A 144,179-nucleotide genomic window follows, 5' to 3' on the forward strand; every position below is an offset into this window, starting at 1 on the left:
ACTAATGCATGCAGAGCCGCACACAATACAGTGTAAAGCCCTCATATTTTCGAGTATATATATTTACTCAAAAATTATCTATAAGACTACAAATGTATGTTATTGCTACTTTTTATAACTGATCTTTCAAATGGTCTTTATTTCTATTCACAAAAAGTTTGCGTGGCTGAGCATATAGGGAATAGTGATCATAACATGGTCTCTTTTGAGATTAGGTTGCAGAGACAACTCTGTAAGGGAGTAACTTAAACACTAAATTTTACACATGCAAACTTTGTCAGTATAAGGGCAAATCTGCTCATATTAACTGGGAAAGGCTTTTCACAGGGTTAAACGGAATGAAAATGTCTTTAAAATGTCTTTTATCAGACCTCTGAGGTTGTAAAAGTGGACCTATCACCCAGACATAAAAAAAGTATAATAAAAGTCCTTTTTAAATTAAAAATGGAATCCAAATGTAATTTTTATTAAAGCATTCATATCTGTTGTAAACTCATTTAAAAATCTAAGCTGTCAATCCAATATTGCCTTCCTATCCTCTATACCTTAGGCATAAAGGGTGGGGCAGGCAATTACTTTTACTTTCCATTCAGCACTTTGTAGATATCACTGCTCTTCCCACATTCCCTACCATTCTCTTCCCTACCATTTAATTGTGTAGCCAGGGCAATAGGATGTACATCAGGTCCCCCATTCTGATGCACAAACAAGATTCTGAGATGATGCAAGGCTTGCCTTAATAACAGTGTCCACAAAATGGCTCCTGCCTGCTTGCTATAATAAGGACATCCCAGACTGAAGGAAACAAAATTCAAATAATGTATACAGTGTAATTAAAGTTAATTTTTCTTGACTAATGTGATAAAATAGGATTTGAAATTTTTTTTTGGGTGACTGGCCGCTTTAAGATGAAGAAAATGTGATTTTAAAGTATTTAAGTTAGCTGGGACAGCTGAAATGTTTATCAGGTACAAGGAGGCCAATAAAGAATGCAAAAAAGCAAGCTATCAAAGGTGAGCAGGATTCTTGACTTTGGGATGTCAGTGGATGTGATATACTTAGACTAAAACATTTGATACAGTACCACACAACAGGTCAATGATTAAGGTAAGGAATATTGGTCTTGATTTTTCAACAAACCTCAACTATGTTAGATATTATATTATATTTTACCTAATGTATAATGTAGAGTTTATGAGATCCCATAAGTAGGACATCTGTCAGGGCTGTTGTCTTGAACACATAACATTCTATGGACTATATTACAAAGCTCATTGTTTAGTGTATAAGGAACAGTTCTGTGTAAAAATAAAACCTGGGTAAATGGGCTGTGCAAAATAAAAACATGCTAGCCAAAAATGTAATGTATAAAGGCTGGAGTGATTGGATGTCTAACATAACAGAACAATACAATACTTCCTCTCTAACTCTGAGTTAGTCAGTGACTTGAAGGGGAGCCACATGGGACATAACTGTTCAGTGAGTTTGCAATTGATAGTCAGCATTCAGCTCAGATTCAAACACAACAGTTATGACCCGTGACCCCCCTCAAGTCACTGATTGGTTACTGCCTGATAACCAGTCAGTGGAAACCAAGAGAGCTGTAAAGTGTTCTGGCTATTATGTTAGAAATCCAGTCACTCCAGCCTTTATACATTAAATTTTTGGCTAACTAACTATATTAGAAACATTTTTTATTTTGCCCAGTATTTATTTACCCAGTTTTATTTTTTATACTGAAAATTTCCTTTAAATTAATTTACATTAAAATAGCCCTTTAATCTCTTTTACAATAAAGTTTTTAATGCAAAAATTACATTAAACCCATTTCTTGTGTATTTATACACCCTCCCAATAGACACACACACATATATATTTTATATTTGTTATTTAGTAGCATGTGAAAAATAACCTATAGTCCTGTATCCATAGCAACCAATCAGCACATAGCTTTGAACAGTCAACTAAAGTTAAAATTGAAGCATTTGTTGGGCTGGTTGCAATTACTATCATGACATATGCAGAATGTGCCCCACTCACCACAATATCTTCTAATAAAAAAAATAGTACCTTTTTCGGCAGCAATCCTTTTTTGTGTGTTTCAGGTGTTTCTAGTTTATTCACTTGCTCTTTAGCAGCAAATAGTAGCAAGCACATTGCCATTTCTCTGTTGAGGATGTTCTACATCCATGAAACGACAATTGCACAGATCTGTAAAGTAAACAGAGCCAGATAAACATTGTTAAATAGAATAATACTTTGTTTCTAATAGGGATGTATATACATGTGAGTGGGAACAGCTACATCCCATGCATTTGCAAAGGCAATCTCCATAGAAATTAACAGTGTCAGGTATTTTTTCCTCTGCTGCTTAGTATAATGAGTAGTTCAGTTGGGGCAAACAACAATCTACTGTTGTCATTGTTGTGTGTTATAGGCTATTGAGGTGGTTCACCTTTAAGTTAACTTTTAGTATGTCATAGAATGACTAATTCTGAGCAACTCTTCAATTGGTCTTCATTAATTATTTTTTATCGTGTTTGAATTATTTGCTTTCTTTTTCTGACTCAGCTTTCTAATGCCCCTGTCTAAAAAACAAATGGTCTGTAGGGCTACAAATTTATTTTTTTATTTTTTAGATGTTTATTTCTGTTTTTTTAAACACACAAACAATAACAGACATATACAAGGTTGTGCACCGAATCATTAATACACGTATAAGTTATCATGTATTTATCAAATTTTGCAGGTGAACCTCTGGCAATGTAGGTCAATTTAATAAGTGGTAATGTCTTATTTATTAATTCTCGCCACATGGGCTCATCCACTTCATCACCACCAGCTTTTTTGCATAAAATAGTTTCCTGGTTTGGTTCAGAGGCACCAACTCATCTACCACCCCTAATAGACACACCAATGGGAATTTTACTCCCGGGAGATCAAGATTCTGGCTTAAATATCTAACAACTGCTGACCAAAAGCAGGAGATAACCTCACATTCCATCACCATTTGAAAGAATCCTGCGTTAAGGGTTTGACATCGATGACATTGTCCATCTACTGACCTACCCATTTGTTTCAGTCTGACAGGAGTAATGTATAACTGGTGTATTGCCTTAAATTGTATCATTTTGTCCCGAGTAGACCCATAGGTACTCTCGGTAGCCTCCTCCCATTTCTCAAGATCAAGCTCTAGAATATATTGAGACCATTTAGAATAAGACTTAGTAAATGGATCTACACTTGAGCCCAGGAGTAGCTTATATATATCAGAGAGCAGTTTCTTGGTTTGTGGATCCCTTAGTCTAGATTCAAGTTTTGAGTTTACCCACGTTACAGTTAGAGAACCAAATTGAGCCTTAAAGGCATGTTGCAGTTGCAGATATCGATAAAGTTGAATGGTAGGGTTGTGCAACTTCCCACAAATGTATTTTTTATTACTCATTTTTCTATTCAGTCCCTATTCATATTACGGTCTCATAATCAAATCAAAGTATAGTTTCTAGGGTATTTTAGCCCCTAGCAACCAGATTGCTGAAATTGTAAACTGGAAAGCTGCTGAATAAAAAGCTAAATAACCACAAATAATAAAAAATGAAAACGAATTGCAAACTCTACATCACACTAAAACACTAAAAACTGACTCTTTAATATACATTTCCTTGTATACAGTGCTGTATAACAGATCCATGTGCCTGTTAGGATACACCATGCTTATAAAATTTGCACATAGTTACTAGGAGTTGACCCCTTAAAGGGGTGGTTCACCTTCAAGTAAATTTTTAGTATGTGATAGAATGGCCAATTCTAAACAACTTTTTGATTGGGCTACATTAGTTATTTTTTTTATCGTTTTTGAATTAATTGCCTTCTTCTTCTGACTTTCAAATGGGGGTCACTGACCCCATTTAAACAACAAATGCTCTGAAAGGCTACAAATATATTGTTACTGCTACTTTTTATTGCTCCTCTTTCATATTCCAGTCTCTCATTTAAATCAATGCATGGGTGCTGTGGTAATTTGGACCCTGGCAACCAAACTGCTGAAATTGCAAACTGAAGAGCTGCTGAATAGAGATGTCGCGAACTGTTCGCCGGCGAACTTGTTCGCGCGAACATCGGGTGTTCGCGCTCGCCGGAAGTTCGCGAACGTCGCGCGACGTTCGCCATTTTGGGTTCGCCATTGTTGGCGCTTTTTTTTGCCCTCTCACCCCAGACCAGCAGGTACATGGCAGCCAATCAGGAAGCTCTCCCCTGGACCACTCCCCTTCCCTATAAAAACCGAAGCCCTGCAGCGTTTTTTCACTCTGCCTGTGTGTGCTGAAGAGATAGTGTAGGGAGAGAGCTGCTGCCTGTTAGTGATTTCAGGGACAGTTGAAAGTTTGCTGGCTAGTAATCGTTTTGATACTGCTCTGTTATTGGAGGGACAGAAGTCTGCAGGGGTTTGAGGGACATTTAAGCTTAGGTAGCTTTGCTGGCTAGTAATCTACCTTCTACTGCAGTGCTCTGTATGTAGCTGCAGTGGGCAGCTGTCCTGCTTCTGATCTCATCTGCTGACTGCTGCAATAACAGTAGTCCTTGTAAGGACTGCTTTTATTTATTTTTTTGTTGTTTTACTACTACTACTACTACTACTACTATAAGAGCCCAGTGCTATTAGTCTAGCAGTGTTGGGGAGTGGGACTGGTGTGCTAATCTGCTGCTCCTAGTAGTTCAGCAGCACCAACTTTAATTTTTTTTTTTAATATTCATTTTTTTTTTATTTTACTTTTTTTTATTTTACTACCGCTGTAGTAGTGTATAAGTTGACCTTTTAGGCATTATTTGCCCTGTAGGCATTATTTGCACACTGTTTTCTTCAACCCGCCATCTAGCTGTGTGACCTTGTTCACATTCTGTCTAAATATCCATAATATTACCGTCTCCAGAAAAAACACCGGAGTGACTTTTTTCAAGCAGCCATAATATATTTTACGTAATCCGTATCCACCGCTGTAGTAGTGTATACGTTGACCTTGTAGGCATTGTTTGCCCAGTTTTTTTGGCCGCAGCCACTGAAGCACAGAGGCCAGAAAAAATATGCCATATAAATGCTGAAAATAGTAATTTTTTGCCATACGTTGACTCAACGTATATGGCAAAAAATGACTATTTTCAGCATTTATATGGCATATTTTTTCTGGCAACTGTGCTTCAGTGGCTGCGACCAAAAAAATGCATATTTTCTGCATTTATATGGCATAATTTTTCTGGCAACTGTGCTTCAGTGGCTGCGACCAAAAAAATGCATATTTTCTGCATTTATATGGCATAATTTTTCTGGCCTCTGTGCTTCAGTGGCTGCAACCAAAAAAATTTATATTTTCAGCATTTATATGGCATAATTTTTCTGGCAACTGTGCTTCAGTGGCTGCGTCCAAAAAAACTGGGCAAACAATGTCTACAAGGTCAACGTATGGCGAAAAATTACTATTTTCAGCATTTATATGGCATATTTTTTCTGGCAACTGTGCTTCAGTGGCTGCGTCCAAAAAAACTGGGCAAACAATGCCTACAAGGTCAACGTATGGCAGTTGTTTAAAGAGAACAGTAGATTACTAGCCAGCAAAGCTACCTAAGCTAAAATGTCCCTCAAATCCCTGCAGACTTCTGTCCCTCCAATACAGAGCAGTATCAAGCAGATTACTAGCCAGCAAGCTTACTATCATCTGTCCCTGAAATCACTAACAGCTCTCCCCCTACACTATCTCTTCCAAGCACACACAGGCAGATTTTTCAGATACATTTTTGCCCTTGATCCCCCTCTGGCATGCCACTGTCCAGGTCGTTGCACCCTTTAAACAACTTTAAAATCATTTTTCTGGCCAGAAATGTCTTTTCTAGATGTTAAAGTTCGCCTTCCCATTGAAGTCTATGGGGTTCGCGAACCGTTCGCGAACCGCTCGCATTTTTGCGCAAGTTCGCGAATATGTTCGCAAACTTTTTTTCCGACGTTCGCTACATCCCTACTGCTGAATAAAAAGCTAAAAAACACAAAAAATATAAAATGAAAACCAATTGTAAATTGTCTCAGAATATCACTCTCTACATCATACTACAAGTTCATTTAAAGGTGAGCAACCCCTTTAACTGAATCCCAACTGCCGGTGCATTGCTATACATGGCATAACCGAAACGGAATAGTATTTGTACACAATAAGCTCTTTCTAGATAAACTACAATCCAAGTTAGACAAAAGCTTTTCTGAATTCAGCATAGTATAATATCTGGATTTTTACTATTCATAAACCGATCTAATGGAAACAATATAGGTAGTCTTCTGTTTACCATGCTAGAACATGCATTGCCCACATATTTTCTATCCAAATCCGTCCCCATGTGTGCGGCTAATATTTAGCATGTGATTACGCTGAGGGGGTTAAGCTTACAAACCATTATTAGCACCAGCTAGTGTTTTCTCCTTTGTCTTTTTCTTACAGCACAATTACTCTATAAACACAAATAAGGCGTATGTATGTAACATAGCTGCAGCTGCGTCTGCTTTAAATGAGTGCAACTTGTTGCCCTCATTGGTGCCATCCATTGAAGGTACTTTCTATTTCCTTCCTTCTATTTCTCTATGGTTGCACTGGGCACTAGTCATGAAACAAAGTTGCAAAAAAGCTAAATAGCAGAAACATTTTTTGCAGATATTTCACTGAATGCATGTCAATGGCCATTTTTCACTTCCTTTTTTATTCTGACTAATAAATGCATTTTATGCATAATTCTTACAAATGCATTAAACTCAAAGTTTTTTCTACTGCCATGCGAGTTGCATTGCATTGCAAATAAGTGAAATGTGTCGCTGTTCACAAAAAAAGAGTAAATTTTGCTGCAAATCTGTATCGGGAGAAAACAATCTCTTATCCCTACTGAGCACCATTGTGTCTCTTCTGCTCCAAAGCTCCGTTGCACCCAAGTGCACCTATTGAAGCAAGGGAACCCTGGAGCCACTGATGCTGTATGCTTCATCAATAGGAAAAGCAGACTTGTACTTCGTGAATCCCGCTCAGATATCATAATAATCGAGAGCCCCACTGTGACAAACTGTTTGATGCATCAAAACAAACACAATTGCAGGCGTCTGATTCATCAAACGGACACCTCAGGTATATCAAACACAAATAAAGTGAAAGCAACAAGATAATTTCTACATAATTCTGGAAGGGTGTTATGAAATTCTGGATGCTTGAATGAAAATTATTCTGAGACCTGGGCCAAACACTAAGGGGCAGATTTATCAAAGGTCGAATATTGAAGTCAAATATACTTCGAAATTCGACCATCGAATGGTTGGTTATTCACAAGTGGTAGGGAAGAAATGTTAGATCTCAAAGGTGAAAAAAATACTGTCAAATGTGTACAATTAACCATTACCAGAACAAATCATAAAATTCACTGCATGTTGAACTGACTGTTTATACTTTTTACCTTGATGGTTTAGTAAATAAGCACAAATATTGGCCAAAAATATATATATATTATCTTTCTTAGAGATTTATTTTGCCTTAGCATGTCAAAGACAATGATACTGCCACTGTGTTCAGAAGACAACAATGTGCATCAACCGCGATGTCTGCATTCACATTATCTCAGCTTACAGAAAAGCCTTTTTTATCATAAGTGACGATAGTCGAAGAGAAGAAGAGCACAATATGTTGGCGCTCTAAAAATAAATGTTAATAATAATGTGTTACACATTTTTTGGGCTTCTTCTGTACCAGCCCAAGGTCACCACAACACTTTAGCAGTAAAGATCTGAGGCTCCAAAGATGCCCCCAGCAGCCCCATTGTTTTCAGCTGATTCACAACACATGGCATGGGCTGCTGTCAGTTATCTGACTTATAATAATATAAACAAGTGCCAAAGAATAATTGTATCTCCCCCAGACACTTCACTACATGATCCTTTTGTAGCGGCAAATAAAGGAGCAATTAAATGTTAATTACCAGTTTAATTAATCAAATGTCCCCAGTGGATTTCAAACCCCTGCCATATCAGAAATATTACAATTTCAGCAAGAAGGCCTAGACCGAAGTTTTAGTTTAAGTGCTCTAAAGAGACAAGTAATTGCTTTGTTTGTGTACGGAATACCAAGGCAGCAAATGATCCACTAATTATAAGGTTTACACTGGTGGTTTGCCATATAAAACCACAGATAAAAACAAAACTTTTTTCTGGGACTTGCCACTCAAGTCAAAAGCATTAATATAGCAAACATCCAGAGACACTCCTCTTACAACTTTAACCTGGAAACTTACAATTCTTCTGCCAATAAGGTCATAGCTACATGCATTTGCTATAACTCAGAGTTTCTACCCAAATGAATATATTAATACCATATGCCCTAGAATACTGCATAATAGCCATGTGTGGGTAGACAAAAAGTTGCCGTAACCCATCCGCTCCCAACCCGGACCCAACCAACCTGGCTAGGCTCCTCTATTTATAGACGTGTGTCGACCCAACCATCTTTGATGTCACAAAAGGGGATGGGGCAGGTGCAAGCCTATAAATAGAGAGGGAGAGTGGAAGGAAGAGCTCAGCCCAAACCCGTGGGTCAAGTGGGTTTCAAACCAGCCCGCACATAACCAATCTTTCGACTCAAAAATGGATGATACTCTATTATATAAACAAAAGGGCAATAATAGTAACTTTGTCTTCCTGAGATGTTTTAAGAGAAAAACAAAGGAATCAAATACAGGTCTAGGACCTGTTATCCAGAATGCTCTGGACCTGGGGGTTTCTGGATAATGAATCTTTCCGTAATTTGGATCTTCTATAAAATCATTTAGACATCAATAAATCCCAATAGGATTGTTTTGCCTCCAATAAGGATTAATTATATCTCATTTTGGATCAAGTACAAGTTACTGTTTTATTATTACAGAGAAAAAGGAAATCATTTTTAAACATTTGGGTTATATGGATAAAGTGTCTATGGGAGATGGCCTATCCGTAATTTGGGGCTTTCTGGATAATGGGTTTCCGGATTGCGGATCCCATACCTGTAGTTTGAAATGTTGGATTCATTCATCCTATAGCAGTCTCTGAAATATTCATCAAACATTCAAACAGACCTTCAAAAGAAATGAATAATATGTAAGTACAACTGTTATCCGGAAACCTGTTATCCAGAAAGTTACGAATTACAGAAAGGCTGTCCCCCAGAGACTCCATTTTAACCAAATAATCCAAATCTTTAAAAATGATTTTCTTTTTCTCTGTAATATTAAAACAGTATTGTGTAATTGATCCAAACTAAGATATAAATAATCCTTATTGGAAGCAAAACCAGTCTATTCATCTGATGAAAGAGGTTACATTCCTGCCTATCTTATAGCAATGTGATATGACATCTGTAAATATTGTTCTCTGAGACAAGGGTCTTAAATAAAATAACTGCCCATTAACTATATGGTTCCCAGACGGGTGGATTTACTAAATGCAGCTCATTAACTTTATATTGGTGGACAGAAGTAAAAGTGCAACATACAAATTATACACATTTATAACCTTGATGGCAATGATTGATGCAAGCAAGTCTCCAGAGCAGTTGTCTACTTGTTGCACATTTCACATATACAGTACAATAGCTCTCTGTTAAGTGATGGTCAGGGATGCTTCAACTGCTGTTGTTTTCTTTAGGAACAAAGAGGTGGCCAAGACGTACTGTAGGCCTAAATTACATTTCACCTTCATAACGCTCAGGAGTTGCTGTTATGCCATTTTACCTTTGATTACATTGAAAGTTGAGTTTTATTTTCTGTGGTGGGAATTAGCAACTATGGAATGGGTAGGTGCAATCTCAAGGGTCGTTCTTTTTCCAATGGTTATCTATATTTGTACACTCAACTGGGACAATGGAAAGGTGGCCATAAAGTTTGTGATGCCTCATACACTGTCCCTCTGTATGATAGCGAGTATATCAGATAAGTCTCTTATGGCAGCCTTAAAGTTCAGAAATGAGTTTACTTTTAATAATATGCCATAGAATGGCTAATTCTAAGCAACTTTTCAATCAGCCTTCATATTTTCTTAAAATTAAATTATTTGCCTTTTTCTTCTAACTTCACACTTCAGCTTTCAAGTGGAGGTCACTGACCCCCCATCTAAAAAGCAAATGCTCTAAGGCTACACATGTATTGGTATTGCTACTTTTTATTACTCTTCTTTCTATTCAGGCAATCAATGCATGTTTGCTAGGGTAATTTCGACCCTAGCAACCAGATTGCAAACTGGGGAGCTGCTGAATAAAAAGCTAAATATCTGAAAACCTACAAATAATAAAAATGAAAAACAATTGCAATTTGTCTCATAATGTCACTCTCTACATCATACTAAAAGTTAAGGTGAACAACCCCTTTGAAGATTTATATTATAAGTTAGCATTCCAACGTGAATATAAGTCAATGCCACTCTGCAGATCTTGGTTTTTGAACAATACAGAACATAGTGGTGATTTCTTGCATTTTGTTCCCCTCCCAGGGAACACAAAATCTCTCACTGTGCAATTACCCTAAGAGCTTGGGAAGAAAGGGAGACTGAAAAGGAGCGGCATAAGAAAGCACATGACTAGAGGAGCTGCAGTTCCACTTGGCAAAGGACATCATAATAGTTCACCACCATAGGGACAAAGAATTTTCTTTCAATTTTTCTTTTGGAGTTGTACTTGCGTTGGTGGTAATAGTAAATGTGCAGTTATGCTAGCTTTGATCTCTTCTCTTTGCACTGTAACAATATTATTGTAAAAAGGAATAGCTCAACACAAAAAAAAACAAAAAAAAACAAATGATAAAACTAAAGGTACTTTCTGGAAAGAAAGAGGGAATGGAAAGGAGAGGACTGAGGTCAGTAACATAGTAGATGAGAGTGAAAAAAGACACACATACACATAGTAAAATCCGCTATTCAACATTAGGCCAACCAGTCTGGCCAATGAGATTGCGACGTTTCAGCAACGTATTGTATCAAGGGAAAAAACATGTATCTATGTATTTTCAAAGGCATTAAACGTTAATGTACCATCTGTGTGCCCCACAAAAAGGGTCGGACTGGACCGACATTGGGAAATATCCTGGTGGGTCCCCGGCCCAGATCTGCACCCTGCGCGTTTTATTCCTGCTTTGGCCTCCCTTTTTCGGGCCGGTCTGTTTGGTAACAACTAATCTGAAAAAAAAGTAATTGAAGGTGAACAACCCTTTTTAGCAAAAGAACCATCATTCACTACTTAAGGGAGGCCCACAGAACAATAATCCTGCCATTAATGCCCTTCAGACTCTTATATCATATCTAGTGTTTCCTTCAACGCCATATCTACCCATAAATTACTGTGCATTGACAGGAAGTGCCATAACTAGATGTTACTGAGCCCCACACCAAATTCCATTTAGGGACTTAAAGCATTGGTAAATTGACTTATTCAATCAAGATATTTTAAAATTACTCATTAATTACAGCTTTACTGAGCCCTCTACACTGCTGCCTCCCCCCTGCAACTTTAGGGTCTGCTTCCTCTGTAGTTATGCCCCTCAATCCAGTGTCGGACTGGGACACCAGGGGCCCACCCAAAAACCATAGACCAGGGGCACTATTATTCTTCCTCTCGTCACTCCACCTAGTCTCTTGTCTATTTAGCTTCTTTGTTCTCATATAAATAGGGAATGGCCATGAAATATGCCAAATGTTTAGCAGCATGAGGGCCCACTGACACCTAGGCCCACAGGGAGTTTTCCTGGTATCCCAGTGGGCCAGTTCGACATTGCCTCAATCTGACATATACAGCAAGGATACTCTAGATCAGTACTGTCCAATTTCTGTTTTACCGAGGTTCAGAATTTTTCTAGTCTACATGTTGGAGGGCCAATAATGGAAGCCAGTGTTGACTACCCTGCTTTAAACCACACCCACTTTAAACAACACCCTTGTTACCACAAGAACTTTTAAGACCATATCCACATTAATGGTGGTTGCTCGCCATAAAACCAACTGCTTGGTGCTCACTGCAGGGAAATCACACATCACTCATATCAATAAAAAGTTAATTAAGACATGTTAGGAAACCCCACTAGGCTCAGTTCCCAAAGGCAGTGTCAGACAGGCAGAGTATGGCACACACAGGCATAGCTGGACAAACATAGTGTGGCACACACAGGCAGAAAAGGGCAGGCATAATATGGCACACACAGGGAGCATAAAATAGAGTTTGGCACACAGGCAGCAAAGGGCAGACAGAGTATGGCTCACAGAGGCAGCAAAAGGCAGGCGGAGTATGACACACACTGGGAGCATAGGGCAAGCAGAGTATGGAACATACAGGGAGCATAGGGCAAACAGATTATGGAACATACAGGGATCATAGGGCAAGCAGATTATGGCACACACAGGCAGAGTAGGACAGGCAGAGGCAGCCTGAGGTGTGAACAATGGAGGGTTTTACAGATGTAAACCATACAAAGTCTTACAATGCAGGGATCTGGGGTGTGAACAATTCAGGGGCCAGTTATTCTCAGTACTGATATGTATTAAAGTTTACACAAGGTTAGCAGTCACAAAAGCCTGACTTTAATGGGGGGCTGCACAAGGGGAGCCCTGGGCTGCTAGTTGGACAGCACTACTCTAAATCATTCTATGGAGATTTTGGTTTTGTCTTTAAAAAGAGTATGGGTGTAGTACTACTAAGAAGTAAAACCAAGAGGTCATAACACTGGATGTGAAGAAAACTGCCAGCTCCTGAGGATCCTTGTGGCTCCAGTCATTGTGTCGCTGAGACTGAATCGCAGGATTATGTAATGACAGACTTTTGGTGCATTTTTTTTTTACTGAGGAAGATCCTGAAGGCTTTGAATCATATTTTTGCCCCCTGGCTTTTGTTTTCTGACTGTAGAGAAACAGTTGAGGTGTGAGATGAGATGGTGCCCTTAGTACTGCCAACACTAAACTGCATTGCTGCTCCCCCTGCAGAATTAGGATTTGGCCACAGACAGGAGAGGCATTTTTGGGAACACCATTTGGGAATGAAAAGCTTGTCAGTGAGACACCGGGCTGTTTGCTGTGCGACTGGCTATGAGGAGAAATAATTATTTGACACTATTGTATTCATTCACATCACGTCACCGCGTGAGCTAAAAATATTCTTTCTCTCCTATTATTGCCGACACCTCGGAGGGGGCTGGGAGACAAAAGACTGTAACGGCTACAAAACCCTAATCCCCCCTAAATAAGCTTGTATCGTGTAATAGGTCTGATTAGCAGCAAAGCCAGCGCTGCAGCACTCAGACATTCGGGCTTTTCCACTGTGCCACAGAGTAGGGGGGGATACTTGCAGCTGGTGGTCCGCTTTCTGCGGAGAGACGCCCCTTCATCTGTTCTCACTGCAGCCTCTTCCCGATCTCCGACAGCAGCAGAGCAAATCTGTGTGTGTTGTACAAGCAGAGCTGATCCAGACACAAGTGAGCTAAACCTGTCCCTCCTCAGCCCCCCATACCCGCTGCTCCCCGCACTGCTGCACAATGGCAACCCCGGAGAACAGAGACTGATCATCATTTGAATGAAATTGCACTTGACAGGCTGTTTCCTAGCGAGAGAGTCAGAGTCAGTGTTCAGCCCACAAGTCTTTGAGCGCTACTGTCGCTGCTGCTGGATCGCTGGGTCGCACGTTTCATTAAGCCGCTTGTTATTAGTCGTGCATAGCGGCTCCTGCACCCACAGTTGGCCATGGAAGAAAACATGGAAGAGGGACAGACCCAAAAAGGTAATTGAATCATTATCATTGTAAACCCCCCTTCACTGCCTTACAATGTGTCCTGCTGCTGCTGTTGGGATTAAGAGATACATTACCCCCTCCCTCTAGGGGCTTTGTAGTTCAATGTGCTGTTTTTAGCAACCTTAGGATTGTGGCAATCAATGGCCACCATTGCTCCTCTGTAACATCCTAGGGGGGTTGGTTTTCAGGAGCAGTCTGAGGGTTTTCCCATTGAGTATGTGTCCCTGGATCATATGAAGGCACACACACATGCTCTACATCAGACATGTCCAACCTGTAACGGCTTGCCACCTTTTCTGGAAAAAAATACCGGCCTCCCTATATATTTATCTTTTTTCCCTATTAATAACATTGGGATCAACCATCATTTTTACCAGCCAGGCCAGTAAAATACCAGCCAGGTGGCAACCCTACCTGTAGCCCATCCAGGTGTTACTTGAACTGCAACACTCAGCAACCACATCAACCAAAGGGCATCTGAGATCATGGGAGTCACAGTTCTCTACTACTACTCCATACTGTACATTTATTCTGAACCCATTTTTCATATTTGCCCTATTGCACAATTGACTCTAGCAAACAGATGATGAGCTGATGGCTTACGATGGTAAACATTGTTTCTATGGGGGGCGGGAGTAAATTCTAGGCACCTGTAACCTGCTAAAATACCCACCAGTGGTTTTGGCTTTGATTCTTGTCTATGTGGGGAATATTAAAGCTGCAGAATGTGAGTGACCCTAACAATATGTTTTGGTTGCATGTTTATAAAGGGACCACTGCAGTTATCCATTCATTGAAACACAGCACAGAAACCATAACGTGAAGACAAAATAACATAATAATGTGTGTGTGTGTATATATATATATTTTATTTTTTATTTTTTTTTTTTCTTCTTCAAAATGGACCAGCACGCCAAGTATTTCAAATTGAATAGTTTATTGTTACATCACTTGTGTATGATACATGAGTGATGTAACAATAAACGATTCAATTGGAAATACTTGGAGTGCTGGCAATGGTGCTGTTCTACAAGTGATCCATTGTATATGAATGCTTAGTCACAAAGGATGCAAAAAATATGTAACAAATCATCTCTTTGCATATATGTTGAGGTGTGAAGCATTAAACGATTGGACTGTACCATTATTCCTATCCGTGTGGAGCTGTTCAATATTAATTCTCGCCCTCACATTTATTATTGCTGTCCGCTGCCAGAGCATGCTAGCTTGTTTACTTAACCATCCAGGAGCTGGACCAATGGTGGGAGCATTCCATTGCATACAAAGAACCTTCTCTGTTTTATCCATAATTGTAGCTCAATTCCGCATGCAAATCCCTTAAACTCAGTCATTTCTTTCTTGGTGGGAGACATTTTTTCTTATTTTTCTTGATCAGACACCCTGTTTCTGCATTATGCAAAGCAATGGCTTCATTTGGTGATACCTCTTTCATGTCTGCTCTTGCGCTCTCTCTCATTAGAGCTGACCTACTTACACTATATGAATCCTGTTTTTTTTTCCTGACTTGTTTGTCTTTTCTTTGTGCATGGAAAAACAGCAGTGGTGGAGTTAAATCCCATTGCCAGTTCCCACCACCACGGGTGTGTGTGTGTGTGTGTGTGTGTGTGTGTGTGTGTGTGTGTGTGTGTGTGTGTGTGTGTGTGTGTGTGTGTGTGTGTGTGTGTGTGTGTGTGTGTGTGTGTGTGTGTGTGTGTGTGTGTGTGTGTGTGTGTGTGTGTGTGTGTGTGTGTGTGTGTGTGTGTATATATATATATTCGGTTTTCATGGAAGATTGGACCATGACAGATGCATTTTAATTAAAACTTGCTGCCGTGAGCATTTCTTTCTCTCTCTGTGAATGTTTCATCCTATTGCATAACCCAGCCTTGCAAAATTACCAAATTAAAAGCACGGAGACTTTTGGCACAACGTTGTATTTTCTGATTATATGAAACAGGTTTCAGCATAAATGTAAATGTTCTGAAATAAGGTTGATTCTAAAGGATGCAGAAATGTCTGCACTGTAGAAAATATATCATTAGGATTGAATCTATATACAGTGTACTGCAACTACAGTGACTGGGGATATTTTTCTTTGCCTATAACTGTAATGTCTGTTTTTGAGCATGCCTGCTGCAATTGTAAAGTGGACCATACATGGGAAGCAGTTGCCAGCAGAGCAGACCATCCCCTGCTTGTATTGGGTCAAACGGTGCTCATCCACAGGTCCCCAGGCTAACAATCAGATTACATGGGGACTACTGCAGACCCATCAGCATCCTTCCTCAGGATTTTTCATTCATCATAATCAATATCTCAGCAAGCCCAGATCAGTTGTTAATTGAACAGACATTGGCCCTCATTGAGTCAAAAGGGGCTGAGTAGTCCGACTTCTGGTGCTTGAGATCACAGAATGATTGTTTTCAAAATGGCAAGGGAGTTCTGGTTATTTAGCAATGTCAGGATGTCAGGGAACACCCTACAGTGTGATGGGAAGTCATGAAAAACAGGAGTCATGGACATTAGAGGCATAAAGAGAATGTAGAGAATGTAAACTGGACAAGAACATGTAGCAGACTTGGAGTTTAGGATGAATGTAGCAATGCTTAGGCAAGGGCAGGAGATAAGTTGCACCTCAGTAGTCAATCAGGCTTCTGGAATTTATTAAAAAAATATTACAGGGAAGGAAAGTGGACCTCTGAAGAGCCTACCCAGCCCAGTGGGTAGAAAAAGGCAACTGGAACAGGAGACATCTTGGTTAAATTCTCAGTTGATGTCTACAGTATAATAGTTGACACGGCAGTAGAATAACCTGCATCAGACTCATTGGTCTGGCAGGGATTGACCAGGAGCATTTCTGTGCACACGAAGAGGCAAAAGGAGGATGAAACATAATGAACCTTCATATGAACCTTCTGGGAATGCAAAACTGAAAATCTTCCACGCAAAGTCAAACACGGAGAGTATTGGGTCAAAACTCAACAGAAATGTTTATTAGTATAAATGTTCAGCCCCAGAATGAGTTTCCAACAGAAAGAACTTGATCTAAAACAATGGGACATATAATTCTGTCTTAAACTGTTTTATTTTGGCGGGGAAGACTGAATATTTGTTGGGGTGGCAATCAAACTCAATTGTTATATTAAGTTTTTTCTTGTGGACACAGTCATCTTTATACAGTCTGATGAAGAATTATAAAACACTGGACTCAGGTTTGCCTGAGGCCCATCGACAGGGTCAGCAGAGCCCCAAAAATAGGTAGTATTAGACAATGCAAGTTGAATAAGGCAGGATTGGAACAAGAAACTGTACACAGAAACTAGGAACACAGATCATGAGGAACAAATGTCACAATGCTTAGGCAAGGAAGTGAAAAGAATGGGGAACCTAAAGATGAATGGATGCACTTGACTAATTAGGCTGCTGGAATTTATTAAAAACTAGGGATCTCTGTATTTTGCTGGTGTTTCTCTCTATAAAGGGTTGCACTGAATTCATAATTTTGAATTACGCTAAATACTGAATTGTCCGCTAAAATTTACCCTTCACCAAAATTGCATCAACAAAATAAACACCATTCTCTCATTTAGTTGTGAAATGCTTTAAAGTCCCATTACTTTGATGCACCAAATCCAAATTCTGCAAAAAGTGCTGAATCTGGATTTGGTGCATCATTATAGCAAAGTTCCTTAGGCATATCACAAGTTATATTTGGTGCTAAGTGACATTATCAGTCAAAATCAGTGCTTAGTGATGTCATCAGTTATAATAGGTGCTAAGTGACATCAACAGTCATAATCAGTGCTTAGGCTTGTCATCAGTTATAATAAGTGCTTAGTGATGTAATCCGTTATAATCGGTGCTTAGGCTTGTCATCAGTTATAATCAGCGCTTAGTGATGTCATCAGTTATAATCAGTACTTAGGCATGTCATCAGTTATACTCAGTGCTTAGTCAGGGCCGCTTCTGCCATGAGACAAGGTGAGATGGCAAAAAGCCGCCTCTTGTAACTTTAAGAGCCAAACTTACGGGTTTTAAACCGGAAATTCGGCTCCGCTAGTGCAGAGAGCGCCATTGCGCGTAATGCACTAGTGATACTGCCCCCTTAGACCCGCTCCGATGCTAATTATTAAGCGTGGTGCGGGAGAGGAGGGGGGCGGCATCTGAGGCAGAATCGGCGATGTGCTTAGTGATGTCATCACTTATAATCAGTGCTTCAGCATGTCCAATTTTAATCAGTGCTTAGTGATGTCATCAGTTATAATTGATGCTAAGCGATGTCATCAGTCATAATTAGATAAATTATATCCTTATAAAGGTTAGTACTGATGTCATCAGTTATAAACGGTGAATAGTGATGTCATTTCTGTCACATGACTCACTAAAACTTGTGTATTATAATAAATAAAGTACCCCCTGTTCCAAAATATGAGGATATTATAAGTTACCTTGGAGTTCCATGACCTGTATATATAGTCATGAAACTCCTCTGTAACTTATAATATCCATATAATTTACAAGAGGGGGTACTTTATTCACTATATATTAGTCACCTCAGAGTTCCATGACTTGTTTAACAGCTCTTGGGCTTTGTCCTTGTAGGGGGGTAAATAATTCCCTATATATTTATGGATATAAGTAGTTTTTCTCTCAAACCTGTAAACAAACAAAATGGTTTTAGGATTATTTCTATAATACTGACTTGCTTTTTTTAGAGGGTTTTAGAGATGTTTTTTTTTCCGTTTCTATGTTATATTCGGATATTTTAATAACTTTCATGGCATTTGTGGTTTTATAAAATTAGTTTAATAATAGTTTCAAAAAGCTCTAATACCACTTAAATTCGAAATTTAAAAAAATGGGCTTGTAAGGGGCAGATTTATCAAGGTTCGAAGTGAAAATTCGAATTTCGAATTTTGAATTTATAAATTTGAATTCTCGAGTTTATTTTAGTCTAATTCGACTAGGGAGTAGTTAAAATTCGATTCAAGTTTTTTAAAAAAAAATTGAATTTCAAAATTTATCATTTACTGGCACTTTAAGAATTTGAATTCGACTATTTGCCACCTTAAACCTGCCAAATTGCTGTTTTATGCCTATGGGGGACTTACTGGATATGTTTGGAGACATCCTGAAAATCAAGTTTTTTTTTGGTGAATTCAATTCAAATACGATTCAAGTTTGCGGGTCAATCCCATTCACCCGAATTTGAAAAATTAGATTTTTTTTTAAAAATTTAGATTGCTTGTTTCCCCGAATTTTGAGTTCATGGCAGTTCATGGGAGTTAATGGGAGTTTTTACAAACTCCCACGAACTTGAAATTTGACCCTTGATAAATCTGCCCCTAAGTGTTCTACACTGTGAAATGTAAAATCTGTCTGGCATGTTGGGCTGAGATTGGACACACTGGCCACATTTCAGGCTGAAATTCCACATTTGAGCAGTTTTGGACCAAAATTTGCCCTATGTGCACAGTGACCTTCCATTCCTATTACTGCTAAGGAATATGGGGCAGCATTGGATAGTGTTCACATCTTCTTCCCTGCCAGGGAAAATGCTTGGTCTGACATTAACGTTAGTATAAATATAAAGAGTAGTTCAGCCTCAAAGAGGATTATATTGCTCACATAACATCGTATACAGTTCAGTAGACTTTAAAGTGTCCAAATAACTTGGCCAAACAGGCTTTTGTGAGCTACAGATGAGAAATTCTCTTCTCCAAACATTGAAGCATTAGTTCAGTGGGAAATGTGTTATACATAGTATACATAACTTTAAGAACCATAACAATTTAATCTAACTGTAAATGCATGTTGTAGAGATGATCTGAAAATATATACACTGACCCATTATATTTTAACCAAGTTCTGCACTTTTTGTGTAGGAGACCAAATTATGATGTGTACGCTAGCAGTCTCCTCCCCTTGTGCCCATCGGATTCCGTGAGAGGTATTAATAGGGAGGAGTGACCATCTAGGGTTTGCTACCTTGGGTCACAAAAAGCCTAGAAGAACTAACTGCAGAAATGCTTTATTAAAAAAGAAGCTTGTAGATAAGGGATCCCCAGCCAATTTTACTTGTGAACCACACACAAATGTAAAAGTAGTTGGGGTGCAACACAAGCATGAAAAAGTTCCTTGGTTGCCAAATAAGGACTGTGATGGGCTTTGTAGCCAGGAATTAAAAAATAAGCACCTGCTTCAAGGTCATTGAGATCAACATCCATAGTGTTGTTGGGCAACATGTTGCTCTCAAGCCACCGTTTGGGGACCACTTTTGTAGATGGCTCCTTAAAGGAGAAGGAAAGCTACCAAGGCAGTTTATTATCAATAGATGAGCCACAACAGTGCAAGCTAGAATGCCATTTTTATTATTTAGAATGCTTTTCCTGAGTAATCAGCTCTGGACCCTGTCTCTTTTTGTTTAGCTCCCATATTAGCTTGTTGTGATATCACTTCCTGCCTACCTGCTCACTCATAGCTCTGAGCTCAGATTACAGCAGGGAGGGGAGGAGGGAGGGGAGAGGAGCAAACTGAGCATGCTCAAGCCCAAGCCCTGGAGGTTCAATCTAAGGCGAGATGAGGCTGTCGCCTCAGGCGAAAAATGCTGCTCCTGGTACATTAAGAGCGAATTTCCAGGGGAGGGGTTGGGCAGCAGCAACAGCTGCTGCCTTAGGCGGCGGAGGGGCCAGGATCACCCCTGTGTGAGTTGGGTGCTCATTTATAGGTATATGTTTGTCTGCATTCACTATAGGAATTGCTTTGAAGCATCAGATATACTTGTGGAACGACATTAGTCTCACTGACTTGCAATTGCCTCTGGCTTGTGAGCAGAAAAAAAAGGAAAGCTGAGAAAAATAACTGTTTTCTTTATAACAGAGAGAAAGAGAGACAGTTTGAGAGATCTGGATTTAGGGAAAATGACTAATGCAAAAAGAATAAAAATGGCAATATCAGAAAGGAGAGGGCGAAACACTGTGGGTGAAACAGCAATTCTCTATTTATTCCTTTTCTTTTTATCAAATAGGAGTTATTCTGCTTTTTCCACGCACTCAGGTCTCATTTCTATGGGAACTGGCAGAGATGGAAAGGTGTTTAAATGGGCTGCATTGTCTTGTATCAAAAAATATCTCTTTCTAGCAGTGGGTTTGTTGTACAACACATAAAGCTGGCTCTGGCATTTTGGGAGCTATTCCATTCAGACTTTATTGCAAGGATAATTTACTGAAAAATGGGTTTAAAGATTATTAGCTATTATTCTACTTCTTACCAGCTTCTGCCAACAGCCTCTTGTTTTATAGGGCTGCCAGAGAACCAGAGCTAGAGCCTGATTTGTGCTGCACATTATATATTGTTTGAAATGAAACTTCACTGTTCGAAGAAGCATCTTCCAGAAATGGTAAACCTATTATTTTATGCGGATGGACAGATTTATTTGTTTAATGAAATGTGATGACGCCTTGTTAAGCAAGGTATGGATAAATGTAGCCACTGAAGGAGATTTGCTGAGCTGTTTTTCTTAGTATAGTTTGTACGTGTGATACGGTTTTAAGGCCACTTACTGTATTGTGTAGAATACTTAGAATTGGGCCTTGCAGATGTTGGTAGAATGTTTCAGGCTATTTTGTATAATTTAGATATATGGGCACAAGGGATTATTTTAAACTTTATTAATAACTGACAGGCTTAATGCAATAACATAGACAGATCAATAATAGAGTTGGTATTATCAGTAGTAATTCAATCAACAGACGCACACAAAACTAAATATTTTTTACTCTTGGACATGAACCAAAATCTTCAAAAAAAAACTACCTCTTTCACTTGTGTCCCTGCAGTGATGGCCATTCTACCAGGCTAATAAACTCAACAGGATTGTTTTTGGAGCTAAGGTTACCTGCCCATACATACCCATAACTGACCATGGTTTCTAAAGTATAGGAGGCCATACACGGGCAGCTTATTGGCCAATGTATGAGGCTCTCTGGCCACCTTCCCCAACCAATATTGATTGGGCAGGTTTGAAAGTCCATTCGGATCAAGGATCGCATTGGTTTATTGTTGTGGTCCTTGCTCTGACCGGCTGAATTCCTGGGGTTCTGATCGTTGGATCCACAATTGGATCACGCTGATATTGCCCACTCAAGGTGGGCATATCGGGGCAAGATCCACTCATTTTCCAACCTCTTCAAACAAGTGGATCTAAAAAACTGGGTAAATAGATAGGATTTGCAAAAGAAATGTTAAAATAATGTTTCTGATATAGTAAGTTAGCCAAAAATGTGATCTATATAGGCTGGAGGGACTGGATGTGTAACATAATAACCAGAACACTACTTCCTGCTTTGCAGCTCTCTTAGTTTCCACTGATTGGTTACCAAACATTAACCAATCAGTGATCAGCTGCGCAAGCATTTCATAGCGAAGATACACTAGCATTTGTGCTTAGCGAAAATTCGCTAGTAATCTTGTGCTTAGGTCAATTTGCATAGGGCAGGCTTTATTTTAAATGTTGCTGGAGGAATGTATGGAGGTCCTTATTATAAATGAATATATATATATATATATATGAATATATATATGAATTACCATGCAAATGGTTTAAGTTACCGGTTTATATTACACATGTCCAGGGAACCATAATAAAGAAAAGAGAGTTAATATAATTCTCTACACATGAGCCAAAAAAGTAAGACTTTTGCAGCCAGTTCCGCTTAAAAAAATGAAAAGTCGCCAGCATTCTTTTTAAATTTTGATGCATTTTCAGCACACAGGATATGATGGAAGTGACAGAAGATTGAGGAAGATCTAGCTGTTTTATAGCAGCTTGGTCTGAGGTGGTGAAGGCAACTCTGGCGAAAGAGCTACCATTCAGTCAAATCCGCATTTTAGTGAATTTGTGGAGTAACATCCATTATAAATCCGATAGAGTGCGAATGGCCATTAGCGATGGTCCTGTTCACTAGAAAATTGGCGCCTGTGCCTGTTAGTGAATTGGTGATGTCCCTGCAGGTGGCAACGCTGGCGAAAAGTCGATATCATTAGCCATTTCGCTCTTTAGTAAATCTGCCCCTATGGGAAATAGCCGTCCCATAATTTGTAACTTTCTGAATAACTGAGCCCATGCCTGTATTCCTAACCAAAAGATCTAAACACAGTTTTATGCAGTTTCATTTTTTAAATGTTGTTGTTGTTTTTCTTTTTACAGCCAGCATCTTCTTGATACATGTGTGTCATGTGTATGTAGATTTAGAGTTGTTTGGGTATTATCCATTCCTCTCGCAGCTGTTAAACATTTAATGCCATATACTGTACATATTTGTATATCCAGTTTATAAGAATCACCAATATCCTGCATTGCTTGAAGCGGCAATTAGGAGCTCATTTACTTATACTAGTCAAATCTACTGCAATGATGCACATTTACACAGTGTTGATAAATGAGCTCAACTGTTGTAAAATAAATGAAGGACCCAGGAACGTGTTTTGCTTTATTAGATTGTATTGAGTTTAGCCTACTGTCTCCCACAAAGGTCAAGATGATTGACCTTTGGAAACATTTTTGAAAAAGCAAAGTTTGCCTCAAAACATCATCATATTAATTGAAATGCATTATTTGTTATTCATATTAACCAAAAAGATACAGTATCTAGTAAAATTAAGTCCAAGGGAACTGGGCATTTAGATTTTTTCTTGAAAGCATTTCACTATCCAAATGGCTTCTTCAGTTCAACTGAAGTGGTAGGGAATTCCCTGGCATTTAAACACTTGAGGGTAGTAAGGTGAAATACTGTAATAAAATCACCTGGTGGTCTAGTGGTGCGGCGGCGTGGACGGCCGCCACGCCGCCACGCTCCGGTTCCGGCCTCCAGCGCCGGCGCCATCTTAGTTCTCTAGGGCGCGCGCGGCGCGCCTGCGCGCCCCTTAAAGGTACAGGCGCACTGCCGCGATTACGCCAGCGCGCATTGGCGCACGTTTTGGCGCGAAATTTGGAGGTATTTAAGGCCCATTCTTACTCCCAGCCAGTGCCCGTGATAGAACTTGTTTCTTGTGGTTCCTGAGCCTTGTGCGTTTGATCTGTTCTGAATCTTGTCTTTGATTACCAGTGTTTGACCCAGCCTGTTCCTGACTATTCTGCATTCTGTATCCTGACCCTTGCCTGCCTACGACAACTCTTCCTGCTTAACCCTTTGATTGACAACCCGGTTTGACCCTTGCCTGCCTGACGATTCTTGATATCTGCCTGCCTCGACCCAGCCTGTCTCTCTAGCCTGCTCCATTTGTACCGTGACCTTTGGCCCAAAAGACTCTGCTAACAGCCGTGCCCCTTCGCCAGCCAGAACATCTTGCCTTGCACCCCTCGTTAAGTCCAGGTGGCACCCAAGTAAGCTGAGGGCTCCTCCCGAAGCCCAACGGTGGTCACACTACTGGTGAAGCCGAGCCGAGACCAGGGTGCTTGGCATTTGTTCTGGTATCGGGTGCCGATACCGGTCGTGACATTATCACGGGCCATGGAGGACGAAAGTCACGATGAAGCTGCTGCTGCTCCTCCAACTTCCACCGAAGCGCTTCTTACCACCCTGTTACAGCGCTTGGAGGACCATGAACAGAAGCAAAATTATCTCCTGCAGGGTTTCCACAACCTAACCCGACAGCTGGAGACCACGGAAGCTTCCCAGCAGCAATCTGTTCCTGTTTCTGCTCCTCTTCCTCCTCCTGTGGGTTCAACCAAACTCAATGAGCCTAAAATTGTGTTCCCTGAAAAGTTCAGTGGGGATCGCACCAAGTTTTTCGTCTTTAAAGAGGCATGCAAGTTGTACCTAAATTTCTTTCCTCACTCTTTCCAATCTGGTGAGGAGAAAGTAAGATTCGTTATGACCCTGCTTTCGGGTGACCCCCAAATTTGGGCCCTAAGGCTGCCTTCCTCTGACCCTGCTCGTTATTCCCTTGATACTTTCTTTAACAACATGGCAATTCTTTACGATGACCCGGATAGTGCATCTTCTGCCGATTCTGCGATTCGTAAATTGCGCCAAGGGAAAGGGGATGCGGAGGTGTACTGCACCGAATTCCGCCGGTGGGCAGTAGAAACTGGGTGGAACGATTTAGCTCTACGGAGTCAATTCCGTTTGGGGTTATCTGATTCTGTAAAAGATAGTTTGGTTAATTGTCCCCTACCTTCTAACCTGGATGACCTCATGTCCTTCGCCATCCAGGTAGATAGAAGACAAAGGGAGAGAAGGGGTGAGAGGAGTACAAGCTTCTCGGGGGTTACTAATTTCAGATCTAATATGGTAACCAATGTAAAATCTTCTAACCCCTCTGTGCCTCTACCTCAGGAGGAGCCTATGCAATTAGGCATATCCCACCTTACTCCTGAGGAAAAGGCACGCAGGCGTTCCCTGGGTCTTTGCATATACTGTGGTGAAAAGGGACATTTTCTGAACCAATGTTCTAAGAGGCCGGGAAACTCCGAAGCCTAAATGGAGAAGGGGAGCTCCATTTGGGTGCAGGAGTTTCCTCTCCCCAATCTGCCTCCAAGGTTTTGATTCCGGTTAAACTAACCTGGCCTACGGGCTCTGTCAAGGTGTCCGCATTTGTGGATTCTGGGGCGGAGGGAAACTTTCTAGATGCTGCTTTTGCAGCCAAATACAAAATTCCCTTGGTTTCTCTAACTACCCCCATGAGAATATGGGCAGTGGACAAAAGACCTTTAGGGTCAGGTGTGGTTTCAAAACAAACTGTTTTTCTTTCTATGTGTACTGACAATCTGCACTGTGAGGAGATAGCTTTATACCTCATTGAGGGTGCTTCCTCTCCCCTAATTTTAGGTTTACCCTGGCTCCAGAGGCATAACCCTCTAATTGATTGGGTCTCAAAGGGAGTTGTACAATGGGGTCCCAAGTGTGGTGGGGTTTGCTTTCCTTCAGTGGTGGCAACTACTTCTCTTGAAGGGTTACCTGCCGCATACGCTGAGTATGCTGATGTTTTTTCAAAAAAAGCTGCTGAAACTCTACCCCCACACCGGCAGTATGACTGCCCAATTGACCTTACTCCTGGTTCCACTCCTCCTCGTGGTAGAACCTACCCTCTTTCTTTGCCCGAAGCCCAGGCAATGAAGGAGTATATAAGGGAAAACCTAGAAAGGGGTTTCATCAGACCTTCTAGTTCCCCTGCGGGGGCGGGCTTCTTTTTCGTTGGGAAAAAAGATGGTGGTCTTCGCCCCTGTATTGATTATAGGGGGCTCAATAAGATTACCATTAAAAATTGCTATCCTCTCCCTCTAATTTCTGAACTTTTCGATCAAGTTAAAAATGCAAAAGTCTTTTCCAAACTTGATCTTAGGGGGGCTTATAACTTGATTCTAATCAGGGAGGGTGATGAGTGGAAGACTGCATTTAACACTAGGGATGGCCACTATGAGTATCTTGTTATGCCTTTTGGTCTCTGTAACGCCCCCGCAGTGTTCCAGGAGTTTGTCAATGACATCTTCCGGGACCTGCTGGGGATCTTCATAGTAGTCTACCTAGATGATATTCTTATTTTTTCCTCCAACATGAAGGAACATCAAAATCATGTTTGTGAAGTCTTACAAAGGTTAAGGGGGAATAATCTTTATGCGAAACTAGAGAAATGTACTTTTGGGGTTTCTTCTGTTCAGTTTTTGGGTTTTAACATTTCCAGCAAGGGTCTAGAAATGGATCCAGGCAAAGTGAGAGCAGTCCTGGATTGGACCCAACCCCTTTCGTTACGTGCAACCCAAAGATTTCTTGGTTTTGCTAATTATTATCGGCAGTTTATCAAAAATTTTCCCTCATTGTGGCCCCCATCACTAATCTGACTAAAAAGGGTGCTGACCCCAGCATGTGGCCCCCTGAGGCCGTTCAAGCATTTGAATTCCTCAAAAAGGAGTTCAGTTCAGCCCCCATTCTCAGACACCCCGATACTGCACTACCTTTTGTTGTTGAGGTTGATGCCTCTGAGGTAGGAGCTGGGGCAGTCCTTTCTCAAAGGCACCCGACTACCAACAAATTACATCCCTGTGCCTTTTTCTCCAGAAAATTCTCACCTGCTGAGGTGAATTACGATATAGGTAACAGGGAGTTGTTGGCAGTTAAGTGGACCTTTGAGGAATGGTGGCACCTCCTTGAGGGCGCTAAACATCTAGTGACGGTCTATACTGACCACAAAAATCTTCTATATATAGAGTCTGCTAAACGTCTTAATCCGAGGCAGGCTAGGTGGGCTCTATTTTTCACAAGGTTTAATTTTTCTTTGACTTTCAGGCCTGGGACTAAAAACACCAAAGCGGATGCACTCTCTAGGAGTTTTGAATCCATTTCTTCTGACTCTAGTGAGTGTACTCCCATTATTCCCAGAGAAATGATCATAGCAACCCTTGAATCTGACCTTTCTTCTTTGTTGCTCCCTCTTCAATCATCTGCTCCTACAGATACCCCTTCGGGGAGATGGTTTGTACCACAGGAGTTAAGGGAGCAAGTATTAAGGGAGGTTCATGGTTCTAAAATGGCAGGACATCCAGGTATTGCTAAAACGGTATCCCTGTTATCCCGTCATGTTTGGTGGCCATCATTCAAACAGGATGCTAAGGCCTTTGTTAATTCCTGTCCAGTCTGCCAGAGATCCAAGACTTCTCGAAATTCTCCCCAGGGTCTGTTAATTTCTTTACCTATTCCAAAAAAGCCATGGACCCATCTTTCGATGGATTTTATTGTTGATTTACCTCCTTCACAGGGGAAAACTGTGATTTGGGTGGTGGTGGATAGGTTTAGCAAGATGAGCCATTTTGTACCCCTTCCACACCTCCCTTCAGCTAAAACCTTGGCTGATCTGTTTGTCACTTACATTTTTAAGTTACATGGTTTTCCTGAAAATATTGTTTCTGACAGGGGGGTTCAGTTTGTATCTAAGTTTTGGCATGCTTTTTGTTCTTTGGTTGGGGTTGAATTATCCTTTTCTTCCGCTTATCACCCCCAAACCAACGGTCAAACCGAAAGGGTAAACCAGTCCCTTGAGCAATACCTCAGGTGTTATGTTTCAGATAACCAGTCCACATGGGCAGAACTTTTACCCTGGGCAGAATTCGCATACAATAATGCTACCCATTCCTCCTCAGGGGAGTCCCCTTTTTTTGTGGTTAATGGGTTGCACCCCAGGGCATTTTCATTTTCTGGGTCTGGTTCCCCTGTTCCCTCTGCTAATTCTTGTATTGACCGTTTTTCTAGGGTTTGGTCGCAGGTTCACGACTCTCTGTCAGCAGCTTCCTCAGCTCAGAAAAAAGCTGCTGACAGAACCCGTAGAGAAGCACCCCAATATAAAGTGGGAGACTCTGTGTGGCTCTCTACTAGGAATATTAAACTGAAGGTTCCCTCTCTCAAATTGGGGCCTAGATTCATTGGTCCATACCCCATTTCTGAAATTATCAACCCTTCTTGTGTTCGTCTTAAGTTACCTGCTAATTTTAAGATTTCAGACTCTTTTCATGTTTCCTTGTTAAAACCTGCTAACCATGTTCGTTTTGTGTCTGTTCCTCTCCCTGTGCTTGTTGAAGGTCAGCCTGAATTTGAGATCCAGGAGTTCCTTGATTCCCGCCTTGTGCGTGGTAAAGTACAATATCTTACCAGATGGAAGGGCTTTGGCCCTGAAGAGAACTCCTGGGTCTCAGTTGATGACATCAGAGCTGACCGTCTTAGGAAGCAATTTCACCAAAGGTTTCCTGGGAAGCCTGGGGGTCCAGCGGCCCCCCCTAGAGAGGGGGGTAATGTAATAAAATCACCTGGTGGTCTAGTGGTGCGGCGGCGTGGACGGCCGCCACGCCGCCGCGCTCCGGTTCCGGCCTCCAGCCCGGGCGCCATCTTAGTTCTCTAGGGCGCGCGGCGCGCCTGCGCGCCTCTTAAAGGTACAGGCGCGCTGGCGCTATTACGCCAGCACGCATTGGCGCACGTTTTGGCGCGAAATTTGGAGGTATTTAAGGCCCATTCTTACTCCCAGTCAGTGCCCGTGATAGAACTTGTTTCTTGTGGTTCCTGAGCCTTGTGCGTTTGATCTGTTCTGAATCTAGTCTTTGATTACCCGTGTTTGACCCAGCCTGTTCCTGACTATTCTGCATTCTGTATCCTGACCCTTGCCTGCCTACGACAACTCTTCCTGCTTAACCCCTTGATTGGTAACCCGGTTTGACCCTTGCCTGCCTGACGATTCTTGATATCTGCCTGCCTCGACCCAGCCTGTCTGACGATTCTCTAGCCTGCTCCATTTGTACCGTGACCTTCGGCCCAAAAGACTCTGCTAACAGCCGTGCCCCTTCGCCAGCCAGAACATCTTGCCTTGCACCCCACGTTAAGTCCAGGTGGCACCCAAGTAAGCTGAGGGCTCCTCCCGAAGCCCAACGGTGGTCACACTACTGGTGAAGCCGAGCCGAGACCAGGGTGCTTGGCATTTGTTCTGGTATCGGGTGCCGGTCGTGACAAATACATCCAATCACAATGGTTCCAAGGTGTTGGCTAAAACTTACAGATGTGTGACAGTGTGATCCAGTCACAATGGTACCTTGATTTTCATTGAGGTAGGTATTCATCTTTCAATGTACATGACTGAAAGTGTTTAAACAACTTCAGGGACATCTGCCATTGACTTCTGCATGACCTCGACAGGTTTGAGATGGAGTATTTTTGGATTTGAGTTTTTAGCAGCTTTGGGGTATGATAAATCTCTAAAAATTACAGTTTTTTTTTTCCACAGACAATTCGAGTTTTTCCACTAAAAACATCGAACAGAAAAAAATTGAGGTTTTATAAATGGGCCCCTAAATGTCCAGTTGCCTTCGACTTAATTCTACTAGATACTGTATATAATGACCTAGATAAAATGAGAACCTTCATAGATATAACCAAAAAGATGTTATCACCAATAAAATATTCAATGAACAGATTTGTATAGTCTGCAGTGTACATGAGTGCTGGTACAAAAGGGTGTTCTTTCTCTTTTAGCACTTTCTGAGCATATTCTTTAAGACCATCAAGAAGTTGCCATTTGGAAACTGTAAGATTAATCTTACATCTAATCATGCTGCCCTAGGCATCGGACCTAAATACCTCCCCTACATCATGCGCGTGATGTCACATCCGCAAACCAGTGCGGCCCCGCTACTCCTCACCCTCCCCGCCAGCTCTATCACCGGATTTCCCATAGAAATCAGTGGAAGAGGCTGAGCGTTTTTTTTTTTTTTTTATTTCAAAAAAATTATTTATAGGCACCCAAGGGCCACCCCACAAAACCTGCCATCCTAGGCACAGGCCCTCGGGTGCCTTAATATACATATGGCCCTGCATATAATATCATTATGTATTATAAGAAAATAGGTACCAAGTACTGTAAAATACACTGTATAACTATCCATTTCAAACAAAGCTAATTATATATATTTTTTAAATAACCCTTAAATATTATGGAGTGTAAATCAGGCAATTATACAAATAGTCTATTCTCTACTTACTACTTCTCTACTTGTGTAATACCTCCATGGTGAAGAAGACAATTGGTTTTTTTTTTTGCATTGGTCCATCATTTTAACATTATGTTATTGCAACTATTCCTAATTAAAAATATATTGCATTGTGGCAAAAATTAAGCTCCTCTAAACAAGGCCTCCTGATTTCATGAAATTATTGTAAGACCCCTGTGTTATGCCATGCTGCTGAAAATAAACCTAACAGCATGTCATTATAAGAATTGAGCTCATTAACTTTTGGCAGTTGCAAATAATCTAATTTGTGCTGTTTTTCTTAAAAATTGTCTTAAAGCTTTTGCTGGATCAATTATAGTTTTAAAATACAGGTATGGAATCTGTTATCCAGAAACCCATTATCCAGCTCTGAATTATGGGAAGGCCATCTCCCATAGACTTTGTTTTATTCAAATAATTGGAAAAAAACATTCTCTGTAATAATAAAACAGTATGTTGTACTTGATACCACCTAATATATAATTAATCCTTATTGGAGACAAAACAATTCTATTGTGTTTAGTAAATGTTTAAATTATTTTTTAGTAGACTTAAGGGATGGAGACCCCAAGTATTCTGGATAACAGGTATTACTTTATAGACAGGGTCGAACCAGAGGGCCGACCAGACGGTCTCCTATTGTTAGCAAGCTAAGGACTATTATTGTTACTAATCCTTTTTTATTTTCACTATAGTCCTACTGCATTTAGCACTGTCTTTATTCTAAGTGCTATGAGAGTGAGCCCTCAATTTCAGTTTCTCTGGTGAGCCCTAAGTGGCTCAGTCCGACAATGTGTATAAAAAACATTTACAATCCAACAGCAACTTGTGTAATAAAAGCATTTTTCTTTGTTTTGGATGTGCTGTAGCTTTAGAGCAGCGGGATGTTTTACATTACAATAATCAAATTGCAATTACAATATATTTCACAGCTTGAGAAAAAAGGCAATATTGTTGCATGATCTGAAGCCTGGAAATTGATTTTTGGAATGAAGAAGAGTTTATGCTTTCTTCCGTCTATGATTTCAAATATAATTTTTAGAAAAGAGATTTCAGACAATAAAGTTGCATCTATTTTAGTTTAGCCTGCTGCTGTTGCAAAGGAAAACAAACAGTAAAACAAACCAACAACAGCTTTTTCATTACTGGAAGAGAAAAGAAAAAATCTTGCTTGGAGGAAGGTGCAGTACCCTCTAAGTTCACGTACTTGTACACAATAAATGGTTTACGGCTCTTTTTGTAGTATTTGTGGTTATGAAGATTGTTTTGATTATTCAGTCTTTCCATTGAAATAAATATATATTCAGCTATTAACATTTCCATATGACAATTAAATATGCAAAATTAATAAATCATTAAAAAGTATATTACTGCAAAAAGCACTTCATAAATGATTCCCTTATCATGGAAATTCACATTACAAGAAACTGATGGGTTTGGCCAACCAGGTAAACATTTTATTGTATATTTTTCTGTTAAAAGAGGCACCAGCATTTCTAAATTTCCCTTTTAAAACATTTTTGCTCATATAAAGTTTTTCCTGTATGTGCCATGTGAAACAGTGGAATATACTATGTGTTCCAATGGCCACCCCCTTTAAAGGAGAACTAAACATAAAAATGAATATGGCTAGAAATTCCATATTCTATATAGTGAACTAGCCTACAGGTTCAGCATCACTATAGTAGTAATAAAGTGGGCCTTCAAAGAGGTATTTCCCATGTTGGATTTTTCTAGGAGTGTCTGTGACACGCCCATGCTCAGTGTGCTTTGAGCAGCTGTTGAAAAGCTAAGCTTAGGGGTCATCACAAATTATCAAGCAGTAAATGAGTTTTGTCTGTCATATAAGATGATGCTACAGGGCTGATTATTAAATTCTGGTGCTAATTGTACTGGTTTCTGAGCTACCAATCAACCTCAGCCTTACAGTCATATGAATAAGTTTGGGAACTCCTCTCAGCCTGCATAATAATTTACTCCACTTTCAACAAAAAAGATAACAGTGGTATGTCTTTCCTTTCCTTAGAAAATCTGAGTGCTGGTGTGTTTTCTGAACAAATATTTTTAAGGCAGTAGCAGTATTCAGTTGTATGAAATTAAATCAAATGTGAAAAATTGGCTGTGCAAAAATGTGTGTACCCTTAATAATTTGAATGCATGTAACTGCTCAATACTGGTTACTGGCAACACTAAATTGGTTGGATTAGCTCCTTAAGCCTTGAACTTCTTAGGCAGGTGTGTCTAATCATGAGAAAAGGTATTTTAAGTGGCCAATTGTAAGTTTTGCTTCTGTTTGACTCTCCTCTAAAGAGTGACAGCATGGGATCCTCAAAGCAACTGAAAACAAAGATTCATATCATGGTTTAGGGGAAGGCTACAAAAAGGTATCTCAGGGGTTTAAACTGTCAGTTTCAACTGTAAGGAATGTAATCATGAAATTGAAGGCCACAGGCACAGTTGCTGTAAAACCCAGGTCTGGCAGGCCAAGAAAAATGCAGGAGTTAGATTATGAGAATGGTTACAGACAACCCAAAGATCACCTCCAAAGACCTGCAAGAACATTGTGGTGCTGATGGTGTATCTGTACATTGTTCTACAATTCAGCACAATTTGCACAAATCTGTATGGCAGGGTGATGAGAAAGAAGCCCTTTCTGCACTCACGCCACAAACAGTCGCTTGGTGTATGCAAAAGCTCACTTAGACAAGCCACAGTCATTTTGGAACAAAGTGCTTCAGACTGATGAGACAAAAATTTAGTTATTTGCATGGAGGAACACCGAAAACACCTGCTACCTACTGTAGGTGGAGGTTCCATCATGCTGTGGGGCTGTGTGGCTAGTTCAGGGACTGGGGCCCTTGTTAAAGTCGAGGGTTGGATGAATTCAACCCAATATGAACAAATTCTTTAGCATATTGTTCAAGCATCCGTCACAAAGTTGAAGTTAGTGTTAGATATTACAACAAGACAATGACCCTAAACACACTTGGAAATCTACAAAGGCATTTATGCAGAGGGAGAAGTACAATACTCTGGAATGGCCGTCTCAGCCCCCCAACTTGAATATCATCGAAAATCTATGGGATAATTTGAAGCAGGCTGTCCATGCTCAGCAGCCATCAAATTTAACTGAACCGGAGAGATTTTGTATGGAAGAATGGTCAAAAACACCGCCATCCAGAATCCAGACAATCAAAGGCTATTGAACATGCCTACAACTCTGAAGATGTTTTTTTTTTTATTGTGAAGCAAACAACAAACAGGACAAAATAACAGAAATCTTCAGCGTGTATAACTGTTCACCCCCCCCCCCCTAAAGTCAGTACTTTGTAGAGCCACCTTTTGCGGCAATAACAGCTGCAAGTCGCTTCGGAGAATTCTCTATAAGCTTACCACATCTTGCCACTGGGATTTTTGCCCATTCCTCAAGGCAAAACTGCTCCATGTTTCACTGTGGTGATGGTGTTCTTGGGGTTATGAGATGTGTTGGGTTTGTGCCAGACATAGCATTTTCCTTGGTGGCCGAAAAGTAAAATTTTAGTCTCATCTGACCAGAGCACCTTCCTCCATACATTTGGGGAGTCACCCACATGCCTTTTGGCAAACTCAAAACAAAACAGCTTTTTTCTGGCCACTATTCCATAAAGCCCAGCTCGATGGAGTGTACGGCTTATTGTGGTCCTATGGACAGATACTCCAGTCTTTGCTGTGGAACTCTGCAACTACTTCAGGGTTACCTTTGGTCTCTGTGCTGCCTCTCTGTTTAATGCCCTCCTGGCCCAGTCTGTGAGTTTTGGCAGGCGGCCCTCTCTTGATAGGTTTGTTGTGGTACCATGTCAGAAATGGTGTGTTTATACTGACAGATGTGCATTTAGATTGCACACAGGTGGACTTTATTTCACTCATTATGTGACTTTTTAAGCTAGTTGGTTGCACCAGGATTTTTAGGGGCTTCATGGCAAAGGGGGTGAATACATATTCACATGCCAATTTTCAGTTTGTTTTTTTTTTAATTATTTTTTATATATATTTTACTCATTTCACTTCACCAACTTAGACTATTTTGTGCAGATCCATCACATAAAATAAGATTAAGAAACATTTAAATTACAGGTTGGAATGGAACAAAATAGGTAAAAAGCCAAGGGGGTGAATACTTTTGCAAGGCAGTGTATATATTCAGTATATTTTGTGTTGGTTCCTGAGCTCAGACACAAAGAGCATGTGCAGTGAATCAGCAGATGAGTGGAGAGCTACTGGGGTTTCTTTGGAGACACAAATCTTTACTGCTAAAGGGCTCTGGTTGCCTCGGGCTAGTATAAACACCCAAAATATAATGTACAACATTTCTGCCCTACTTGTTTTTAATTCAGCTTTAGTTCTTCTTTAAAGTACTCTGACTGCCCTGTAGGCACACATGAATATGAGGCATAGCTGTAACATAGACAAGCAACCTTTATTACCGAGTGAATATTGTACATCTTTCTCAGCGAGGTTCAGTTAGGATCCTTTATAAATAGAGTTTACTCCACTGGCAAAGAAAACACAGACACCAGCCTAGTTTTTTTCCACTTGTGGAGAAAACTCCTAAGAACAGATTTGTTCTTTCTCGTACCTGGGATTCATGCAAGCTATTTCTTGACTACCCCCCTCCCATATACACACTACTCAATAGTATAGCAGCTGGCAATATTGGACTAAGGTACCTACAAGGTTAACGACCACAATAAATACCAGTCCCCAAAAATGCAGCTATTCACCCATTGACGCTCCGAAAACACAATTTTATCGTAGTGTTGCATCGAAAACATAACTTTCTCAGATTATCAGACGAAAAACTTTTCCAGATCACCAGATAAAAACCCAGACTATCCAGTGCAGATCACAATGTCAAGAAACAACTTCAGGGAAATCTGCCATTGCCTTCTACATGACCTCGACAGGTTTGAGATGGAATATTTTTGGATTTGGATTTTTAGCAGCTTTGGGGTATGATAAATCTCTAAAGATTCAAGTTTTTATTTTTCCACTAAAAAGAGTTTTCCCCCTAAACCTCGACCAGAAAAAAATCGAAGTTTAATAAATGGGCCCCTAAGTCTATTAAACTATCATTTAAACATTAAATAAACCCAATAGGTATATTTTACCTCTAATAAGGATTCATTATACCTTAGTTTGGATGAAATACAAGGCACTGTTTTATTATGACAGCAAAAAAGGAAATCATTTTTAGAGATTTTAATTATTTGATAAAAAGTTCCGGGAATTGTTGTCTCAGATGTAGAAAAGCTTCCTTACACAGTGAAGTTGTTATGCTGATGAGTAAGTGGATAGTTGTTGATATGCATAAGGCGGTTGCCATGATCAAGCTTTCGTTAGTTTACTTCCTGTGTACAGTATGCCATGTTATAGTGAAGTCATAAAAGACATTTTGCCCAGTCAGGGGGTTACTTTTGCTGGTCATCTTATTTGACTTTTATTACATTTAGTTCTCCATATGCTTTGGTTTCATTTGTTTACAGCTTCAATGCCAGCCATGTTTAGTATTCGTAACTGGCTGTGACTCTCTTGCATCAGCACGTAATAGACGGAACACGTATAATGTTAAATAATGTATTATTATTTTTTTATAAAGCTTTATTTGTGTTTTAAAAATGTGTGTTAAAATTCTAATGGAAAACCACAGTGTTTTCAATTCAACAATTTGGATACTTAAATTTTAATGCAAGAATCTCAGTGCTTATTTCTGTTCAATCTCGGTAATGTTTTAGTCTCTATTGTCCCTCTGAATTTGTTGACGGACAGTAATTGGGTCACTGCATTAAAATGCCTACTATAAGCTGAGACTTCTCGTCTCTTGTTGGCATGACAACCATGGTGGTCGATTAAACATGCGCAGAGCCGGATTCAAAGCCTTTGCTCACCAAATGCTTCTGACAAAAGCAGACAAGATTAAAGTGTGCCATCATTGGCAACATCTAAGTGACTTTATTGTTATTATTATTATTGGTAGAATTAGATAGAACCTTTTGGGTATAGTTTTGGATTATATGTTTTTTTTTTCATTTACATATATTTTAAATTAAATGATGCTTTGCAAACCTTAATTATATAAAATGCTTTGCCAATTACACTGGGAAAGAGGTAACGGGTGGATCCAGACAAAATAAAACTTTGTTCATTATTCTCCTAGGAGGACAATACAATGGCAATTAAATTGTGTTTCTTTCTATGCCATTATCAGCATAGAAGCTGTTTTTTTCTTTGCGGTGTCATCACCTCTTTGTTATAGGCAATTAAATTAAATGACACCCTTTTGCCTAGGATGTAATCTTTAGGCAATTAAGAAGAATTCTCTCCCGAGGATTAGGAACCGTTGTTACACATGAAGCCCAACAGATGGGTGAACACAAGTGTTTACTGTGCAAAAAAAGCTTCATTATGGGCAGAGTTTTTCTTATATAGAGAATCCATTTTTGGTTTGCCACCTTAGTTCTAGAGTTTAGATATTTCTTCTGGTTTATTTTCCCTTTATTAAGTTTGTTTAAGCGGATGTCTGGAGGGAAAGAATTCATATTTTCTGCCCCAGTGGTTAAGAATATCATATTGTTTTACATAGGGCTAGTTGCAATATATTTACAATACACACACACCTTATTTTGTAAAGTGTTGAGGTATTGCCAGGATTTTCTTTTTAAATTGCATTCCTTCTGTTCCTCTGTCACTTTGTGGCACTACAGTGTTGGGGATTAAGAGTATTAGGTCTCTCCTATACAGATTGCCTAACAATAAAGCCTTCTAAGAAAGCCCCTAACTGCTAACCCTAAACTGTAATCCCTCAGGTCAAAATACATATGCTATTTTTTCTATAAAATTGTGCCATTACTTTGAGTCTATGCGCAGTGTAGTATACATTTTGTCTTAAAATGTGTTGTCAGATTGCAAAAACATGGTAATTTCTTTTACAGCTGAACTTGTAACTCTCCTTGTATGGCTACACCAGCTCTGAGATGTGATATAGTCTGGTGTTTCGATAAAAGAAAATTCACTAAATGATAAGTGCTACATTTTTGGAGTTTGTAATGCATTCTGATAATGTCATCAATGGCAATGGATGACCTAGACTCACACGTAAACATTAATATGCAGCTTTTGCGCTGCATTGTATGCTTGATATGTTCATTAGGTTTCACAGCAGGCATGAAGAATGTAAAGCTAACACCTGCATTGATATTCCTTTAAAGAAAATTTTTTTCACATATTGGAAAGCCAACATTAAACCCATATTTCAATCATATTTTCATGTCATATTTCAAATACATACATTTCTGACAAATATATACTGGTTAAAACTGATTAATATCTAATGCCAGCCACCCAACAGAAGGGGTAAGTGAGCCAAGTGAAAACAGGCATAAGCATATTTTCTACCAGTCGGCTAGATCACCATAAATTCACTTGGGCCTAAGCCCCCAACTGTCTGGGACAGATCAGCAATGCCCGAACCATAAACGGCAACGTTCTGCAACACCAAACTACTATACGACAGGTGGGGGGACTCAGTTGTGGCTGGAAGACAATATCGCCGGAGGACTTCATTCTTGTGAGAAGTTGCTTCTCCCAACGCAACCTAACTCCACTGCCCCCTCTTCTCATTCCTGCACCACGCTATACCACCCTTTAGGAACTCTATTCTGTGAAAACTGGGACAGAAATCTACACAGCAATAGATTAATAACAGAAATGATGGGAAGCGTTAGCAGTTATGACCACATTTTGTTGGTGTTTATCTGATGTTCTTTTTAAAGCTTAAAGGAAAACTATACCCCCCAAACAATGTAGGTCTCTATAAAAAGATATTGCATAAAACAGCTCATATGTAAAACCCTGCTTCATGTAAATAAACCATTTACCATTTTAATAATATACTTTTCTAGTAGTATGTGCCATTGGGTAATCATAAATAGAAAATTGCCATTTTAAAAAATAAGGGCCGCCCCCGGGGATCGTAGGATTCACTGTACTCACAAACATACCAACAAACCATACATGTTAGGTCACATGAGCCAATTAACAGACAGAGTTGTGGCTTTTGCTTCCACACTTCTTCCTGTTACAGTTAGAGTTGAAGTATTTCTGGTCAGGTGATCTCTGAGGCAGCACACAGACCATCACAAAATGGTGGCTCAAGGCAAGAGATGTAAAAGGACAATATTTACTTAAATATATATTCCAGTTTGGTAAGATTCTTTAATATGCCACTTAATATGATATGAACTATCTGTTGCTTAAGTGTTCATTTTGGGGGTATAGTTTTCCTTTAAGATGGCCATAGACGTAACAATTACAATCTTTCTTGGAACAGATCTTTCCAAGAAAGTTTGTTCGTTTCAATACACATGTGTAGAGCTGAATTGTCAGATATACAGGTAGAAACAATAGAATTCTACCTCTATCTGACGATTCAGCACTAACAATGGCTGACGTTTGGGTGCCTTCAAAGGCACCCGATCAAAATTTCCGTCCAGCCTGATCCAAGTCTTTTGCCGATATCGGTCGACTCTTTTTCCACCATACATGCACCGAATATCTTACGAAAATGTTTTTGTGCGATATTATCTGTGCGTCTATGGCCACCTTTAATCCTGGCTTCATTAATTTTCTGTATTCAGTTCAATATGTGTGCATTTTAAAGGGATTCTATCATTCTACATGTTTTTTTTTCAAAATGCATAATTTAATTTTGAAATCTGCCATGGGGCCAGACATGTTGCTAATTTCCCAGATGCCTTTAGTCATGTGACTTGTGCTCTGATACACTTCAGTCACTCTTTACTTCTGCACTGCAAGTTGGCGTGATGTCACATACCTTCTTCCCCCCCCAGCAGCCTATCAAGAACACAATGGGAATGTAACAAAATAACAGATCCCTAACACAAGATAATAACTCCCTGGTAGATATGAGAATAACACTCAATAGTAAAAATCCAAGTCCCACTGCAACTCATTCAGTTACATCATGTAGGAGAAACAGTGGTTTATCTGAAAGCAGCTCTGTTGTAAAGTGTCAGATCAGACACAATGACTAGTAATGAACAAAATTATTCACTGCGAAACTGACATCCAAAGACTCCAATAAGTCCAAAAAAATTGCATGTCAAAATAATTTTCACACCCATAGACTTTAATGCATATTTCCAAATTTTTGGCGTTTCACGACTTTTTCGCGACAAAGCGAAACAGGTCAAATTCACCCATCACTAATAATGACCTGAGATGGCCACCTACACCCCAATATTACAGCTAAAAATAAATTTCTTCATTCATGCATAACATTTTATATGGTAGAGTTAATTATTTGTAATGTAAACAGTGTCATTTAAAAATGAAAACTCCACCATAAAAATCATGACAGAATCCATGTCAGAATAAACAGTACTGCTGCATGTAAAGCAATTAGTTTCCTCCAGTGAGTGCCTGAACTTGCTGTCTCCGAAGCTGTTAATTAAGTTTCAACTTACAATAGAACAGCTAACTAACCAATCACTAATAATGAAACAGATTCAGTCTAATACTCTTAATTTCTCATAACGGTTAATTATAGCATTATAATATACCATAAGAAGATAAGTAGTACAATAATAATTCTACTCCTCAAAAGGGTTTATTATCTAAGACATCACCAAGGTTTGTTCCTGACTAGTTTCTATTTTTTGGTACTACTCAGCATGTGACATCAGGAAAACATAACCAAGATAAGGCTAAGGCCACACTAGGCGATAGTGCCGCGATTTGACTCGCGGCGACTTTTCGCCGCGACTTTTAAGCCGCAATCGCTGGGGAAACTTTTGCGCTGGCGTCTATGGGGAATCGCGAAAAATCGCCAGCGTAAAAACACACGCGGCGATCTTTTCTCTACTGTCGCTCGAAATTGCCTCGCTAGGCGATTTCGATCGACAATTTTTTCAAATTTTTCTGAATAATGATGACATATTCCTTTATAATCATATCTAGGCTACTAGTTGGGGACTACTGCTACGGCATCTAACCTTTAAATTAACAAAAGTTTAGACACCCAGTTTTCTATTCACTCCTCCTCCTTTGGTTCTCTCTGTTATTGACCCAGCCTTCATATCTGATGATATACTACTGAAGGTTAATGGGTATACCTACCAGCTGCCCCTTAGGGTGGTCTAAAACCACTACCCAATCTTTAACTCTTTATCTGGGGTTAGAGGTGGGGATGTATTGCCCCTTGTAACTTTTTTGTCCTTAAATCCTCGACAGGTTTCTGATTATGTAATTAACTTTATACTACACCCTTTGAAATATGGCTCTTAAAGACCCATTTCATTACTCTCGTAGGGCAAACAGTTCTCTGCTAATTCTGGCATCTAGGTTAGCTGGACAGAATCAGCAGTGACCAATTTACTTTTATAATAAATTAATCTATAGTTATAAATGCATATAGGCTTTTCACTAACCCTGCTGTTACCCTGCTTTCCAATTAATGAAATAATCTGCTTGTGGCCTTTGGCTTCTATAATAAATTCATACAATGTCTTAATCTTTGGTATGGTAATCCCATGTCATGAGTCCACATCAATCAGGTATATCTGGGGGGTTAGTAATCACATTCATTCAGTCCCCCTGTATATCTTCTAAAGTCTTTCACACATCTCTAATACTGCCTTCCATTTTCTCCTTTCATTCTCATTTTTCCTCACTTTCAATTCCCCGGTTTCTATATCTACAGTAGTGTCAGAATGGGCAGACAAATCGGTTAGAGAGTATCAGGTATGGGACCTGTTATCCAGAATGCTTGGGACCTGGGGTTTTCTGGATAACAGATCTTTCCGTAATTTGGATCTTCATACCGTAAGTCTACTAATAAATCATATAAACATTAAATAAACCCATACTCTGGTTTAATTGGGATTAATTAATGATAATACATTTGGATCAAGTATAAGGTACTGTCTTATTATTACAGAGAATAATCAAATAATTTTTTTAAAATATGGATTATTTGATTATAATGGAGTCTATGGGAGACAATCTTTCTGGAATTCAGAGCTTTCTGGATAATGGGTTTCCAGATAACGAATCCCCTACCTGTATATCAAAAGAAAAAACTATATTTGAAAATGTTGATCTGTCTGTTAAAAATTTCAAATATTAGTTATAAAGGCTACTAAAAAGGCAAATAATACTTACTAATACTAATTACTAGTAATAATAATAGCAATAGTAGTTTTTCTATAATTTCACCCTCTCTATTGACTTTACTCCAGCTAACAATATATTTAACCCTGCTAATAGTGGGACTCATCATGATTATATTGACAAGCACAGAGCATTAGCAGTTAATGCAGGGTTTATTCATTGTACTTGTGCATTCTGAGTACCTTAAAGGGCAAATGATATGACAAACCAGGTTGACAAAATACAAAATTTTATATTCCTCCGTATTTCTCTAACTTGACAATAGACAGGAATAAGAGGCAGGTATGTGTGTGTCGCATAATTGCCCAAGGCAATGAGGATTATCAACTGGAGTATATTCTTCATGGAGAAGGATTATGTAGGATTTGAAGCAGAATATTAATGTGACAAGTTTTTAGAAAAAAAAAAGCATTTTACACTGCTGATGTCCAAATTCGAAGGGATACACATTTTAAAGATTTGTGTCGCATACAAACCAAGATGCCATCTGGACATTTTTTCCTGCAAGCTCTTCAGTGAGCATGTGATTATATGCAGTATGTTTTATTATTTCCTTGCAGTAATGAACCCAGAAATTCTGAATTGTGCAAAAGGCCTGGTAGGAGTAAGAGAGATGAAAATAAAGAAGCAAATAAAATTTGAGCATTGGGGGAACAAACAATAGGAGGAGCTGATTTATATATTTGTTTTGCTTGTTTTGTATTCTGGTGCTGTATATGAATATGGAAATGTAGGTGGCTGTGATTTTGTGAAAAGAGGCAGGAGACATAATGCCTTGGAAAGAAGCAATGTCATGGTGAAGGGTTGTAATATTAAATTAAACAAACTGCCCCAGATTCTGCTAGAGCTGCAGAGAAACATTACATAAAATTTCATAACAATGCAAATTAAGGGGGTCATATACTAAAATCCGAATTTATTTCATATTTATTAAAAAAACACAACCAAACTCCCTTGCCTAATTTTAGCTCATTTATTGATAAAAAAAACTTGATTTAATCAGATTGCAGAAAAACTCAATAAAATTGAGTGAAAACCCGAATTACTTGAATTTCCGGGATTTTCCCGAATTGCTAGAATTTTTCAGGCTTTTGTCAAATTTTTAGGCTAAACCCAGGGCAGCTCACACAATCTTGAAATTGAGATACCAGTAGGTGCCTCTCCCATTGACTTATACATGACTTAGACAGGTCTGAGATGGCGGATTTTCGGATTCAGGCTTTTTGCAGCGTCTGAGTATAATAAATCTTGAATTTTTCAAGATTTTAACATTCTGATTTTATTATATAACCCCGAAATTTGGGAGAAGAGTGGGAGACACGGATGGTCCAAAGCAGCTAATTTGGTAACCACTCCAGAGTCCAGATTAATATAACTAAATGGGGAGTTCACTTTAGGTGACCCCATTAGGTTTAGGGTAGGGTAGGATAGGGTGCATTGGCACAACCTGTAATTGCATGGACTCCAGGACTGATTACCTGATAGGTGCAATGCTTACAAGACCCCTCCCCCACAGAAATACAAATTTGTGGTTTTGTAAATCTGAGAAAAGAGTTTTTTGAGGGAATATGTATTATTGCTCAGTAAACAGACCTCCCAGTGTAGTTTAGGCTGCTCTGCCTTTACCCAGAAATGATGAATGCATGAAGCAGAATGTTTACATGACATGGCAGTTGTATTAGGCATCAAGAAGTGTCTTCTTTATCTTGCATTTATGTATAATATTTATTTGCAATATATACATTTATAAGGATCTAAAGATATTAATAGATAGTATGTTGTTATAGTACTGGGGGAATAGATAACATGGGAAGAGAGGAATTGCATTACATAAAATGGAAATCTCAGCTGTTCTAGTATATACGCCTTCACTCTTATAATCTCTCCTTTTGGTTTCCATGGAGACATCTCCCCCAGCATCTTCTTTGTTCCTATGGTTTCATTTTCCTCTTTCACCGAAGGAGTGGATGTATAATACTGCACATGTCACATGAAAACAACAAATATTTTTCATGACCCCCTTCAGCAGCTCGGCGTTGAGGTAACCAAACAACATCGCACCAGGCGCTGATCTGTAGAAAGGAACGTTATTTTCCAAACCAGTTGGTTTACTTGGATCAAGCACTGAATGTGTTAATGTATTAACCAAAAAACAGGTTGTTATGTCTATGACTAAGTAACATCAGAATTTGTGGATAACCCACTAATAAGCCTGACAAGGAAACATCTACAGATGGATATACACTATGTAAGTGGGTACTACATTCAATTACTAATACACCAGGGGGTACATGTTTCAGGACTGATACTGATAAGACTTAACATTGTTCATCTCATCTGCAACTAGGAACAAACACCTATGTACTCCATTGAGCCTGCACTGATGACTTTCTCTCAAGTGCTCACATTTATACAAAGCAGCCCAAGAATAAACAGCATCAAACCTAGCGGTAATTCTAATGTTCCCTTGGTGGGTTGCATCAGGGGGTGTTGATGATTTGCAGCAAGTGAATCAGATGCTAATGTAACACCATTGTAGCAGGAGAAATCATGTGTGATGCTGTATTCTGGGAAAAATGCTGCACCAAACCCAATAATGGTGGTGGCACATGTAGCATTCCAGGGAGATTAGTCACCCAGCGTCAAAACTCCTCTTCTTCTGGCGACTAGTTTCCCCCCGAAATGACTTCCTGCCAGCTAGAATGTGAATTGCGGGCAGGATGGCACTTGGATCCCTACGATTTCCGTAAGGAAAAACAAAAAGATACAAGTGTCATCGCGCCTGTGATTCACAGTCTAGCTGATGGGAAGGGATTTTGGGGAGATAAGTCGCCCGAAGAAGAGGAGATTTGCTGGGCAACTAATTTCCCAGGGACGCCACGCGTGCCACCACCCTAAACCAGTCAAACATATACAGGCATGTGACCTGCTATCCAGAATAATTGGGACCTGGGGTTTTCCAGATAACGGGTCTTTCAACAATTCTGAAAGACCCGTCTACATCTACCAGAAAATCATTTAAACATTAAACAAACCCAGTAGGCTGTTCCTGCCTCCAGTATAGATTAAGTATATCTTAGTCTGGTTCAAGTTTAAGGCACTCTTTTATTAAAACGGAGAAATAGGAAATCAAATTTAAAACATTTATTTGGATAAAATGGAGATGTGATATGGCCTTTCCATAATATGGAACTTTCTAGATAACAGGTTCCGGATAAAAGATCTCCACAATTAGCATTGTGGTAGCGAATTTACACCTGATGAAGTGGCTCAAAGTATGGCAGAACATTCGTTGGCAAAAATTCGCCCTTTCTTGAATCCCCTGCCCCATAACTCTGGTTTTCCTTGAGCCCATTAATGCCAAATCAATTGGGCAGGTTTCAAAATCCTCTTGAATGAGGACTGAATTTCTGTTTTGATGTGGTCCACAGTTGACAGATCCTCATAGGTCCTGTTGTATATTCAATTTTTGGGCTAAACAATTGGATCAGGTTGATGGGTAGGCAAATCAAGCCAAGACCCACTTGTTTAGTGACCTCTCCAAACTAGCCTATAATATAGTAGTCATATTTCTTATATAATACATATTTCAAGTTTCACAAATGGTTTAATCTTTATGATTAAAAGACAGCAAACTACAGGACACTCTTGTGCATGTCATTTATGCCATGGAAATGTTGTTTTGTACATACACTGTTCCCTTCCCAGTACTCCCGCAGCACATTACTGCCTTCCTTCTGATTCTAAAGACCTCTGCCATTTAGAGCAGATCTCCCTGCAGTTTATCTTATAGCTGCAACATTATTTCGCAAACCCCTGTGGGGACTCACAAGGCCCAACTAAGTGCTCCTTTAAAGCATCACACAGCTTCTTAATTCTTAAGCATTGAACATGTTCCATTTGTTATGTTTTTTTTTTAAAAAAACTGAAACAGTGATGTGAAACGGTGGTTTAAATGTCAAAGCTGGATGGGTCTATACGGATTTCTTTATGAAGCATTTACTTAGCCTTTAATCATTAACATGTCTGAAGGCGGTGCAGCTTTTGATTTACCATGAAACGGGTCCCAGTGCATTGTACATTGTAAAAGTAAAATGAAAACATTCAACCTTACAGCACTAAAAAAAATGAGACATTCACATGGTGATCAAACAGGAATTCTTACATATTTGTATTTGTGCATTTCCTTCTTCCCAGTGGGAGTTATTGGTCCAAAACAATGACTTAAGTTAGGAAAAATGCATGTTTGTTATTACAGTCCACCAGGGATTGCCATGTTTTGTCTCTTGCAAGCACATGTTGTTGTACAGAAAAGAACCAAGTCAAATGCTTTTCTAAAACATTTCCAATTAAAGTTTATTTAAAGGGTTTGTAATTAAAAACATATAAGAAATGTATTATTAACATGCATTTTATTTAAACCACCTTTTTTATAAACTGAAATTCGTGTACTACAGCACTGTAGTACAATTCCCTTTTTAACAGCCTGCCATACATTTGATATATTTAGTAATCGATGTTATTCTCTCTGGCTAAAGTTTAAACGTGATGCATTCTTGTAAAAAAAAAAAAACTACTCATCCCCATAATACATCACCATATTTGATGTGTAGTGAATGTTTTCAAATAAGTTGATCAATAATTTAATAGATATTAATGAAGCCACCTAGCATGCCTGTATGCACAGAGTTTCTAAAATGTTGGGAAAAAGAAGATTTTTGTACCTATAGTCTACAACACAGAGTAATTATTGGTACTGATAATTAATTTTATTAAATTCACTCATGTATTCTTGCATTGTTTCCTTTTTTAATTAAAAAAAACACAATCATAGAATAAAAAACTCTGCTTAAGAAAAAAATGGAGCTTTCATTCCCTCCCTTTTTTCACAAATCCTTTATTTCTCTTAAGAAAGTTTTTTAAAAATTTCTCTAAAACTCTAAAAATTCAAGATTTTTTAAGTGTATGTAGCACACCCTTGAGTGCACTTTTACTGTGTGAAGTGGGATGTGATAACAGGGTTATATTACTTGTAAAAGTGCCACTGACTCACTTGTACCTGAGTATATCCGGTACCTCGTGTTGTTCCATGTAGCAAAGGATCCAGTCACAGAGAGGTTTTCTTGCAGCAAAATAACTGTTTTATTGACAGGAACAAGGTAGTAGAAATATTTGCAGCTGCTTCGGCACAGCAAAGTCAAATGTAGAAATCACAATCCCTCTCAGGGGTAAATAACACGCATATAAATTGCCACACTCCTGGGCAATTCCCTCCTAAACTGCTCATAGGGATCCTCAGTCTTGTGTCTTGGTGCCCTACCAGATCCTCAACTCACCCACTGATGTCCCTGAGCTAGTGATTCACATAGCACAGGGTCCCATTATTTCTCCTCGGAGCCTAAGCTGCTCGCTAACTCCCCTCAGCATTCCTTTCGCTCCTAGAGCGACTGTAACAAATCTGTCTATCACTATCCGGCCTAATCTAAACATAAACAACTGGACCCTGGACCAGTAACGTCTCTCAGAGAACCCCTTGAGCACCTGGAGCTAAACCCCTTTATAATTTTAAATGCAGCCACCTAGTGGAGCCACGTGGAAAAAAGTGCCATACTAATACCTTTTTTGATCAGTCATGCCGGTCATTCGAGGGCAGTACACATAAGATTAGCCAGCCATCTCGCACTACTCATTGCCAGGGGCGCTCCGCCAATGAGGCGAGTTGAGGCAAAAATGCCGCTCCTGGTATTTCCGGTTTTCAACCAGGAAATTCTGCTCTTCTAGTGCAGACAGTGCAATTGCGCTCTCTGCACTAGAGACGTGCACCCCCCGACCGCTGAAGGTGAGTGCCATTGGGAGGCGGGGGGGGGGGCGGCAAAAACTACGGCCGCCTCGGGCAGCAAATTGGGCAGGATCGCCCCTGCTCATTGCAACAACAATAGGTTGCATTCTTACCCAGCTGATATAATAAGTTTGTCTCTAATCCCTATGTATGTATCTATGCCCTTTCACATTGGGTCAGCTTTTATTTTGTGCAGTCCTTTGAGGTATAGTGGGTCATTTCCTGACATCCCAGATGCAAGTGTGTAACGTATGGTATCCCAAAACCTAGAGTTAACCCCAAAGTCCCTGTCATGGCTCGCACTTCTGCCTATAGCAGCCGCCCTTGGCTTCAGGAGGAGCTCTCCACTACTCGGCTTAATGAGAGACGACCAAGGGGAAAACTCTGGGCAGGCAAGGGAACTGTAACGTATAACTATAACGGAGAACAAGGAGCGAGGTCAAGGGACAGGCAGGGTCAAAACCAAACAGACTGTACAGTACCAATACAGGAAGCATAGTCGAGTTCACAGGCCAGGGTCATACACAGATTAGAAGCGCAGTACCGATTAAGAATCTGAAGAAAAGTCAAACGCAGCCAGAGGTCAGTTCAAGCAGCAGATTGGCAAAGTCAATAACAGGATCAGATGAGATATCACACCCAGGAACTATGAAACATAGACCTATACTGTGCAATGAGATACAGCAGTGTAAGGGGTTTTCTAGTCAGTCAAATGGCTTTCACAAATCACCTGTGGCCAGATTGGCAACAGGTGAAACAAGCCATACTTACTAGCAATTACCAAGCATAGCCATAGGAGCCTGCCAGTGCCTTAGCTGTCTGTTCACATAGATCATTTGTAATGCAGACAGCCTAGAAACACCAGGTCCCTGGTTCAACTTCAGGCAGGTTATCTTAAAAGTCAAGAGTACTATGTGTGGGACAAATAACCATCAGGGTCTGGCTACTCTCCATACCTAGTGCTGGATGCATTTTTAGATGATATGTAGGCCTCTGTACTTTCTATCACCCACACTTCATGAATACATTGCTGGTGAATGCAGATCATGCTGTATTCTTAGGGCTAAAACAGTTCTTTGTCCTCTGTTTTTGAGCAGTGCAATCGGCCAGATTCCATTTAACTAAATGACAGATTGCATTTGTGCATTTTTTTTTGGCTGAATCCACCTGTCAACACTAGTGGCAGACTCATTTCATTTAACTAAATGACAGACTACTTGGGAGCTATATTTAATATAAATATATTTAAGATGATTGATCAGTGGGATTTCATGACCTTTATCAAGGTAAATAGAGGAGCACATTCACAAGATGCCACAAATCAAATAGAAATGGCAGTGTGGGGGGAGTGAAAGTAAGTAAACCACAAATGAATTAATAATAATACAGTTGGGAAGAAAAGGTCTCAAATGCTACTAGTGTAAAGTAAGTAAAAAATGGAAACCTATAAACAAAAAAAGACTGTCCACAATATATAGTCTTACTCAGTGCATGGTTAGGTAATATTATATATTACAAAATAGCAATATAGAAAGAATAAAAGGCAAGGAAACTGGCACATACTACTGGTATGGAATCCGTTATCTGGAAACCTGTGATTCAGAAAACTATGAATTCCTGGGAAGGGACTCCATTTTAATCTAATAAATCAGATATTTAAAAAGTATTTCCTTTTTACCTGTAATAATAAAATAGTACCTTCTACTTAATCACAAGTAATCACAACCAGTAAATATATACTTTATCCTTATTGGAGGCAAAACAATCATATTGTTTAATGTTTTATTAATTATTATTTTAAGTAGACTTAAAGGAGAACCAAACCCTTTTTATTAAAATCCCCTACCCTACATAGACCCCCTCCCTGCTCCCCCCAGCCTATTTGGTACCATTGCAAAATGCCCCTAACTCTTTACTTACCCCTCGTTGCAGATTCAGGGCATCGGAGTTCATGGGCGCAAGCTTCTTCTTTTCGGTAACCTTCGGGTCTTCTTCCATCGATTCGGCAATTTCCGTGGCTTTCGGCGCACGAGCAGTTGTTCGGGAATGGCGGATTTCGCTAACTGCGCCAACACGCCTCTATCTTACTAAAGATTACCGAAGAGAAGATGGCGCCCATGAACTTTGATGCCCTGAATCTGCAATGAGGGGTAAATAAAGAGTTAGAGGCATTTACCCAGGGTAACACCTGGGCTGGGGTGGAGCAGGGAGGGGGTCTATGTAGGGTAGGGGATTTTAATAAAAAGGGTTTGGTTATCCTTTAAGGTATGAAGATCCAAATTACGGATAGACCCTTATCTAGAAAACCGCAGATCCCGAGCATTCTAGATAACAGGTCCTATACCTGTATCATTCATGTAAATTAAAAGTTCAGTAGCGCTGTGAATGGAATTGTGGATGTGAAGTCATAATGGTGCAATCTGAAATCAGAAAGTATAAATACAGACTAAAGACTGATTTGTTTAGCAGTGGACATCACACTAGGAGGCTCATTACATTCTAATGTTATAAGATGGGATTCACTTTTCAAAGGAGAACTAAACCCCCATTTATCAAAAATCCCCTTCCCTCCATTGGCCCCCTCCCTGCTTTCTCCCTCCATGGTACCTTAGATGAAAAAGTGTCATTAGCCATGGCATATTCATGCAGAGTAGCACAGCGGAGCTCTTCTGTGCCATCTTCTGTATCTTCGGGTTCCTTGCGGAAGTGAGCGCCAACATGGATCTTTTTAGCGCATGCGCAGTTGGGCCAATTTTCATGTTTGTGCCTACTGCACATCTGCCTAACAAGTCATCACAGTGGGCACAATGTTTAGAAGAAATGAGCAACTTGGATGCCTTTTTTTCTATGAAGTACAATTGTTGTGTAGTGGAAAGGTGCTTCTCTAAAAAGGTAGAACAATGTATATGCAATTGCAGAGCTTACAAATACAAACGTATTCATTGTTTCCACAATTTCTTCAGCAAAGTGAAACAGGCCAGTTTCGTTCATCAATATTTAGAATTTTTAATAATTGCAATGGAATATGGAAACTTAGTTTCATTGCTAAAAATAAAGACCGAAATATTCTGCAAGCCGGAGTTTGGAGTGATGGCATGCCAGTAGTGTTAATTAAATGATAATTATGTTAATATATTTTAAAGGTTTAATTTAAAAACAAAATAAAATACATTTGGAGAGACAACTTGTATATACAACTTTCAAGACAGGGAGAAAAGTCTTAAAACCAAACACAATCTGCCATGTTTTTCCATTTTACAACCTGCCAAGCATGGTTAATGAACTGCCTAAATAGAGCAAAGAGAACATCAGGTAATCCCATGTATACAACTCTGTCTGTATCTGGTCTCTCTAGATTTATAAGGGCGATAGGAAAAGGCACACATAGGTATCTACTCTTCCCGTCACCTTACTTGCATGCCATTCTGACATGAATACAACTGTTCCCTTGCTGATAGTTTGGATATTTTTATGATTAGGGTCTTATTGATTCTTTCTGTTGCCATTGTGTACATTTCATCTATAGAGGGAATGTGTAAGAGCATAGATTTTTGGACTGGAACTGTGGGCAAATATCCTTGAATAAATTGCAAATTTGTAAAGTGCACATTCTATGCTACCATAGACACATATTGCGGTATCAGTACAGTAGTGTGGAAGATATTCTCTGTAAAGGGCTGCAGAATTGCACATGGCTATATAAATAAAGAATATTATTAATTAGTGACTGCACAATAAATAACATTTGCAATGTATTGAATTTGATCCACTTAGTTCATCAAATGATGCTGAAATAAATGATGTCTCTGTCATAAACGAGTAGGTAATTATGATTGTAACACCAGCCATCTTTGCCTAATAGACCATGCATGATGATTTAGGTGTTGGGGCTAGAATCTCTTTAGTAATGGCTTCCTTTGGTAAACAGGTGACCTTTACATGATGTAATTCTGTTTAAAACAGAATGTGTAAAAGCTATTTGCTTTCTATAGCCCATTTATATAATGACACACTTAGACAATGAGAGTTTCTGAACTGTGTATGATGTTCAGGAGACTAGAACATTCATGAGAAGCTTATTTAAGAGAATTGCTGTATTGTAGCACTGAAATGTCTTTCCTTTGTTCCATTCAGAGGAAGCAAGGAAATCATTTTTTATATATTTAAATGAAGCTATATATTTTTTAGTACAGGGAGACCTGAACACAATGCAATCAGATGACGTTTGATAATGCCTTATACCCTTTTGCCATTGATTATTTTCATTGTTTCTATATATTGTTTCTTGGGTACATATAACTCAGACAGGCAGACGGCACTTCTGGAATGTGGTTTATTAGGGTTGCTGCTGTTAGACACCTACCGCGTTTCGAGAATGTATCCCTTAGTCATAGGCTGGTCATCAGCCTATGACTAAGCGATACATTCCCGAAACGAATAAATTTGTGAAACCGCTGCAAAAAAAATAGACGCCAGCGCCATTTCGCAAATTTTTCGCAGTTTCTCAAATTTCGCAGGATATTCGCAAATTTTCGGGGAAGCGAAACTCCCCAAATTCGCCCATCACTAGTGGTTGTCTCTAGCTCTGAACATCATCAATTTTTATTCAACTTACATACTGCTAACTATGGAAAGGGATAGTGAGGTTCCCCGGTGATGGGAAATTATTTTGCAGCTTTAGATTATTATTTTATTTTTCTCTAGAAATACGTTTTTTTTTTTTTACAACTGATTGTATTTCCTTTTATTTTATGAATTCTAGAATAAGGAAATTAACCTAGTCAGGCAATATGTGTTTCCAGCCTATTGAGCATTGACATTTTTATTCTAACTCCCTGGGCTATTATATCAGAAGGAAATCAATAACCTTAAAATCACTATCTGCAGAGATCTAGATCACATCTATTTTCATTCATTATTTGAAAATATAAAGTGGCACAAAAGTTGCTTGAGGACAGTCAAGGGAATTAGTAGTTCTGAAAACTGCAATGAGAACATTTACATTGTGCTCAAACAGAACAAATATTTGTAAAACAAATGCGTATTACAAATACATGTCTTGATAATTGAAATGCTTTCTCCCTATGGTTAACTAGAGGGAAAAAAATCACTTTTTGTGACTTGTCAAACGTTGTGATTAGCTGGGAGCAGTCATAATGCTCTCTTTAATGGAACAAAGGGCAAGTGTCTGTTCTAACCTTAAACTATATTGGAAGTTTTAAGCAAATATTTAATACATACAAGGGATCATTCATAAATCCCCCCCATGTATGTATCAAATATTTGCCTGTAACACAACTCACTGAAATTGTGTATTATAATTAATAATACAGAGTACCCCCAGTTGTAAAATATGAAGATATTAGAAATCACCTTGCAGTTCCATGACCTGTATAAATCACTTGTCCTTCAGCCTTCCATATGGTTATAGAGCTCCTTTGTGACTTTATATTTTATAATAGGGGGTACACTATTCACTATATACACAATAATTAAGGGACACAACTTTAAAGGTCACAGGTCTTGTTGTGAGAAAATAATATTGGCTTAGTGATCTGGTATAGGTGTATAATTTGCTATACTAACCACATATTAAGTTGATCAGATACTTGTCTTCTAGTTCTGCTTTGATCCAATGTTAACTGTAATTTACACCCCAAAGACAACCTATATTTTGCAATTTGTCTTTGCAACATGTGTGACTATATTAGATCATCATAACAGTGTTCGTTCACTTCCTTGGCTTCTACTTCTTGTGGGTTGTTTATACTTGGTTTCTTCGGCAACCAGGTTGGGTCACTTCGTGCAAAGTTTATTTGTCACTAAGGAAAGTCATTGCTGTTGACTGCTGTATATTCAGTATGTGTGTCTGTTTCGCTTTAAACTTTTTTATTCTATATACAATGTATTTGTTCATTTTATCTTTGAACTACCCAGCGGCATGGAGCGGAGGCCATCTTATTTTATTAATAGTGCCATGATTGCAATGCCTTCTCTAGTACTGATATTCTATAGGTATTAAAGAGTTCTCACGATTTGTACCAGCATTGAAAATAATGTACAAATCCTTTCTCTCATACTGTATGTTATTTGCATAGGACAGGTGATGGTTGCCAGGCCTGGATTTGTGGCCACAAAGGCAAATTGAGGAATCCAGAAGAATTCCCAGCAGTTAACTCAATTTTAGGGGTTATCAAAACTTGATGTCAGAAATATTTTCCTTATGGTCAGGGAAATTTTTAACATATAGGTACATTTATCAATGACATTGATTAGTATCAAAATTGCATTCATCATTTCTTAATGAGTTGTTATTGTTTTTTAAATGAAACATTTTTATGCAATCATTTAAATGTTGTAACATTTTTTCCTGCAGCAGCTTAAAGCATCACTGTGCAACTAGAGGCCCATAGGGGCAGTTTTATGGCTTTCCATTCTTCCCTCTGAGGTGTGCCCCCCCTTATTGGATAATCTGCTCACCACAGGGAAAAACTTGCCTAGTAATTCTGAAAACACATACATGGGATCCATTATCTGGAAACTCGTTATTAGGAATTATGGGAAGGCCATCTCCCATAGACTCCATTTTATCTAAATGATCAACATTTTTAAAAAATATTTCCTTTTTCTCTGAAATAATAAAACAGTACCTTGTACTTGATCCAAACTAAGATGGAATTAATCCTTATTGGAAGCAAAACCAGTCTATTGGGTTTAAGGTGGCCATACACGGGCTGATAAAAGCTGCCGACAGACCAAGTCGGCAGCTTATCGGCCTGTACGTGGTACCCTCCGACGACTTCCCTGATTGATATCTGGGTGAAAGTCGGGCAAATGTTAATTGGGCAGGGTTAAAAATCCCGTTGGATCGCGGCCGCATCTGTTCGTAGTTGCTGTCTCGCAATCTGACCGCCCGTATTGGCAGCATTATGATCCTATTGTTGGGCCTTAGGGCCCATGATTGGATCAGCCCAATTTGACCCATTTTAATGTGGGCATACGAGGGAGAGATCCGCTTGTTTGGCAACATCACCAACCATGTATAGCCAGCTTTATTTAAAGTTTAAATGATTTTCTAGTCCTAAGTATTCTGGATAACAGGTCCCATCCTGTACTACTGCATTTTAGCAGCCTTTATAAAAAAATTCTGCTGCTTCTCATACATTTACTTAATTCTGTACAGATGTAATGAAGGTTATCCAATCAAGTCTCACACTAATTAACATTTACTTAATTAAACATAGACTGTAATTTTGCAAGTGATTTGCAAAGGACATTTAATTCCTTATTGGTTGTTTAGCAGCACTGCTGATTTGCAAATTTTTACAAAGTGTAGCTATGGCATAACATTCTTTGGAAAGGTGACATATTGGGGCTGTGGGATATGAGCTAATTCTCTTGCTGTATAACATAGTGTGATAGAAAGTGCTGTGAGGTGACCAAAATCAGTGATTGTTTCTGTAAATATGATTCCATTTGTGGCCTGAGAGATTTTTATAGCACTTTTTATTTAAAGGCAGATTCCAATGTAATCTACTATAATTCTCTTTGAGAAACTGTGTTTATGAAAGAATGTGAATTTAGGAAAAAATATTATAGGGATAAAGTAAAGTATAGAAAGTCCTAAAATATGTTCCCCTAGAAAAACTGGTGTTACCCCTGCAGTTCAACTGGAATAAAACTGGAGAGCAACCTCATTGCCTCCAATTTCCATGACTTGTTTTTCATTTTTATTATTTGTGGTTTTGAGTTATTTAACTTTTTATTCAGCATCTCTCCAATATGCAATTTCAGCAATCTTGCGTTTGGGGTCCAAATTAGCCTAGCAACCAGGCATTGATTTAAATAAGAGACTGAAATATGAATAGGAGAGACCTGAATAGAAAGATGAGTAATAACAATTATCAATAATAATACATTTGTAGCCTTACAGAGCATTTGTTTTCAGATGGGGTCCATACGCCCATTTGAAAGCTGAAAAGCATCAGAAGAAGAAGGCAAATCAGTTGAAACTATAAAAATGAAAAAACAAAGACCGATTTGAATAAGTCTTTAGAATTAGCCAAAAGTGAACCAGCACTTTGATAGCAACACCTATTCAATAACATTTCCTTAGACAAATAAACAATTATATCGTTTTCTGTTGACAATTGTAGTAGAACAACGTTACTGGTTGTCTGTGCTTTAATCTTATGGTGCATTTAGTAGCCTTTTGTCTCAGTGACTGACAACATGCTAAGAACTGCCTCTGAAAAATCCAAAGGAAAAGGCTAAATCAAGGTCACATTCACACACTTTTCCCCAAAACCCCAATGCCCATGTTTTAAAGAGATAATCCCATAACCTTATTGACTGTCAGACCTTTCTAAGTTGAGCCATTGAACCTTCATTAAAATGAGGCTCCCCACCCATGAAATCTATGGGGAAATTTGGAATTGAATTTGCGGCAAAATGTCAGTTTATCTTTTTAAATAAACAAATTATATGGGCACAAATTATATGGGCACAATCTTACAGATTTTTCTTCAGTTATATTATCATAAATTCCAAAAACCACCAGTTCTTTTTAAAAACTACAACTATTACATTCAAAAATGAATTTGCTATAGCAGATGGGCGGTTGGATGAAGGACTAAAGGAGATTTCGTAACAGTATTAGAGATAAACTAAGAACTGTGACATTGGATTATGGGTATAACAATAGCATAAAAGAGAAGCGCAACAGAGGCTGACACGCTAATTGCTTTAAAACTTTCAGCCATGAACAGAAAACAGATGTTTTCTTATTCAATGTCCAAATATTGTTATTCCTTAGTCATGTCTTGCTTAGAGCACTTTTTTCTTTGTTAATTTTTATTTTTAAGACAAATTTTCCCAGAGAGAGGTTAAGATAGAATACGAACACACCGATAGAAATGCACAAAGAGCCGTAGTTGAATAGATAGGAGGTCCTGTTTACAAACAGAGGTTCTAGATTGCACACTTTCCAATAGTAATTCGCTCTTTGCTTTCATTTTCCAGTATCTAGTAGTTGTTCAAAGCAAATTGTTGGTTATTTGCTCTTGGCAGCCACTGCACTTAATGAAAGCTGCACCTAAATCTTATTCGGGAGTTACTAAACTGAGACTGGGAAATCCTTTAAGGATTCGCAGCATTTTAAGTATTGATACATGTACTAAACACTTTCCAGATTGTCTTAAAAATTAGCTGTAGCTTACATTTTGCTTCAAAGATGTTGAATCCTAAACTCCAATCCTGCATCTTGGAGCATTAACAAAATATATGATTTAGTCTTTCTCAACTTAATCTCTCATTCAAATGTATATTTATGTGTCTACTAACACTGGTGTTACCCCTGATAATATTTGTCTACATGTAGCCACTACTAGAAAAACATGCAATTAGCTTCTGAAAAAACGATTACATTTAAGGAAACAATTAAACACAGATTACAGTCCCCATCCACAAGTAAGCAAGTAAACAGTATAAATTAAATATACTATGACAATGCAATCATTAGTTCTTAACCTGTTGGATCACATTTGGTCTTTCTGTAGGGGTGCATGTGGCCACAACATAAATTGTATGGATTATATGACATCCCTCTTGTTGAGAACCCTGTTGATTATTATTTCAAGCAGTGACTTAGCTATGGAAGTGATTGGAGCCCACAGCAAGTTCTTTTTAGAGACATCCACCCCCATTATTGGAAAGAAGTCCAATTGTATTAAAGGGATCCTGTCATCGGAAAACGTGTTTTTTTCAAAACACATCAGTTAATAGTGCTACTCCAGCAGAATTTTGCACTGAAATCCATTTCTCAAAAGAGCAAACAGATGTTTTTATTTTCAATTTTGAAATCTGACATGGGGCTAGACATTTTGTCAATTTCCCTGCTGCCCCTGGTCATGTGACTTGTGCCTGCACTTTAGGTGAGAAATGCTTTCTGGCAGGCTGCTGTTTTTCCTTCTCAATGTAACTGAATGTGTCTCAGTGAGACATGGCTTTTTACTATTGAGTGTTGTTCTTAGATCTACCAGGCAGCTGTTATCTTGTGTTAGGGAGCTGTTATCTGGTTACCTTCCCATTGTTCTTTTGTTTGGCTGCTGGGGGAAAAGGGAGGAGGGTGATATCACTCCAACTTGCAGTGCAGCAGTAAAGAGTGATTGAAGTTTATCAGAGCACAAGTCACATGACTTGGGGCAGCTGGGAAATTGACAATATGTCTGGCCCCATGTCAGATTTCAAAATTGAATATAAAAAATATGTTTGTTCCTTTGAGAAATGGATTTCAGTGCAGAATTCTGCTGGAGCAGCACTATTAACTGATTCATTTTGAAAAAACAATGTTTTCCCATGACAGTATCCCTTTAAGTTATGAGCATTTTCTATCTATTACTGAATCTCTTGCACGCTAGACATGCACTGAAATAGAGGGACTAGTTGGTGCTAGTTATGTTCGCTGTGCCAGTCATAAGGACCTATGTGATGCAGAAAAGTGCTATCGAAAATCTCCATAACAGACAATAATTTGGGAGCTGTCCCCTAGTCAGCTATTGTGATATGTATCAGTAGTGATAAGCAAAACTGCTCCATTTGTGCACTGGGGGAGCAGGGGGTGTGAGCGGGCCAGGGCCCGCACCCCTCAGGGCCCCCCCGGCAGCCCGTGCGCCACTAAAAATGCGGCCGTACGGAGGGGGGCGGGGCCCGGCTGCGTGTCACGCACCAGGGCCCGCCCCTGACACTACTGCATTTGTGAAAACCGCAGAAAACTATTTTGTCAAATACATTGGAGTCAATAGGCATTTTTTCTCTATATCTTTCTTGCATGAAATATTTGGAATAAATGGACTTGTTCAGTGTTGGACTGAGGGGATCAGGGCCTAGCGGGGCTGCCACATTAGGGGCACACCCTCCAGGCCCACCACCAGCACCATGGTCCCCAGCCCCAACCCAGTCCCACCCTGGGCTTATTTTTCTACAGCCAAATGCATTGTAGTATGGGTAGGTGGGTATTTTTCACTGGTGTTTTTTCACAGTAAAAGAAGTGCTTGGAGAAGCTTTAATATCAGTGCTGGTGTAAAGTACATGACTTGTGGATCCTCAATACCCGGGCCCTTTCTTCTTCCCCAATAACTGACACCAATCAATCTGGGTGGAAGGCTTAGTTTATTTTACATTTTACTGAAAATAACAACCCCTTAAACATACAAATTAGTAACCACATATAATGATATTCTTAAACCAATACATAAACAATTCCTGGCTGCTAGTAATGGGCGAATTTGTCCTGTTTCGTTTTGCCACAAAATTCTCGAATTGCCAGCGAAATTCGCGAAATGGGAGAAAAAGTGCAAATTTTGATGCCGGCAACAATTCCCGGGCGTCAAAAATTCCGGCGCCGGTGACTTTTTATGCACATAAGTCGCACATTGGCCGTCCGTTTAACTGTTGCGGGCATCCAAATTGAGGCTGGCTTTGTAATTGTCACAGGTGTAAAAAAAAACACTGCTGGCTGCATCCTGACATCCTGACTTAATTTCGAACCAGAGGCTAATTCCCATTTACTGTGGCACCTAATCGGGCCTAGCCCCCCAAAGCCTATCCCTCACGCTTGAACTACCCCCTTCTATTTTCTTTTTCCTTTTTAGCTGCCCATATTGCTGCAACAACACAGCCATCGCTTTCCCATCCATCCCACTTGTTCCCTATTGCCCTTGGGCATGGGGGGGGGAGCTGTCTCTACCTTCCAGGTAAAATGTCTGCCCCTTATTTTAGTCCCACCTTATTATATCCTCTATTTACACTCCTTCTTTTACCCTGACTGTCTACTACAAGCCCTATTCATCCCCCCAGTCATGACCCTGCCACTTAACTCTTTGGGTTCCCTGGGTCCCCTGTACACTAATTTTCTTGGCAGTCGGAAATGCTTGAACTAATATACAGTAAGTTGATTCAATATTGTATCTAAATCAACATCCTAAGTATGTTCTACCTTATTCCAAAATGAGCATTTCAAAATATAATGTTCTGTATTATCATTGTCTTGGCTTCTGTAGAGCACTCATAGGACTCAGAAACCTGATTGGAACCAGAAAACAGCTGTTCTGCATTGGAGGCTTTAGTTCAGCAAATAAAGCAATGTGTAACCATAAGAATGCTGCTTTTGGACATGTATAAAAAGATTTATTTGCAAATATTTTCCATGGCGGTGGCTCTCATTTTCTAAAAATGGTACATTTTCCTCTTGGGTTTTTCTTTGTTTGGAATTTAAGAGCTGGGTAATAAGTAACATTTTAGTGTATAATTATTTAGGATCTTTCCATTCAAAATAACTGGCAATAATGTACTATGTCTATTATGAAACAGATGCCTGGCTCATTGCAAGTCTAAGTCAAAGCTGAGTTTGTTTTTGTAGTAGTGTGGATCATTAAGCAGCTGGGTAATCCTGACAGAGGCACCGTTGTTATTGACTGATGCTCTGTGCTTTTGTATAGTTATCCAAGAACCACTTCTTGAGTTGCATAAAATCAAGCACAGGTATGGGAGCTGTTATTCAGAATGCTCGAGGCCTGGGGTTTTCTGGATAATAGATCTTTCTGTAATGTAGAACGTTATACCTTAAATTTACTAGAAAATCACATGAACCCAATAGGCTGGTTTTGTTTCCAATGAGGAATATTGACATCTTAGTTTGGATCAAGTACAAGGTACTGTTAATAATAATTTTTAAAAATTAGTAATATTTGGATAAAATACAGTCTATGGTAGATGACCTTTCCATAATTCTGAGTTTTCTGAATAGCGGGTTTCCCATACCTGTATTAGAACCTATGACATGGGCTATCTATTCTGAGACAATTAATTTAACCTAATTCAGTAAGGTGATCCAAATATATTTATCACAAAGGGGAACTAACCCTGTATATCTTTACAACTACAGCACAGTCCTTCCCATCTACTCCCCAACCACATACAGAATTCTTCCTTCTATACATGATGGTGTAATGAAGAACTGGGCAGCAGGGTCAATGCAGTTGGAGAGTAGTGATGGGCGAATTTGGGACGTTTCACAGAAAAAATTCTGCGAAACGGCCCTGGCATCTAGTTTTTTGGACGCTGGAATTTATTTCGCGGGATTGTTCTGCAAATTTGCGCCTGGCAAATAAATTCATCCATCACTATTGGAGAGGTCAATATAGTGGACTGTGCATGGAGCTAGAAGTTATTACATGATCATATTAGTCTCTTTATACTGTTATTAACCCTGTACCAGCATTATTTATTCCTTTTAAAGTAATTGTTCACTTTTGGGTTAACTTTTAGTAAGATGTAGAGAGTGTTATTTTGAGACAATTTGCAATTGGTTTTCATTTTTTATTATTTGTGGTTTTTGAGTTATTTAGATTTTTATTCAGCAGTTCTCCAGTTTGTAATTTCAGCAAATCTGGTTGCTAGGGTCCAAATTGCCCTACCAACCATGCATTGATTTGAGTGAGATAAATATAACTAAGAGAGGCCTGAATAGAAAAATGAGTAATAAAAAGTAGTAATAACAATAAATTTGTAGCCTTTAAAAGCATTTTTTTTAGATGGGGTCAGTGACCCCCATTTGAAAGCTGTAAAGAGAGAAGAAGTCAAATAATTCAAAAAGCATACAAAATAAATAATGAAAACCAATTGAAAAGTTGGTTAGAAATGGTCATTCTAGAAGATACTACAAGTTAATGTAATGGTGACCCACTCCTTTAATGCTTTGCTTAAGAAAAGTGGGCATCTACATAGTATTGGTTCTTCCATTGTTTCCTCAGTGTTAGGATCTTAGTTAGTTAGTGCATCTCCATAGAGTATCTTTTATCCATCTGCACTGCAATATACTGGTAGTTAAAGGAATTTCAGCATTCAGCATATACATTGGATTAACTCTTCTACTGCATACAGATAACTGTAGGATGGCTCCCGATACCTTGTGGAAATTGGTGAGTGTAGGTGTGATGCTTCCAGAGCTCCTATTCCATTGAAACTTTGCTGGAAGGATTTTTGGCTTTTTAAACTTACCAGCAATATATATATATATGTAAAGCACTGGATATGTTACAGTTAAGATACTCAAGCTTGTTCATACTAATTTGGAATTCTGGTGAATCAGACATGTTTAACAATAAGTAAACAGGGGTAATACAAGGGTGTAACCACATAGGAAGCAGAACCTGTGACTGCCGGGGGGCGCAGGAGGTATAGGGGGCCCACGAGACCCTAATTAATGAGAATTTTCAGCATATATTGGTAAAACAGAACAACCTCTAGATATGTTGGGGGCCCTAAAATTAATGTGCTGTGGGGCCCACTAACATCCAGTTACCCCACTGCCTCTTAGCACATGAAGAACACAGACTAGAATATTGTATTATTTTATGTAGAAAGTCCTTCTTATATCTTGTAGTACAGGTATCGGACCTGTTATCCAGAATGCTCGGGAACCTGGGGTTTTCCGTTTTTCCGGATCATTCTCTAATTTGGCTTTTCATGCCTTAAGTCTACTATAAAATCATGTAAACATTAAATAAACCCAGCAGGATTGTTTTGCGTCCAATAAGGATTAATTCTATCTTAGTTGGGATAAAGTACAAGCTACTGTTTTATTATTACAGAGAAAAAGCAAATGATTTTTTAAAAATTTGGATTATTAGATTATAATGAAGTCTATGGGAGAAGGCCTTTCTGTAATTCGGAGCTTTCTGGATAATGAGTTTCCGGATAATGGATCCCATACCTGTAGTAACATCTGATATGGATTTTTCTTTGAAATATATTTCCACACACATTTATAAAATATAGCTGCACCATGGCCTGACCTTGAGGCTTGAGTTACTAAGCAGTCTAATGGTTGAATGGTGGGGGCTGATGTGGGATGCCAGTCACTCATGTCTCTGTACAGTAATGTTGGAAGCTGCTGCTGACTTTTTCCATGTTTATAAGGGCACAGGAAGGTTATTTATTGCATCATTTAAAAAAATAAAAAATAAAGCTGAAACTGAAGTTTAAGCTAAGCAATCCTGATTTAAAAAGTATCTTTGCAGTGGTAAATGTGTCTCTTATAACCAAGTATGAGTATTGCTGAATATTAAAGAAATATTATTTCTTTAATATTTAATATATCAAAGGTGGGTAGCTTTAAATGTGGGACACAGAATTGTACAATGATCAGACACCTTAATTTCTACATTAAAGGCAATAAGTATAAAATCAGGGGACACTTCACTTATATTTCTACATTTGTTGTACAGTATATTGGCTAGAATTTGGAATGTGCCATATTCAGTACTTGGGTCACACTCTTTGGGAATAAAGGGATACTCAACACAAACATAACTTAAAAGTAAGTAAACATAATTTCAAGAAACTTTGCTATATACATCTGTTATTAAATATGCAGACTTTTCATGATTTTTAATGGTTTGGAACAGTTCCTTAAGCCTAGCCTCCTGCTCTCCTGCTGATCTGTCTGACTACTTTGCTGAGCTGGCTGACTACTGTTACTTTGTATAAGCAGCATGCATCCTCCAAACCCCACAATTCCCAGCACACATGATTTCAATAAGGAAAGGAACATGACAGTGCAATGCATTGTGGGTTATGTAGTCCCTGCATGCGGTCTGTAAACTGTGGAGAAGTTGTTACAATTTGTAACATCAGTGTTTAGTCCCTCCTTCCCTGCCAGGATTTCAAATAATGCAGAAAGAGAGAACTGTTAAACAGCTGGATTTCAGCATAGAAAATGGCATTTATTCATACTTTTTGAAGAAACAGGTAACTGTGATGGGTATATTAGGGGTTTTTCGTGTTATGTGGGCCTCTGTATAAAATTTTGGTTTGTAAGCCAGAGTTCTCCTTTTATATTACCCATACAAGAACACGTTGCAAAAGAGAAAAGACAAAAAGAGACATCTGTGTCTGCTCTAATGGTGACAGTCTGCTTAGGGTTCAGGTGGTAGATATAATTACCTATAAGAGGGGTTGATCTTACCAAATTTCTAGACTGTCGCAAGGTGTTTTGGCTGTTTAAACATCAGAATAAAGTCCTAAGAGGAGTAAATAAAAGTTGGGATGTTGCCTGTTTTGTAAGATTTGTTGACCGAAAGATTTTATCCAGCTGCCTATTTTTAAGGAACATTTGAATCTAGAAATTGTCTTGAACTATCCCTTTAATCTGTTATTGAATAAAGGTTTTATTTTACAATTAAACCACAGAGGTGTGGAAGCTACACCACAGCACAAGTACATTCAGCCTGGCTAGCGTAGCACTGAATAAGTTACATATAAGGCTGATTTTGAATGTGGGAATTCTTTACAGAGCGCTAGTACATTTTTGGAACACAAACAAGCCATAAAAGAGAACATTTACAGGTGAAATTAGAGCTCACCACAGAAAAACTCACCCACTTTCTGTTAATTCCTATTTGATTTTTAGAAGCGTATTTTTCAAATAGGGTTGCCACCTGTCCGGTTTTGACTCAGACAGCCCATCTTTTTGAAGGGCTGTCTGTGTCAAAACTGCCTGCCCGGTTTTCTAAATTAGAAAAAGCAGGCCGAACTCTCTGAGATAGGCACTTATTTAATATATAAATGATTTTCTATTAAACTTAAGGTATAAAGATCCAAATTACGGAAAGATCCATTATATGGCAAACCCCAGGTCCTGAGAATTTTGGATAACAGGTCCCATACCAGTTTATTATACTGTATATAATAATTCAGGAATCTCCTCTTATAGAGCTTGGGCTGAATTCAAACTACTAAATTATTCTGTGTTTTCCACCGCTTTTGCCTGTTTTCAGCTATTCTCAGAAACTAAAATAGTTGTTATTTGCATTAAGGTGAAGATCTTTTTTCAGTATCTGTATTTGTGAAGCTGCTTGTGTACAAGTATCTTTGTTTAATTGTGGAATATTGGGGGATATCATTTAGATTTCTGAACATAATTGTGTGCAAGCATACTGTAATGTCCTATAATACTATGCATTTGCATATTCCTCTAATCTTTTTACATCTTCATAGCATATGTGAAAAAAATTATTATCTTTTTTTTTAAACATGGATTAGCTAAAAATCAGCTTTGTAAATGCCAGATTTCAGACAATGTTCAATTTGTCAATGTGTCAATGAGATGAAAAAGCTCAATAGCATATTGTTTTTGCATCACATGTACTTTGTCAACATATTTTGACTCGATCAAGTGATCCAGTTTGTTTGTCCCATGTTACAAGGAAGAAGAGCCGATGTACTTCCTGTTGACTAACAATCACCATATGCAGTTTAAGGCATTGACACACAGGATTCTCAGTATGGATTAACGTCCTGGGGGCCACACAGATGGCAGAAGGCTCTACAAAGAATTCTTGTCAGTCCATGTAGCCTGTTTTGATTCCACTTGTATAAAATGTGTATTTATTCAAAAATGTAAGGCTTTCCATAGCACCACCTTACCTTGAGATCCTGGAAACTGCTCGGGAGAACAATAGAGGGCTGTTTTGTTTGCCTGGTATCACAGGCAAACAAAACAGATATTTTTGTATAAACAGATTATTTTTTAAATAAAATGATGGGAATATCAGGGTAGATAACAAGGGGTAATGTTAGTCTTGGTTCTGTAGACATCTAGAAACATATGTAGCATTGATCTATGTACATTAAACACTATGTATACACAAGGTTGGACTGGAGCCTTCGGGGCCCACCAGGGCTGCAAACGAAGGGCCCTCCTCCCAGTCCCCGGGGCCCCCTCCGACCTCCGATTACCTGGTCAGGACACAGCCTGCTCTGCGCGCATGCATGAACATGGCACACTCTGTGTGCAGGCTTGTTTCTTCATGCGGCAGCCGGGGGGGGGCAGGCATATGAGGGCCGGGCCCACCGGGGTTTTTCCCGGTGTCCTGCTGGCCCAATCCAACACTGTGTATATAAAGTAATACATTTTTTGCTCTACAGGCCCTAACAGCATAACAATTAACCTAGAATAGAGCATTAAAAACCCCATACTTTACTGTCAGCAATTCTTTTTAAACTCTGACACATTTTAACAGATCTTTTATTTTATTCTGAGTTTATTCTTTTAAAGGTTTCACTAAAAGGTGTAATAATGCATAAAAACAAATAGATGTATGACAGGGTCTTTTATAGCATTTACACAGCAAATTATTAGTACTGTTCCTCAACAGTGTATTTAACAGCACTGAAAGACATTTTATAATTTTGTCAGCAGCAATCATATCAAAACTGCAAAAATGTTATGGCATGACTAACTCATTGTAAATCAGTTGGTGCCGTGAGTGTAAATAAGGGGCTAAATTGTTCATACATGGGCATTCTTAATGGAGTTGGCATCCTGTTGACTTCAGTATAAGGCCAGAACCATTGACTCCATGACTGATAACTGCTTGTTCAAATGTATGGAATGGAAAGTCCCATTAGGCATCATGCCATATGAAAGGGAATAGGATCCAGTTATTGGCCTTGGGGTCAAATAATGAATTAATCCCAATTTGGTCCAACACTTGGGTGACCAAATGGCATACTGACCAATGGTTAGGCTTCTATTTTCCATATCAGGGACCCTGAAAGGACTAGGGCTTACATATTGTCCCTCTTTGTCAAATTTCATTTTTTGGGAGTTCTTTGAAGATTGATTCATTTGTTAACCACTTCTGTTTACAGTGAAGGGTAATGATTTCAGGGAAAAAAGGAAACTGTTGATGCAGTATTATAGTCATAGGAAAAAAATCTAGTTTAATGAATTCACAATCACATATGTAGTCAATTTTTTTTTAAAAATGTAAGGTATAATTAAAATAAAAGAATCCACATGTATCAGCATTGAACACCGTCATAGTAACAGAGAGCAATGCAGAAAGAATTTCCTGAAAAGTAATTTGTTTTGTCCTAAAAGCTTATAGTTGTCTAATTCATAATTTACTCCCCCCCCCCCCAGATGTCTCCAATTCTAGTTTGTGTGCATCTATTTGAGTGGTAACAATTTTCTGTTTCTTTCACGTGTCTGAATATGCTTTCCGTTTGGGAATGGTAATAATTTCCAAACACTCATGGGGATATTTCTTTAAAAGGAAGCAGAGAAAATTATTATGGGGCTGGGGGCTACATAGTTTAGTTATGGGTTCCAGTAACATCCAGCTATTGTGTTGAAATGGTCTAGAAACAAATCCATTTTTAAAGCAGCTGTGAGAATCATGTGGATCTTTCTTTTATCAATTTGGTAAATAGTCTTCTATGTGCACATAGTTTTAGTATTATTTTTGTTGCTTTGACAGCTTGCATTGCCTTCTCTTAAATATTCTATATCATGTTTATGTACTGTATACTATAGTAATCCTCTTTATTGATTTTACACTGGTTAAGAGCATTCTTTATATTTGACAATGAAACAAACATGAGTGCGAAACAGCTAACTAATCCTGACACTCCTGATCTCAATAAGGTTACACTGCTTTAAATATTATTGAGAAAGCTGTTAAACTAATAAAAATACCAGAAGGTATTCTAGATGAAATTATTTTTTGAATAACTTAAACTACCCCTTAAACCTCTCTTTGTTGTCTTACCACATTGACAGGTCATTCAGACCTTACATGCAAGTTAAAAAACTTATCAATATGAATTAGGCTAAAAATATAAGATGATAGATGATTTATTTAAATGTAATATACCCAACAAAGTTCCTTTCGATCCAAAGGTGAGGGATCAATTAGTAATCAATTACAATAGGTATTACATAAGTCAGAATGAAAAATATTCTCGCCACAATCAATCAGTTACTGGGCACTGCCTCTTCAAAGAACGGGTGGTCAAAGCCGAAAAATATCTACAAAACAAAGTAAAGGAAGGGCCTGCTCCCCTAGTGCAATATTCTTTAAAAAGTATACTGTACCTTTATTAGGAATAAAATACACTTACAGATTTGCAGGCATCAAAAGCTCATCAATTGATAATATGAAGATTCAAACCCAACGTGTTTCATCACCAAAGTGACTTGCTCAGGGGTACACAACAATCAGCATCCATCATGAACAAAGACCTGCTTTGGTGTTCAAAACATCCACTTCACTATTCAAAAGATGATCTAATAAAGATATACTTTTTAAAGGAGATTGCACTAGGGGAGCACGCCCTTCCTTTTTTCCAGACCTTACATGCCCCATACTAGCAACAAAAATAGACATACATACATACATATTGATTTAAAACTTTAAAAATGTGAGTTTAGAGCTTAATAGATAAAAACTCACCCATAGTCTAAATTCATTCCTATGTGATTTTTAGAACCTTATTTATCAAATGGTGAGTTCCAACTTTCACTGCTGTTGACTTCTACATGACCTCGACAGGTTTGAGATGGCGTATTTTTGGATTTTTATCAGCTTTGTGGTATAATACATCTCTAAAAATTTGAGTTTTTATTTTTCCAGAAATTGCAGTTTAAGAAATGTGCCCCTTGATAAATCTAAAATTTTTAGAGCTTTTTTTTTTAAAAAAATGAGAAAACCATGGATTTTTAGAGATTTGTGATAAAAATCAAATTGGATTGTTAGTAAATGGGTCCTTTAGTCTTTCTATTACATACAATACAGGTATGTGACCTGTTATCCAGAATGCTCGGGACCTTGGGTTTTCCAGATAACAGATCTTTCCCATCAATTGGATCTTCATACCTTAAGTTTACTAAAATAAGATTTAAAAATAAATTAAACCCAGTAGGATTGTTTTGCCTTGAATAAGGATTAATTATATCTTAGTTTGGATCAAGTACAAAGCACTGTTTTATATTTACAGAGACAAAAATGTGGATTATTTGGATAAAATAATAATGAAGACTATAGGAGACAGACTTTCCGCAATCTGGGGCTTTCTGGATAACGGGTTTCCGGATAATAAATGTATGTGTAATTGTAAAAGCATCTGAAAAGCTCATGTGGCATGGTATGGGCCCTGTCATGCCATATCAAATGATATATAAATATATATATATATATATATATATATATATATATATATATATATATATATATATAATATTTGCAGTACCATGATTTAACAAAACATATTCTCTTTGTACCTAAGGGTTATTTACACAGATTCCTTTTGTCTGCTGTCTTTACAAATGATTTGTCGTAGGCCTAGAAGTCTCTTAACGCACAAATATGCTGACGGCATCATCATTTACTCAAGAAACTCAGCTTGAAATCTCATTACAACTGGATTTCCCTAGTGAAAAATGGGATAGCTGCTAATAAACTGTTACTGCACATACTTAACACTACACTTCGGCAATGAGTAGCGATGGGCGAATAAAATCACCAGGTACAAGTTCCCGCGTTTTACCGCCAGGCTGTTGTCAGAATAATCACGCGCATAAAAATTGTCGCTTGTCAGAATTATTCAGATTCCCATTGACTTTAATGCATTTGGACAAAATAGGAGCGCGTATAAAAATTGACGCGGTCATCGAAAATGACGCGCGTCTAAAAATTTTGACGCCCATTGACTTCAATGCCTTTTGCAAATTTTTCACCGGGACAAATTCGCCGAATCACTACCAATGAGTAAATGTCATCAAATCCTACCATTTTGTTCTTCTAGACCGATTAAAACCTAATACTAATCTAACATTACTTACATGCTTTAAACACCTGAGAGTAAGCCTTCACCTAGGTTTTGGTGATACTATTGATTGACTGCCAACCAAATTAGTTTGGAGTACTTCATGCAGCATTAAGTATGTGTATTCTATTTATTTTGTTAATAAGGCCATTTTTTCACATCTGTAATTCAGTTTAGCAAACTCAACGGGGCCCATTTACTTCGAGTGAAGGAATGGAGGAAAATTAGTTTGAATTCCGCATGGTCTAAAATATGGCTACTTCGACCATCGAATGGGCTACTTCGACCTCCGACTACGACCTTCGAATCAAACGATTTGAACTAACAATCGTTCGACTATTCGACCATTCGATAGTTGAAGTACAGTCTCTTTAAAAATTGCTTCGACCCCCTAGTTCGCCACCTAAAACCTACCGAGGCCAATGTTAGCCTATGGGGAAGGTCCCCATAGGTTTCCTAATAATTTCCTGATCGAAGGAATATCCTTCGATCGATGGATTAAAATCCTTCAAATCATTCAATTAGAAGGATTTAATCGCTCGATCAAATGATTATTCCTTCGATCATTCGATCTTAAAAATAGCGCAAAATCCTTCGACTTCGATATTCGAAGTCGAAGGATTTTACTTTGACGGTCGAATATCGAGGATTAATTAACCCTCGATATTCGACCCTAGGTAAATGTGCCCCAACATGTTGTATTAAGCTGCTCTCAATGCATTCTTTGTTCACTGTGACAATAATCTGTAGCCCACAGAAACCCCCTTTATGTCTAAAAGGAGTTAAAATGTGGGTGCATACTCTGTTACTATGCTCCCTATTATTGAAATAAATTACCCAAATCTGTCAAGTCCTCCAACAACTTCAAATCATTCACATCATCTGTTTCCTAGCAACTGTAGAGAACGTTTAGCTGTGTATTGGCTTTGCTTTGTGTGCATTTTGATTTGTGTTTATTTTGTTGTTTCTCCGTGGAAAATGTTTTTTGATATATTGGAGCAGGAAGTCCCCCATTTAAAGCATCCAAATACAATGACGCTGGTAAAACAATATAAGAATATTATTTATATATTATATATAAAGAGTTTTATCTGATTATTTAATGTAGTATATAATTTTATAGTTTTATCTTATATCATTTTTATCTTATTTAATGTAGTGTACCATTTTATCTTATATCTAAAGCTGGTGGTATGTTATCCATTCATAGGTAAATACAATAGGGCCCTAGAATCAAAGTTAGGGTGGCACGAACATGATAAGCACAGAAAAAAAGCTAAATTTAGTGAGAAGAGCTAATTCATGCAGAATATGATGCATATAGGTGGATACTTAAAGTGGAGTAAGAAACTGGTTGTCCGGGAGGCTACAGAAGTTTTGGGGGTTAAGAGAAGCAATAAAATTAGCCCTGTGCTGGGGAGTCCTTGGCCATTTAGCAATGTCTACATTTATATTATATCGGAAAGGCCATGGATGTTTCCTAATTCACAACAAGTAAGCAGCTGTAGAGACACAGAGATGCTGGATAGTGCTCAGAATATTAAATCAGTGGTGTGTGCCACCTGAATACAAATACATTTCCTCATTTTTCACAAACAATGAAATGCTGGCTTAGCACTGAGGGATAAAAGGCGCACATTCAGCAAACTGGCAGATAGAAGGCAATCTGCGATAATCTTATTATCTTGCAAAGCAATTTACATTTTTGGTGCAAATAATTTAAAATGTTTCTGCATACTATAAACCATCAAAATATAGATTGGAATAAGGAATTTCCTGTGTAGTAGTGAACAATTTGCTTATTTTATGTTCCTTTTTTTTTTTAATGAACCAGCTATGGAAATGCCATCGGCTTCTACTCGCTGTAGCACTTTACCAGAAGGTTTTATAGCAGAAGAATAAGTGGTGGCTGGATTTCATTAATAAATAAAGAGTCATATTCTTGATACTCTCACTACACTTGCCACTGGGGTAGGAATATATTATAATAACAAGTTGTAGCCTTGAGCGACATCACTATGTTATGCTATGGAGAATGGAGAAAAATCTTTGAAAAACCCAATAAAAATGATTAAAAAAAAAAAAACCTTATGTGAAGGGGACTGTAGTGGCTTTAACGTTATAACCCATAGCAAGGGTGGGCCCAAGTCCATAGCCTTATTTTATTAACCCCTGTGCTCCCACATCCCTTTTCTTGGTGTCTAAAAGATAAAACATTGCTCTTCCAACCCGACCCACACCAGACCTGTCAAATGTCACACAGTCAGTGTGATAGTCACACATTTAGACTTGTACACACGCTCTATTGTGCAAGAGAGGAGAAAGTCACTCAGTTTTCACATCCCTGCTTCATCAGCACCCACATTGCCCAAATAATTCACTTGGCATTAGTGATGGGTGAATTTATTCTCCAGGCATGAATTCGTGAAACTGAGGCAAAAACTTGCCGCAAGGGAAAAAAATTGGCGCGTGTAAGTGAACGTCAAAATTATTCAGACACCCATTGACTTTTGGACAAAATACCCAACGCATTTGGACAAAATAGCCGCGTGTATAAAAATTGTCGCTCGTGTAAAAATTGTCGGGCATCAGAATTAATAGAAACGCCCATTGGCGTTTTGCAAATTTTTTGCTGTTTCACTTATTTTTTAACTATGCAAAACGGGACAGATTTGCCCATCAATACTTGGCATATCTTGTTTCTGTAACGGAGATCTATAAACTGACTATTCTCATGTTAAGACAACTTTAGAAAAAAGAACACCCCTTATATCAAAATATTTTGATATAAGGGGGGTTCTTTTTTCTAAAGTTGTTTTAAAGGAAAACTATACCCCCCAAACACTTAAGCAACAGATAGTTTACATCATATTAAGTGGCATATTAAAGAATCTTACAAAACTGATATATATATATATATATTTAAGTAAATATTGCCCTTTTCTATCTCTTGCCTTGAACCACTATTTCATGATGGTCTGTGTGCTGCCTCAGAGATCACCTGACCAGAAACAACTCTAAGGGGCAGATTTATCAAGGGTCGAATTTCGAAGTACAAAAAAAATATATAATATATTTTATTTGTACAATATGATTATGTACTTTTGGTAAACTATTACAGTACTATGTTGGCAGTACATTTGTGCCAGCTGCATATATTTAGTAAGAAGTTTTCATTTAGATCCAGTAGTAGATCTTCCCTTATTATTTAGAAAATGCATGTATAGGATATGTAAATGCATTTCTGTTGAACAATAAAAGCTTAAAAGCCACACTGAAGTTATTGCTCATAAAAAGAGCACTGTATTATATAAAATGTATTTGCACCTAATGCTCTTTGATTTGCTTTTGTGATTTAATTTTTTTTTTTATAAATAACATTTTCACCTTGCATCTTCTTTTGTCTCGTTTAAAGGTTGCTTTGAATGCTGCATAAAATGCCTTGGGGGAATTCCCTATGCATCATTGATTGCTACTATTCTGCTGTACGCTGGGGTTGCACTGTTCTGCGGCTGTGGTCATGAGGCCCTCACTGGCACTGTCAACATCCTTCAGACTTATTTTGAAATGGCAAGAACTGCTGGGGACACACTTGACGTCTTTACCATGTGAGTCATAATCTCGAAAAATGCCTAATGCCAAACACGTGCCGTGTTATTTATAATCCTCCTGAATTGCGGTAACTAAAGTGCACAGCAACTGGCTGATCACATTACATGTCAATTCTTACGCACTTTTTCTAATGTGTTACTAAAGAATTTACGAAATGAAAAACCTTTTGCGTTGTCTTCTAGTTTTGGGAAGGTAACTATATTGTGGGGCTAACCTGTGGTCTCATAGCAGATAAAGTCGTGCTGCAGCTGTTACTGTACCTTCCCTGATTCTTGGAAATAAAGAGAAGAGTAGGAGTTTTTATGCTATAATCTGTGCAATTAAGTTTGAGTGCAACAAGAGTTGCAGCCTGTAGATCACTGATGGCTTGTATTTAATATAGAGTTCCATCAACCAAGAGACTGCTCCCACCACGTAAACATACGTATAGGTTAATGTTTGAATTATGATGGTAATTGCTTGTCTCATATTCTTAGAGTAACTGTAGGAATCAGTAACCCTTTGGTCTGATAATAGGGCAAAATCAACTTCTTTACAACCAATAAAAGGAACAGTAACACCAAAAAAATTAAAAGCATTTGACAGTAATTAACATATGATATACTGTTAGCATGCACTGGTAAAATCTGTGTGTTTGCTTTAGAAAGAATACTATCGTTTTTATTAATAAGCTGCTGTGTAGCCATGGGGGCAGTCGTTCAAGATGGAAAAAAAAGGAGAAAAAGCACAGTTTACATAGCACATTACAGATAATCCCTGTCCAATACAATGGTGTTTTGTCTGTTATCTGCTATGTAAACTGTGCCTTTTTCCATCTTGAATGGCTGTTCCCATGGCTACACAGCAGCTTGTTTATATAAAGTATAGTAGTCTTTCTGAAATTAACACACCAGTGCAGGGCAACAGTACATTATGGGGCAGATTTACATAGGGTCGAATATATATCCTTCGACTATGAATATCGAAGTCGAAGGATTTACCGCAATTCCTACGATCGAAGGAAAAATCGTTCGATCAAACGATTAAATCCTTTGAATCGAACGATTCGAAGGATTTTAATCCATCGCTCGAAGGATTTTCCTTCGATCAGAAAATTGTTAGGAAGCCTATGGGGACCTTCCCCATAGGCTAACATTGGCCTCGGTAGGTTTTATTTGCCTCGGTAGGGGGTCGAAGTATTTTTTAAAGAGACAATACTTCGACTATCGAATGGTCGAACAATTTTTTTGTTCGAATCGTTTGATTCTTGCCGACGGTCAAAGTAGCCCATTCGATGGTCGAAGTAGCCATATTCGACCATTCGAAATTTGAAGTATTTTTTCTTCTATTCCTTCACTCGAGCTAAGTAAATGGGCCCCTATATTTTTAATTACTTTTATACACTTTCAGTTTTTGGTGTTACTGTCCCTTTAAGTGGAATATTTCAAAAGCTGCCCACGATGAGATGTTTAGCCAAAGGAATGAATCTTAAGATCAGCCTGAACTAATTCTGCAATCTCAAAAGCACCATACTATCAGGCTTTGCACTACAAAAATAAGGACATTTATTGAATTAATCCAACATTTGGTCACTAATCGTGACTTTCCTCAGGGATAATCCAATACATTTCTTTATCTGTCAATAATGCAGCATCTACCTTTTTTTTTTCAATAACCTCCAAATCCTCATCCATTAAAGAATGGCTGTCTAAAGTCAAATTAATTAGAGTTTGTTTATTTACTAAAGCACAAAATATGGGAGAAACTTTAGGCAATTTCAAGCAGGCAGAAGAGGGACACTTGTTCTATTATCCTTGCATATATTTGGTGGTCAGGATGCTGTTTATTTTTTTTACAAATACACAATGAATTCTAGCAAATGGAGAAAGGGTGTCAAACAACATGTACAGTTGCAGCAAAGTACTAATTGGCATCAAACGTAGTAGTATGTCTCCATGTTTAATGGCTCCACTACAAAGTTTACATCCGCATACTTTGCTTAAACCACTTAAACATCCAGTGAATTGTATTGATTTTTGTGAAGTGTAATATGCCTAGGCTAATGTATTTATTGGCAGCTTTATGAGGTAGGAGATAAGTATGTGATTAACATTTTTATGTTTGTGTTTTGTGGTATGCTTCCTTATAAATATGTAAACTGGAATGTACAGTGCAGATAACTGTTGTTATTTGATCAACTGATATGGTGCACTTTTTTAAATACTTCCACCTATATATAGAATAATTTTATTAACGGCTACATGCTGAGTGTGGGTAAGAAATGCAGTAACGTTTTACACAGCTTATTTGTATATTAGTATACTCAGGAAGAAAGGCAGTCCTGTGGAAAGCTTTCCTTTCCTTTTGATAATTACAGTAGGCTGATTGTCTTTAGTTACTGGAAATGTTCACTAGATATTGACCTGAACTTTCTAAAGACTATGATTTACAGGCAAGTATTAGAGATAATTTACAGATACTGTACCTTATTTGCAGTATTTCCACCCATATAGAAAAAACAAAAACTACCATATTTTGCCTCCCAATGACTGTAATGGAAATCACCTGTCATCACTGGCACAGGAAGTTTTTTATACATAAAATTCTGTAATGTGCATTTTTGGTGTGACAACCCACTGTATGAGTGATGACTTTTTTTTTCATTATACTCAATACAAGGCACGTGGGCAGTTTTTTATGTTTCTCCACTGAGAAATCATTCTCCTTGTATCACATGGTGCAGAAAGTGCATTAGCTACCTAATAATTCATAAATAACTCAAATATTACTTAACATCCATTTGTTCATGTTGTTGCCCTGAGATTTGTTTAGATTGCATAGTTATAGATGAGGGTCCTCATCATATTTTTTAATAATGTAATTTGTAATATTTGTTGTGTATTGATTTAGAAAAACTGTATTGCTAGCAAGGTTGTGATATATAGACATTAGAAGGTAAGGAAAAAGCGATCATTTAAAACTGATGGGGCAGGGTACAAATTGCCATGTTTTTGGTGCTTTGCAACCTTCCCTAGGCTTAATGCCCATTTGCTGTTCAATGTTCCCAATTGTTTTTCTGTCTAATACAATTAAAAACAACACTGAGGGGCAGATTTATTAAGGGTCAATCAGTTAAGAGTAAATTCAAATTCCAATTTTTTTTGGTCAAAACTCTTAAATTCGAATTTTCAATGATCCAAACTCGATTTGAATTTGAAAATCAATATTTATCAAACCTTGACCCTTGAAACAATTCAAATTCAACTATTCGCCACCTAAAACCTGCCGAGTTCATGTATAAGTCAATGGGTGTAGTCCAGTGACCCATTTGAAGAGTTTAATACTCTTCCTGACATTCGAGTTTAGTCTAACTAGATTCAAAGTTTTCAGGACGGTAATAGTAGTTTGAGTTTGATATTCGAGTTTTTTATTAAATAAATCAGAGTATATTCGTTAAAAAAATATTCACATGAATTCGAAATTCGACCTTTCATAAATGGGCCTCTGAATGTAGTTTAGACCTTTAGGGGCAGATTCACTAAGGGTCGAATTTCGAAGTTAAAAATACTTCGAAATTCGACCCTCGAATTGAAATCCTTCGACTTCGAATATCGAAGTCGAAGGATTTAGCGCTAAACGTTCGTTCGATCGATCGAAGGATTTTTCGTTCAATCGAACGATTAAATCCTTCGAATCGAACGATTCGAAGGATTTTAATCCAACGATCGAAGGAAAATCCTTCGATCAAAAAAAGTTTAGCAAGCCTATGGGGACCTTCCCCATAGGCTAACATTGACTTCGGTAGGTTTTATCTGCCGAAGTAGGGGGTCGAAGTTTTTTTTAAAGGGAAAGTACTTCGACTATCGAATGGTCGAATAGTCGAACGATTTTGCGTTCGAATCGTTCGAATCGAAGTCGAAGGTCGTAGTCGAAGGTCGAAGTAGCCCATTCGATGGTCGAAGTACCCAAAAAATAATTCGAAATTCGAAGTATTTTTCATTCGAATCCTTCACTCGAGCTTAGTGAATCGGCCCCTTAGTGTGGGTGTAAAGCACCTAGACCAGACATAGTCACTTTCTTATTTTCTATTCATAGTGTGTTTTCCCCACTCTATTGCTCTACTAGTATACTATTTGTTGCCTTTCCTTGAGGCCTTTATTTTTCCTCATTATGAATGTCATGTATGATTATGGAGGCCTCTAAAACTGTTTGCATTTGACAAAACATGCCCTTAATCACGGTGCCACTGAGATGAAAGTGCAGGCAGCTAGATCTTCTAAAAGAACAGTACTGAAGAAAGCCATGAACTAATTTTAAGACAATTGTGACAGATTTTCTCTTTAAAACAATACAAACAAACCTGACACATATAAACCAAAAATCTTAAAGTTTGGTCAATTTTTTCTTGGTCTCTAGACATTATATATATATATATATATATATATATATATATATATATATATATATATATATATATATATATTTATATTAAATATTAATAATGTTCTACATGTTTTGATTTGAATTATAAATTGTATGCATGTATATCTTTATATAGCATATAAGTTAATTTTAAAGGTAAGGGGAACAAAAATGGCAATGCTTTAATATACGTATATACAGTATACGCACAGTTAAAAGAATGATTGCCTTGTGTTACACAACCGGAAAGAGGCACTAAGACACAAAGGTAAATGCTGCCTCCGTAGTGGCTGTCCAAAAATAATTTATAGATAGATAAACACCTCCACTCCTTATCAACTCAAACCATGCTGACTACACAAAATACTCCCCCACCAACCCCTTGAACCCCCCTTAGTAGGCAATAAAATAAGGGAAAGTTGGTTTATTACTTGATTATTAGAAATGGTTGTCAACATATGCAGATAATTTGAAGGTACAGGTATGGGACCTGTTATCCAGAATGCTTGGGTCCTGGGGTTTTCTGGATAATGGATCTTTCCATAATTTGTATCTTCATACCTTAAGCCTACTAGAAAATCATGTAAACATTCAGGGGCAGATTTATTAAGGTTCTAATTTGAATTTGAATTTTCGAATTGTTTTTTTGGTGTCAAAATTCATACATTCTAATTTTAATCCCCCAATTTGAATGTAAATTTGAATACGAGATTTATCACACCTCAACCATGGAGACAGTTCTAATTTTAATATTCGCCACCTAAAACCTGCCAAGTTAATTTACAAGTCAATGGCAGAGGTTCGTGAACCATTTGAATATGTTAATTGCCTTCCTGACTTTCGAGTTTTTTTCAGAGGGAAAACTCGATTGGAATTAGAATCTAATTTGATTTTAGTTTTCAGGTCAGGACTAATCAATCGAATATTAGACTTTTAAAATTTTTCTTAAATAACCTCCCATTCGAGTTGTTAGAATATTCGAATTTATAAGAGTAAAAAAAATTCACATAAATTCGAAATTCGACCTTTGTTATATCTGCCCATGAATGAACCCAATTGGCTGATTTTGCTTCCAGTAAGGATTAATTATATCTTAGTTTGGATCATGTACAAGCTACTGTTTTATTATTACAGAGAAAAAGGAAATAATTTTTAAAAATTATGATTATTTGGATAAAATGGAGATTTTACGTTTAAGTGCCAAGTTTGCATCAGATTTTCTCTTATTATATTTTCTATTATATTTCTCCTATTATATTTTTATTAAAGAGGAATTCAGCCATGGGATTCCAGAGGTAAGGAGCAGCAAGAAAGAAGATTGTAATGGAAAACTATACCATGGAATATTGTAGTTCTTCATAGAAACATGTTGTTTTACACATAAATATTGTAGGTGTCTAATAATCACATACATAGCTCACATGTAAAACACTGTTTTATATAAATAAAGTATTTTCTTCAAAAATATACTTTTCTACAAGTATGTGCCATTGGATAATGCCTAATAAAAAATCAGATGCCCCCTGGCTTGTATAAGGCAAAATATTTACACAGAAACCAAGGACACACGTGCATGCTTCGATACATCAGCCAATGATTGAACAGAGCTCTTTCTGCACTTCCTGTTACAGTCAGAGCTTCATTATTTCCTGTCAGATGATTAGTGAGTAATACTGTACATAGAGCATTGCAAAATGGTGGCTCAAAGAAAGATTTAAAAGAGCAGAATTTACTGATGCACATATTCCAATTTGATAAGATTCTTTAATGGGTCACTTATAATATGAATTATCTTTTCAATTACCTGGTGGTATAGTTTAATAGTGTTACTAGCCATCATATGTTTCATATGTTAATGTTGGTTATTTAACAGAACCCTATTTAGGGGCTCATTTATTTAACCTTTGAATTTATCTGGTTGAGGTTTTTAAGGGGAAAACTCGAATATTTTTGTGGAAAAAACCCTCAATATTTTTGAGATTTATCATACCTCAAATCTGCTAGAAATCAGAAAATACTCCACCTCAAACCTGTTGAGGTCAATTAGAAGTCAATGGCAAATGTCCCTGTAGTTGTTTATTGACATTGTGAGCTGGCGTAGATAATTCGATAATTAAGTATAGGGTTTTTCGTCCAATAACTTCGGTTAGGTCGAGCTCTAAGAGCGTCACTCATACAATACCAAGAGACACTTAATTTTGTAGTCATATTTTGTTGCTCCAATTTTATTGAGAAAAATTCTTGCTAAATTAGCTCAATTCGTTGAAGGGAGTTTGGGCGACTTTTTTTTGTTTTCATAAAAATTATAGATTAATTTGAGTTTTAGCAAATAATTCCCTTAATGTCATGTTTCTGTTTAATCTGAAGTGCAGATGGAATCATGTACAAATGCCATGTGCCCAAATCCTGATACATCCTGGACATAAGTGTTCCATTTGTTAATAATTATATAGAAGGGAAGGAAAATATTGAGGATCATGATTGGCTTTACTAATGTCAGTATAAGTATGTGACAATAAATCACTTATCAGCTGTTAGAGTGAATAGTACTTACTGTCTGCAAAAATAAATACTGGGATCCATGCTATGGTGCTAGCAATATGATTTTTATATAGATATATATATACAGTATATGCAAAGTCAAATAATACGAAGCCAACATTATGCAAAGCTGGAAATGAGACAGTAGAAAATGGTATATTTATGCAACAAACAGCAAATAAACCTGTCCAACTGGAAAATTAATGGTAACTTTTCCAGAAAATGATCAGCAGTTTATATTGTTACACATAATACTGTGTTTGTGTTCAACAATTACTTTATATTATAAAGATTTGATTTGCCCCCTTAGTGACAGTAATCCTTGACAATAATCAGGCTGATCCTATTTTCTGCATTCTAAGAAATAAATGGAAGTATGATCCAATCGCTAAGCTTGAATGCTAGAGATTAAGACCATGAAGGAGCCTTTTGCTGTTCCTTCACTTTTTGCATAGTGGGTCCCAATGTTGGGTGCTTCATTGATAATTGAGCAACACCATCTTTAGAGATCATACTTCCGACACTGGCCTGAATTGTCTCTGGAATGCTATCTGCTGATTGGTTGCTCTGTTTTACTGCTTCTAGACAAACAGGGAGGGCAAATTGTTCTCAATTTTGAGTTTTTTGAAACTCAATTGAGAAAAAAAATAATTTAGAGTTTTTTTCATGATGCGTGATTAATAAACTAGTATGCAGTAAATTATTACTAAAAGGATTGTTCCGTAAAAGGCACAAAGTATGCAGTGATACACCCACATGTCCTCCATCTATCTAAAAGTACATAGATGTGTCCATGTGCCTGGACTGGAGCACTGGGGTACACCTGAAACAAAAGCCTGGAAAGCCAGAATGGGCCAGTGAATGTAGAATATTCTGTCAAAGTTTTCTATGCCGCAGAGTAATGTCTAATTGTTCAGTTTCTATAAGATTTGCAACCTAGACCTCCACTTATTTGTACAGGTATAGGATCCCTTATCTGGAAACCCGACATCCAGAAAGCTCCAAATTACGGAATGGCTGTCTCCCATAGACTCCATTTTATCCAAATAATCCAAATTTTTAAAAATGATTTCCTTTTTCTCTGTAATAATAAAACAGTAGCTTGTACTTGATCCCAACTAAGATATAATTAATCCTTATTGGAACCAAAACCAGCCTATTGGGTTTATTTAATGTTTAAATGAATTTCTAGTAGACATAAGGCATGAAGACCCAAATTACGGAAAGATCCGTTATCCGGAAAACCCCAGGTCCGGAGCATTCTGGATAACAGGTCCCATACCTGTACCAATATTTCAATATAAACCATGTGCCCCCCTTTATTTACATGTACAGTCTGCAACTCATGAAGCAGAGCAGTTATTTGCTCTCCTAATTGCAGAAAAATTATTTTGGGATTATGTTACATTGTGAGTAAAAAGCATGGTGCTTATTTTTGCTCTTTGCACTCCTGTTGTAAATGATACATAACGAATGCAAGTTCATAATTATAAATATGATTTCTGGACACTATTTAAATAAACATCTGAACTTCCTTAGTGATGCCAATGATGAAGTAAAGACTCTTCGGCTGTAAATGCTGCGTGTTTTTTTATTCCAGATGATGCCTAAATCAAGTAAAATAAATGTTAAAAAATAATTCAACAGCGCAAACACAGTATACGCAGTCTAACATAAAACAATGATTTAGTACTGCAATATGAAACCCACTTAAAAGCACAGTCTTATTGATTTATATTTGTGGAGTAGGAAGACACTGTTTTCTGTTGATAAATAAGTTCATTGAGGTCTATCAAATTTAATACAAATGAAATTGTTTATTAAATCGTTACACCAAATTGCTGCTTCTTACTGCATCAAGTATTATGGGGTTATGTAATAAAAGCATTAAGGAGAAAATTTGCGACACCATTTCAGGAACATTGCAGCAAAACAAGTTTTCTAAACTTGAATTGTCATGATTTTTCAGTTGGCAAAAATAAAAGTCAATGGAGGTGAATTTTGAACATTGAAGCTATTTTATTTCTCAAGTTTTTTTTATATAAAACATAATCACATTTTTAAAAATGAATGGAACAATGCGAGTCATTTCAGCAACTTCATAAAAATGTTTTTCCAATTCAAATATTTAAAAATGCTAGTATTCTAGGAAAAACAGGATCACAAATTACATTTTTATCTGCAATCGAGCTTCGAAAAACTCAAATTTGAGAATTTTTTTTCTTAGGAGCAGTAACACACATCAACCAATCAGCAGGTAGCATTTACTGATCACCTGTTTAAAAACAAATATCTTATTGGTTGCTATGGTTTACTACACCTGGGCAATTATAGTGCCTGGTATTGCATTTGGGGGTTAAAGTATTCCGGAATTAATTAATTTGTCTAAAGATTACTGTTATGCAATTAAACAAGCTCTAGTTTGTAAAGTATATTTTATCTATTTTTTCTGAAACAAACTCTGAAAAAGTTAAATTAGCTTTTGTTTCATTCAGGAGTAGTGTATTGCCACCACTTACTTACTATAAAAAAATAAAACTTTTATATCGTTTACAGTAAGGTATAATAGGCTGCTTCATATTTGTAGACTCAAAACATGTCCAGATTAACAATGTTTTATATTTGAATGACATTGGTGTAATTGCTAGTCCAATCAGAAGCAGAATCTATTCTTTCCACTGTATTTTATATTGTCTCTATTTCCTGTTGACTATTATAGCTATGTAGCAGAAGCAAACTGATAAACAGACCTGTTAAAAAGCATGCAAAGCATTGAGGGAAATAGAAAGGATCATTTACAAATGTGACACATGGTGCAAAGTGTAATTTTGTGAACCACCACATATTAAACCTATGGCATGCATAAATACATTCTCTATTTAGAGACACTGAAACTAATGTAGTGCAAATTTGCCCCACAACGATTTTCACTAATCACCTCCACTCAGAGAACACCTGAATCTATGGGAGTTAAGGGGAGTTTAAAAAACTCACATGAAGTTGAAATTTGACCCTTGATAAATGTGCCTCTTATTGTCAAGCTATTACATATTACAGGAGATGGATAATTGTTATTAATAGGAATTGGTATTGAAACTGATGAAAAGTTTCAACTTTATCAATGGACTGAGGCATTCGTATCTGAACTTGATATCAGCTGAATTTCAGATTGTAGACGAAGGATAAAGTTATACATCTATTTATTGCAAGAAGTGTGATGGGAAATATATTGTAAACAGAATACATCCAAATCCGAATTTTTTACTCATAATTAAAATTAAAACCATACTCACTCAACCATACTCCCATGCCAATTTTGTCTTATTTATTAATAAAATTCTTTGAACAAATCGGACTGCGAAAAAAACAGATAAGATTGTCAGAAAACCTGAATTGTATGTTTTTTTAAGACTTTTTTCAAATTTATCGGATTATCAGGCTAACTCCAGGATATCAAAAACTCCACAGGCTGATTGCACTTCTGGATAAGTTTATTGGAAAAAACTGCTGTAAACGCCTAACGTGTTTCGGGATTATATCCCTTAATCAGACTCTATGATTAAGGGATATAATCCCGAAACATGTTAGGTGGTTTACAGCAACAGTGGGGACACTGTTGATTGAGCAACTGGTTGAAGGGAAGATCGGTGAGCTGGAGTGGTCTATTTCTTGGTTTTTTCATTCACAGTAACTCCAGGATAGGGACATCTATTGACTTATACATGACCTCAACAGGTCTGCAATGGCGGATTTTCGGGGTCTGAATTTTTGCAGCAATAAATCTCGAAAAATTCAAGGTTTTTTTTCATAAAAAATGTGAGTTTTTGCCCCAAAAACCCCAACCAGATAAATTAGAGCAGCACCCAAAAGGTAGATCAGGATCTACCAGTAGACCGTTAGCTGGTGATCAGTAGATCTCAAGACACTGTCAACAGCTTATATATATTACCCTCCAATTTCATGCTTTTCATTCAGATATTTATTATAAGGTTACATAGGAAATAGTTGTTTGTTAAATATAGCAATATAAATCTCTCAAAAATCAATATAACATGTTAGTAATATTTCCAAGGAACAGATTGCTAACAATGCTTTTTATGAATGTAGATCATAATGGGACAACATCAGTAAAAGTAGACTCCGCATTAGTAAAGTATGGGCACTCCTGAATTAGAGTTTAGTAAATAACCCCCTTAGTTTCCAGTACAAACAAAAAGGTCATGTTACCAAGGTAAATGTGCATCGGTGTTAATTTCAATTTGCATGTATAAGTGTAAATACCTTGTAAACAGTGTCAATATATGCTCGGTTTTCTAGTGCTTTGCTCAAAAATAATTCAGTAATGACAATCTTTTTGTTTTTACAGGATTGATATTTTCAAGTATGTAATCTATGGAATAGCAGCTGCCTTCTTTGTTTATGGAATTCTGCTGATGGTGGAAGGCTTCTTCACAACAGGTGCTATCAAAGATCTCTATGGAGACTTCAAAATCACCACATGTGGCAGATGTGTCAGCGCATGGGTATGTTACTGTTGTCAAATGTTTATTTAAATACGACTTTTTTGTTGATTTTCTGCATTGTCTCATTCAATGTGAATTTACAAAATGTTGTACAAATAAACATGGAATTACCCATAAACCACCTGAATAAATTTCAACACTATGAATAGTGGATATGAATATATTATATATATGTATTTTTTTTTTATAAAAACAAAAGTTCAAATGATACCAATAGATGATTTATACCAATAAGCACAATAAAACGTGACAAGAAAAAAAAAAAACTACAACAAAACAGAAATAAAAGCAAAAATAATGAGTATGGTCTAATCACAGAGTGGTCTGAAATTAACTTAAACTTCGTAGCACTTAAAAGATATGCTTGTTTAGTTTAGCAAAACATTAGTGGGGTTATGTAATATAAGGCACTAAGTTTGCCATGGGGCAGTAACCCATAGCAACCAATCAGCAGGTAGAATTTACTAGTCACTTGTTTAAATGCAAGCATCTTATTGGTTGCTATGTGTTACTGCTCCTGGGCAAACATAGTGCCTTATATTACATATGGGGGTATATTTCATACTTGGTTTTAAGATTTTCAACAATGTATGCTTTTATTGGCAATGTTATGGTATTGTTTATAATGAAACACCTCATTTTTATTATGATTGTAACCTTTGCTTGCTTTGGTTGTGGTCAAAATACCTGATCAAGTAGTCAAATGATTGTAGGGCTATACATGAAATAAACACCTATTTTCAATTGTACCTTATGGTTTTCACAGTATTTCTCTCTTAAGGCAATGCTATACTTCAGCACATAATTTAATAGAGATTATAAATCATTGAATGTATTGACAACTGATATTGTATTACAAATATGGACCATAGTCACTTGGAAGCACCTTATTATAAAACATCAATCTTAAATGTGTAGTTTCATTTGACCATTGCATTGTTTTTACAATCTCCTGACCCAAGTAGTTGTTAAGTCTCTATGAAAATGATTTATCCTTCTGCCAGTAGAGTTGTTTAGCATCCAAGTCCTCTAGTACTGTGATAATGTTCCTGTAAGGAAAGCTTACCCTGGTGGTCTAGTGGGCCCTTGCGGAAAGGAGCAGCACAGCGGGCGTCCACGCCAAAGGAGCGGCGGTGGACCCCGCTGTGCTGCCCCTTTCCCTTGCTGTGCCGGTCCCTCTATGGCGCGCGGTCCAGCACGCTTCCTGGTTTATGCGCCAGCGTGATGACGTTATGCGCAAGGGCACGAAATTGAAACTGTATAAAAGGGTAATTCAGTGTTCTGCTATCTGCCCGTTGTTAAGTTCAATTTGCCTTGTTCCTGGGTGCTTTATTACTTGAATCCTGATTGATCTACTGTGTTTTGACCCTTGCCTGCCTTTTTGACTCCTGATCTCTCCAATCCTGATCCTGCCTGTCTGTGACAATTCTGACCTCTCCAATTCTGATCCTTTGCCTGTCTACTGACTATTCTACATTCTCCAATCCTGATTCCGGCCTGTCTGACAATTCTCTGCTTGTGCTGGCCCGGCCTGCCTGTTCCTGGTGGTGTTCTTCCCTTTGCTTGTCCAGAACCGTTAGCTTAGCTCCTCTCTCAATTATGACTTGGCGGCATCCGATTAGGCGAGGGCTCCTCCCGAGGTGAAAGGCAGCAGTTAAAGGCAGAAGTGAGAGCTGAGACCAGGGAGCTTAGCTTGGGTTCTGGATATAGGGTGCCGAACGTGACAGTTCCCCTTTCACTGACAGGTTGATCCATTTATATTTTCGTCAACTAAACTTACTAATCGTAAAGACATCTTTTTTTTTCTCAAGCACTTATTTCATGCACTTCTTCAGCGTGTTTCTTGCTTTTTATTATATCTTATCAATTATTATTTACAGCTATTTTACTTTGGGAAGACTTTTGGTTACTTTTACAGTCAACGGGTCAAGCCAATCCTGTTCAGGGTTTTTTTTCTATGGTCATAGTACTTACAGAATTATTTGCCTACAGAACAGGTTTCTTCTAAAAAAAGGTTTCTCAGATATTTTTTGTCACAGAAATCATTTGAATCTAATTAAAACAATCCAGTCTCTTTGCTTTGAAGTGTTTTGCTTTCACTTGAGAAGAGTTTGAATTATATTCAAAAGATATGCATGAATGTCAGAGCCTTTCTTCTCATGATACCTCTAAAGAGATGCTACAGGAGAAATTCTGTACCCTAATAAATAAATAACAATAAAAGAAAAAGCATATTAAACAGGACTGTCATACTGCTGAATGTTAAAAATGAAAATATTTAGAGCACTCATTTATCAACTTGCCTTACCAACTATTCAAGGACAAATCAGACAGTACACACTCAGGGGCATATTTATCAAGTGTTGAATTCCAAAAACTTCTAAATTCGAATTCAAAAAGACCAACCAAAATTAAGTCTAAGTGTTTTTTTTTTGCGGGCGAATATGTCGCTTTCATCCGAATAGGTCTGATTTCGGCCGTAATTCGAATCGTACGAATCAAGGAATAGTGCATTCTATCGAATTAGATTCAAAGTTTTTCTCAAAAAACACTTTGATTTTTCAAAATCCACCACTTGACTCCAAATAGGTTCTAGGAGGTCCCCCATAGGCTAAAACGGCAATTCGGGAGGTTTAAGATGGTGAATGTCAAATTTGAATTTTGAAAGAGACAGTAAATGATAAGTTTCGATATTTGAATTTTTGCAATCTTTTCAAATTCAAATCGAATTTGGACTATTCCCTAGTCAAAAAAATTCTAATTTCTTTCATTGGAAAATTTACCTCGACCTTTGATAAATCTGCCCCCTCTGTTCCCAAGCAACTTGCATGCTTTAGCAATTTCCTTGATTTTTGAAATAATCTTGTAAGGTTCGCCCACCACTTGTGAATATCCTGGAAACATGCAGTGTTAGTTATTGAAATCAGTGCACTCATGCAGTTTCTCTCAGTTCAAAACCTTTCTTCACTAAAAAGCACATTTCTTGTCAAGATTATATTTTTTTGAAAAATTCTCTCATAAAAAAACCTATTATATTGCATATAAAAATGCAATTCCATTATCCTAAATTTAAAAAAAAAGTGTAACTCTTAATTAATACATTTGCCATATGAGTATTTTATTATTGGATGAGCAAGGAATTAAGGGGCCTATTTATGATTTTTAGGGGGAAAACTAAAATTTTTTGACATTTATCATACCCCAAAGCAGCTAAAAATCCAAATCTGAAAAATTCTCCAGCTGAAACCTGTTGAGGTCATTTAGAAGTCAATGGCAGAAATCCCTTTTACAATTTGAAGATGTTTCTTGACATTGTGATCTGCGCTGGTTTTTGTACAATGATCCAAAAAAGTAAATACCCCCCTAGATGTCACATCTGATGGAACCCGTTGTGGTGTGGTCTCTTTAAATAATCACAGTACCCAGCAACTTTGCATGTTTTTGAGTTAGAGCTTAATGTAGAAGAACGATTTTTAAGTTATGAACATTTGGGGGGTTATTTATCAAAGGTCGAGTTTGTGAGATTTTTTCTACCTCAAATAAACTCACAAATCGAATGTCAACTTATTTATGAAAAAAACTGAATGTAAAAAAACTCAATCGAATGCAATCAGGGGGGCTAACTCGAATACTTGAATTGATCAAGTTATTGGCTAAAAAAAACTCAAATACCTTGTGTTGATCGAGTTTTCAAGCAAAAACCACAGAAAAAAACCCAAACATCATGAAGGCAAAAAACAAATTCAAATGTTTCAAGGGTACCTATGCCATTGACTCGACATGTATTAGCTGGAGTATTTTCAGATTCAGGCTTTTAGCAGTTCAAGGTTTTTTTTTTATCCCAAAAAAATAGTTTTTAGTGAAGCTACCCTTGAAAAACTAAAAATTTTTCAGGAAAAACATAACTCAACCTTTAATAAATAACCCCCTTAAAGTATTTAATAGAACCAAATTGCAGCAATTATATGCACACATTCATTTGCAGTGGAAAATAAGGAGTGGCAAAATGGCAATAAATTGCAGATGATTCAAATTTTCTTTATATCTATTATATATATGTTTTATGGCCATGCTTATCACAGTCTTATTGCGCTGTAATCCCCATAGGTTATAGATAGAGAGAGCAAACTGAGATCTACTTTCTCACAATAAAATCAATGACATTTTTCTATGATGTTATTTATTTACAGAGTTAACTTGCGCTGGGAAATGTGTTGCATACTTAAAGGGGATCTATGAGTAGGCAGTGACAGTGGAAGTGACGGTGAGGCACATCGAGTAGTCATCTGAAAACTGTCACTGCCTACTCGTTTTTCATTGGTAGGCGGGCGGGACTAGCAGAGGTAGGCGGGCTAAGAAGAAGAGACAGCCACGGGTCGTGAAGGTTTTGCGTGATGCTGAAGCTGGAGCAGGTATGCGGGGGATATGATTGCGCTGCTAATAAAACTGCTAATAAAAAATAATTATTTGCTATTGGAAAAATGCTTATATTCACTCCTCAAAGCTAAATGGGAATTTAAATTTTTGACCATAGATCCACTTTAAATGTTAGAAACCATATATTTTTTTTTTACATGGTAAGCTTTAAAAACACCTATTTCCATGTTGTTTCTCAAGTAAAATATGGTTCAGGGTCAGGATAAAAATTTAACCATTTATCTGTAGGTAAAATTTAGTTGGGTGGTTCACCTTTAGGTTAACTTTTAGTATGTTATAGAATGCCTGATTTTTAGCAACTTTTCAATTGGACTCTTTCCAGCTTTCAAATGGGGGGTTCAGTGACCCCACCTGACACAAATGCTCTGTAAGGCTACAAATGTATTGATATTGCTACTTTCTATTACTCATCTTTCTACTAAGGTCCTCTCCTATTCATATTCCAGTCTCTTATTCAAATCAATGCATGGACTCTAGCAACCAGATTGCTGAAATTGCAAACTGGAGGGCTTCTGAATAAAAAGCTAAATTACTCAAAAACCACAAATAATAAAAAATCACTCTCTACATTACACTAAAAAGATGAACGGCCCCTTTAAAGCGATCTAACCTACAGTTTACACAAATTAATTGATGTAAACTTATTCAGAGTGACCCGTTGAACATTAATGCAATCTACATAATTGATATTTTATATTTATATTTTATAGGGGTTTAACAGATACTAGTCATTTTACACAGCCTTTCCGTAATTCTGAGCTTTCTGGATAACGAGTTTCCAGATAGCGGATCCCAGAGCTATATTCCATTGCTGAGTTTGTATTTAGTGATATCAGAAAACTTAAAAAGTTCAATGTACAGTTAAATGCCATATTTTCTCATGGATTTTTTGTCATATGTATTAATAGATGTGATCTGTTTATTGTTCATTACTTACACACTTTTTATGTTTGTCTGTTGCAGTTTATTATGCTGACATACCTTTTCATGCTTGCCTGGCTTGGGGTCACAGCTTTTACCTCTCTTCCCGTCTACATGTACTTTAATCTCTGGACCATTTGTCGAAATGCAACATTGATTGAAGAAGCCAATTTCTGCTTGGACCTCCGTCAGTTTGGTAGGTTTCAATGACAATATTCGCTGTTTGGAGTTAGTAATGGACAGACTTTGAATACACTGCTTCTGTAACTTTGCATAATACTTTGCATAATTTGCATAATCCTGCAAATATTTCTAGTTTGGACTATGTTCATTTCTTTAAAATACCATATGCTTTATTTTGTATTCTTACTACGTAGACTTTCATAGGTAAATTGATTAGAGAAATACCATAATCAGTTGCTAAAATTATGTAAGGTCATATTAGTAGTGATGGGCGAATTTGTGGCGAATTTGCGCGATTCGCCACCAGCGAATAAATTTGCGAAACGGCCGCGAAAATATGCTGGTGAAAAGTCGCCGGCATGGAAAAAAAAATGGATGCCAGCGTCAAAAACTGCCGCTGGCGTCAAAAAACGGAGGCCGGCGGAAAAAACGGACGCCAGCGTCAAAAACGAGGCCATTTTGAGGCCGTCAGAAATTATTCACCGTTACGCAAATTTTGAGAATTTTTGGGCGAAATTCGCCCATCACTACATATTAGCTATAATGTAGCTGAACTTTTAATTTCCAAGCCCAGAAGACTAGCATAAATCCATACTAAGAGTGAAATGCAAACATGGCTTTATATGGTTATAAGAGCCTTATTATGTGCATACAAATTATCACCCTTTCAGTTTGTCAGTTCCATCTGTGGACAAATTAAGAGAATACAAATAGGCTCACAAAATGCTGTTCAACTCATTGAATGCATCTCTTTCACAGCCAGATGATCCCACTTGAGAATGTAGAGTAAGGTCACAGTGAGCTGAACTAAACCAGTATAATGAGGCTTCTAATCATATGGTTAGCAGTTGTAACTGGTGGAAAACTAAGGGGCAGATTTATCAAGGGTCGAAGTGAGTTTTCGATGTTAAAAACTTCGAATTTGGAGCTATTTTTTGTGTAGTTCGGCTAGGGAATAGTCCAACTTCGATTCGAATTTGAAAAAAACTCTAAATTTATCATGTACTGCCTCTTTAAAACTTCAACTTCGACCATTCGCCATCTAAAACGTGCCGAAGTGCTGTTTTAGCCTATGGGGGACCTCTTAGAACCTATATGGAGTCAATTGGTGGACTTTGAGAAATTGACGTTTTTTGGGGGGGAAATTTGAATCGAATTCGATCGAATGCGATATTCCTTCGATCGTACGTACGATTAGAATTCAGCCAAATACAGACCTGTTTGACCCAAAAAAACTTTGACTTCACTTCGTTTGATCTTTTTTGAAATCGAATGTCGAAGTTTTTTCCATTCGAAACTTGACCCTTGATAAATATGCCCCTAAGGACAGGGAAGCAACTGCTAGTGATTGGCGAATTTGGGGCATTTCGCTTTGCCTAAAAATTCCCACGAAATTCGCAAAACAGCGAAAAATTCACCAAACGGCGGCCATTTTTGTTCTACGCAGGCAAATTTTCACGAATTTATTCACCGTGTCGAATCGCGCAAATTCGCCGCAAATTTGTGCCTGGCGAATAAATTCGCCTATCACTAGCAACTACCTATAAGCAGGTGAAAGTCAGTTTAAAAATAAGACATGAGTTATCAGTGTTATGTGCAGTATTTCATACTATGCATTGTAAAACAATAAAAATGTCTTCTTTGGAAGGCCCAATGCAAAAGAGCATACACTCTAAAGGGAAGGGAGTAATACACAAGGTGTGGGAGTGGGCAAGATTGAATTAGGTGGATGAGAAATGTGGTACTGTATGTGGTGTTGCGTTTGGTAGTTAAACAGAGTGAGGGTAGCCTTCTCGAAAGAAGTGCGTTTTAAGAGATTTCTTGAAAGCAGAAAGGTTCGGAGAAAGTTGGACAGACCGTGGGAGAGAGATCCAGAGGAGGGGTGCAGCCCTTGCAAAGTCTTGAATGCGAGCATGTGAGGAGGTAATGAGAGAAGAGTTGAGTAGCAGGTCAGTAGAGGAGCGTAGTAAGCAGTTGGGTGAGTATATAGAGATGAGTTCAGAGATGTCGGGTGGGGCAGAGTTATGAAGTGCTTTGAATGTCAGGGTCATTAGTTTGAATTTGATTCTGAAAGGTAGTGGAAGCCAGTGCAGGGATTGACAGAATGGCGTGGCAGAGGAGGAGCGGTTGCTGAGGTGTATGAGCCTCGCTGCAGTGTTCATTATGGACTGGAGAGGTGACAGTCTCTGGAGGGGAAGGCCAATTAAAAGAGAGTTACAGTAGTCTAGACGTGATATGATGAGAGAGTTAATAAGAATTTTGGCAGCATCTTGGGTCATAAATGATCATATTTTGGATATGTTCCTTAGGTGGAAGTGACATGATTTAATAAGTGACTGGAAATGAGGAGTGAAAGAGCTGTGCCATTTCATTCACATGCAAATGAAAGGGATATACTTTGTGTCCCACCTAAATTCACTAACCAGTTCTAACCTTCATGTGTCTTGTATTCAATTCTGGAATTTTGGGGCACAATTTTGCATTATTGGTTAAATTTAATGCAGCTTGTGCTTTTTGTCTGCCAACATGGAGTTTGAGGCACTATAACAGAGACACTGCTCTGAAAGTACCATCCAAAGCTGATAGATGCAAACAAAGATGCCCAAGCAAACAAAGATGGCAAAAGCACACAGCATTACTGTGGATGCTGCTAATAGCTCAGTGGCAATATTAAAACTGACATGTGCTAACATAGATGCCCAAGCAAGTCTTGCAGCAGAGAGCAGTGTAAAGTGTTACTATAGATGCTGCAATTAACTCAGTGCCCATAGTAAAGCCACAGTGCCTACTCAGTGGCTTCAGCTTTTCCCTTGATTTGCAAGTGTCAATTCTAATTACTGTGAGCAGAATCCCTGACAGTCACAGCCACATTGAGGCTGATTTTTTTTCTCTAAATCTCTTGTATTGGTCACAATCTTGATTTTGGCAAGAGTTATTCAATACACACAAAGGTTCCCATTTTTCTCATTCAGTACCCATTAGAGCACAACATGGGATGACTATAGATGATATAATATTATATAACCCCTACTAAAATGTAAAAGGTTGTTAGAAGTCACCTTGGAGTTCTGTGATCTTTTAAATGCATTATTTAGATGGTCACAGAACTCCTTGTTGACTTTCAATAGCTTTATATATTACAGGGGGGGGGGGGTAGGGGGTACATTAACATCTATATTATTACAATTCTAATATTTGTAATGCCTCTTTAACTAACTAAATCATGCAATAAAGAGTATAGTGGAAAATTACTCATAAGTATTTATGCATTAATATGGTAGACTTTCTCCTTGACCAAAATACTCCTTTATGTTGATCATGAAGCCTTAAATTCTGATTTTGTCTTACCATATATGTTCAGAAATAAATTGCTTGGTATTTATGAAATTAATGCTATTATAAACATGTTTTTTTAAATCGATTTTGGGCCATTTTTCATATGTGTGATTCTATCTCATCTTAACGAATGCAAGGGTACCGAAATGTTAAAGCTTTCAGTTTTCACAAGTGGCATGTACTACGAACACACACAGCAGAGTCATAAGCTGGTGGGTGGATTTAAGATGACTGGCACCAAAATGACATAATTTGCATCCCTATTAATACCCCAATCTGTATTAATGTATTAAATGTAGTATTTTATCTTCTGGAATGCTTGGAGCCATGATACTGGGTTTTTGGGATTTTAGCAATGCGATAAATGTTACATATTGAAATTCCTAATCTTTTCAAAAAGAGTAGTGATAACTACTGGGTTGTCATAGCAGACATCTGCACACCAGTTACTGGAGAGGTGCAGGAGGAATTTCTTTTCATTGTAATGCATATCTCCAGCAATCATTTTTTGTGATTAAACCGCAGGTCAAAAAGTGACTGTGAACATTATTAAACCTCCCTGAATTCATGCCAGATGTACAAAGGTTTTATTACCAACAGATGATTACACACATTTGTGAGAAATATATTTTTATAGGCAAGCATACTGTAATGCAGTATATCACAGCAGGCACACAATGAAATGGCTTAATACACGCCACATGGATCATCCCCAATATTGAGTACATGTGAAGCATTATATCCTTCCGACCTTCTAACTACATCATTCAGTGAAGATTTGTCAGCGGGAAGTACATCTCCGGAATAATGTCTTCGGCCATAAGTTTAGAATTGTACTTTATCCAATGAATCTCGGAACAAATAAGTAGAAATGTAAAAAAATTAAATCAAATAAACTTGTTTGGATGCTGAATATACCTGTGCCTCCTATAGCATCGACTACTGTGGTATTTCAACAAGTTTTAGGTGGCAAGATTTTTATTTTAAGATTTCCATCTATAAATATTTAAAGTTGCAGTGAAATAAACTTTTTTTTCACTGTAAAATTTTTTTCAACTTGGAATTTTAATAAACATGCCTCAAAGTGGTGATGGAGACACTCGAAGAAGCAAAGTGTTTTTGAACAGAGGTCTGCCTATTACCACTACATGTGCTTCAGTCAACGGATATTACTATGGAAGTGTATGACACATTGCGAGGTGATTCCACCATCATTGTTCTCTGGCTGATGGGAGTACCTTTAAAAATATCTGATATGATAGTAGCCTAATAAAGCAAGCAAAGGCTACTTCATATGAATTACTGGAGTGTGAACTCACAATTTAGCTATGACCCCTTGTGAGCTGTTATCATTAAGTCCCAGATTATCACTGTCCCACCATTTCAATCCCAGACAGCAGAATCCCAGACTTCATCACAGAGCAAATAGGGCATTTGCCCTAAGGTAAAATGTACACACAAATACAAACAACATATTGTTTAGTTATTATGCAGTAATTATATACATCAGAGATCTAAAACCTACCACCCTCTATCTGTTGATCTGGAATTCCCAACATCTAACTGAAGACAACTGCTGATACATTTAAATGCTTATTTGGAATAATTATTTTCGGGTTAGATCATAACATGTTTCTCACCCAAGATGGCGACACAGAATAGAATGGCTCAGTAGAAGAAAAATATCCATAAAAGTCAGTCCAGTTAGTGGACACGACATATAATAGACAATTAACATATTTTCATTTTACAAGACTTAGGTGCTTTAGTTAGCCATGACACAGATATAAATAGTTGATCCACCCCCTGGTATAGTGCTGCCAGAGTCAATTGTCCCACCTATAGCTGAAATGGCAGTGGGCCGAGGCAAGTGTACTGGTTTCTAGACCTTGCAATGTCCTTTTAAACCTCCTTCTATACCAAGTGGATCTCCCCCCCAAAAACATTTTTTTTTCATAATAATGATAGTAAACATAATTGCAACTGAAAGCAGCTTTCATCCCACAGCTTTAAATTCAGTGAACATTTTGAATGTTTTGTATATTCGAAAGTTGCTTAGAATATCATTGTCCTCTGCAAAGTCCCCTGCAAGGGGAATTAAGGCGGTGAAATGAAATGGGGTTATAGATTTTACTTTCAGTCTACTTGAAGGAAGGAGTTGGCATCCAAAAGCTGTTGTACATTTTGCATGTGTAACTATATAATTTTACTGCACACATTTATGAATTTAATTTTTGTAGTAAATTTAATTTAATCTGAATATACTGGATGTATTACTTTCTGAATAGATGATGTGGGTAAGCATAAAGACTGCTTAATGTGTGACTTAATTTGAGAATTGTATTTCTTGCAGGTATTGTAACAGTTGGGGAGGAAAAGAAGCTATGTTCACCATCTGACAACTTTCTAAGGATGTGTGAATCTACAGAAGTAAGTTAAAATGTTGTGGGGTGTGTATGTGTTTGTTAAAAGAAATCAATGCAGATGTGTGTGATTGTATGTGGAAGAATATACTTATATATATTATAAATTACTTCTTGTTTTCTTTACTGGCACAGAACAAATACATTGGGGCCATGAAATAAGGCACTTTATAATATTAAAAGACCTCCATGTTAATCCATATAATTTGTTTGCTAAAAGTGGCCTTCTGTGCCTTGGAGTTTTGGGACTGCAGTTTTTCTGTGACAGCAACTGAACACAGTAATATCACAAGATTTGCCCAAAGAAGAATAATTTTGAGAAAGACAATTCTCAGACTTTTCCCAGAAGATTTCCAGACTGGTCTCGATTAGTGATGGGCGAATCTGTGCAGTTTCGTTTCGCTGAAAAAATTAGCAAATTTACCAAAATATTCGTGAAACAGCAAAAAATTTGCAAAATGCATTGAAGTCAATGGGCGTCAAAATAATTTTGACATGCATCAATTTTGACACGAGTGACAATTTTTATATGCGCGGCTGTTTGGTCCATATGCATTAAAGTCAATGGGCATCCGAATAATTTTGATGTGCAACAATTTTTCACTGCATATTCTTGTCTGCCAAATTTATTCTTCAATACTAAAACAAAACACTTTTCGGTGCAACATTTTAATCTTCCCCGCATCTCTGGTTTCATATTTGCTTGGTTTCTTATTCCTGGATTTTTGTAAAACTGCAAATATATTGAAGTAAATTTATTATGTTGTGTGCATTTTTTTAAATTGCCATAAAATACTCCAGAAAAATATAGTAGAAAAGAGCACTTTAAAATTTTGTATTGACTGAAGATGTTAGAGTAGATGTTAAATTACAAAACATTACAAAGTTTTGACTATTAGGGGCACATTTACTTAGCTTGAGTGAAGGAATAGAATAAAAAAAACTTTGAATTTCGAATGATTTTTTTGGCTACTTCGACCATCGAATTGGCTACTTCGACCTTCGACTACGACTTCGATTTCGAATCGAACGATTCAAACTAAAAATTGTTTGACTATTCGACTATTCGATAGTCGAAGTACTGTCTCTTTAAAAAAAACTTTGACCCCCTACTTCACCACCTAAAATCTACCGAGGTGCAATGTTAGCCTATGGGGAAGGTCCCCATAGGCTTCCTAACAATTTTCGGATCAAAGGAAAATCGGTCGATCGCAGGAAATGCGGTAAATCCTTCGACTTCGATATTCGAAGTCGAAGGATTTTACTTTGACGGTCGAATATCGAGGGTTAAATAACCCTCGATATTCGACCCTAAGTAAATGTGCCCCTTAAAGTTATATTGTACAGCATTCCTTAGAAAAGCACATGCACTAATTAATACAGGTATGGGACCTGTTATGCAGAATTCTCATGACCTGTGGTTATCTGGATAAGGCATCTTTTTGTAATTTCTCCGATTTTTTTTCCTATAAAAAAATTTGCAACATTATAAAACTTGTCATTCTTCACTTTACAAGTGTTGCTGTAGGCATTTCAACATATGATGTTTATGAGGATTGTTTGCCCAAATTAATTATACAAATTACATTTCTATTTTATTTTAATTTTAAAATTCACTGTTATCTAGAGCAGATTAAGCAAATGTTTATGATTTAGGTATTATTAATAACAATTGTTGTTCTTTTTCAGCTGAACATGACATTCCACTTGTTTATCGTTGCACTTGCTGGTGCTGGAGCTGCTGTAATTGCCATGGTAAGGACTGTCGATAGCATAAGATCAAGAGCAAAATAACAATAAACAATGGCCAGTTCAAGAACTTCTTTTTAGATCCACCATTTTTGCAGGTTAACTTAGTGTCACCATTACACATACAGACTATTTACCATTACTAATCGTACTTAGTAATTTTATATGACTCCGTACAACAGAAAGAATTTTATGAAGAATTGAAAGTTACATAGTTACAAAGTCCATCAAGTTTAACCCCTCCAAATGAAATCCAGCATCCACACACACACACCCCTCCCTACTTTCACATATATTATATATACCCATATCTATACTAACTAAAGAATTTAGTATCACAATAGCCTTTGATATTATGTCTGCCCAAAAAATCATCTAAGCCATTCTTAAATGTAATAATGTAATATTACACATGCTTAGAATTATGCATGTATTTGTATGGTATATTTCTCTCTATTGGCTATTTGAAACTTAGGGTTATGTAACTGCATTTTTGCCTAGTGGATCTGTGTGATCTCAAAGTAGATAAGAAGAGTAGTGAAAATAACAACTCAGCTGAATTTTTAGCTGCAATATCATTTAGAGGACAACGCAGTGCTTTTTAAAAGTCTCAGTCCCTACTTCAACACTGCTTCAACAGATGCAAGAGTGCCTGATTTGGAACAGAAGGAGAAAGGATGGTTGGAGCAGAGTATAACTATATGGAAGTGTGAAGAGCACATTTGATACTAGCACCTCACTGCTTATAGTGTAAAAACAGCCCACTGGTTATATCAGGGGCACCTGGGATTCTCAAAACATGTAATCATAAATTAATAGTTATTACATGAAATTAAAAATCTTCAAGAACTGGAAGATTGCGTGCACATACACTTTAATACTTAAAGGCCCATTTATCAAAGGTCAAATTTCGAATTCATTTGAAATTTTTTAAATTTGAATATGCTCACAACTCGACTGGGAGGTTATTTAAGAAAAAATTTGAATGGCTAATATTCAATTGAATGGCTCCGACACGAAAATTAGAATCTTATTCAAATCATATGAATCAAATTTTTTCCCGAAAAAAAACCTCAATGTCAGGAAGGCTAGTAACATCTCCAAATGGCTCAACGGACCTCTGCCATTGACTTGTACATGGACTTGGCCGGTTTTAGGTGGTAAATATTCAAAATAGGACTGTTCCACGGTCAAGGGTGATAAAGCTCACATTCGAATTTACTTTAGAATAGGTGGATTAAAATTCGAATTTGAGAATTTTGAAATTTAAAAATACGAATTCTAACTTACTATTATCCCTTAATCATGGAGATGGCACACAGCAGATAATGATCCTGCCTTTCATACTTCACCATAAGTGCTAGTGATGTGCGGGTCAAGAAAATGTATGCTCCTATTTATATACCCACACCCACTTTGCAATTACATCACGGAAGGGGGCAGGGCACACTGGTGCGTGAGTATATATATATACTATATATAAGTTCAAACTTTGTGTGGAAGTCAACCGAACCTGCCCAACTCGGGCTTAGAGTCAGCCTGCATCACTAATATGTGCTGATTTTAGCCCTAATTAAGGATGGTATGTTGTCACAGCAACATGTGGTACTGGTGCTCAAAATTATAGATTCCAAGTTGGTAAGACATTTTCTGGCATCAGTTGGACAAATAGCTCTTTTATCAATATTCTGATTTTAGTGGATTTAGAGGTTTTAGATACCATAAAAAAATGAATTTTCTCCAAAACGACATATGCCAAGTAATTAATTAATACAGCCTAATATAAAACACAAGAATGAATAAAAATGTGGAACTAATTTGAATAATAATACAAAAACCTCGAAATCCTAGATTTTTTTGTGCAAATACAAATGAAAAAAAAGAACCAAACCTCTAAAACTTGATTGAATAATTAAATGATTTTACAATTGGAAAAGGTCAAATCCTATTGACCTCAACAGCTTTTAGATGGTGAAGTTTTGCATTGGTGTTTTTTGGGGATGGGTTTCAGATTTTTCGTGGTTCAGAGTACTTAGTATAATCCACTATTTTTAGAGCTAAAAAATATGATTCATGTGAACTGTACTTTGCACTTTGGCATAGAGAAGAGCATGTATAGAGGCAAGTACTTTTGTGAATAGAATTTTAATGCAGACAACTTTGCCCTTTGCACTTAGAGATTCATAAATAACACTGTTGGCCTTTAAAAGACATGGGAAGTCCTATTCATTTTAGGGTTCCTTAATGTTAGAGAGCAAGTTGTTCTCAAATATAATTATTCTGCTGTTTTCCAGAAGTTGATTCTGCTACTGAAAGCTCCATTAATCCTACAGCCATATAATGTACAATCTACAGTAAAGGCCATAGTGTCAGTGCCATCAATTCGCTTCTGCCACCAATTTTCTTTCAGGTCTTTGATCTATGCCATGCATTTGTTTTTTGTAATCACCAATAGAATATGCTAAAGCTTAGCTGCAAACATTCCACATCATGTTACTATAGCAATGTAGCTAGAGGACATATTTAATTGTATTAAATGTAGAATATAAATTTGAATCCACTTCGAGATTCTAAAATCTAAGGATATGAGTTGACTTTCAAGTTTACTGTTTCCTGGCAACTAAGAACACTGTTATGTAAAGCGATTTACACTTAACATTTGTACTAAAAACAAAATGAAAAAAAGTAAAAAATGTGAAGACAGATTAGTAGAGGCCTATTTATTAAAGGTCATATTTTAGTGGTTTTAGAGGTGTTTGATACCATGACTAAACTCAATTTGTCTAAAACTACGAATGTCATGACATTTATTAAAAGCTCCAACTAAAAAAAGTACGAACGGGAAATTTAGTATTAGTGGTTTTTACATAATAAAAAAATCTCGAATGTTTAGAGCTTTTTAATAAAAATAGAAAAACCAAAAATGTGATTGTTAGTAAATGGGCCGCTTAGGCTAACATATTTATTAGGCTCTGTACAAGTGGGCAAACAGCAGATATAAAATGCAGCGAAGGGACAATAATAAAGGGGGTGCAGATTGCAAAAGTAAGTAGACACTTGGGGGTATATTTATCAAAGAGTGACGTTAATAGTGAAGTTCCGCCACTTCCCATTCATTTCTATGTGGTTTTTAAAGGCGTATTTATTAAAGGGTGAAATTTCACTTTCACCCATTGATAAATACGCCTGCTGCGGAATTTCACTCTAGTTGTGGAACTTCCCTATTAACTTCACTCTTTGATAAATTTACCCCTTGGCACCAGCTTTTATACATATGTAGTGATGAGCAAAATTTTTCGCAGAGTTTCATCCATAGACTCCAATGGGTAAAAAAGAAAAATTGCCCATATACTTCAATACTTCTTGGCAAATTTTTGGCAAAGCAAAATGGGTCAGATTGGCCCATTTCTATACACATGTTCTAATAAAGTCTATCTGCAAATTTTTATTTTTTGTACTGTACATGTTCATGATGGAGTTTGGTTTATAAAAAAGTGGTAATTTTATTGGGTAATTTGAAGATGAGGCCCTCTTTCTGAACACACATTGTTGTACCTTGCCACTATCTGAGTGAACATTGCCATCAGCTTTTAGCAACTGTGTAGAAGAGTGTACTCCTTGACCATGATATCCTTCCATTACTTTTATATGAAGGCAAACAGTTGAACAGGTCTAAATCAGAATATCAATCCAGGTCTAGTTGGGTCATGGATATGTCATATCTGCATTAGTTAAACATTCGACACTGCTGTCCATACGTTTTAAAACAAAATAAGGATATAAGCATTCACTTCCAAATGCTATATAACAACACTTGGCCTGTGGCTTCATACCATTATGTGGTCATGGTCCTTGTTGTCTGATATCTGTTTATTTTCTGTGCGGTTCCTATGTCTGTTAGTAATAAACATAAATGCAGTGTAACTTGTAGTAAGTAAGACTTCTGTTGCTCCTTCAGGCCATTCTCTACCATTGAGTCTGCTTGAATGTTTTTACTTCAGTGGTTAACAAATTAAACGCACGATACAAGAAAAGAATGAAGAGGCCTTAATAACTTTTTCTGTTGTGTTTTTTTAAAGGTTCACTACTTGATGGTCTTGTCAGCAAACTGGGCTTATGTCAAAGATGCATGCAGAATGCAGAAGTATGAAGACATCAAATCTAAGGAAGAGCAGGAACTGCATGATATTCATTCCACTCGTTCTAAAGAGCGGCTCAATGCATATACATAAAATAATAATTCCGCTTATTTGTAACATTTCAATTCTTTGTTGTTTAACTAACAGCCTCCCTTCCATTGTATAATGAAAATGAAGTGCTTTTCCTAAAAGATAGGCACATCCCCTATCTTCATAACCTTGATAGACCAGCACTTGGCTTCTTCACAGTGGTCTGTGTGACATTATTATGTAATATGGAGCACCCCTTATAGTCCTTCCCAAATTGTCATAAAGTGACTGGTTTCATAGATAAAGAAAAAGTAATTGTGAAATAAAAATGTCCTTTTCCTTTTTTTAACCACTTTATATGTGTTTTACATTTACAAAAAAAAAACATTTTGCATTGTTTCCTACGTTTTTGAAAGAGAAAGCTTTTTATACTTTTTAGTTCTGAGTTTCAAAAAAAAAAAAACAACAAAATAATAATAATATAACTACAGGTAATCTACAAAGGGACAGTTGTACAGAAAGCATGTATGATAAATTGCTTATAGTTTGGAATCATGCATGGATAGTTCGGCCATCTATAATGCGTTTGGCCCTATGATAAGTCATAGGTGTGCTTTCTGTTTGGCAAGTTAAGAGGTGCTTCTTATGGGTGTTACTGTATTAGTATTAATGTACGCTAACAAAATTTCAGTTTCAAAATTCTGTCAACATCAATGACGGAGTCAACTGTTTCCGAGTGTGAGCATGCATACTGTAATGCTAGTGCATGGGCACTTTCCCATTTCAAATTTAAAAATGTTTCAATTAATCACATTATTCCTGAAAGCTTATATTGATGTTCTCCCAACAAAATGTGGCTCAAGTAAATATCTAGGTATTTTATTATGATTTGCTTTTAACATTTTAATCTGTATATATATTGTAAAAATATATGTCATGTTATTAAGAATCAAAGGACATTACATAAATATTCTAAAGTCTTTTAAAGGTTTCTTTCATTTGTCAGTGGACCCCAGTGCATAGAACATTCCATGACAGTGTTCTGTGTTTGCCATACATAGCGTTCCAATGATCACATGCCTTCTACCTAAAAAGCAGGCAGCACATATCTTTTAGACTTTCGAAACAACTGTGTTATTGGACCAAACTTAGTGTTTTCAGCTATTTTGCCTTTCTGAACCTCTATAGGAATGCTGTAAAGTGTATTTAATCTTAAAATTCCTGGCAAGACATTTTTGCCATGCTTAAACATTCTTGGTCATTTTGTGCACTTTATTAATCATCGTGATTTCTCTCAGTGTACCTTCATTGATAATTAAAAGAAAACTCTTGGGGTTAATTCATCAGCTTCTGATAATCGAAATAAGAATATTTTTACAAATTAAAAACTATGGGGGAGAATTATGAGAGATTAAACTGTAGAATCTAGAAGGATTTCCACCAGTTTGATTTTTTTATCCAAATTGTCCTGACAGTAAATAGTTTAATTAACTTTACATATTTATCAAAGCTGATAGATCTGGCAGTTCAGCCCAAAATAAAAGCATGCTTTTAGGTTTTTAGGATTTCATAAGTGACATTGGTTTGATAACTGAAAATGTGTTACAGCAGTCTACTTTTGGACTGAAAATCAAATAATTTAATCGTATTGATAGATATGTGACATCTCAGCGTTTCCATTTTTCAATTATATTTAACCAAGTACTTTTGTATTCTAAAATAAAAAGTATAAAGTATTTTTTCCCCTGTTAATCAGTAGCCCAATGACAAATTATTATCATGTCTTCTACAGGGACATGGTTATCTACTTTATAACTGGTAGTGCAGAGTTCTTAATTATAATGAAAAGGAAAATTGTTCTTGCAAATTTTGAAGTTTTATTTTTTCTCGTTAATTTATGCCAATAACGAAAGTATTGTTCCCTTCATTGTTAAAATCAATGTTTATTTTATATTCACAGTTTTAACTGTAAGTAACACAAGTATAGCTTCCCTTTGACTATGAAGTACAATTTCTGTAGTAGCATTTATAATATTTCCTTAAATAGCTCTAGCTGTAACTAAAATGGGTGGTAGGGAAATCAAAACCAAAAATGGTAGCAAGTTTGAGCTACAAGAGAGAGACAGAGGACAACTTAAATATTTGACATCCTATTTTTGAACAAATGGTAATTTCCTTAAGGTTTACAGTTGCTGTGTTAATTAACAAGAGTCCTCTTCTGGTTTAATATGATCGTTTTTCAAGTAGGGGCTTTTGGACATTTTTACATAGTGGAGCCCATGGTTCAGCTCCATAACAACTGTGTGTTGCACAAATTATATATGACAAGGCTTTAGTACATGTCTGAATTGGCTGCTTTGACTTTGGTTTAGACCAAAATTTAAACAATGAGTGGGGCAGTCATATAATGTAGGGATCATTATTAGTGAACGGCAGAGACGGGATACATCGTGCAGCCTTTAGAGAATCAAGATATTGTAATGTTCACAAATTAGGAGAAAACACACATGGGAATCAGTGCACTTCAAGCTCCAAACATACAAAGTCAAAAACACACATGGGAATTAGTGTATTATATGAATTTCCCCAAGAGAATATTTTTGTGATGTTACACACGCTTCATGGGAATTTTTTATGAAAATGAATCCTAGACTTCATGCATTATATTGCTATAGTTATTTGTTGCATGCTTAAACATTTAGTAGTGTTAGATTTTATTTTTCAATATCTGCCAACTACAATGTGCAGTATCAAATACTTTTCTTTTCTCAATTATTCTTCTAAACCTCTTTCAAATTTGATATGGTAGTGTTTCAGTTTTGTGTCTCAAACTATTTGTGATTTTTAAACAAATGTCCTATGGATCAGTGTAATGATGTTGACGCTTTTTTGGCTTCCTCTGGTATTATAGTTTGTATTTTCACAAAGAATGCTTTGTAGCAAGCGTTATAATTAATCTGTTTTGTACATAAATGTGCCAACAGCTTGATGGTGGCGTTTTTGAAATGTGGAAAACGTGCTTGCAAAATGTAATAAACACACTTGTGTACTTTGTGTAGCTATTTGTACTGAGTGGTTCTTTCACACCTGGTCCTCCTGTAAAAAAATGTTTTTAAATGAAATCTAATTTTGCAAAAAGCCATTAAAAAATAGAAAAATTAGAGGTTTCTTATGTAATTTATCATTGAAATGTGGTATTCATGTGTTCAGTAATTTCCTTAAAAAAAGTATACTGTACAGTCCTAAAGATGGAGCTGGTATAGTATCTGTAGCTAAAATATGCAAATTAGAGAAAAATAATATAATTAGAGGCTTCTTGTGTAGTTTATCATTGTTATTTATTTTCATATATTCATTGATTCAGTTCAACAGAAAGTGTTGAGTCCTGAAGATGGAGCTGATCTGAGAGTAAATCTTTCCACTGTTGATATTTAAGCTCTAAAGTTAAGATGTCCATACACAGGCTGATAAAAGTTACTGATTCAGTCTTTACATCCCAGAGGCCTGCCCTTAAATCAGCCAGATAATTTTTGAGCAGGTTTAAAATTCCCATTGGGGCAAGGACCGCATCAGCTCGTTGATTCTCAATTGTGATTTTTTTTTTTTGCTGCTCTTTTCCAAAAACTGCAACAAAATCACAATCTTAAAGGAGAAGTTAACCCTTGCTACTAAAATCCCCTATCCTACATATATCCCCCTCAGCCTAGGTGGTACCTTTGCAAAATGCCCCTAACTTACCCCTCAGTGCAGGTTCAGGGCATCGGAGTTCACAGCAGCCATCTTCTTCTCTTCACTAATCTTCGGGAAGTAAGTGCTGTATCAGTGCATGCGCCATTGGAGCAAGTTTCGTGAAAACGGCGCATGCGCCAAAAGTCACGGAAATTGCCGAAGTGCTGGAAGAAGACCCAGAAGATTACCGAAGTGGCTGAAGATGTCACCTTGAACTCCAATGCCCTGAATCTTAGGGCCAATGCATTGAAAGAAGAGATTAGGAATATATGGAGCAAACTATATTAAAGCACCTGGAAAACACAACATTGCTTTTTTTTATTGAAATATTTACTTCATCAGCTATGTGGTTTGATGAGTTAATGTTTCCCCTTTATCTGCATTTTACAAGATTTATTTAACAAATGATCCTTTCTTTTTGTTGATTAAAACATCATATCAATGCTTCCAAGTAATGTCACTGTGCAAGACTATTTCATTTCGTCACTTTATTCCCAAACCCTATTATTTTTTCATATACATTCTCAATGGGCTACGGTAGTGCGTCACTGATGTGTGCAGGCAATGCTTTTAAGCAAATGAGTTCCCTTGTCGCTGTTATAACTGATTTTTCCAGCATGTGCACAAGGAGTGGTCAAGTCTACAACTGCCTCAGTGATCAGTGTGACAGTGCTGTTGTGTCCATAAAATGTAGAAAAACACACACACAAGTAGCTGCAGGAGTAATTGCTATAATGCTCAACATGAAGGAAACTCCATAACACAGTAAAAAAAAAGTTGCAGAGAAAACAGATTCAAAATAAAGCCTTATAGAGCAGACTCTATGAACTAGAAGAGCATTAGAAGATTCAACGGGAAATGTGTGCACATTATCTCATATTTACCAGTTCCCTTACCCTTTAAAACTCATTGTGGTAATGCCTGTAAAATAAAATCACATTAGTGATTACCGTATATACTCTAGTATAAGCCGAGTTTTTCAGCGTCCAAAATATACTGAATAATTCTACCTTGGCTTATACTCGAGTCAGGGCCTTGCACAAAAATTATCCTTTGCTGATCAAAGCGGATATAGGGTACCTAGCGGTTGGAGCTGATGGCTGCGCTGACCTGTGCATCTTCTGTGAACTGCAGGGCCCTCGGCAGCTCGCGCACATCCTCTTTTCTGTGCGCCGCAGGGCCCCAGCAGCTTGCGCACATCGTCTCTTCTGCGCACCGCAGGGCCCCAGCAGCTCGGGCACATCCAATCTTCTGCACGCCGCAGGCTGTCAAATCAGATGCCTGAAGGGTGGAAGCTGAAGTTGGAAGCTGCGTGTGACTTCACGAGCGGCGCAATGTGATCGGCGACGCACACTTGTCTTCAACCACGGCAATTTGACAGGCCCAGGCCCTGAGGAGCAGGGAAAAAATACGGTACCTTACATATAAATGAATTATATAACAGCTTCCCTTTTCCAATTATGGCAGTATCTGCAGTGCTGATTTTGACATGAGGCAAGAAAAGCTCAGGCAGTACCTAAGAGATGTCAATACAAATGAATGTCAATACAAATAGATAATAAATAGATACCTGTTTTCTATTTGACTGGGCAATATGAAATAGACCACAGTTGTGGAGCCATGCATTGTGCCACATGCAGCAACTTAACTTCCACATTTTCAATCTTAAAATTGAAAGTTATGCTCTCTACATCAGCAAATCTAACCAAGGGATAATACCCTTTGGGAAGGTATGGTAAGTTGGTAACTATGGAATAGCAGGTATAGTAGGGAGAGATGGTGCCTATAGTAACAGTGGGATAACACCATAAATACCATATTCAAAAACATTTAAACCACTCATGTCTCAATTTTTGATTATTTAAACTTACCAGTAGCTGCTGCATTTCCCACCCTAGGTTTATACTCAAGTCATTAAGTTTTCCCAGTTTTTGTAGGTAAAATTAGGTACCTCGGCTTATACTCGGGTCGGCTTATACTCAAGTATATATGGTAGTTAGATTTATTTGGGGTTGGATGTGCGGATCATCTAGAAACGTTGTTCTCTTCTAGGAGAAGGAATTGGTGCTTGATGTCTGGTTTTGCTCAGCAATAACTGCAGTACTACATATTTAGTCAATATGACAATGCCAAAATAGATTATCAGGCCCTCAGTAGTTGCCATTTGTTTGCCGATTTATCAAAATCCGAGTTCATGAAAAAATGCGGACGAGGAAAAAAAAAAGCCAAGAAAACTCGTGGCTTTTTTTTTCGAATGCTAAGTTATTTGAGAAAAAACCACAACAAAATAGTCCCGCACATGTTTTTCACGGGAAAAAAGTTGCATGCCCGTGAGAGTCTCATTGTCCCATTCATTTTCAATGAGGCTGGAAATCTTGAATGTTTTAATAAACTGGGAAAATAAATAAAGTTGTCAGAGAACATTCACACTGACTTCTATACATCCGCCCCAGCTTTTACCTGCCGAGATTTTTCTGGCAACTTTTTGTGATTTTATTCTTTAATAAATGCGAACTATTCAATGTTACAAAGAATATTCTCGAGTATATTTGGTTTTTTCACTGTGTTTTTTTCTCAAATCGTGAATAAAACTTGATTTTTGAGAAATCGGCCTCTAAGCTTTCGCAAGATTCTTCTCCCTGTTGTTTCAGTAGAGTTGATTGTAAGGGTTTGGCATTTTCATCTATCTCCATCTGTAAACAGACTTGTGCTCGATTAATTTTGCTAAATATTAACCCACACAAAAGCGAGACAAAGGTAAGGGATACTTGTCAGACTTTAGACCTGGGTTAATGGAAACTTTTAAAATCTCCACATATTCTAACTGAACCATCCCATTTGATAATAGCCACTCTCAGTCCCACAATTCAGCTTCTCCTGTCTCCATCACATACATGTCCAGCCGGCATTTGAAATGACTGTACTCTACTCCGAGTGGCACTATCTTCTGTCCAGTGTATGTTTTAGTAGCAGTTTTGTTTTCTGAACAAGTTAACAGTGTTATCATTCAAACAGACTGGTTCTATCTTTGGTGGAATGCCAGCTATGTTTGGTGTTAGCCATATGAAAGATCTGTCACCAGTATCCGTATGGGAAACATCAGTACTTGCAAGTTCTGAATCAGCCCAACAAGCATTGTGAATCTGTTTTTCATGGAATGTAGAGAAACACACGCTTGGAGTAATTGCTGTAATGCTCAACAGGAAGGAAACTTCATAACACAGTAAGATAAAGTAGAAGAGATTCAACATAAAACCCCATATAGCAGACTCTAGTCACTAGCATTAGCAGTTAGAAGATTCAACAGAAAATATGTGCAAATTCACTTTATTTCATATTTAACAAGTGCTAAACTCCAGCTGTGTATGTCTTTGAAGGTTCTCGAGAGTTCATCCAGATCATGGTATATCTGTAGTAATAAGCCAAATTAACTGGATTTGCTGTATTTTCTTTACTTCTGACTTGAAAAAAGCCAGTCGGCTGACTAACGAAACTTGTCCCAACCCTGCATCTGTCCCCTCTCTCGAACATGTGTGTGTCTGAATGATTTTGTAATTTAAAGGCATATTTATCAAGGATCGAATTTCGAAGTTAAAAAACTTCGAAATTCAACCATGGAATTTGAGTACTTCGATAGTATTTTTTCCGTATTCGATCAAAGTAAAATCGTACGATCAAACGATTTAACCCTTCGAATCAAATGATTTCTCAAAACTTGCCCAAAAGCCTTAGATAGGTTCTAGGAGGTCCCCCATAGGCTAAACAGCAATTCGGCAGCTTTAAGGTGGCAAAGTGTCAAAGTGGAAGATTTTTAAAGAGACAATACTTCGATTTTTCGAGTGGTCGAATTTTCAAAGGTTTTTCAATTCGAATCAAAGTCGAATTTGGCCTATTCGATGGTCGAAGTACCCAAAAATGACTTCGAAATTCAACGTTTTTTAATTTGAAAATTCACTTCAACCTTTGATAAATCTGCCCCGTAGTGTTGGGTGTCGTATGCCTCCCATCCCTCATAGATACAGTACTGGCAACCACAAGCAGCGATTAGTGACATGAATTTGCTGTGAATTTCCACATTTTGCTGCAGGTGAATTAATTTGCGAAACTGCGGCAACAATTCGTCTGCCCCATCAAAAAAAATAATCGCTGTGAGTAAAAATTGGCGAGTGCATGAAATTGTCGTGAGTCCAAGTTATTCGACACCCATTGACTTTAATGCATTTGGACCAAATAGTCAAAATTGACACTCAAAATAATTTGATGCCCATTTACTTCAATAGGTTTTGCGAATTTTTTGCCGTAAATTGCCACAGATTCGCCCATCGCAGCGATGTATTCATGGATAATGTTTGGTCTAAAACAGAGCACAGAGACCCATGTCAGTTCACTAAAGCGGGAAGCCAGTGTGCAAAGTGCAAAACAATGATGGATTACACCCAGTTTCTGCACTTTGCACACTATATTCCCACTCATGAATGAGCCCAATGTTCTGCTGTTGTACTGGTAGCTACATATTCTGTATCTGGTAGTAGTCAGTCCAGTGTCGGACTGGCCCGGCGGGAAACCGGGAAAAAACCCGGTGGGCCCCGACCCTCGTGGGTCCCTGCCGGGCCAGAACCCGTCTCTAAATATTTCCTATCACGGGAAAAAAAATTTTTCCGGCGACGCTGTTGCGCATGCGCGCCGAACGGCGCTGTTGCACATGCGCCGAGCGGCGGTGTTGCTGGGCAGACGCATTTTTGTAGGGCTGCGGGGGCCGGAGGGGGGCCCCTGGACAGCAGTCCCGGTGGGCCTCGGGCCCCCCAGTCCGACCCTGAGTCAGTCGGTGTGATTATTACACTTCACCAAAGTTTAAATATCCATTAAGGTTGATTCTTTTTCATAGCGAACTATTACTTTTTACGGTTTCTAAATGCTCAGTTTTATCACTAAGTAACAAGATGTTGTTTGGAATCAGTGAATATAAAGATTGTGGTTTAAAGGAGAACTAAACCCTAAAAATGAATATGGCTAAAAATGCCACATTGTATATACTGAACTTATTGAACCAGCCTAAAGGTTCAGTATCTCTATAGTAGTAATGACCCATCTTGTATTTTATTAGCAGTGTCAGTGACCCGCACATGCTCAGTGTGCTTCAAGCAGCTGATGAGAAGTTAAGCTTAGGGGTCATTGCAGATCCTAAAAGCTGATTTGACAAGGCTGATTTTTTAAATCTGATGCTAATTATGATAGTTTCTGAGCTGCCATGTACAAATTATCTGAATTATTTACTAATAAAGCCTTATATTGTGACATTTATATATAAATATTCAGTATCTTGTGCATCAGTCCCTAAGCTCAGTAAGTGACAGCAGCACAGAGCATGTGCAGTGAATCAGCAGAAAAGAAGATGGGGAGCTACTGGGGCATCTTTGGAGCCAAGATTTTTACTGCTAAAGGGCTGTGGTTGCCTTGGACTGGTATAGAAGCCCAAAACATAATGTACAATATTTCTGTCCTACTTCTTTAGCTAGGCTGTATTTCTCCTATACCAGAATCTCATCAGTATCACTGAATTCACACTTCATGTCAAATGATCCAGTGAATCTTCACTAATTTATCTTGCGCACACAGTAGAAATACATTTTGGCAGCATGGTGATGTCAGTGACGCATTTCCTAATTCATTTCCATAACAATAAAAATGAATCACCAAATCACGACACACTCTTAATGGTTGGTTGCATATGCCACATCTCTTTGAGACATCTCAGTTTGGATAAAGACTGGGAAAAGAAGAAGCTGATAACACAAATCCATGCAGGCGAGTAGGTGGCAGATGTGTTTGATAAATATACAGTAAGGTATGCATTTATACTAAGGAGAGTTGTTGATTGAGAAGGATGTAGGGGTAGCAAGCAAGCAATGGCAGTCAACAGCAGGAAGGGTATCAAGTATCTGTCCCAGTGGTGTAAATATAGAGGAAGCAGAGAGCGGGGTCCAGGGAAGCCCGGACTGTGGGGTCTGCCTCTTCTATAGCGGAAAAGAATAACCTCTAACCAGCCTTTCTCTTACCTGCGGGCAGAGAAGGGAGACACAGGTGGCTGGGAGACTCTGGTGTTCGACGGGGAGTAGGTAAGTGGGCGACCGGAAGGGAGGTTGGGGACCACAGTTCACATTAGTTACACCACTGTACTGTCCTACAGTATATTCCAAAGAGTATAGATTACCCTACATGATAGGATAATTCTTACTTTTGCAAAACACTGGATGGGTCCATCTATCTATGCAATATTCAATAACTGAAGCAGAGAAAGTCTAGTCAAAAGTAACTTAATCTCAGTGGTTTCAGAAGAAAGGCTGGCCAGGTTGGGTTTATTTACACTTAGAAAGAAGCACTTAAGTCGCTATAGTATTAATAATATATTAATAAAGGGGTCATAAAATAAACTCTTGGATAACAAAGATCATTTCAAAGGCCAGAAGGGCATCCCTTGAGATGAGAAGAAAGGTGTGCAAATGGTTTTTACGGTGAGAGCTTTCAAATTGTGGAATTGTACAGGCAGAAACACTTGATTTCAATAAAGAGTTGGGAGGCTTTTTAGCAAGAGAGAAAATTCATTCTTAGTCCAAAAGTGATCCAGGGATTTCTCATAATTGAAGGCAAATTGAAAATGCTTTGGTTGAGGATTTTTTGTCTTCCACTTAATCACCCAGGTCTTTTTCAGTGTCATCTTCAAATGAAAACGGTGTCAGCTAATAAAAGAAATGTTTAATTATCACTAACAGTTACCTTAAAGCGGTTGTTCACCTTTAAATTAACTTTGTGTATGTTGTAGAGAGTGATAGGCAATTTGCAAGTGTTTTTCATTTTTTATTATTTGTGCTTTTTGAGTTATTAAGCTTTTTATTCAGCCGCTCTCCATTTACAATTTCAGCAAACCAAATTCCCCTAGCAGACTGGAATATGAATAGGAGAGGCCTGAATAGAAAGATGAGTAATACTAAGTAGCAATAACAATACATTAGTAGCCTTACAGTGATCCCCATTTGAAAGATGGAAAGAGTCAGAAGAAGAAGGCAAATACTCCAAAAACTATCAATATAAATAAAAATAAAGGCCTATTGTTGCTTAGAATTCTAGAGCATACTAAAAGTTAACTTAAAGGTGAACCAACCCATTAATTACCGACCTGACTGCAAGCTCTACCCATTCTTACCAGTCATTTATCTTTTCAATGTTTGGTCACATAATACATTGGAGCAAAAGCAGTGCCCATAGGTGATCAGAGCCTTGTTTCAGAAATATGCATTTCTAATTAGTTCTTTAAACCTTCACATATATTTGTGTTCCATCCCCGTGCTTCTTTCAATAGAACGTGATTTATAAGCATCCGTTTAGGCAGAATGCTGGCAGTTTTGCTTGCTTTTGTCAAACACAGAGAAACATTTCTCAGCTATATCCTGTTGGAAACGGAATCTTTATGTTTGTAATTTATTTAACTATGCTGTTGCTATTATTTTAGTATAACTTGGAATTTTTTATGGGGAAATTATACATCCTCCAAAATAAATCAGAAAACCTTTTCAAGCAATATCTGTTTTATATCCACGGTATTTGAATCATGTTCCTAAATAAAATGGCTGACGAGTCTTCAACAGAGACACAATGTATTGCAATGCTGACGTTGCCTGACACCTGGTGGGTAACTTGTGTAAGACATATCTGGTTAAAACCCAAAACAGCTAAAAATAGAAAATTACCAAAATGGCTCTTTTATATATTATTATTTGTGTATATTGAAATTTTAATTGCACTTTTCTCAGTTCTGTACCAGGCAGCTAGAATTGTTTTGCAACTGAATGCAATAAAATCAGAAATGTACTTAGAACAAGAATGTTTCTACAAGCAGGAAAGGAATAGCTTGATAAATGATTGCTTTTTATTTCTCATTCCTATAAACAACAGGCACAGATGAAGATTTGGCTAGTTGTGTTTCCCTTCAACACTGAAAAACCTCTAGTACCACCAGTGTCAGACTGGCCTGCCAGTTACCAGCACTCACACACAGTTTATATTAGCAATAATGCAACAAAGAGAACACACAGAGAGCACAGCTGCCCACCATAGAATTAGTACAAGATTTGTTAGCAGCCACTCTGTTTGCTATTGCATCTCTATGAATAAAATGTTCCCATAGATTCCAGTAAATTGCCATCTAGGGGGTTAAAATACTGTTTTAGGCTATATTTATCAGTTACAGCTGAACCTCTCAAACATGGGGATCCCAGGGTTTTTCTAAAAGGAAGAAAAGGTTCTCATTAATATCAGGTTCTCTGGTGGACCCTTGGTTTCCCAGTTTGACACTGTATACCACCCTATCTCTAACAGTGTCAGACTGGGCTGGTGGGACACTGGGAGAAACCAGGTGCACCTCAGCCTTCATGGGCCCCGCCATCCCCAGTCTGTTCCACCACCCTTATTCAGACCAGTTCCTCTACCTAAAATCAGCCCTGGTGGGCCCCTGATGCTCCAGTCCAGCCCTGGTCCCTAATGCAGGTGCCATTTTCTTTTACCATATGGGCCAATCATCAGCGGGTAGACAGAGTATAATCCATAGTCCATAATTCCTTTAATTAAAGGCAATATGGCAGATTATGGAAAGTTTGAACACATTTCTGGGGATTTTAGGGTTATGTTATATGTATTAAAACAGAAAGGGAATTGCCTTTTAAGTTGAAAGTTCAGTTCTCCCAAGAGACTTGCTTATCTTAAATAGTTACAATTGTATCTTTGCTTATCTTAAATAGCTACAAATGTATCAGGCGCTGAGTATTCTGGGCTCTCTGCCAAAAGCCTCTTGTTTAATATGTTTTAGAAACTTTGTATCTTTTTTTCTGGTGTGCAGGAGATCAAAGAGAAACGCGGGACATTTTAGTAACAATCCTGGACTGTGGGCTGAGTTATCAAATTTTGGAATGTCCCATGAAAAAACGGGAGAGTTGGGAGGTATGGTACTGGAATAAACCAGGGTCCAGTGGGCATAACATGTCTCTGTTTAAAAAATCCTAATGCAACTTTCAGCCAATGATGGTGCAATTATGTAGAGGCTTACTCTGCTTAACACATTTAATGGGGAACAAAAACTCATATTCTGTACTGTACAAGTATTTCTTCCTGTTAGTATCCCGTATGGTGTTTAATATAAGTGGTCATTTACTACGTACTAATGGAAGATCAGCTGTAAAGTGAGTTATGCTTTGTAAGAAGAAAGGGCATAGATAGATAGATGATTGATAGATAGATAGATAGATAGATAGATAGATAGATAGATAGATAGATAGATAGATAGATAGATGGATAGATAGATAGATAGATACTATACACTACAGACTATATATATAATAAAAGGATAAATGGAAAAGCATATTATCATTGTTCCTTATTTTAGAACCAAGTTTTGTCCTGATACAAACCCCACCCCTCCCCAAAAAAAGCCAATTAACATTCTCAACGTTGGTTTCATTAAATGATCTGTTAGTATTCATCACTTTACTGCACCGCTATTCCTGCTCATCCAGATTTAGTTTTAATTATGTCAATAATTTGTTTAGCTGTAAATCCGCACGGTGAAGGAGTCATTAGGAAGACCGAGCAGCTTGAGGCAAAGTCTCTGCAATTCAAGCCTGAAATTATGTTTTATTTTCTAAACAGGGAAAGGTACATTAAAAACGCACAGACAGAAGACTTAATTAAAAGAAAAGATGCAATAATTTGCTGAGAAATGATCAAGACATTTTTAATTATAATCACAGACACAACACATTATTCTTGCTCTGCTTTTCATTTATAGCTGTATGATCCCTGAAAGGTGAATGTAGGGATTTTCCAGAGAAGGTAAGTTGTCTTAGTGTAGTCTGATTATATGAAATATTAAAGTTTTTTACTTTGCACAGCACAAGGTGTTTTTCATGCAGGGCTAAATCCCTAAAGAATAGGCAAGGAGATGCACATTAGTGTCCCATAATTTGGGCATAATTCATCCGTGAAAGTTACGGCAATAGAGCTTTATACTTACCTCCTCCCATGTGACCATAGTTGGACTGGTTTGGCAGGACACCAGGAAATAAACACTTGAGATTGTAACCCCTGTGCCCCCCAGACACCCCTGTCAAATGCTGTATATGGTGCACTTGCATCTGGGTACAAAGTACAGCATGTGACCTCCTTGTAAGTATAGCAATTCTTACATTCTAAAACATTCTTTTTTAATACTAGGGCCCCTTTTATGCTTTTAATAAATACACTAGTAAACTAAGTATTTTAATAACATAGAAGTGATTTATGGGATTAAAATAGAAAGAAATGTTGACAACCCACCAAAAAACTTGTCTTTGCTGCTACATGTTGGACCTTCTTCAGGCTTAAAGACCGCTTCAGATGTAAGTCAATGTTTAGGGTATCCCACTGAGCCCCTTGCTACTTGCTGATTCTAGAAAGAGGGCTCCTTTATCATCCTTTTGGGGAATTATATTGTGCTCCCTGTAGGAATATTGTACAATTACTGTAACCCTTTTCTAGCACACTCCTTGAGAATAGTGTGACATTCCAGCATACAAGACTGCCTCGCTGCTGACAATCAGGAAGACCTGAGTATTTTCTGCTGTATTGGTGGGAGAGACTGGGAAATCTGGGACTATAGAACACATTGCCACCACCTAGTGGACATTAAAGGACAAACATCAGGATATTGCAAAAGGCAATTGTGCAACAGTAATAGAAAAGTGAAAAAGATAATGGGTATCTAATGCAGTAGAACAAACCTACAGTTTTTATTTTGGAATCAAAGTTACAGAATATAATGGGGGAGTTTGAAACATTGATGTAACTGCAAATCTGTGGAAGGACAGAATATTCATTGAGCAGGCATAGACTGAAGCATGACAAGGCCAAAGAACTTTTTCACCCAAGGCAAATGTTCCAATCTGTGCACATCAGTGGTACTCACATCTAATGGAGTAGGCTGATTTTAATAAAAAGGGGGGAAAAACATCGGTATTATAAAGGTTTATCGGATAACCCTACACACTGAACCATGTGTTAGAATTCAGCATGCGGTGGAGCAAGTGCACAGATTATTGGAGTCGTGCTGCATAGTGATGGGCAAATCTGATCCAATTCAGTTAGCCGAAAATTCGCAAGACGTCTATAAATTTGCCAAAATGCACTGAAGTCTATGGGCGACACATTTTTTTTGACATGTGACAATTTTGGAATCAAATCAAACTCACTTGTGAACTCTGGAAAACACAAGTATTTTCTGCAGTTGTTTTGCTTCAAGGGAAGCTGCCCCCTACATTTTTTTCAAATAAAACTCGGTCATAACAAATAAATCATCAATTTACCCTTATTGCTATAAGCAGAATCATTCTAACAAATATTTAACAGATAGCAAGCCATAACATGTTTCCACATCACCAACCTATCCTTATTTTTAAACAAAAAAACACTTTCAGTTTATGATTGCAACAAACAAAGTGAGTGGGGGTTATAGTGGATTGGCTTGTGCCTGCATGAAATTAGCTGCTCAGTGCAAATCATGGGTGGGGTCTGAATTGTCTCTATTTTCCACTTGGTAATATTGGAATATGTAGAAACTATATTTTAAGTTTGGGAAATTCAATCTGCCTTTGCCTTAAGTAAAGTCAGGCAATATTTACATTACATGATAATGTAACAGATCTAATTTTAATATGTTTGTAATCTTGTATCTCTGAAATACCCATTATTGGATTCAGATGCAATGATACCCCTTATCTAATGATAAAACAAAATCTATTACACCACAAATCCATGCCTACTGCCCACAAGATGGCAGTGTTTCTCTGCATTACAATAGTAAATTACTATTTTTGGCAGTCTGTAATATCATTGGAGCAAACTTTCTGGGGGAATTTATATATTCAGCCCAGCCATCTGGATGATTTGTTCAGTTCAGTTTCTTAAGCTGCTTGGAATAGTTTATTAGACTGCCAGATGTTACAGACAATAGAACATGATGATGCAACACTTTTTTCCCTCTTATTTTCCTTTTTTGCCATCAGCAACCAATAGAAATACAGTATTTAAATAAATTATAGATTAAAAAAAAGGAAAATGGTCATTATTTTTTCTATTATCTCTTTACTTATCAAAGAATATTACATTTAAATTGCACAATAACCGAGCAGGCATTTTCACCAAAGATAGAAACAAAACATTCACTAAACATTAACAACTCATTAGTGCTTCCCTAGCACCGAAATTAATATGCAGATATGAATCATTACATGGCATGTGATTCACAATGGGACAAACCGGGAATAAGAAAGTAGGCAGCAGCTGTAAATCGAAATATCTTCAGGCAGACAGATTTAGAAATGAAGTGCTAAGCTGGTGACGTTAAACTGGTTTTTCCCAACACAGTGGTCAGTAGTAGTGATGGGCGAATAAATTTGCCTGGCACAAATTCGCATTGAATTTCCACATTTCGCCACCAGCAAATACATTCGCGAATCTCCTGCGAAAATTTTTGTATGCGAATACGAAAAGTCGCTCACGTCAAAATCAGTTTGTGTCAAAACTATTCAGATGCCCATTGACTTTAACACCAGCATCAGCTTGGATATGGGTGTCAATTTCCGATTTTCTCGATTGTTCGTGAAAATCTTGGATTTTCATGATTTTTCCGCGAAAATGTCAGAATTTCAAGATTTTTAAAGAATTTCACAAATTTTGCGGGAAATTCGCAAATTTTTTGGGCAAAGCAAAATGGGAGAAATTCTTTCTGTGTAAGGGATCTTTCCATCATTTGGATAGAGTATAGAGTATAGAGTACTTTAAGAATGCTAAAAATCATTTAAACATTAAATAAACACAATATGGATTCATGCAGCTTAGTTACCATCAAGTACAAGGTACTTTTTATTATTACAGAGAAAGGAGGAAATCTTTTTTCCTGGCCACTCCATATCAGCATTACACCCGGGAGGCCCCTCCCATTCCTGCCTACAGACCAGACAGTCCCTCCCCCTCCAAATCTTTAAAGGCACCCCCATATCTCACCCAGCTTGTCTTTTTTCTTTCTGTTCGTGCCTATTAGGCCTTGAGGGTGTTTGCCTAGTTTCGGATAAGTTCCCTGAGGGGGTTAAGAACTTTTGCAGGTGAACGTATGGCAGAATGGGGACCCTTCCTCCATTCTTTTTTATGGATAGGAGCGGGCTGACTAAGGGTCATGTGGCTTATAGTTTAACTAAGTGGCCTCTTTCCCTTTATATCCCTAAGGAGGCGTGACATCTGGGTGACTTGAGAGGTTGCTTGTATCACCGAAGACCCATGATGCGGCTCTGGTGCAGCTTCCTCTCCTTGCTGGTCGGCTTCCTCTCCCCGCGGCTGCAGGCGATCCTATATATATTTGAAACATAGTGTCAGGTTGAAATTGCTATCTCCCTACAGAAAACTTCCATCATTAAGAAACATATTCCTGCAGATGGGAGGGTGGATGTTAGATGCAGTGCAATTAAAATATTTGGCCATAATTAGATGAAAAACATATCTCCTAATTTAATTGCAAAAAAATTTTCTCGGGGCAAGTATAAGGGAGCTGCCTATAGATTTTAACGCAGTGCCATGTTAAAAGACAAGGTACTGTAAGGGGCCCATTTATTAAACTTCAAACATTTTCATGGAAAAAACCCCTCAAATTTTTAAAGATTTATTATCCCCCAAAACTGCTAAAAATCTGAAAATACTCTCAAACTTGTCGAGGTCATGTAGAAGTCAATGGCAGATGTCGCTAAAGTTGTTTCTTAACATTGTGACCTACACTGGATAATCTGATAGAGTCTGGGTTTTCGTCCGACAATTTTATAAAGTTGAGTTTTCGGAGCATCAATTGTACGATATGAATTGATGCTCAATTTTGTTGCAACGTTTTTGAGGAAAAAAAATTATAAATGAGTTCATGTTGAAGGGAGTATGGTAAACTTTGCTTTTATCAAAAACTGAGATTAATTTGAGTTTTAGTAAATAACCCCCTAAGTCTTTCTCATCAAAGAGACCTGGTGTTGATCAGACCACAAAAGATCCTAAATTGTAATGTAAAAATGTTATCACAAAGCAAATTTTCCCATTCCAAAAATGTTCCAGTAAAAATAATATAAACTGAGAGCTATGATTTTTCTAAATCTAGTTTAGGACCATGCCCCAAGCAGAAGCCCTGGGTGGAAGAATGTGCTAGCCCGAAAGACCAAGCAAGAACAATTGTTTTTCCAGAGGTATAGGCTTTTCCAATAAATCTTCTCTCCAACTGTAGATATAGTTACAGCATATACTGCGGCTCATCATATCCAAGCGCAAGTTCACTGTCTACTAATCCCTATGGTTTTGGACACAATAATTATGGACAGTCTTGTGTGTTGATATTTACTCAATGTTGTTTTCCATATAGATATATATATATATATTTTTTTTTTAATGTGATCATCATTGATAATGTTAACTATTAAAATTTAATTAACTGTTTGGGTATCAATCTTCTTAATTTGCCTCCATCTTTTCATATAATTATTTTTGAAAATAGTTTTGAGTTTTTGGCACAAAATACAAGTTACTACAATAACAGTTACAGAGAAGAGCAGAAAGAAGCATATAGAAAACTATACAGATTAGGGATGCACCAAATTCAGGATTCGAGTTGTAATTTCTTTCCCGTGTGCACGGTTCTTTTTAATCCTTCCAGGGTTATGGAAGCTGATCCAGGGGCTGGTCCGATTGTCATCTTGGAATTTTTCCCCCTCTGAGGCTAATTGAAGAGGATTCAAATGTTTTAGTTAGGCAGGTTAAAATAGAGTTAAAAGGTTGAACTTGATGGACGTGTGTCTTTTTCAACCGAACTTACTATGTTACTATGTCTCTTAAACCTTCGCTTGCAAGTCTTTTAACACAGCCATTGAAGTCTATCGCCACTAGAATTAAAGGCTGGTTAACCTTATGTTAACTTCTAGTATGTTATAGAATGACCAATTTTTTAGTAATATTTAAATTGGTCTTCATTGTTTATTTTTTTTTTTTTTATAGTTTTTGAATTGCTAGCCTTCTTCATCTGATTCTTTCCAGCTTTCAAATGGGGTCACTGACCTCCATCTAAAAACAAATGCTCTGTAAGGCTACAAATGTATTATTGTTGAAATTATTATTACTCTTGTTTCTATTCAGGCCTCTACTATTCATATTCCAGTCCCTTATTCAAATCAATAGGGTTATATAGACCCAAGCAACCAAATTGCTTTCATTGCAAACTTGAGAGCTGCTGAATAAAAAGCTAAATAACTCAAAAACCACAAATAATAAAAAATGAAAACCAATTGCAAACTGTCTCCGAATATCACTCTCTACCCCTTTAAAGATCATAGTCACAGTTACTACATGGATAAGCAGCTGCTTAGCAGCTAATGTAAATTGAAGTCCAGTTCATGAGAATCGGTAGGTGAAATAGCTAGCTTAGCAAGTCACTCCCCAACAAAATAAGTATTTGCAGAATACATGGGCCAAGATGCCTTACTCTCCATGCCATCTGCAAAAAAATGGAAATGTTGCAAAATATGGAAAAGAGCATGTAACAGTTCATGGTTCTATTAAAAAAAGGCTTTCTTACGAGTGTTGCCTCTTGTACAAATGACTTATTTTACTTGAGCATGGCTTAAAGCACTTATTCGGGTCCACTGTGCCACTGACACATCTTCATGTGGACAAAAAACACAATAGATTTTTTTTTATTTATACAGGAAGTCATTGAATAAAATGTGTTCCTATTCCTATTGCATAATGTCTTACACTACAGCAACACCCCCACACTTTTCATTTGTTTAGATGCTGCACAATTCTAAAAATAAAAAGGACTGTAAATCCCACTCCCCCAAAGCTCCTATATAGTATAAATACTGTATGTTCACAAAATCAAATAGTGCCACAGGGGCTCCAATAAACAAATACACCACTGAGAATTGAGACAATAAAAACACTTCTAGTAAATGATTGACTGCAATAGTTTCAATGTAAATAAGTAAATGATGAAAGTCATTAGGATAGAAGTAGAAGAACTATTGTTATGTAAAGACAGCCTAATAATTAAGCATTTGAAGAAAACTGAGGGGAGCAAAACAAATGCTAAATAAATCAATCTACAAGCCAGTGAGGCAAAATAGATTGTATTCAGTGTATAAATTAACAACAGGACAATAATAAATATATAAAAAAATATATGGGTTTAGAGCATTGTGTTTGTCTTTAAATCAAATTCATTACCTGTAAACAATCAGTTTTCTGTAGTTTCACATTGAATAAAATACAGATTAAAGATGGAGAACATGGGTGCTTAAAGGAGAATTCAACCCTGTAGAAAAAAACCCGTATACCCCACCCCACGTAGACCCCCCTCCCTCCTCCCCCCAGCCTAACTGCCCCCGGGAAATGCCCCATACTTTATACTTACCCATCATCGCAGATTCTGGCATCTGACTTCACGGCAGCCATCTTCCGGGTCTTCGTGTCTTTTTCGGGCGCTTCTACAATTTCCGTCCAATTTGGCGCATGCGCAGTTGTCCAAACCGGCAAACTGCTTCAACTGTGCATGCTCCGAAATACCGATCTCCCAGTCAGCTTACCGAGGACCTGGAAGATGGCTGCCATGAAGTCTGATGCCAGAATCTGCGACAAGGGGTAAGTATAAAGTATGGGGCATTTCTCGGGGGGGGGGGGGCAGTTAGGCTGGGGGGGGAGGGAATTCTATGTGGGGTGGGGGTATGGGTTTTTTTCTACAGGTTTGAATTCTCCTTTAAGCAACAAATACGTTTCTTCAGCCTCATGCTTTTATATGGTCATGCAACCAATAGGCATACATTATTCACTATATACTATACGTCACTCGCTTGAGCCCTAGAATTATTTCAGTGGCTATTAAGTTTTACTGGCACTGTTATTTAAAAAGAGGGTAGTCAAACAGTATCTAATAGCCCAAGTCAGTGATGTATATAATTATATACTAAAAATAATACTAATAATGGGATACTTATAAACTATTTATGCCACACAGCAACACTGGTACCACCCTCCATCTACTAATTATTTTCTAATCCAGACCAATAACTGGATTTCATTTTACTCTGTTTTGCACTCTGTGTGTTCACCTACTGGTTGTTCACCTATTGGTCGCCATGGGTTACTGTCCAGCAGAAAATTTGCCTAGTATTTATAAATGGCTCATTGGCAATGAACACGTTCTACAAATATCATACAACAAAGAAACCAGAGAAATTCCGCTTCTACTGTGGTGACCCTAACGATCATCCCCATAAAACTATTGTAATGTGACTATGGCTCCCCTTTATTGATGATCATAGCAGGATGGCTTTGATTAAAGGCCCAGCATGTAGAAAAACAGCTGTGCCACCCAGATCTTTTACCCGGGATGGGCTGTTGGGGACATATTGTCCATAAAAGTATTCTGCTTTGTCTTTTATTTTGTGAACTAATGGCTACATTGCCCACACTACTCACCGGAAGTGCAACATTTCAGGCCAAGCTCCTTTGTCAAGCATAATGGATCTGTGTGAAACGGTACATTTATAGGTTTACATGCATTTACATGCATCTATGAATTGATTGTTGCACCTATAAATGTACCATTTCACACAGATCCATTATGCGTGACAAAGGGGCTTGGCCCGAAACGTTGCACTTCCAGTAATAACGTTTAGCAAGGTTTTCACCTGCATTCACAACTTGTGCGCCAGTGTGCCTTTTTCCCACACTACTCACAAAAATAGTAGGGGTAATTTATTCTATGCCACCCAGACAGAAGTGCAAGAGCACCAAGAGGCACTAAAGTGCACCCAAGTGTTCAAAGGGCACCTTTGTCCAAGGCCTCGCTGAATAAGGGGGTGATGCCTACATGCAATCCCCACAGGCAGCACTGTATTCATCAGGTGCATAAAGGTCTATCTGCTCCCAAAAGGAGTGCAGAAACCTGCAGCTATTTTTCAATGGTCAGGAAGCAAAGTTCAAAAAACATGGCAGATTGCGCCAATATTCCCACTTAGCTCCCTGTCTTGTACATGATACATGACCTCTAGTACATGTGTTAGACAGCAGGCAAGTTTCGTCCTTGAATTCAGTGTTGGAACTAAGAGTAGGCAGAATAGGCATGTGTCTGGGTGCAATAGATGTGTGTGTGTGTGTGTGGGGGGGGGTGCTACACAGGCCTCTTCTGACTTTTCTTCGGCCCAGTTGAAATTCTGTATCAGAGTAGGAAAGCAAGCACAGTGAGAGGTAGGATAGGAGGATAAAGAAGTTGTACAGCACTCTTGTTGACAAATGGATAAGGGGCGGGAGAGCAGGCACCCATACCTTGGATGTGTGTGCCTTCTGGTCTGGTGTTACTTGCAGTAATCAGAGGAGGCTTTGGATCAAATGGGGGAAGTCACAATGCAAAAATGTATGTCTCTGCACAAAAAAATTTTAAGGAGCTTTTGCAAACCTGGAAACTATTTAGCAACCACTTCCAACAGGGGAAGAAAGATTACTGAAAAAGTTGTTTGATCCAAAATATTAAGCCACTTTCAAGCACTTCTTAAAATTGTGCAATTAATTATTTGTGCAAATGTTTTTTTCTCTTTTATTTATTTCCCCCAAAATCTTTATTTAAATAGACTGGGCAATTAATAACACAGTTCCTTGTCAATGAACATAATATTATTACCAGTGCCACTTTACTCTCTGGCTCTCTTTACTCTTATTACAGTATTTCTCAAGGGGGACTTTCACTTTAAACCAGATTTCTTGAATAATAGCATTTATTTGTCTTCTTATATAAAATAAGTTTGGTTTAGCTTTCTGTCTGAGCTACAAAATGAATCTTGTGGAAGCCTAAAGGCTTTTTAATGTATTATTCTGTTCTAGATTGCCATTCTGAGTTTAACCTTCAGCAAGGCAATAGATTACACTTTGACTTTGCTGAAAAATGAAAATTTCAAATCCTCAAAATGTCTATCAATACATAAATTATGAGATGGGACTGAGAATCAATATTCATTTAGCATGCAAGATCAATTATTTTAATCTAACTGGTTTCAAGTGCAAATTGCATTCTGCATCCTTTTGGACCATCTTTTTGTTATTAAAGAATGATTGTAACTGTATGACTATGTTGGAATGAACTATACAATGCCAGGCTGCCGTTTGTTATTCACAGCTTTTTATTCTTGGGTTTGTGTGTTAACCATAATAAGAAATGTAAGTACTGAGTAGCTGAATATGGTATGAGAACAGTAAGATACCATTTGCATGCAAGCTAAAGCCTCACTTACTGAAATATATTAGCCCATCTAACAGTGAAATGCCATTGGTTTTGTACCTGATTTGCAGGGAAGTCATGTTATTGCTCGCCTCAGCAGGAAACTGATAGGAATAGTCTGGTTTAACCAGAGGGATAGCAGTAGCAATTAAAATACCCAATCAACGCCTCCATGTAAAATAATGTAATAGTCTCTTAATATACTATTTTTTTTAATCACTTATTTACTGTCAAAGAATTTCAATTTAGTTTCCAATAATGGATTCAGCTATAATAAGATAAAGACTTGTTATAATGACATTTCTTTTATGAGGGCCCATGTGTTCATTTATAGAGATTGTGATCAAAACGATTCTGTTTTCAAGAGCTCTGTACAGTATATAAAAATGCTGCTGACGTTGCTTTATTTTGCTCGTTATTTCTATTATTTTATGGCACTTCAGTAATGTCTTTGTGTTTTATCCACAGCTATATAGGCACAACGTATTGTATTATTTTTATATGTACAGTCATGGAAAAAGGTCACTATACAGATACGGGATTTGTTATTGGGAAACCTGTTACCCAGAAAGAATTGGAATTACAGGATGCACTCTCCCATATACTCATTATTTTCTATGTGGAAGAATTTCTTTTAGCTACATACCTCCGTATATAATAAAAGGCACTAAGTTTGCCCAGGTATAAACCATAGCAACCAATCAGCTGGTAGCATTTACAGAAGCTTGTTATGGGTTACTGCGCCTGGGCAAAGACAGTGGCAGTTATTACATAAGGCAGATAGAAGTGTAGTACACCGTGAGGTGTGCCCTAGAATTGTGCTAATGGGTATACTCCTTTAACTCACCCTGGAGACAACCCTTAGATCCAAGTAAATAAACACTGACACAAAGTAGTATAAACCAAAGTGACAGTTTTCTTGTGGAGAATGGAACCCAGGGTAATCAGGATCCTAGCTGGGGATTGGCCACCTAGAATGGCGGAGGGGTTAATATTTAAGACTAGGGAGAGCTTACCTTGGTGCATTTTCCACCATCGGGGCATTGTACCACTGGCCTGATCACCCATGCACCGACCCGTTTGGAAAAACGCCTGGTGCATTACTTCTTACCATAACTTCAGCATTGTGTTTTTGTAAATTTGCAATTTTTTTTAATGGTATGTCACATGGTTGACAGTTATTTAATTATGTCCTTGCCATTTAGTACAGTTTACCATGGTAAGTGTTGGGTGTGGGTCTGAAACAGACCCGTTCAGGACTCTATGTTAGGAATGCTGTCCGTTAAAGCAGGAGTTAAGAGCAGGTTTGCAACTGGCCAATCAGCAGCAGTGGGAGGCTACTTATAGTACCTTGCTCACCCTAGTGAGTTGCCAGTACAATTGGTTACTTTGCAAGTTGTGACTTGTGAGAATGCTTAACAGTCTATGGAACTGTGTATCGATTTTTGTTTGACTCAGCCTGTTTTGACTTCGCTATCTGTAAAATCCCTTGAGTAATATTCATTTTTTCCAGGATAGGCCTCGGCCCGTACCCAACCTTGTTTTCATCCCTCCCCTTGTGCCAGTACTGCTTGGTAGAGATGGGCGAATTTATTCGCCAGGTGCGAATTTGCGGCAAATTCCCACGACCAGGGAAAAACGGACGCCAGCATAAAAAAATGCACACCGACGTCAGCACAGTTTTGCGAATTTTCCGTCATTTCACGATTTTTTGGCGAACCAAAACGCACCAAATTCGCCCATCACTACTGCTTTGCAGTTGATGCTGCAAGCAGCTGTCCTTCTGTAGCGGTATCTGCCAGTGTTCATTCCCTAAGTGGTTACCACTGCCTTGCGCTTCTCGGCTAATTTTAAGTGCTCACTCCTTCTCCAGCGCAAGTTCATGGCAACTGAGTTCTCTACCTCAGTTCTTATCCCTACTACAATGCCCTCCTCCTTTTTGCTGCTCTCATCCCTGTGAAAACCTTGCAATAGAGGTGCAACCAACTCTGCCATTTAAAAGATTACATATTAAACAGACATTAGCAAAAAATGAATAGTAAGAACAAATCAATAACAATAGTGTCAATATAAATGAGTTTTAAAACAGCAAACTCTGCCGTTTAAGAGTGAGGGGCATGCTACTTGCTAGTAAATCAAGGAGAAAAATTCTATCTACAGATTTGGGAACTGTTATCCAGAACTCTCGGGACCTGGAGTTTTCCGAATAATGGATCTTTCCATAATGTGGATCTTCATATCTTAAGATACTAGAAAATCATTTAAACATTAAAAAAAACTAACAGGCTGGTTTTGCATCCAATAAGAATTAATTATATCTTAGTTTGGATGAAGTACAAGGTACTGTTACTGTTTTATTATTGCAAAAGTTTATTTGGATGAATAAAGATGGTAGATGGACTTCCTGTAATTCAGAACTTTCTGGATACTGGGTTTCCGGATAACAGATCCCATACCTGTATTATCATGGGCTCATTTCATTATCTGCTCACACTGGTGGATATCGCATGTAACTAATAACTAAACAGACAAATGATCAAGTTTGAGACTACTATTAGTAGATGAAAACATAGATTTTCGATATTCAGTAATATCTACTGCCCACTCTGTTGTTACAGTAGAACAGCCATAATTAAAATCCATATTTAAAATAAAATATCAAAGGCCCACGCTGAAAAAATATTGCTTGTACTATCCCAGCACATTAAAACAAAAGGCCTGTAGGGGATTCTGCAAGAGGTGTCCTTTTAATACCAAAGCAATAATTTATTTATTTTTGCATTCTTTATTGGGAGCAAATAGTTCCAATATGTTTTTATTGTTATAGACTGACCTCTAGGCAACCTAGGCAACCCCAAATTGGAAAGAAGGTATAGGCTGCTCCAAGACTCATACTCCAATGTTCTTCGCTATCACTCAATGTGGTCCCATTGTGTGTGACTCTTGACAGTCCCCCTTTCCATGAAACTTCAAATAAAAAAAGAATGATTAGCCAACAATTTTATTTTGGGCTATGCCATTAATCATAAGCCACTGTATTTTTATTCATGTAGATGCAGCATTGGCCAGGGCAGCATTAAGGCATTGGTCATCCCCACCAAGAGTCCAGAATGTAAAAGAAAATACTAGAGCAACAAATGTAAGAATAAGATAGAAAATACAAGTTGAACACTGTCAAAACACTGTAACTACACCAGCCATGGCAGCCACTCAGAGCTGAGTTAGGTGGGCAAATGAAATCAATCTTTTTACTTTTATAAAATACAGCTCTTGTACTAAGCAGGGATGGGGGATATCAGCTCCCTCCCATCTCTGGCAATTATTCCAGCCTGGCCCCACTGAAGATTTTTTTGCAGGGGGAGGCAGTGCATTCTAGTTACACCACTGACCCAAATCAACTCCTCAGGAAAGACATGGGGTAGAAATGGGGTAGGTCTGCATATTATTGCCAGGGTATTCAGCAATCTGTCTTGGTTCTGCAAGGCATAATAAATTAGTCTTATAAATGACAAATGAATAGAGAGCATATGCAAGCAGTTATATTGTAAGCAATCTTATTTTTAGAAATCACTGCACTAATTACCTCACATTCTATTATAAATATCATATTCTACAAGAATGGTAAATATCATATTCTACAAGATTAAAATCTAGACCCACAATATTGGCAAATAAATAAATGACCTTGACATGCACAAGGCAACTGCCTACCACAGGGTCAGGGCTCTATTGCTGTCTGGGCCTATAAGCGCTCCATAACTTGCACATCTGAATGTAGCACCCTACAGACTGTTTGAACATTATAATGCGGGACTATAATTAGTATTAATGGACAATGGATTACTAAATTGCTCCCTGATGTGATAAAACAGAGACTGCAAACATTTGATATTTCTGGAGGCAGAACTATTGCTTGGGGTTAAGAACTACATTTCCAACAAGCCCTTGCTCCAGGAAGTGCATGGAGACAGCCAATAGGAGCCCAACCCAGGAACCGGAAGGGGAGGGGGGAATTAACCAGCAAGGAGGACTGTGCTGTGCTGGAAGACTTAGTGACTGGGGCAGTTGTGTTGCAGCCAGGATTAGTGATTAGTCAGAAAGAGAAACTGTCACTAATCTGCTGAGGAAGACACTGCAGTTTTGCTGAAAGTTGGTTCCTGTTATTCCCTGGAGGGAAAGTGCACAAGGTCCCAGTAGTCAGTGTGATCCTGGGTTGTGGCCTTCCAGCCAATTTTGATCAGGAGGAAAATCCAGTGAGAGGAGAAGCAGAGTTCCTGATAAACTGTGAGTCATCATTAACCCCGGGCCTGCCAGTTTGGAAGATTAATACTCAGCCTTATTCTATCTGTGAGACTGTGTGGTTTCTATGGACAGAGAAGCCCCTAAATTGCTGGATGTTTTCACATGTGTTCAGATGTGCCTCCTTTTTGTTGTTACAATCATCAGCTGAGAGTGTTGCAGTGAACCAGTAAAGTTACTGAAGGTGATTTCAGGGATTGCATAGTCACCTCATCAACCTGCAAGGATTATAAGTAAGGCTGACAGCATTGCATTCATCACAAGGGGCCCCCACCGGTACACACACTATATCCAGCTGGCAACTTGTTGGGAGAGACTTAGGTGTGCACACCAGGGTTACACTGGGCTATTCTTACAGCTGTTTTATATTGTTGTTATGTTATTTTATTTACTACTATTCAAAGTAACTAATCTCTTTTCTTACAGCTTCTGCTGTTAAATAAAATAAGGCTGTGCCTGTTGCATTGCCATTCTTGTTTGTCTGTTCACTGGATCTGGGGTGTCACCAGTATACTTTGCAAGATCATACCCAATAGCACAATTTCATAACACACTTACGGGTGTGCTACATGAATAACACCAGATAGGGGACCACCAGGAGGTGATAGGGCGCATTCATCATAAATATAGTGATTGGCAAATGCTAAATTCAAAATGCATTGCAGATTAATCCTCTTTTTTGCACTTTGCACTCTGTCCTGTACCTACTAAATGATCCCCAGGGTGTTTTCTGCATTTAAGTTTCTCCAACTTTTACTGAAGAAAAATGGTGGGTGAAGAAAAGTTTATGGCAATCACTTTGGCTAAGGCCAGGGCCGGAAATAGGGGTAGGCAGAGTAGCCCCTTTCCACAGGGCGCAAAGGTGGAGGGGCGCCAGGCACGTACTTACTCCTACCCTTAGTCCGGTCCCTTCTCTGCCGACCGCCCACTGTCCCATCTGTGTATGCATGCCAGTATGCATGCATCAATTCGCGCATGCACAGAAGCGCAGTAGCGCTCAACCAGCCGGCGCAGCAGCCGGGCAGGCTGCCTAGGGCGCCTGCCCGGCTTGGCCCGGCTCTGGCTAGGGCAGACATAGCATGAGCATCAAAAATCTTGGGGCTTCTATATAAATATATATAGAGAACCATTCTGCAGTGCAGAATGGTTCTCATGGTGAACATCTGTGCCCTTCGCATGGTTATATTTATAAAGCTGGATAAGAGTGGTGTATTTAATGTGCAAACAGAATTGCAAATTTTTATTTTCTCTGCAAATGTCCATAAGAGCTTTTTAAATATGGTATAATTGCAAAATGTGAATATTTTTGTGTTTGACTTACACCACAGGGCCGATTCACTAAGGGTCGAATATCGAGGGTTAATTAACCCTCGATATTCGACTAGGAATTAAAATCATTCGACTTCGAATATCGAAGTCGAAGGATTTAGCGCAGATAGTTCGATCGAACGATTAAAACCTTCGAATCGAACGATTCGAAGGATTTAAATCCAACGACCGAAGGAATATCCTTCGATCAAAAAAAATTAGCCAAGCCTATGGGGACCTTCCCCATAGGCTAACATTGACTTCGGTAGCTTTTAGATGGCAAACTAGGGGGTCGAAGTTTTTTTTAAAGAGACAGTACTTCGACTATCGAATGGTCGAATAGTCGTCCGATTTTTACTTTGAATCCTTCGTTTCGAAGTCATAGTCGAAGGTCGAAGTAGCCCATTCGATGGTCGAAGTAGCCCAAAAAAAACCTTCGAAATTCGAAGTTTTTTAACTTCGAATCCTTTACTCGAAGTTAGTGAATCGGCCCCCATGATTTTGGTGGCGGGAAAACATTTTCAAAACAGTTTCGCTGATTGCGATTTAATTTACTGTCCCCACTATTTTTGCTCACAACAACCTTGCACAGTGGCCGCACTCACGCAAACACCCGTCTCATTTGGGAGCCATTTGTGAACATTTGTGCGCAATGCAAATTCGCAAAAGATGGAAAGACGGGCATATCAGTGCAGTGTTTCAGCATTCAGGAAAAAAAACATGAGCAATACAACCATTTGTGCGCTGAGCAAACTTTATAAATTACCCCCTTGTGTCTAACCACTCTCCTGCATTACATATTAATGCATTCCATATTGGTGTAAATTGCATCCATTCTGGCTCTCTGATAAATGGTGCGCAGTTGTACCTATTGAAGCTGGAGTACCCTGGGGCTATGATCACCCTGGACCTGTCGGTAGATCTATGGTTCCCACATCGGGAATACTTAACCTTAACATTTATTCTGATGTAAAGATTGTTTCTCATTAACACTTTGAAACTGGCCTTGTTGTTGTATCTATATTTGGATTGCATCACATGTCCTATTTTTACTGTTAGCATGTATCTAGTTGCTAGGGTCAAATGGAGCCTAGCAAACAGCCAGTGTTTGGAAACAGAAACACAAATATGGCTAGAGGATGTACTACATAAAAACGCAAGTGTGAAAAAGTCATAATAACACTGAAATATGACCCTCCCACACAAATATTGGTGTTGCAGTCACCCCTATTTAAAAACTACAAATATTGGTAAGAGTGAGAAATTAAATGAACATTTCCACAGAAAAAATCAGTCAAATGTTAACATTCTTTGCCCCCCAAAAAACCTGAAAACATGGTAAGGTAAAGGTCAATCAACCACTGAAATTGTGTGATAGTCTGTCTGTCTAGGTGTTAATCTCTCTGTAATCTCGGGAACTAAATAATCTATCAATCTAATTGAACTATGGAATCTATCCATCTATATATACCTAATTAGTGTCTAATTTCTATGTTAAGGGAGGGAGAGGGAGGAGAGGGAGGAGAGAGAGAGAGATTTTTTTTAAAAAAACAACAACAACATGACAATCTTGTGCATGACAATCTAGTACATCTTTTAACACTTTAACAACGGATGCTGTTTCGAGTGATACTTCTAATCCAAAAAAAAATAAATTGCCCATCATCCTGAAAATGTAAGAGAGGATCGATCATGTTTACATGCACCATCCATCTTTTCCTAGCTGTCCAACAACACACCCATATAGTGTTTATGGTGGAACAATACCCAATGTATATGTTGGTAATAACCCAACAACAACACCACCACTTTATGATGTTCCAACAACTAGACATCAGGATCCTTTTTTTACACAGTTACCATCCATATCTTTATTCCAATGTGTCTACTTATATGTGACCTAAACAAAGGCCTTTTTTGCAACAACTGATGCCTACAACATCAATGTCCATGACAAATTTAACAAATACTTTAAATACTGAAACAGCAAACACTGCATTAGATCAAAATAATCCAAGATCTTCACTGAGTGTTTCTACAAGCCCAAACATTTAAGTTGTTGATAATGCAAAAATCTGTAGTGAAAGACAACACCAGTCATCCTGTAAGTGAAGTAGAGTGTGAGGAAGAAGCACAATCACACGATGATGCTGTATTTTTAGAGGAGCCAGAGGAGAATCAGGAACCATCTGAAGATGATCATTCTCAATGGAGCACAATTACACTGAATTCCTCAAGCAAAATTTGACCACACAACGTCACCTGTTTGAAATCAGTCATTCATTGGCAGATATTGCTCCATCAATGTGTAAGCTTGTAGAAAACACTAAAAAAGCTCTGACAATAACTCCCATGTCTAGTGCCAACAACACTGAATTGTTATGGGACACGATGGCCAGCGAAAACCAGATTGTGTCAAACAAGATTGCCTGGTTATGCAACCGGCTGAGACAACAAATTGCATGTCCCACTTCAAATATTCCCAAAAAATAACACCAGTACAAAAGCATATTTTTTAGACTTTATTATTGTCTTGATATGTGTAATTTGCTATGAGGATACTGTAAGTATCTTCTTTTATTTTACACCAATGGTCAGGTATTTGTTGCAACAATTGCAGCAGAGACAGGTCCCAATATTCCCCTCAGTTCCACCACTGTGCAGTATTTAGCCACAAGTATCCATAGGTACTTTTTGAATTTACCCTATAGCCACCCTAGGGCTACTGCAGTGGAGCTACTGCCCTAGTCACGGCCCCTTGAGTGCCTATATGGTATGTTTAGCCCTAGATGAACTGGCACAACACACCAGAAGTCTACATTTTTCTGTACATTTCAGGACCAAACAGAGAGCTATTCCATATGTACTATGACAAAATCTACTATTCACCAATATGCAAGATGGATTTTCAAAGCAGACTTGCATAATTGAGACAGGTCCTCATTAATAAGATACTAAAGTGAAATGTATTTCAACTGTACTGATCTGCATCCTCTATAATGAGTCAAATGAGTATTTCTTCCAATGTCTTGCAATACTTTTTCTTGGAGTTAAAAACATACTTTTTGTATTTCAGTATGATGCACCAATATTTATAAAACTCATATATTACTCTGCCCAAGGAACTCAATAATATGATTTTCTTTGGCTGCGGTACAGGGTATGAAGAAATGTATATCCTCTAGGGACCGACTGTCCTCCAGTTATTACATTATGAACTCAATGCAATAAAAGTGTAGAAAACAATAAATGGTTTGAGATCAATCGCATGTCAGGAAATTAAATCCAGAAAAAAATCTTAAACATTCAGCTTCTTGTTTCAGCTAGTATAAAAAAGTGTAATCAAAATGATTATTAATATACTATGTGGTATTGCAGATAAGGTTACTGTTTAAGCTTTGTTTCACTAGGTAGAAATTCACACCTTTGTGAGGAAACTAAACAACTTCACTAGTTTGTGGTGCTTGAATTACTTACCGTCCAGGTAATGCTCTGTTTATTCCTCTGTTCCCAACGCGGACATACACAAAATCAGATTATTGCTTATGCTTGACTGCTGGTTCCCTTGTGTCACAGCATCAGTTGTATGTGGCTAGAGTACATGACAAATAACCTTGACCTAAAACAAATAAAACCAGCAAAAGTTGAGATGCGTAATTCTCCTGAAAGTTATAAAGAACTCTCTATATCAGCTTTAAACATACAGTATTAATGCTTAGCTGACACAGCTGACCGCTCTACCAGCTCTACCACCTAAAAATAAGATTTCAATGGTGACAGTGATGCTGAAACTCTACAGTCGACCAAATTCACATGTGAAAAAGTAACATATAGACAAAAGCAACTTTTTTTAAAAAAAAACAAAATGTGTATAAAGTGCAATTATTGGGATTACCTGGAATTTTTCTCAGGCATGGTTTGACAATGTGTGTTTTCTCATCAGTGCAATGATTGTGTATTTAAGCATGCACATTGACATTTCCCAGCATCCTTTCACATTTGCCTCTGGCATTTAATGATGCTGTAACTGGTGATTTACCGTTGCTAATCAACATTTTTGAGGCTGTTTTTGTTGATATTAGTATCCCTGTTTCTGAAAGGATCATACCTGACTTTTTTTTATTCTTCCCTTATCCTAACTTCAACCTATTTACCTCCAATGCAGTAACGGTTCTAGCACTTGTAATTCTCAGCCTCTATTCTGTGTCCTCAGTGGCGTAACTACTTGCAGGTACAGGGCCAGGGCCCCCCTGTCGGGCCCTCCCCCTATGAATCATGTGTTGGAGTGCTGCTGGCATGCACACTGTAAAATCTTCCTCTGCCCAGCCGCTCGTGATAACTGAGTGTGATCGCACCCCCTGAACTCCTGGGAGTTACGCCACTGAGGATGTCTGTTTATTCAACATCTATTCCACATCTCAAACCATGAATCGGCACATGTATGGCAGCTATGAAATTTCATAATTTCAGATTTTAAGCAGATTTTATGTTCTGGCCCCAAAATCAGTTACAGGTTGGCACAGTGATGAAACGCCCTTGAGAAGTTATAAATATATAGGATAGGATCTACTATCCAGAATGCTTGTGACCTGGGTTTTCTGGAAAAGGGTTTTTTTCTGTAATTATTGGATCATTATACTTTAAGACTGCTATAAATCAGTAATACATATAATAAACACAAGTGTGGATTAAAACAGCTTAAATGATCAAGTACAAGCTACTATTTTATTATTTATTAATTTAAAAAATTAGGATCAATGATTTATAATTGAGTCTACAGATGATTGCCTTCCAGAATAATGGATTTCCGGATAAGGGATACTATACCATATTATGCCTTTGTGACATGAAAATATGTGCATTCCTACCAGAAGTAAAATCTCCTCCTTCATACTCAAACTGAACAGGAACAGAACTTGACACTCGCAACTAAACCTTCCAATTACCTCTTCCTTATCAATACCGCACTCCCGGGTGGCTGTTAACACAGCTCCTGCATTACTGGCAGACAAGGAATTCAGATGCCAGAAAGGTCATCTCGTGAGACTAAGAGGTACGACGCCACATACATAAGCACAGTGACACCAGAAGTAGCCTTCGTGAGGGAGTGACGTGCAAGAATGTGGCATATTTATCGTTTGTATGTAGTGATCTATGATGGGCACGGTCGGCTATGGTACGGCTGCTTATATTTTAGTCAGATTACTTTTAAGTGCTGATTGAAATCCACTTTGTTTTTTTCTGCTGGGTGCAGGCAGCTGCCGAATAACTAACAACAGTAGAGTCGCTGCTGGCCCCCTGCCTAGCTGTCCACAATAAACATTATAGCGGCTCCAGCGGGCCCCAAGGGGGTGCGGGCCCGGGTGCAATCGCACCTTCTGCACCACTGGTAGTTACGCCACTGTGTGTCCTGTTCAATGCTTCAGATGTTGCTGTTAGTGTGCATTAAAAATGGAATTGGGAGTAAAACACCAGAAAGCCTGGTTGGTGCTCACTGCAAGGATATCATCTGGAAATATCTACACAAAAGATACACAAAACTCATTTACCAGGGTAGGCATTTCTAAACAAACTTATTTAAGCATAAGACATATCCATTGTCAGGGGCACAGTTTTGTTTAAAAAAAAAAACAGACTTGCTTTTTTACTTGCAAAACTGTTTCCATGATGATGGCCCTTGAGGCCAAAATGCTTTGGGATAGGTTTTTTGATTAAATACACTTTTTAAAAATGAGTGTTGCTTATAGCGTCGGTTGTAAGAGGTGACCAATGCTCACCAGTTCAGACTACCTCCTTCCAAAAGTGATGCATCTCCATAAGCACTGAAGACATATTTGAGGCGATTAGGGATATATATCTGTATATCCACAATGGTGTGCTAAAGGAGGTTTAATTCCATATGGAAATATAAGTTGTGGTAGGTATTAGGTATATAGTCTGGGCATCAGCGTTTTTGAATTTTGAACAGATTAGTTAGTTAGTTCAAGTACTGTATGTTATATTATTCTTCTACTAATTTGCATTTATTTTGACTTTATTAGTTGCATTGGCTTTTAATATGTTAATAACTGAAATATCAACTTCAGACCACTTCTCCTGCATTAATGTATAGAGGAAGCAGGGTAAGACTGGGCTAGTGGGACATCGGGGAAAAACTCATGGACCCCAGACCTCATGGGCCTGTCAAACCAGACTCCACCCGCGCCTGCCCTCTGCCATCACTCCCCTGCCTGCTCTCCATCATCACTCCCCAACTGCCCCAGGACCACCTGGCAATGGGTAAGCAGGCAGTATTGAATTATTTTGAATCATTTTTTGTGCATCCATGTGGGTTTTGTGGAATTTACAATATTAAATTCCAGAAAGACCTTCTTTATTGGGAAATCATCTGATAATCTTAAAAGCTGCACTAAAAGCTGCACTAAAAGCTGCACAGTTAGATTTGGCACCACAGAAGTAACTTCAAGTGACCTAATTCAGCAATAATAATTCACTAGTTTTAATCATAACACATAAGGGCATATTTATCAATGGTCGAATTTAGAGTATATGGGAGTTCCCTAGTTGAATTACACTAAAATAAACTTGAAATTCTAATTTAACTATTCAAATTTTCAATTCGACCCTTGATAAATCTTCCCCCTAGGTTACTTATGGGACCTAAGGAATCCATGACAATGAACCCCACCAATGCATCTCCATTTTGAAATGTTTGTACAAGCCACTGAAAATTTTACTTTTTAAGGCATCATGCAAACATAAATATTTTTTTTAAAAAAAAACCCCATAAGTCTGATCTTTAAGATTCTAGTCAATGGAGGTCCAGTTCCTGGGGTCTCAACACCGGCATTTTCAGTGTGTGACGTTATTGTCTATAAAAAGACTTCTCATCTAACTGCGATATCCTGCATCTACAATCTGTCTACAGTCATTAATCTTATTTATAGGCGCTGCACGCTGGCGTGTTGACGCCAGCATGCAATGGTGCAAAATTCAAAAGTATTTATAGTGCCAAATTATATTTTCTCACTGCCCGTTATAGGTGAGTTCCTGGTGCTTCTGTGCTGTTATCCTGTCTGATATCTGATTCCTGTTGTTACCCCTGCCTGTTTTTTGATGATTCTGACTTCTGTATCCTGACCCTTGCCTGGTAACCGACTCTTCTGTATCCGTATCCCTTCTGATTGATTTCCTAGTTTGACCCTTGCCTGCCTGACTCACTTGTACTCTGCCTGCCCCGACCCAGCCTGATTTAACTACACTTTCTGTCTATGCCTTGAACTGTGACATTCTGCTCAAAAGACTTTGCCTTACTGTTGTGCCCCTTTGCTCGTTCAGAACCCTTCACTTGGCACCTCTCTTAATAAGACCTGGCGGCATCCGATTAGCTGAGGGCTCCTCCGAGGTGAAAGGTGGCTGTTAAAGGCGGAAGCAAGAGCCGAGAACAGGGTGCTTAGCATTGGTTCTGAATTTAGGGTGCCGACGTGACACTAACAATACATTTCAGGGATATAATATATTCATCAATTCCAGTTTTATGTCATAGAAGCTAAAAAAAACAATAACAAAAATAATGGATTAATTAGGGCACCCAGGAATGAATCATATAGCATACAGTTTTAGTGTTGGTGTCAAGGTCCCTTTTATTGACAGCTCTAAATAAAAATACTGTTGACTGGCCCCAGTAAAATACTCTCTGACCTTCTAACCCTTCACTGTTTGACAAAGCACCTGCAACAGAATTCATTTATTCTCAATATTTATCCTGTAGACCACACAGTAGGCAATGTTCACAACTGAATGGCTTTTCATTAAGAATATCTTTACTTTGGAGAGGTTGCCTGTTGTAGATTCAGGTGAAATATAACTAGTGATGGGCGAATTTGGGGCATTTCGCTTCACCAAAAAATTCACGATTCGCAAAATGGCAAAAAAATTGCAAAATGGCATCCATTATTTTTTTACATCTGCAAATTTTCGTGGTGGTTTCAAGAATCGCGGGAATTCTCCACGAGTTTGCGCCTGGAGAATAAATTCGCCCATCACAAAATATAACTAAATACTGTTAAAAATGTATGAATACATTCATTAAGTTTTATTACTTTATAATCACTTTATGTTTTTAGTCTCAATTTTATGAAAATGTTTGATGCTTCTAATTGTATACTGCTAATTTAGATTGCTAAACCATCTAATCTATGAATGTCTGATCTTATTCTATCTAGTTTAGGAGTACTGTCGTAACACAGATTTCTAGTGCTGGATACATAATTAAATTAGGTTAAAATTCTGATTATTATAAACCATTAAAGGAGGTGTTTACCTTCCAAACATTTTATTCAGTGCAATACTTGGATTATTCTCCACCAGAAGCAATATATATTATAGTGTGCCATTTTCTCTATAAAGTTTTTTGATCACTTTTGTTGTTGCTAGGTTATCTCTCATTTGAGTTTAGCAAAGTTTTCTGATTATCAGGCCCTGCAAACTATGGCAATTCATAGTCTATTAATATACTTTGTACAAAATATGTTTTGCTTTGCATTACTTGCATTATTTATATTTGCTAGCTGTATAAATGTATTCTGGAAAAAAAGAATTGCTAAACATATTAAAATTCTTTATTGTATCTCATTAGAGAATGGCTCATTTGTAGAACAGCTGCACTATAATTAAGCTTCATTGCTAGCTTTGTACAGTATAACACTGAATAAATTTGCTTAGTGATTACTGTGAACAAAACTTCTGATTTTTTCTTAATATCAAGGGTATTATTGGGATTCTTGAAACAGAAGATAATATATTAAAATTCAATAGAAAATGACATAAATCTTGAAGGCTTCAGACAACTGTATACACAATGCAGACAAATATTCTGGAATACAGTGCACATATTTTATCTGGAAAAATACATGCTGTATGTAATTGTTTATTGCTCAGAGTATTTAGCCTGGAAAACAACTTTTTCTGGGTACCAGCTGCTGATTGTCTGACCAAAACCACATGGGGGCAATTGTACAATTGCACTTGATTTATAAATAAAGTGCCCAAACTTTATGGGCTCTCACTGGCATATAGGCAATGTTTTGGGCTGACCAAGGGAACTGCGAGGCTTCATTTTCTATGTGCAACTTTATTCATAAACCTAATGTGCTTCTGCTTCATTGCAATATACCTATTATACCATGCCCTTATATATTGAAGTGTCTTGGCATGAAATAAAGAAACTAATTATATAGCACATACTCTGAAAAATTAAATGAGTTATAACTCAACTTCAAACAAAAAAAGAACAACATAAACCTGTGTTAATATGGGCCATCAAAAACATTAAAATAAAATAAATGTAGCACTATTATATTATGCACCCACGTTCATTGGTATTGACAGAATCACCATTAAGATGTTCTAGTTTCTGTCAGTGCAATAAAATGTAATGAAATCACTTATTCCTCAGGCAAAATAGAGATAAGTTCATTTTATAGACAAATTTAATTAAGATACACTCCATTAGCAATTTTCCAGAGTCTGGATAGTGGGAGTCATAGTAAAAAAATAGTTCAAGTTCCACGTGCGTATAATACGGCTACTAATAATAAATATAAATAGTTATATAGAGCAATAATTGTGACCATTAGGGCAATGAAGGTGTAGGACCCAATGATCATTAGTAGTTAATAGTAGTGATCATTAATCATTAATAGTAATCTGTTGGCTGACTGTGGTGAAGTACAGTATGCCACACTTGCCTTTGTGGTAAATAAAATGGCAAAATATGGAAAAATTAACTACATACAACCCATTTTCTAATCAATAACTGCCTTCCCAAAGGTAATAAAAGGTTAATGTAGGTGAGTCCAACCTTCAAGCTTAAGTACTATCACACTATCACACCAGTTCTTATTAAGATGGAACAGATTAATGAAAATGATGTATAAGAACATGGATATAAAATGTAATGTTAATGCCAGATGTACATAATGTGCTCCTATCGCTTGAGGTCCCTTGAAGTTGCACTTAACTTCAAAAATTTTTTCTTCATTTAAGTACCATTGGCTTCTAATTGGATTCTGCCACCTTCTTATTCATAAAGAACAACATTCCGATCACATGTACATGTAAATCCCATTAAAAATTGTGGGCAACGATATGCAACAATATGAAGCATTTCTATGAATTTCAATCATTCAAAATAAAACTGAAAGGCATGGTATGTCACCAATGCTTAATGATATTTAGATACAAACTGTATATTCCTAGTATTATGATAATTTGATGAAATAGTGCTGAGATTCAGAACACAGTTTCTGCATTTAACCTGCATTTTAAAGATACATTGCTTTCAGTGCATTCTAAACATCTGAACTTTATTATGAGGGTATTTTCACATGCTGTTAGATCAATGCTGTGATGGAGAGTCAAGGACAGCAGAGAAGCTTGATATATAGAAGTGAGATAGGAGCGCATGAGAATAATTATTTCTTCTTTCTGAACAACAAATACCAACTACCACTTGTAAACAATTTTGTACATTTCCAACTTAATTACTGTGTTGTCTTCTGCCTTACATTTGCTGACATAATGAATCTATTTCTCATCATGAATCTTACTACTGTTTACTGGGACTGCAATTTTTAAACTCTTCTCAGACTGATTTTTTTCCCCCTAAATTATCAACTAAATCATCCATAAAACATTTTAATTTAATATTTCCTGATGCCATTGATTATATTTCACTGCATATTATCTAAAACTTGTCCCACCAGTTGTCCGCATCATATTATTTTTGCTCTTGCCTTAGCCTGTCATTTTTATGTATTTATATTCTGTAATAAGCTGACGCAGGTTTTACATAAAACGCATTATTTATTTTGATGAGAAAAATTGGTTGCATGTCAAAATGCAGTGACATTTGTATCTTTCATTGATTCATGATGTGCTAAGAGTCTTGGAAATATTATAGGATGTATAAATACTCCATAAAACTGACATTTCACAGAGTAAAATAAAGAAACTACAGTATGATCTGCATCTCTCTCTTCCAAAATGATATTTTCCAAATGGAGCTGTCTTCTAAAGCTTCTACAACATCCAAAGAAATCTAACCTAACATTTACTGAAGGAACTCCAGTAATTCTTTTCATTTGAAATGTGACACAAGTAATTCATAATGTATTCTAGAGTTATTGAATATTTAATTATTAACTGCACCCACCACAATAATATGTTTAGTGAGGCATCAGTTTCAGTGTTCTGAATTGTTATATCTATAGTAATAAGTCAAATCAACTGGACTTGCTTTATTTTTTTCCCTTGACAACGTTTCACTAGTCATCTGACTGGCTTTCTCAATTCTAAATGAACTGTACAAAAATATTTGTGGTTATATACCCTGGAATCGTATTCCAATCAGCATAATCTGTTATTTTAACCATTTTGGGGTCAGAGACCACATGGAGTGTTGACTGGATTACGATGATTGGAACTATGAGGTGTTTTTATATTGTCCAGAGAGAGGTGCTAAAACAGAATTATATGTGACAGACATAGGTGTCACACCCCCTCCCCCGCCTGTATTCAAACTTGGCTTTTCCATTTTCACATATATGGCAAAAGAGATGAAACACCAAAAGGAGCCCTTAAAATGAGCAGGTATCTATACTGGGCCTTTGTTGAAAATGGGAGAATGAGAAAGAACAACACCAAAACTACCACTGAAGGTGGAAAGCAGGACAAACAAAAGAACCTGATCCTCCCATATATTTCTGGGGTGCCTGAAAAACATAGAAAGATCTTTAATAAACACTGCATCCCGGTCTGCTTTAAACCCAGCAACACACTGAGGCAGCAACTGGTTCATCCAAAACCAAACCATAAGAAAAGTAGCATTGTATATGCAGTGCATTGAGGAGTGCTCTGACTTGTATGTAGGAGAAACTAAACAAACATCACAAAAACGTATGGTGCAGACGCAAGTATAGTATTTTTTGATGAAGTATACTGTGGAGCACCATGGAAAACAGTACCCTGGGCTGGTGCAATTTCTAGGAAAGAAATAAATGGGCCACGAGTAAGCAGGTTTACCGATAACTGATAATACTAACTCATAATACTATGAGTTTGTGCCAGCATGGTTTTATGCGTAATAGATCTTGCCAGACTAACTTAATTTCTTTTTATGAGAAGGTAAGTAGAGACCTCGATTCTGGGATGGCAGTGGACGTGATTTACTTAGACTTTGCTAAAGCATTTGATACAGTGCCACACAAAAGGTTACTGGTTAAATTAAGGAATGTTGGCCTGGTACATAGTATTTGTACCTGGATAGAGAACTGGCTAAAAGATAGACTACAAAGAGTGGTGGCAAATGGAACATTCTCTAATTGGACCAGTGTTGTTAGTGGAGTACCGCAGGGCTTTGTACTAGGTCCTTTGCTTTTCAACTTGTTTATTAATGACCTGGAGGTGGGCATTGAAAGTACTGTTTCTATTTTTGCAGATGATACTAAATTGTGCAGAACTATAGGTTCCATGCAGGATGCTGCCACTTTGCAAAGTGATTTGTCTAAATTGGAAAACTGGGCAGCAAACTGGAAAATGAGGTTCAATGTTGATAAATGCAAGGTTATGCACTTTTGCAAAAATAATATAAATGCAAGTTATACACTAAATGGCAGTGTGTTGGGAGTTTCCTTAAATGAGAAGGATCTAGGGGTCTTTGTGGATAACACGTTGTCTAATTCTGGGCAGTGTCATTCTGTGGCTACTAAAGCAAATAAAGTTCTGTCTTGCATAAAAAAGGGCATTAACTCAAGGGATGAAAACATAATTATGCCTCTTTATAGGTCCCTGGTAAGGCCTCATCTGGAGTATGCAGTGCAGTTTTGGACTCCAGTCCTTAAGAGGGATATAAATGAGCTGGAGAGAGTGCAGAGATGTGCAACTAAACTGGTTAGAGGGATGGAAGACTTCAATTATGAGGGTAGACTGTCAAGGTTGGGGTTGTTTTCTCTGGAAAAAAGGCGCTTGCGAGGGGACATGATTACACTGTACAAGTACATTAGAGGACATTATAGACAAATAGCAGGGGACCTTTTTACCCATAAAGTGGATCACCGTACCAGAGGCCACCCCTTTAGACTAGAAGAAAAGAACTTTCATTTGAATCAACGTAGGTGGTTCTTCACAGTGAGGACAGTGAGGTTGTGGAATGCACTGCCGGGTGATGTTGTGATGGCTGATTCAGTTAATGCCTTTAAGAATGGCTTGGATGATTTCTTGAACAGACATAATATCAAAGGCTATTGTGATACTAAACTCTATAGTTAGTATAGGTATGGGTACATAGAATTTGTATGAAATAGGGAGGGGTGTGTGTATGGATGCTGGGTTTTCATTTGGAGGGGTTGGACTTGATGGACTTTTTCTTTTTTCAACCCGATTTAACTATGTAACTGTGTAACTATGTAACTGGTCAACATATTGGCTACCCCTAATGTTTTAACCTGCCCTTTTTAAAACTGCAACATTAAGTTTAAATGTATCTCTCCATTCTTCTCCATTCTACTAAATCAGGTATTATTATAAACAAAAATAATATAATACTACGGTAAGTCCTCTCATATAAAAACCAGATGGCACTCCTGTCAAAAGATCAGAAGTTTATTGCAATAAGCTGTTAGACAACCAGACATTTTGGGAATGACGTCTGTAATCATAGGCTCATCAATAAACTATTGCTCTTTTAATGGGTGTGCCACCTACTCTGTGCTTGAGAGGAGTGTGAATATGGCAGGGACACTGGAGGCTGATCACACCAAGGAAGTCTGCGGTATAGTACTAGCAGGAGCTATATAAGAGGAGATGCAGAGGGCAGGTCTGGAGTGGGCTTTTCTATTAACAATGATATAATACTAATACTGCTAATGTGCCAAAGCTTCTGACAGTAGAACTTTTCATGCCACTATGTGAAAGGTCCTTAGTACCAGAGGGCAATGGGACAAGAGCATTTAAGTCTTGTGGCATGACATTAGAAACAGAATTTCTTGTTGAAAATCAATTTGATTTTGTAACATTAAATGCAGTATCCACGTGAAACAACACTGA

At 37.8% G+C, this 144,179-nt stretch overlaps 1 protein-coding gene across 2 annotated transcripts; it reads left to right on the top strand.

The window, feature by feature from the left end:
* The first annotated feature begins 13,467 nt into the window (after positions 1 to 13,467).
* gpm6a.L (glycoprotein M6A L homeolog) lies at positions 13,468 to 104,423 on the top strand. 2 transcript variants are annotated; one of them, NM_001087635.1, is made up of 7 exons: positions 13,468 to 13,796; positions 72,486 to 72,678; positions 83,991 to 84,147; positions 89,548 to 89,701; positions 95,378 to 95,454; positions 97,137 to 97,202; positions 101,276 to 104,423. In NM_001087635.1, the coding sequence occupies exons 1-7, from the start codon at positions 13,760 to 13,762 to the stop codon at positions 101,426 to 101,428; spliced, it is 837 nt and encodes a 278-aa protein (NP_001081104.1). In that variant the 5' UTR covers positions 13,468 to 13,759; the 3' UTR covers positions 101,429 to 104,423. The 2 variants fall into 2 exon arrangements, with proteins under 2 accessions (NP_001081104.1, XP_041423040.1); XM_041567106.1 differs by lacking the exon at positions 13,468 to 13,796 and adding an exon at positions 64,711 to 64,799.
* The last annotated feature ends 39,756 nt before the right edge of the window (positions 104,424 to 144,179 follow it).

Source organism: Xenopus laevis, chromosome 1L, assembly GCF_017654675.1.
Source record: "Xenopus laevis strain J_2021 chromosome 1L, Xenopus_laevis_v10.1, whole genome shotgun sequence".
Lineage (NCBI taxonomy): Eukaryota > Metazoa > Chordata > Amphibia > Anura > Pipidae > Xenopus > Xenopus laevis.

Bases quoted from the DNA above. Each gene is read 5' to 3' on its own strand.
- gpm6a.L (NM_001087635.1), top strand. From the start codon at position 13,760: ATGGAAGAAAACATGGAAGAGGGACAGACCCAAAAAG. The intron at 89,702-95,377 runs GTAGGTTTCAAT...TATTTCTTGCAG, and splicing joins CTTGGACCTCCGTCAGTTTG to GTATTGTAACAGTTGGGGAG. The intron at 97,203-101,275 runs GTAAGGACTGTC...GTTTTTTTAAAG, and splicing joins GAGCTGCTGTAATTGCCATG to GTTCACTACTTGATGGTCTT.